The sequence below is a fragment of the Budorcas taxicolor genome, chromosome 14, assembly GCF_023091745.1.
Source record: "Budorcas taxicolor isolate Tak-1 chromosome 14, Takin1.1, whole genome shotgun sequence".
NCBI lineage: Eukaryota > Metazoa > Chordata > Mammalia > Artiodactyla > Bovidae > Budorcas > Budorcas taxicolor.
Genome location: NC_068923.1, coordinates 21395277 through 21538838, shown reverse-complemented (window position 1 = coordinate 21538838; position 143562 = coordinate 21395277). Strand labels below are relative to the sequence as shown.

At 50.4% G+C, this 143562-nt stretch overlaps 1 protein-coding gene across 6 annotated transcripts; it reads right to left on the bottom strand.

Annotated features, from left to right (window-relative positions):
• Positions 1 to 35226: 35226 nt before the first annotated feature.
• On the bottom strand, positions 35227 to 121389 carry ST3GAL1 (ST3 beta-galactoside alpha-2,3-sialyltransferase 1). Of its 6 annotated transcripts, XM_052651471.1 has the most exons (9): positions 121147 to 121389; positions 104157 to 104308; positions 73057 to 73111; positions 50326 to 51237; positions 43509 to 43705; positions 42361 to 42540; positions 41187 to 41232; positions 39134 to 39253; positions 35227 to 36469 (listed from the first exon to the last, which is right to left on the bottom strand). In XM_052651471.1, exons 4-9 carry the CDS (start codon positions 50626 to 50628, stop codon positions 36296 to 36298), a joined length of 1020 nt encoding a protein of 339 aa, XP_052507431.1. In that variant the 5' UTR covers positions 50629 to 51237; positions 73057 to 73111; positions 104157 to 104308; positions 121147 to 121389; the 3' UTR covers positions 35227 to 36295. The 6 variants fall into 6 exon arrangements, with proteins under 6 accessions (XP_052507431.1, XP_052507436.1, XP_052507433.1 ...); XM_052651476.1 differs by lacking the exon at positions 39134 to 39253; XM_052651473.1 differs by lacking the exon at positions 73057 to 73111.
• Positions 121390 to 143562: the final 22173 nt, after the last annotated feature.

Below are 143562 nucleotides of genomic sequence, written 5' to 3'. Positions count from 1 at the left end.
TAGTCACTGAACTTTAATTCTAAGGAAAGGACCTCAAAGACATTCAGGTAGAAAAAGGTATGAGAGGGGCTAAAGCTAGGCTGACTTCTGATTTTTTTTCCAGCAGTCTCAACTGCCAGAAACAATGGCAATGAAATTTTGAAGGAAGGAAGTGGAGTTCAAATCCAGTGTAAAATCCAGCCACACTGACTTCTGTATATAAAGGCTACAGACAGATATTTGCAGTGAAGCAAGAAATTAGAAACTAGAGTATGCATGAACTCTTCTTGGGGGGGGGAGAAGAAAATAAGAGAAAAACTGGTTGATATAAATTCCTGTCCCCTGGGTGATAAGCACAGGACACTGACAGGGAGAAGCTCCATAAACAGACCGATGATGAACCTCAAGTTCATTTAAATGCCCAAGTGATTCAAAACAGATGCAAGAATTATAGTTCTGAAATAGAATGCAAGTTATATCAAATTTAATATTGAAAACATCACTAATCATATAATAACCATGCAGTGGAAAAAAGGAATATTAGAAACATACATAAGGGCACAGACTTCCTTTTTGTTGTTTATTCATGCAACAAATATTAGCTGAGCACTTACTATGTGTCAGAACGAGGCAAAGCCCCTGCTCTCATGGACCTGGCATTCTACTGGGCCCTGGAACAATGCTTCCTGCTACTTGCTTAGTTTGGGGTCGTGTTATGAATCCCTTAAGGAGCTGCAGAACCTACCATGCTTGTTCACGCTTTTAATGTCTTCTTTACCTGAAACACTTTTCCTACCCTTCTTCTGCTTTGCTTCATTGACTCCTACTCAACTTTAAATCCTCGATTTAGGTGTTAACCTCTTCCAGGAAGCCTTCCCTAATCTCACACTCTGGTTGTTTTAAGTGTCCTTCAAAACTGGCTTCCTTGGCCACATCTCCTTCCCCAACTCCTGACAGCTTTCGTTATCTTGATATTTATCACACTTAATTGTAATGAGGTTTTATTCATCTATCAGCTCTTCTAGAAATTGAGCTACTTGAGACCTAGATTATGTCTTCTGTGTCTCTGCACTCTGACTGTAGTGCCAAGCAGGGAAATAAGTAGTAACTAAATGTTTATTAAATAGATTAGTAGACAAACTGATGGATGGATGGGAGGATGGACGGGTGGGTGGATAGATGAATGGCTGGATAGGTTAATGAATGGGTGAAGAATAAAAGAATGGCTAGATAAACAATTCAATGGCTAGATGGAGGGATGAATAGCTGTATGTATGGATGAAAATTTAAGAGTGGATAGAGAAATTAGTTGTATATAGATATGTATGTATGTATGTATGAATGAATGAATGGATTAAGAAGGGGTGGATGGATTAAAGAAGGGAAGACAGCTGGCTGTATATGTGGATAGAAGGATGGCAGTGGATGAGCTGGTTTCCGCTCACGCCACATCAGGCTTCCCTGGCGGCTCAGATGGTAAAGAGTCTGCCTGCAGTGCAGCAGACCTGGGTTTGATTCCTGGGCTGGGAAGATTCCCTGGAGAAGGAAACAGCAACCCCACTCCAATATTTTTGCCTGGAAAATCCCAAGGACAGAGGAGCTTGGCAGGCTACAGTCCACAGGGTCGCAAGAGTCGGACATGACTTGGTGAGTACACCACCACCACCATGCCATATCACGCTCTATGACCCACATCACATCTTATCGATGTAAACTAGAAACCTGCCCATGCCACACAGTGTCTCAATCTTTCTCTTCCATTCTATTGGCTACTTAATAAAGTCCGGGCTCTTCATTGTGCCGTATAATGCCCTCTATGATCTGGTTTCTTCTTGCCTCTCTAGGCTCGTGTCTCAAAGTCGCGTCAGCCCCTGACTCAACCAGCACATATTACTTGTGAGTAGCCACCTGCTCTAAGCGAGGATGACACTCAACCGTTGACATGGCCTCTAACTGGCATCTTTCTGCTTTTGCTTTTCCTGCTTCCTCTTCTTGGAATTTCTCAGGATTCTTTTTCATCTCGTTTGTCCCACCACACCCTGTATAGAATTACACCTTTACATCTGAAACTCTCTAATTTGCTGATTTGTTTACTTGCGTGTCATTTGTACTAGGCTGTGAATTTCTTGAGAAGACAGACCTAAATCTTGTTCAGTTTAGATTAAGATAATATGCTGCTGCTGCTGCTGCTAAGTTGCTTCAGTCGTGTTCGAATCTGTGCGACCCCATAGACGGCAGCCCACCAGGCTCCCCCGTCCCTGGGATTCTCCAGACAAGAACACTAGAGTGGGTTGCCATTTCCTTCTGCAATGCATGAAAGTGAAAAGTGAAAGTGAAGTCGCTCAGTCATGTCTGACTTTTCGCGATCCCATGGACCGCAGGCTCCTCCACCCATGGGATTTTCCAGGCAAGAGTACTGGAGTGGGGTGCCATTGCCTTCTCCGATAAGATACTATATTTGGCAACAAATAGATACTCAATAAATATGTGTGAAAATATAACTCTGTGATAGACAGACTAATGGCCCCTAACGATGTTTGGGTCCTTATCCCTGGAACTTGTAAATATTTCACTATACATGGCAAAGGGAACTTTGCAATTGTGATAAAGTGAAGGATTTTTAGACAGAGAGACTATTTATTTTATTTTATATACCATAGTGTGTATACATTAATTCCAAACATCTTTATCCCTCTCCCTGGGCTATTCAGGTGGGACCAAAGTAACCACAAGGCATCTTGTGGAGATGGAAGAGGCCACAAGAGTCAGAAAAGGAGATGTGATGATAGAAGCAGCTGTCACAGTGAAGTGATTGCTGCCTTTGAAAAATGGAGGGAGGAGGTGGGGGAAGGGATAACTTAGAAGTTTGGGATTAATACATACACACTAGTGTATATCAGATAAAACAGATAATCCATAAGGACCTATTGTAAAGCACAGGGAACTCTACTCAATATTCTATAATGACCTATATGGTAGGTTTTTCCAAAACTCATGTACAGATGTGAGCATTGGACCGTAAAGAAGACTGAGGGCTAAAGAATTGGTGCTTTCAGATTGTGGTGCTAAAGAAGACTCTTGAGAGTCCCTTGGACTGCAAGGAGATCAAACCAGTCAATCCTAAAGGAAATCAAGCCTGAATATTCATTGGAACAGTATGAAAAGGCAAAATGATAGGATATTGAAAGAGGAACTCCCCAGGTCAGTAGGTGCCCAATATGCTACTGGAGATCAGTGGAGAAATAACTCTAGAAAGAATGAAGGGATGGAACCAAAGCAAAAACAATACCCAATTGTGGCTGTGACTGGTAATAAAAGCAAGGTCTGATGCTGTAAAGAGCAATATTGCATAGGAACCTGGAATGTTAGGTCCATGAATCAAGGCAAAGTGGAGTGGTCAAACGAGATGGCAAGAGTGAACGTCGACACTCTAGGAATCAGCGAACTAAAATGGACTGGAATGGGTGAATTTAACTCAGACGACCATTATATCTACCACTGCGGGCAGGAATCCCTTAGAAAAAATGGAGTAGCCATCATGGTCAACAAAAGAGTCCAAAATGCAGTACTTGGATGCAGTCTCAAAAACGACAGAATGATCTCTGTTCGTTTCCAAGGCAAACCATTCAATATCACAGTAATCCAAGTCTATGCCCCAACCAGTAATGCTGAAGAAGCTGAAGTTGAACGGTTCTATGAAGATCTACAAGACCTTTTAGAACTAACACCCAAAAAAGATGTCCTTTTCATTACAGGGGACTGGAATGCAAAAATAGGAAGTCAAGAAACACCTGGAGTAACAGGCAAATTTGGCCTTGGAATATGGAATGAAGCAGGACAAAGGCTAATAGAGTTTTGCCAAGAGAACGCACTGGTCATAGCAAACACCCTCTGCTAACAACACAAGAGAATACTCTACACATGGACATCACCAGATGGTCAATGCCAAAATCAGATTGATTATATTCTTTGCAGCCAAAGATGGAAAAGCTCTATACAGTCAGCAAAAACAAGACCAGGAGCTGACTGTGGCTCAGATCATGAACTCCTTATTGCCAAATTCAGACTGAAATTGAAGAAAGTAGGGAAAACCACTAGACCATTCAGGTATGACCTAAATCAAATCCCTTATGATTATACAGTGGAAGTGAGAAATAGATTTAAGGGCCTAAATCTGATAGATAGAGTGCCTGATGAACTATGGACTGAGGTTCGTGACATTGTACAGGAGACAGGGATCAAGACCATCCCCACGGAAAAGAAATGCAAAAAAGCAAAATGGCTGTCTGGGGAGGCCTTACAAATAGCTGTGAAAAGAAGAGAGGCGAAAAGCAAAGGAGAAAAGGAAAGATATTAGCATCTGAATGCAGAGTTCTAAAGAGTAGCAAGAAGAGATAAGAAAGCCTTCCTCAGCAATCAGTGCAAAGAAATAGAGGAAAACAACAGAATGGGAAAGACTAGAGATCTCTTCAAGAAAATTAGAGATACCAAGGGAATATTTCATGCAAAGATGGGCTCGATAAAGGACAAAAATGGTATGGACCTAACAGAAGCAGAAGATATTAAGAAGAGGTGGCAATAATACACAGAAGAACTATACAAAAAAGATCTTCATGACCAAGATAATCACAATGGTGTGATCACTCACCTAGAGCCAGACATCCTGGAATGTGAAGTCAAGCGGGCGTTAGAAAGCATCACTACAAACAAAGCAAGTGGAGGTGATGGAATTCCAGTAGAGCTATTTCAAATCCTGAAAGATGATGCTGTGAAAGTGTGGCACTCAATATGCCAGCAAATTTGGAAAACTCAGCAGTGGCCACAGGACTGGAAAAGGTCAGTTTTCATTCCAATCCCAAAGAAAGGCGATGCCAAAGAATACTTAAACTACCGTGCAATTGCATTCATCTCACACGCTGGTAAAGTGATGCTCAAAATTCCCTATGCCAGGCTTCAGCAATACGTGAACCATGACCTTCCAGATGTTCAAGGTGGTTTTAGAAAAGGCAGAGGAACCAGAGATCAAATTGTCAATATCCGCTGAATCATTGAAAAAGAAAGAGCGTTCCAGAAAAACATCTATTTCTGCTTTATTGACTATGCCAAAGCCTTTGACTGTGTGGATCACAATAAACTGTGGACAATTCTGAGAGAGATGGGAATACCAGACCACCTGAGCTGCCTCTTGAGAAACCTATATGCAGGTCAGGAAGTAACAGTTAGAATTGGACATGGAACAACAAACTGGTTCCAAATAGGAAAAGGAGTACATCAAGGCTGTATATTGTTACCCTGCTTATTTAACTTCTATGCAGAGAAATGAGAAACGCTGGGCTGGAAGAAACACAAGCTGGAATCAAGACTGCTGGGAGAAATATCAGTAACCTCAGATATGCAGATGACACCACCCTTATGGCAGAAAGTGAAGAGGAACTAAAAAGCCTCTTGATGAAAGTGAAAGAGGAGAGTGAAAAAGTTGGCCTAAAGCTCAACATTCAGAAAATGAAGAACATGGCATCTGGTCCCATCACTTAATGGGAAATAGATGGGGAAACAGTGGAAACAGTGGCAGACTTTATTTTGGGGGGCTCCAAAAATCATTGCAGATGGTGATTGCAGCCATGAAATTAAAAGATGCTTACTCCTTGGAAGAAAAGTTATTACCAACCTAGAGAGCATATTCAAAAGCAGAGACATTACTTTGCCGACTAAGGTCCGTTTAGTCAAGGCTATGGTTTTTCCAGTAGTCATGCATGGATGTGAGAGTTGGACTGTGGAGAAAGCTGAGTGCCAAAGAACTGATGCTTTTGAACTGTGGTGTTGGAGAAGACTCTTGAGAGTCCCTTGGACTGCAAGGAGATCTAACCAATCCATTCTAAAGGAGATCAGTCCTGGGTGTTCTTTGGAAGGAATGATGCTAAACCTGAAACTCCAGTACTTTGGCCACCTCATGCGAAGAGTTGACTCATTGGAAAAGACTCTAATGCTGGGAGGGATTGGGGGCAGGAGGAGAAGGGGATGACAGAGGATGAGATGGCTGGATGGCATCACCGACTCGATGGATGTGAGTTTGAGTGAACTCCAGGAGTTAGTGATGGACATGGATGCCTGGTGTGCTGCAATTCATGGGGTCACAAAGAGTTGGACACGACTGAGCGACTGAACTGAACTGATTCATTGGAAGGACTGATGATGAAGCTGAAGCTGAAGCTCCTCCTGTACTTTGGCCACCTGATGTGAAGAGCCCACTAATTGAAAAAGCCACTGATGCTGAGAAAGATTGAGGGCAGTAGGAGAACCTTCTCAGAAAATGAGATGGTTAGATAGCATCACCAACTCAATGGATGTGAATTTGAGCAGACTCTGGGAGATAATGGAGGACAGGAGAGCCTGGCATGCACAGAGTCACAAAAAGTCAAACATAACTTAGAGGCTGAAAAACAGCAACAAATATGGGGAAAGAATCTGAAAAAAAATGGATTATATGTATATGGATAACTGAATCACTCTGCTATACACGTGAAATCATCACAACATTGTAAATCAACTCTTCAGTTCAGTTCAATCGTTCAGCTGTGTCTGACTCTTTGCAACCCCATGGACTGCAGCATGCCAAGCCTCCCTGCCCATCACCAACTCCCAGAGTTTACTCAAACTCATGAATGTTGAGTCGGTGATGCCATCCAACCATCTCATCCTCTGTCATCCCCTTCTCCTTCCTAGCATCAGGGTCTTTTCCAGTGAGTCAGTTCTTCATATCAGGTGACCAAAGTATTTGAGTTTCAGCTTCAGCATCAGTTACTTCAATATAAAATAAAAATTAAATTCTTTACAAAGGAGGAAGAGGCCAAAAGCCAAGGAATGCAGCTTGACTCCAGAAGTTGGAAAAGAAACAGAAACAAAACTACCCCCCCAGGAACCTCCAGAAGAACACAGCCCTGCTGACACCTTGATTTTAGGTCATGTCGCACTTAGGGATACACTGTCTTCTTCATTCACCATGCTTACCAAGTGGTGACTTTGTGATCAGTACTAATAATCGCAGGCGTTACCAAGATGCTTGGTCCACAACGGGCGAGCCTCCATGGAGCCCTCAAGTTCATAAACTGTAAGATCCTCAAGTGAAGTGAAGTCGCTCAGCTGTGTCTGACTCTTTGCAACCCCATGGACTATAGCCTATCAGGCTCCACCATCCATGAGATTTTTCCAGGGAAGAGTTCCGGAGTGGGGTGCCATTTCCTTCTCCAAAGCTTGTGTAAGATCCTAAGCTTGTGTCATTTTAAGGCACTGACTTCTTATTACAGCAGCAATAAGGAAACATCAGAAAAGGAACGGCTAATACGTGGGGAAGGCTCCCTGTACCTTCCCCTGTGCTTGGCTCACTGCATTTGTTGTGTCTTTTAGCCCTGGGAGGCTGAGAAGTGACGTGACTGTCACGTGGATACTAAGTGGCAGGAGGGGGTTGGAACCCAGGCAGTCTGGCTCTAGAGCCCCAGCTCTTAGCTGCTCCCTTGAATTAAAAGATGCTGGACATCTTCACTGCTGTGACCCCCAGACACCGCAGCTGACCGTGTTAGTGTGGATTCTAAGGAAAAATCTCAAAGGACCTCAGTTCCTTCCTCAATCAGACCCCAGAGGCTGGAATCTCTCTTTCCTCTTTACTTTTCACCTTCTCTTTGCCTCCTTCCGCAAGGAGGAAGCCAGCGGCACGAAGGAAAACAGCTGGAGCGGTAGATGGACCTTGCTGCGAGCCAAGCGAGCTGGGAGGCGGTTCGGAGAGCTCAGCCAGGCTGCACCCCTGCCTCTGCCCTGGGGGCCCCAGTCCTGGCCTCCCACTGAGAAGCTGAGGTGTGCAGGTGCCAAGTCGGCCTCGGGCTCCGGCCAGGTGGGCTGTGGCTTTTCCCAGAAATCGTTGCGCTGTGCCAGTCTCCTCCTGGAATCCACGCTGCCCACTGTGCAGGGCGGAGTCTGGCTCTGCTGCTCCAGGCGGCCTGCGTGGGGGCAGGCAGCACAGGGGCTGAGGGCGCTGCACCCAGGCCCTGGGTCGTCAGGACCCTCTCCTGAGGCCCGCTAGAGGTCTGCACCCACAGACCCCGTGAGCTCTAAAGAGCAGGGCCAGCGGAAATGTGGGCAGTGGGTAGACGGAAAACTCAGCTCCCCTTATCAGCAATCAAAGAAGCACACATCGGTTACCTGTCACACTCATGACGTTAAAAAGGCCAACACTCACGCTTTCACAGGTCCTGAAACAGATTTGCTAGAAATCAGTATAGGCTTATAATAATTTGAAAGGACTTTCCCAGATTTCTCAGTAGTAAAGAATCCTCCTGCCAAGTAGGAGACTCGGATTTGATTGTTGGGTTGGGAAGATCCCCTGGAGAAGGGAATGGCTACCCACTCCAGTATTCTTGCCTGGAGAATCCCATGGACAGAGAGGAGTCTAGAGGGCTACAGTCCACGGGGTCACAAAGAGCTGGACATGACTTGGGGACTAAACAATAACAACAATTATTTTGAAAACTTCATACTCTCTGGCCCACTAATTCCATTTCTAGGGACGCTTTCAAAAGGGAAAGAAGACAAAACAGACGTATGAATCGTAACTTATGTAGAACCATTATCATTGCCAGGTTAGATATAAGAATTAAAAAGGGAACAATGCAAAATTCAGATTAGGGGATCAGTAATATTTTGGTAATTCTGAATGATAGTTAGCTAGGTAGACAATAAAATGAAAGTTTTATAGGACTTTAATAGCATGAGAAACTTTTTCTGATGAAGGATTATGTGATAATGAGAAAATACAAACTTAATACATATTGTCTGATTCAATCAGGGTGGGCGCACACACACGCACACACATTTTTAAAAGGATACCCCAGAGTGCCGAGCGAGGTTATCTCTGTAACTAGTAGGTATAGCTTTTACTTTCTTTCTTATAATTATTTTTCTCTTCCAAATTGACGTTATATTAAGTTTCAGCTACTTTTAAATCAGAATAAACACAAGTGTTAGTTCTTTAATCCACATCAGAGATACACTGTCTTCTTCATTCATCATGTTTACCAAGTGCTGACTCTGTGGTCGGTATTAATAAGCACAGGTGTTACCAAGATGCTCAGTCCACAGCAGGCGAGCCTCCATGGAGCCCGCAAGTTCACAGAGACTGTGAGATCTGGGCAACCCAGGGACAAAGAGCCTTCAGGAGCCACCTCTTTTTATAAAAAGAGGCAGGTCTGTCTGTGAGCTCCACTGGCAAACCCATGTTTAACCAACCAGCCCCAGGATGTATCAGCTGACCTCACCTCCGTCCGCTTCACATGTGCCTGCCTGGGAAGGACTCCAGGCACCTTAGGTGGACATTTATATTTTTAGAAACAAAACTGATCAACAGCAGGCAAAAGCAGTGTCTGCCTCCAGTTTCAGAAACCCAACTCTGACCTCCCAGGGTGGCATCTCAGACTCCCTCCCCATCTCATCAGGCAGCCCTATGTCCGAGCCCCAGGCCCTCCCCCTCCTCCTTCCTGCAGGGCAGATGGTCCTCTTTTCCCAGAAGACCTGACTGCTCAGAATGGGAGCCCGAGACCTGAGTCTGAAGTCCAGCTTCCCCACTCACAGGTTGTATGACCTTGAGCAAATTACTGAACCTCTTCAAGCTCAGTTTCCTCATCTGAAAAATGGGCACAAGACCATGCCTCTTTCAAAGAAATGGATTTTGAGTGTTCATCAATTAGAGTAAGTACTTCATGAGTTCTCACTGTGTCCGGGCCCCCTGGTACAGAGGGCAAGAGGCCGTGCTGATAAATCACACTTTGCAAAAGACGAGAAAGGCCCTGATATGTAGCTTTTCCCAAATGCTGTGCTGTAAACACACCCACCATCAACCGTTTCAAGCTACTGATGGCTTAACTGGTTGGCAAGATTCCTACATCTTTAACAATCGGCTTTTAGGATCTCGTGAGCTTCTGTACTCTGTCTGTCCTGGGAGGACCCACTGAATCCTGATCTTCATGGGCTCACGGTTTGATGGGGGAAAACCAAGAACAATCTGTACAGTAATGTAATATCTTTCTGTCCCACCTGTAAGCTTTGTGATGGCAAAGAATTTTTATTTTTAGGAAACTTTTTCTTACTATGTGATCTTCAGTCCTGGCAAATAGGAAGTTACCTAATAACACATGTTGACTAAATGAACAAATGTCTCCAACAAAAAACAAAATGATTGAACGTTGGGTTAAATGTTGAGATGCAGAGTAATAAGGAGAAAGTCTTTTCAACAGGTGGCCTCTCAGAGGAAAATATATTTAAGAGTTAAATGAAATAGTAATTCTTTTTTTTTTCGGCTGTGCTGCATAGCTTGCAAGATCATAGTTTCCTCACCAGGGCCTGAACCTGGGGCCACGACAATGAAAGCACCAAGTTCTAACCACTGGACCTCCAGGGAATTCCCTCAGTCTTTTCTTAATATTTCATGTGTGAAACGCTTCCAGCCATGAGGAGCTCCCTGCCATATAGAATGAGGTTTTCCATTTTGGGGGGGGCTCTGAGAGTGTGGGGTGAGGTCTGTGGAGTTGATAGGAGAGAAGAGACTCCACCTCTGCTAAGCACCTACTATATATATGCCAGCCATCCAGGGCACAGCATTCTGTCCATCACCTCCCTGAGTCCTCCTAATGCGGGCATGACTCACTCTCCTCGTTTTACACCCAAGGAGGCTGAGACTGGGAGACACTGAGTCACAGGCTTGAGGACACACCACCGGCATACTCAAACCTGGCTCTCGCCTCGGGCCGCCTGATGCCAGGCGCACAGAGCCCAAGCCCAGCACCACTGGAGTGGGCACTTCCTCGGCCACGTCTGCCTGGACAATGCCCCTCACCAGTGGGACGTGCCTCTCTGAGAGGCCCTGATGGCAAACTCAAGCCACCTTGGGTGACATCCGGGGACTGAGGCGCTTATTAGGCACCCCAAATGCTCCCATCTCTTGGCCTTCTATCCTGTCGCATACTCCTCAGCACAGGCAGTAGAGCTCATGGTTAATGACCGGTCAGTCCTAAAGGAAGTAACCCTAAGTGTTCATTGGAAGGACTGATGCTGAGGCGGAAACTCCAATACTTTGGCCACCTGATGCAAAGAGCTGACTCAAGTGAAAAGTCCCTGATGCTGGAAAAGATTGGAGGCAGGAGGAGAAGGGGACGACAGAGGATGAGGTGGTTGGATGGCATCACCGACTCAATGGACATGAGTTTGAGTGAACTCCGGGAGTTGGTGGTGGACAGGGAGGCCTGGCGAGCTGCAGTCCATGGGGTTGCAAAGAGTCGGACACGACTGAGCGACTGAGCCGCAACAGCAAGCACTGGTTGAATGCACTAAGGCACGTCCCTCGCAGGGGCAGGTAAGAAAAGCTGGACCCAGAACCTGAGACCAGCTCAGGTCCCAGGAGCTCAACCCCACAGGAAGCCACATGTTCTCAACCATGTCAGTTTGCCCCCAGCCTGGACACAACTTAGCCACTGAATAATGAACAAAGTCCCCAGGGAGACTAGGCCCAGTGAACTGTGTTTAAAAAAGGCAGATATGGAAGCCTCGGGACCTGGGTTACTCATTACATTTTATTAAATGCTGATATCGCCAACCCTCATACATTGGCCAAGGGTGCTAAGTCATCAAAAGGCCGAGGCAGACAAACAAGAGCCTTACTGATTAACCAAGCCCTGCTTTCCAGGCCTGCCAGCTGCTCAGCCTCCCTGGCTGTCTCTCCTCCCGCTGTTCTTGGGGCCTCAACTGCCATCTCTGACCTGGCCCTCACACTGGCTCCAAGTTAAAGACACAAACATTCAACCTGCTGTGTTTAGTTGCTCAGTCGTGTCTGACTCTTTGCGACCCCATGGACTATAGCCCTGCAGACTCCTCTGTCCATGGGATTCTCCAGGCAAGAATACTGGAGTGGGTTGCCATGCCCTCCTCCAGGTGATCTTCCTGACCCAGGGACCAAACCCAGGTGTCCTGCATTGCAGGCAGATTCTTTACCACCTGAGCCACCAGGGAATCCCACATTCTCTGGTAAACTCACAGGTCTTCAAAGTTTTCATGAATAATACCTGCAGAGAAACAGTGAAGTGGGAAGGGAAAAGACCGTCAAGAAAAGCAAACAACAGAAATTGGAACGAAATTCTGGAATCTTCTAAAGTCCCCAGGGCTCTGTCTTAGCTGACGGGTGTATGAGTTTACTGTGACTGCTGTGAAAAATTGCCACAAACAGGCGCTTAAGCTTCCCAGGTGGTGCAGTGGTGAAGAATCTGCCTGCCAATGCAGGAGATGCAAGAGAGGCAGGTTCGATCTCTGAGTTGGGAAGATCCCCTGGAGGAGGAAATGGCAACCCACTCCAGTATTCTTGCCTGGAGAATTCCAAGGATAGAGAAGCCTGCCAGGCTATAGTCCATGGGGTTGCAAAGAGTCAGACTTGACTGAACACAAGGCAATCGAATTAACAGGGGCTTAAAGCAAGGGGACTTGGTTATATTACAGTTCTGGGGGCTCAGATGTCCAAAATGGGACTGTGTTTCTTCTGGAGGCTCAAGGCGAGAATCATCAGCTTGAGACTGCCCAACATTTCTCGAATCAGAGCCCGCATCACCCTGCTGCCCACATTTCCATCTGGGACTCCGTCCCTCCTACCTCCTTCTTCTCAGGACCCTTGTGACCACCTGAAGCCAGCTGGATGATACAGGATGGTGTTTCCATCTCAAGGCCCTTAACTTAATCACATTTGCAAAGTCCCTCTCACATAAGGTAACGTGTTCCCAGATTCTGGTTGCCAGCATGTGGACCTAATTGGGGAGAGGGCCATTACTGGGCGGGGGGGGGGGGTGGTGAACAGTGGGCTTCCCTAGTGGTTCAGTGGTAAAGAACCTGCCTGTCAATGTAGGAAACATGAGTTCGATCTCTGGGTCTGAAAGATTCCCTGGAGAAGGAAATAGCAACCCACTCCAGTATCATTGCCTGGGAAATCCCATGGACAGAGGAGCCTACAGTCCTCAGGGTTGCAAAGAGTCAGACTTGACTTAGTAACCAAAACAGCAACAAATATCAACAGTGGGTTTGCACTCTCTTTGCAATAATCACATTGTCCTAAGGACATCAGGCTTCCCACTGACCCACACACAGAGGGATCCCAGAATTTTCTTGCTTAAGGGATTGTGTGCCAGGGCCGGGAGGAGGCCTCCCTCAGGGTGACAAGGTGCAGCTTGCTCTGGGGGGTGACACTCATGCTGCCAGGCATCACCGCCTCTGTGCACATTCTCACCCTTGGATGCCGATGCAGCTCCGGCTTCTATTTTCAGCCAGGGCTCCTCTCTCAGCCTTCACTTTGGAACCAGACTTGGCCATGCCAAGGTCAAGAATAACTGGACAAATTACTCCTGCCTCTGACTCTCTGTTAATGAAACACCAATGCCATCCCCTCCCCAAAGCTGTTGTGAAGACTGGAAATGGCGAACTTCAGTTCAGATCACTCAGACACCCGTAAAGGTCTCCTTGGACTTTGGAATGAGGATAAGATGTCTGAAGAACAACTCAGGTTCTGGCATCCCCTACCTGACATGCTCCAGAAGCTTCCAGAAGCACTTAGATTAAGATCAAGCTCTCTCCCAAAATCTCCAGGAACCATGTTGTCCAACCCCTGCCCACCTCTCTCCTCTTGACCCAAATCATCCCCACCAGCCCGCTTCCGTTTCCTTAAATACATCAAACCCACTTCTGGGATTTGTCTGTCTTCCCTAACTCTCCAGCACAGTTTTCCCCATCTCTCCAGCACAGTCTTCCCCAGCTAAGTGAGCCACTGTCTCTAGCCTTTGGCACTTAGCCCAGATCCCATCTCTTAGGGCAGATCAGAGTCGTGTCCCGCACTTCCTCCCCGTCTGAGCACCATGCTTCTTTCCTTCATCACACGTGTCATGTTCCTCCTCCTCCTGGGCACCAAGCTGGACCACACCGCCTGCCTTCCTTGCAGTGAGGCATGGTCACGTGACCGTCTTTGCCGCCAGTGGCACGTGTGTGGGAGTGATGCCCTCGGTTACATCACTCAGTTATACAAACCTGCATGATCCTCGCTGCTCTCTCTGTCCCCGGCTGTAAGGCCAAGTACAGAGCATCCAGTGAGGACTAGGAGGTCCTGGCAGATGGGGATATAGGGGTCACATGCTAGTGAAGACTTCACCTGCTAATTGGAGGAGCCCTGATAAACACCCACTCCAGATTTCTCCATGAGTATGAAAGAAAGTCCCATTGTTCTAAGCTGCTGAGATTTGGGGTTGTTGGTCAACCCTGACATTTTTGTATCTGCTTCCTTGCTGATTGCCCATCTCACTAAAATGTCAGCTCCAGGAGCACAGGGTCACCGGCTGTCCTGGTTCCTGTTGTCTCAGCTCTGAGCACAGGGTCTCTGACACAATGTAGGTGCACAAACTAAGCTTTTTTTGGATAAATAAATACATGAGTTGTATTTATGTTGAGTTGTTGGATATTATGAGTTGTCAAGCTGCCCTGACTCTGCTTTCTAAACACTCTATGGAAATCCAATGCGCAACTCAAGCTTTTGCAAATTCTCATGGACTTGGGCTCAAGGGTTCAGAGTTTTGGCATTTTGCTCCCCTTTCCACTGGCCTATTTAAGTCTGAGTGTCTTCATTTCCTCGTATTCAGTTTGATAAGTCAAGCATGGAACCCCATCTCTTGTGTGCACACACACACACACACACACACACACACACACACCAGCCCAGGGTGTTTGTGGGTACAGGATACTTGACTAAAGTTAGAGGGGGACAGAGGACGACATTCATCCCAGTGCAATGCATGCAGCAACCAAATGAAGTCAACGACCCATTTTTACTTTGGGGGCCCCCCTGCGGCTCCGCCCAGGTGCTTTCCCTACGCTATTCTCACTGCCCGGCCCTTTCCTGGTTGCCTTTTCCCTCTTCCTCCTCTCTTCTCTGTCCTTGGGGCAGATTGTGCTTTTATCCCCAAAGCATTGCAACACCATCTTTTGCACTCCCTTCAGCTCTGTGACTCACCATCCTCCGGTCGAGAGGTGAGGTCTCTCTCCATGCCCTCTTGCTCTGAGCAGGTCTGTCTGTAACTGCTTCATCCTGATACAAGAGGGAAGTCATCTTCGTGACTTCTGAGTCCAGGACCTTATAGGCGATGCAGCTTCTGCCTTGTCCCCTTGGACGCCTGCTTTTAGCAACCTGCACTGATATGTAAGAGATCCAGCTCCCCTGGGGCCACCATAGTGTACAGAAGCCCCGCCCACATGGAGCCGCTGTGACGCTGGCTCTGGTCGCCAGCCCCAGCTGAGGCTGCACCGGTCCCAAGTTGGGGAGCAGAGGTGCCTTTTGATGTTCTCAGCTACCTGATGTTGAGACAGCCCATTCAGCCAAGTCTTCAGCCACTTTTCTGTGCTCCACCCCACTTTCTGACCCACAGAATTCATGAGCGTAATAAAACTGTGGTTTTCCCTCATCAGGTTTGGGGGTGCTTTGCGCTTCAGTAATAGAGCAGATCTCCCTTCCCAGATCTCCCAGATGCTTAAGGCTTTTCCTAAGCATCCTATTGTGTGCATGCTCAGTTATTTCTGACTCTTTGCGACCCCATGAACTGTTGCCCACCAAGATCCTCTGTCCATGGGGTTTCCCAGGCAAGAATACTGGAGTGGGTTGCCATTTCCTACTCCAGACAATCTTTTCAACCCAGGGAGCAAACTCGTGTCTCTTACATCTCCTGCACAGCAGGCCAATTCTTTACCACTGAGTCACCTGGGAAGCCCAAACATCCCATTAGCCAAGGCTTTTATTGTCCTAGTCTCTGCCCTCGGGGTATCTGATTCCACCCTGAGTGGCTTGTTAAGGTGTTTTCGTAAACAACACATATGGGATGTGTTCTGATGTGAGCAATTAAGATAGCAAAGTGTTTTTATCTCTGTCAAGTTTCTGAGTGCTTGGCATCTAGAGATGCTGAATTAATGTTAGTTTTGAATTCAGTCTTCTTTGAACTCCTGGGGAGCTGGAAGAGGAATGGAAGGCTAGGGTAAGGCAGCAACTTCAGAATTCCAGAAATGTGCCCCTGGGTCATGCAGGATTCAGCATTCAAATCAAGCAGGATATAGCAATGAAAGAGCCCTTACCAGGAAGTTTAGTAGAGGACATTTAATGCATACTGCTAGGCAAAACAGTGTAGGAAGATTTGAGAGGCCTCACATACAAGGCTGCCAGATAAAACACATGATGGCCAGTTACATTTAAATTTTAGGTAAACAAGATTTTTTTTTCCATATAAGTATGTTTCATGTGATATTAAGGAAAACTTACTTATACTAAAAAAAAAATAAGATGTATTGTTTATCTGAAATGCACATTTTTAACTGGGCTTGCTGTATTTTTATTTCTTAATTCTGGTGAACTCTACTCACAGGGGCCTTTGAGGCCTCCTGGAGGTTGGCAATAGGAGGAAGCATTCCTTCCTGGGGCTGAGGCACAAAAAGGAGGGGCTATTCCCAGGGCGCAGGGGTTGATGCTGCCCCCTGGAGCTGGCACCCTGGCAGGGACTTCCTTGCTGGGGCTGAGACCAGAGAGGGCATTTTGCCTCTGCAAAGATGCTGCTGGAAGCAGAGGGACAAACAGCATAGCTTCCTCCTTCTTCCCCTCCTCCATCCCCGACCAGTGCCTCCTGTTGGCTGACCCCAGCTGGAAGTTACTGGCAAGTGAGCCTGGGAAGTGTAGTTTGCAGGGGTCAGCCCTCTGGGCCACAAGCAGAGCTGACAAAGGAACAGTGTCTACACTCTACAGTTCACCGTATTTATCAACACACGCTAGACTTCTTTCGCCATTTCTGGAGCTCTCACGATGTTCGTGGCACCATATTAGGCAATTCTTAGACCACATGTCTTTCCATTCCTGAGCAAATTATGAGGAAGACACAGTTCTTTTCCACATTTTACCTATGAAGACATCGAGGCTCGGCGAGATTAAGAAATTTGCCCCACGCGGCAGGGTCAGATCTTTGCTACATCAGCAGGAGACACTTCAGTCCTGTGGGCAGGTTGGGGGAAGGATGCGAGTCAGAAAACCAGAGCAATATCAATTCATCATAGACTCTACGGGTCTGGAAGGGGCACCATCTTGATTTACATCCATTGGCTTTGGTTAACACTGTACCTGAAACATCTTAGTGTTATTTGTTGTCTTCTAGTCACTAAGTCAAGTCTGACTGCAGTGCCATGGACTACAGCACAACAGGTTTTCCTGTCCATCACCAACTCCCAGAGTTTGTTCAAACTCATGTGCATTGAGTCAAAGATGCCATCAACCATCCCATCCTCTGTCATCCCCTTCTCCTCCTGCCCTCAGTCTTTCCCAGCGTGAAGGTCTTTTCCAATGAGTCAGCTCTTCACATCGGGTGGCCCAAGAATTGGAGTTTCAGCTTCAGCACCAGGCCTTCCAATGAATATTCAGGACTGATTTCCTTTAGGATTGACTGATTTGATCTCCTTGCAGTCCAATGGACTCTCAAGAGTCTTCTCCAACACCACAGTTGAAAAGCATCATTCTTGCTCTTCCTAAAGACATCTAACCCATTAGTTCTTCAACACCCCAAACTCAAATGTTGGCAGCCCAACATAGCAGAAAACAGCAGAATGTCATAATTAAGAGTCATTAATTGAACTTGGAGTCAAAGGGCCAATTCAAATCCTGGCTCTGTCATTTATTAGCTCTGTGACTTTGGGCAAGTTACTGAAGCCCTCTGTGTCTCTCGTTCTTCATTTATAAAATGGGGCTAATGATGATGACAAAGACAGTGGTGACAATGATAATGACGTTGTCCACATTGCAGATGGCATTGCTGCAGGAAGAGTCAAGACTGCCTCTACGAGTAACTTTCCAGCAGCAACCCTGCCTGTAGATATGAATGTTCAATGAATTTATCCACGAAGAACACCCATATAGCATCTAGTCCGTAGTCTGCACGCAATAACCATTGGCTATTGTTATATTTATTATAGAATCAACTAAGTGTGGGACAGTACAGAAAGCTAAAAAGTGAAAGTGAAAGTCAGTCCTGTCTGACTCTTTGTGACCCCATGGAATACACAGTCCATGGAATTCTCTAGGCAAGAATACTTGAGTGGTCAGCCTATCCCTTCTCCAGTGGATCTTCCTGACCCAAGAACCAAACTGGTGTCTCCTGCATTGCAGGCGGATTCTTTACCAACTGAGCTGTCAGGGAAGCCCCTAGAAAGCTAAAGCTCCTGTGAACTGTGTGGTGAGCGAGGTGAGAAGCGGCGGGGAAACACACTGTGTTAGCAAGCTGGCCTGCATGCTAATTAGGGTCCCGTTGTTATCCCTGGGGGGGCAGAGGACAGAAAACACCAGCTCTGGCTGGAAAATAAACATGAGGACTGGGAAGGAGTTAGTCTTACAGGAAAGGACCCCAGAGGAGGGAATATCCAGGGTGTGGGCTTGGAGGAGAAGCAGACATAGGCGCTGTGGCGCGGGGAGTGGGCGTGGGGTGGGGTGAGATGTGGGCACAGGAGGGCAGGCGGCAGAGAAAAGGGCAGAAGGGCTGATGCAAGTGGCAGAGGCTGGAGAGGTGGACAAGGAGCATGGGTCTCACAGGAACGCTGGCTGAATTCACGGTAGGAAGACTTTCCAGTTGACAGCTTGCTTGGGCAGGGAGGGCAGGAGGGCGGGAGGGAGCAGGCTTGGTGCCAGGTCAGTCCCTGTTTTCCATCCCCAGTCAGCCATCACGGGGTTGCACTGAAGCTGTCAGGACAGGTCACTTACACAGAGGGTCCTGGGTCCTGGTCCTTAATGAATGCCTTCACTTGGATCCATTGTGCACATGAACAGAGACGTCCAAGCCTAAAGAAGGAAAGTGATGTGCTGTGGGGCCTCAGTGAGTCACTGCGTGTCCCTAAATGTGGAGCTGGTGGCCTCTCCTCCTGGCTCTATGCAAGGATTGTGACGCGTGATTGTGGACATGAACGTATAAGCAAAAAGAATCTCATTGGATAAGACCCTGATGCTGGGAAAGACTGAAGGCAAAAGGAGAAGGGAGGGACAGAGGATGAGATGATTGGATGGCATCACTGACTCAATGGACATAAGTTTGTGCAAACTCTGGGAGACAGTGAAGGACCAGGAAGCCTGGTGTGTTGTAGTCCACAGGATCACAGAGAGTCAGACACGATTTGGTGACAATTTAGACACTATTCCAGGATCTGGAATACTGCACAATATTCCTGGGGGCCCCTGATCTTAGCACAAAGTGTCCCCCTGTTCTGTCCATCCCCTCTCCATCCCAGGTGGATCCTTCCAGGTGGTGTGTCTTGGTCCACAACTCTGCCAACTGGAGTCTTTGGCCTTGGGACAGCCCCGTGCATCCCTCAGTATGCTGTGGGCTCTAAGTTTCATCGAGGGTCAGATTAGGGGAGAACTTCTGGGATCCGGACCCCCAAGGCCTTTTACTTTATAGCCAAGAGGACCAGGGTCAAGGAAGAGACAGGGGGATCCTATGGGTTCTCCAGTGGGTCGGGAATGATTCAGGGAGGGCTCTCCTACATTCTCACTTCTCACCCATCCTCCACCTTCTGCTTCATCTCTGCCATTTCACTGCCCACCTGTCCCACCAGCATTCTTCCATTCAGCCAGCACTGACCAAGCACCTGCCAGGCACAGTGAGAACACGAGGAGCCCTCCGCCTGCCCTTGACCAAGAGCTGCCCAGGGGGTGAGGTGGACAGGAAGGCAAAGAAGCAATTTGCTGTGGAGTAAGCATGTTCCTCTGAGAGTAGAGGTCATCCTGGGGGCTCTGGAAGCCTGGTGAGACACGAGATGTGGACGCCAGGAGGCAGGGGGCGATGGATGCTCCAGACAAAGCTGAGAGGCCAGCTCATGACTTTCCAGCAGCCCAGAGGCGATGCATGGCAGCCCTGCCAGGAGGCTGCAGAGCTGGAGGTCGGGGGCGGGGCTGGGACTGGGCCTGGGTCATGGGGCGACCTGGTTTCCCAGGGACTCAGAGCCCCAGGAGTATGAATCTGACCAGAGGCATCGCCTGAGCAACCTGGCTCTTTCTAAGCTTCCTGCTCTCAGCTGTGCCTACGTGCGTCAGGACAGAGAAAATTCCACAGTTGACTCAGTGATGACCTGGAGAGGCTGCGCTGTGCGTTTTCCACCTTGATTAGGAAAGTTCAGCTGGTAAGGGGAAGCCGCGTGTGGGGACAAGAAGTCGCATTTCCAGGACATGCCTGGAGTCACAGCTCTATTTCTGGAACAATCCACCGGGCTCCAATTTCTTTAGGAAATTCAAATGAAACCCTGCAAAGCCAGTTTTCTCTCTCATTGTTCCTGGTCCTGACGAGCCCTCCCTGCTCCTTCCCGTCCCCCATCACAGAGGCCTGGTTGTGGAGAGTGTGTGACCTGGCCGCCTTCCTTCAGGGCTTCGAGAGGAATCCCTTACACTCTGAGGACACGGGGCTGGAGGGCTGCCCAGAGACTCCACCCAGAGGGAGATCCTGTCTCCTTAATCTCTGGCCATGGGCCCAGCTCTGCAGACACAAGCCCCTACTGTGTGTGTGGGCTCAGTTGCTTAGCCGTGTCTGACACTTTGCGACCCCGTGGACTGCATCCCGCCAGGCTCCTCTGCCTGTGGAATTTTCCAGGCAAGGATACTGGAGCATGGTGCCATCTCCTCCTCCAGGGGACCTTTCCAACCCAGGGATCGAACCCATGTCTCCTGCATTGGCAGGTGGCTTCTTTATCACTAGTGCCACCTGGTAAGTTCCCACAAGGCCCCAGAGGCTCCTGGAAAGCCAGACAGACAATCAGGGAAACCTGCTCTGATCTTCCTCCTGCTGCCAAGACCCTCTTAGATGCCGAGCAAACTTGTATACCCACACCCTGTTCCACATCCATAAAAAGGGGTTATTAACTCATATTCTGCCCTCTTCCTAGGACTTATCAAACGAGAAAATATAGGAAAACAATTACTGATGACTATTTTAAATGATTTCTGTATTTAATTTTTTAGCTTCGGTGAAATCCAGATTATACGTAAGTAACCATTTTAAAGTATACCATCCAGTGGCATTTGATGCTTTTGCCATGGTGTGCGATTACCACTAATGAGAAGCCGATACAACGCAACCAGTGAGTAGCCCCTGCTCACTGCAACCAGAGAAAGCCCGCACACAGTAACAAAGACCCAGCGCCGCCAATAAAAAAATAATTAAATTAAAAAAAAATTTTTTGTAATTAAAGTACCCATGTTACAGAGGCAGAATGGACAGGGTGTGGGGACATAGGGTGGCTGTGGTGGGTGAGAGACGGGGAACCCCAGGGAAGCTGCCTTGCACGTCTGTTTTGCAGATAAGAGAGGCCAACGGAGTCCCAAGAGCAGAAGCAAGGAAGGAAAATGAAGGATTTGGTTTGGGTCTGTGGAAGTTGAAGGGCCATAGCAGAGGAAATATGCAGGAGACAGGTGGGCATGTGGGTCTGGGGGAGGAGAAAGAAAAGAGAGCGGTGGCACCATCAGCGAGGAGCGGCATGACTGTGATTTGTAGGAAGAAGACCAAAGGAGTCTTCTCAAAAAGCCCAGATATTTGAAGGTGAAGTGGGGGATGTGGACCCTGCAAAGGGCCAAGACGGGATCAGAGAGGAATGGGGTGGGCCACAGCCGCCGCGCGAAGAGCGTCGGGTCTCCCCCTGCTTCCTCTCTTTGGAAGGCTCCTATGATGCCCTCAGGACCCAGCTGGGTGTGACCATCTTCTCTTTCTGGAGCTGCTCCAGTCCTGCTGCACCCCTCCAGCTCAGTCTGGTCAGCAATCTGGACCAAGGTGAAAATTAACCTTCTGGCAGCCCCAGGCACTCCCTGAACGGGGCTGGCCCTTCTGGGATGAATCAGCCCACCAGGTTCACCTCTAACATGCTTGAGTGAGTGAGTGAGTGAAGTCGCTCAGTTGTGTCCGACTCTTTGCAACCCCGTGGACGATAGCCCAGCAGGCTCCTCCGTCCATGAAATTTTCCAGGCAAGAGTACTGGAGTGGGTTGCCATTTCCTTCTCCAAGGGATCTTCCCGACCCAGGGATCAAACCTGGGTCTCCCGCATTGCAGGCAGACGCTTTACCATCTGAATCACCAGGGAAGCTTAACATGCCTGCTTTAGAACAAAACTGTGAATCCCTTGTCCCCACAGCTTTGGTGGGAGATGGAGCACAAACAAGTCTCAGTGATGGCTCATTTCATTCCCAGTATAAGTCATCTCCATGAGTTTGTCCTCTCTATACCCCCACGGCATAGAGGGCCTCGAGGGTGTTGGACAGCTATTTCGGGAGACACTGCAGGGAACTTAGGGGCTCCAAGCACAGGCTCAGAGCCTGACCACCTGCTTTGCATTCAGGCTCCACTGCTGGGGAGCTGTGTGTACCTGGGCAAGCCAGTTTACGTCTCAGAGTTGTTTATCTTTAAAACGTACATGCCGGGAAGGGTACCTATCTCCCAGAACTGCATAGCAGGTAAGTTACATCTTGCAAACTGCAAACAGACCGGAGTTTGAGAGATACTTACTATCTGTTAAAGTGAAGTTGCTCAGTTGTGTCTGACCCTTTGCGACCCCATGGACTGTAGCCTGCCAGGCTCCTCCGTCCATGGGGTTTTCCAGGCAAGAGTACTGCAGTGGGTTGCCATTTCCTTTTCCAGTGGATCTTCCCAGCCCAGGGATTGAACCCAGGTCTCCTGCGTTGCAGGCAGACTCTTTAGCATCTGAGCCACCCGGGGAAATAGCTAATGCATATTAACTTTCCTTCTATTCTTTTAATTAAGTAAGTAATATTTATTTTTGGTGGAACGGGGTCTTCGTTGCTGCTCGTGGGCTTTGTCTAGCTGCGGTAAGCGGGGGCGATCTTCTCTGTGGGGCGTCTATTCGCGTCCGCAGTGGCTTCTCTTGTTGCAGAGCACGAGCTGTAGGGAGCATGGGCACAGTGGTTGCAGCCCTTGGGCTCTTCCCGGACCAGGGGTCGAACCTGTGTCCCCCGCATTCACAGGTGGAGTCTCAACCACTGGACCACCAGGGAAGCCCCTTTCATTCTGTATAAACAGAATGAATTCCCAAAGGCCCACATAGTCAACCAACACAAGTTTTAAGAGTCTTCTCTGTACCTGGTACTGTGCTTGTAGTTTGGAATTCCAAAGAGAAGAAACAGACTGTGTTCCTAGGCTTAGGGAACTTTTGTTTGTGACTTCGGGTGAGTGGCATCCTTCGGTGTCAAAGCTTGAGACACATCGATTTTGCCCAGGTCCCCCAGTGTACAGACCTGGTAACAGGGACGCGGGACCCAGTATGTAGCCGCTACTGCCATGTTGCCTGCAAGAATGGGAGTGGCCTGGCTTCACTGGCAAAACCCACCCTCTCTTCCCAGTGTGCTTTCCCTGATGCCCAAATTACTCTTAGCATCTCCTGGAGTAGTTCTGTGGACTTGCTGAGGCAGCTGCCAGGAAGAGCTCCCTTCCCCCAGGAGACAGCTGCTCATGTCATCGCTGGGGTGTCTACACTGGGATGGGCCATCTTGCGCAGAAGGAGCCAGACAAAGGTGACAGTAACAGCCACCCGGACACACCAAGCTCCTAGTCTGCACACCAGCCATTGCGATAACAGAAGGCATGGATGAAGACTGGGCTGAACAGTCTTGATTCCACTACCCCCTGTCTCTGGGGCCCCTCCCTAGGCTCTGGGCTGGCCTGTCTGCATTTTGCTGCGCCTGCAGAAGGGAGCGCTCCACCCAGGCACGCTCAGGACTCTGGGGCCCTCTCACCGGTCACCTCCCTGATGTCCATGACGTCGAGGAAGACATGGGTGGACATACTGCTCCTCTGCTATCCCGGATGGTCCCCCACACTCCCAGCCTCCCCGGCAGTTCACATGGGTAGATCACGTTGGCCACTAGACTGTGAGTGGAAGTGATGGGTGTGGACTCGGAGTTAAGAACTAGTGAGTCATCTCCACCCCCTCGTCCCTTTGCCAGTGACCTTGAAGACTGTGGATTGAAGTTGAGGTCGGCACAGTCACAAGACGAAGACAGTGGGGGAGCCTGAATGGACGGCCAAACCCACCAGCCTCTGACGCAGCAAGAAATAAGCCTCTGCCGCTTTGCTCTAAGTCACCGGGGTCTGTGGGCTTATCTGTTACTGTAGCACCAGCCTGTCGCATGCTGACTGATGCAGTCACGTCTGATTTTAAACCGTCTAACCCCTCATGGAGTTTGTGACCACAGGCAAGTAACTAACAGGGTCTGAGCCTCAAGTCTTCCCTGGAAGTGGTAGCACTGTCTCATCCGTGGGGGCTCTTGTGAGAACTGAATGAGAAAAAGCATAATGAATGCCTGGAGCAGAGACAGGACTCAGAAAATGTGGGGCTGCCCTCTTGGCTTTCTGTAGACTTTGTCTTTTAGTACCCATTCTACAGATTGAGAAGCTGAGGTTCTAAGAAATCAGGTTTATCCCATAAGTTACGAGGCTAATGAGTCACAGAAAGGGCGGGAGTCTTAAGCTAGAGAAATCTGAGGTCCAGAGGTCCAGCAGGCCATGGGGAGAGCTAAGCTGTGTGACAATGTGACATCATTTAAAGCTTTTTAGCCAGTCCACACTTGCTGGGGTTTTAACCTTTTCCAACTGCGTCCAGCCTTTTCCTCTTGACCCAATTCTCTTGGCCAAGTGACAGAGATCTCAATGTCCTTATCTGGAGGGTGTGGACTTGATAATTCTCAATGCCAAGTCTTTTTTTTTCCAGGCAAAGCTATATTGGGGCCACTACCGAAGCAGGGAGGGAAGCAAGAACAATCAACAGTTTCCCTTGCTTGCTGGCTCAGTCCCTGAGGAGGGTTGAGCTGGTTCCTAAGATGGGGTGAGGGTAGGGGTGTGTCCTGGGGTCAGGCTGGAGCGGTGGTTTGCCCACCCCTTAGGAGGTGGTGTGTGTGTGTTGGCGGGGGGCGGCGAGAGGTGGGTGGCGGGGGGTGGGGTGGTGGCATGCATAGCCACTTGCTTTTGCCCCTGGCTCTTCAAAAGTGGTAACTGTTTTTTTTTTTTTTAGTGTCTTTGTATCTTTTGTCCAGAATTTGTCCCAACTAATCAATGCCAAGTCATTTTAAATCCTGACCTGGGTGTGTGTTTTCTCATACCATTTTCAGACACTCTCTGTGTTGACGACCTGGCCGAAGGCGATTCCACTGCGCCCTCTGGTGGCCAGTGTCTCTCAGTGTTCGGGTCCAGCTCTTGACCAAGGTTTCCGTGGAATGTGGGCAGCCCCCAGGTCAGGGCAAACCAGTCTGTTGGGGGGCGCATCTCCAAATTACTTCATTTTGGAGCAGAGCAGACAGTTCCCTGTCCACACACTCTGGTGGGGATCTCAGCACCTTGCTTTTGGAGTCCTGGCTCCCCCCGCTCCTTCATTGGCAGGCGACTTCATCTCCTGGAATCTCAGTTTCCTTGTTAAATTCTCTTCTTCCAGAAACAGTGCCTCTTGGCAGGATTGCTGCCGGATTAAATGAGACTAACGTAGGCAAAGCCCTTAACCCATGTTGACAGCACGTGAAAGGGAGTTATTGTCATCATTAAGAAGCTCCCATGGTTTCTGGTGTTGCTGTCACCCTGGCATAAGACTGTGACCTTCCAATGTCAGAGAAGCTGCCTTGCCCATCCCCAGCCCCCAGTGGCTCTTGGTACATATTTATCAAATGACATGTATGCTGCTGCTGCTATGTCACTTCAGTCGTGTCCAACTCTGTGTGACCCCATAGACGGGAGCCCATCAGGCTCGCCTGTCCCTGGGATTCTCCAGGCAAGAACACTGGAGTGGGGTGCCATTTCCTTCTCCAGTGCAGGAAAGTGAAAAGTGAAAGGGAAGCCGCTCAGTTGTGTCCGACTCTTCACGACCCCATGGACTGCAGCCTTCCAGGCTCCTCCGTCCATGGGATTTTCCAGGCAAGAGTACTGGAATGGGGTGCCATCGCCTTCTCCGAATGACATGTATATATAGATATATATATATAACATTGGGCTTCCCAGGTGATGCTGTTGATAAAGAATCTGCCCACCAATGCAGGACACATCAGAGATGTGGGTCTGATTCCTGAGTCGGGAAGAGCCCCTGGAGGAGAGCATGGCAACCCACTCCAGTATTCTTGCCTGGAGAATCCCATGGACAGAGGAACCTGGCGGGCTATGGTCTGTATGGCTGCAGAGTCCGCCACAACTGCGTGACTAACACACACATACCTAACATCAGGAATCACAGTTCCCACTTTGCAGAAAAGGTCCCTGTCTGAATCCAGGTCTTTGACAGCCAGGACCTGTGGACATTGTGGTGGGGCGGAAGGCACCCTCAGGGCTCTCGAGTTTCTGCAGTAACAGGTTATACGTAGGCACCACTCCATCATGAGAAATGCTGGACTGGAAGAAACACAAGCTGGAATCAAGATTGCTGGGAGAAATATCAATAACCTCAGATATGCAGATGACACCATCCTTATGGCAGAAAGTGAAGAGGAACTAAAAAGCCTCTTGAGGAAAGTGAAAGAGGAAAGTGAAAAAGTTGGCTTAAAGCTCAACATTCAGAAAACGAAGATCATGGCATCCGGTCCCATCACTCCATGGGAAATAGATGGGGAAACAGTGGAAACAGTGTCAGACTTTATTTTTTGGGGCTCCAAAATCACTGCAGATGGTGACTGCAGCCATGAAATTAAAAGACACTTACTCCTTGGAAGAAAAGTTATGACCAACCTAGATAGCATATTCAAAAGCAGAGACATTACTTTGCTGACTAAAGTCCGTCTAGTCAAGGCTATGGTTTTTCCAGTGGTCACGTATGGATGTGAGATTTGGACTGCGAAGAAGGCTGAACGCTGAAGAATTGATGCTTTTGAACTGTGGTGTTGGAGAAGACTCTTGAGAGTCCCTTGGACTGCAAGGAGATCCAACCAGAAATCAACCTTGGGCTTTCTTTGGAAGGAATGATGCTGAAGCTGAAACTCTAGTACTTTGGCCACCTCATGCGAAGAGTTGACTCATTGGAAAAGACTTTGATGCTGGAAGGGGTTGGGGGCAGGAGGAGAAGGGGACGACAGAGGATGAGATGACTGGATGACATCACTGACTCAATGGACGTGAGTCTGAGTGAACTCCGGGAGTTGGTGATGGACAGGGAGGCCTGGTGTGCTGCGATTCATGGGGTCGCAAAGAGTCGGACATGACTGAGCAACTGAACTGAACTGAAGCACCGCTTCTCTCGGACTGGAGAAAGGATGCTCTGAATTGATGGTTATCAGGACCCCTGCTGTGGTCTTTCACTTGCCAGGTGTGTGGCACCCAGGTGGACTGCCAGCCCTGCAAAGAAGCTGGCTTGTTCCCTGACTTGTGGGAAGTGCCTGGGGGCTCCTGAGGACCCTGCCATCCCTCCAGCCTGTGGCCACTCCCGCCCAGCTCCCAGCAGCAGCTTCCAGGGTGAGGGCCACGTCTCTGTTGGCTTTGTAGATGGTTCTGGACTTCACGCACCCCCGCTCCCCTAACTTTCCTTTGCTGCGGGTGCCATCTGGGCTGTGGGTGCCAGATGGCGCCTTCCCCTTTCCTGTCACTGGTACCCACTGTCCTGCTGCGGATGCTCCCCCATTCGTGGCAGACAGCAAATCGATGATGTGTGTTTATTACGAACCTGCTCCCTTGGCTTGCCGGCTTCTGCCCTCCACGGTCCAGAGCCTGACGAGGCCCAGGTCTCTGATTCCAAGTGGCTGAGATCTTAGTGCTTCAGACCCACCTTTCAGTCCTGGCCTCTGGGTTCATGGAGAGATTGCTTAAGGAGCCAGTAACAATCCTTTGCTCACTGTACTTCGAGTCAAGCTGAACTGGAGCGTGTGGCTTTGAACTGGAGCAAAACATGCAATTCCCTTATTTGTTTCATCCAGTCAAACTGACTTTTCCACCCCTGACTGCAGCATCCCGCCTGCAGCAGCCATGAGAGCTGGTGCAGTGAGCCCTGCGGAGGTCTGGAGATGGGGGAGGGACTGAGGGAGGGACAAGCTTCCCGGATGCAGCGCGGATGTGGTTTTGCTGGGCTGCCTTCTCTCTCTGTCTCTTCTTTGTTGTTGTTGCTGTTATTCAGTCGCTAAGTCATGTCCGACTCTGCAACCCCATGGACTGTAGCCTGCCAGGCTTTTCTGTCCATGAAATCTTCCAGGCAAGAATACTGGAGTGGGTTGCCATTTCTTTATCCAGAGTATCTTCCAGATCCACGGATCGAACCTGCATGTCCTGCATTGGCAGGCAGATTCTTCACCACTGAGACACCTTTGAAGGCACGTCTCTTCTTATAAAGGCACTAATCTCACTGTGTGGCCCCACCCTCATGACCTCATATGAACCAAATCACCTCCCAGAGGCTTTGTTTCTGAATACCATCACATTGGGGTGAAGGCTTCAACATGTGGATTTGGGGGGAAGACAATTCAGGTCATACCAGGGGGACTGGAATTGAGCATAGCCAATCTCTGAATCCTCCCCTGTGCCCACAAATAAAAGTATGGCAAGGTGCCCAGAGTCTCCGAGAAGCAGGTTACCTGGAATTTGCCGATTCCAACGAGGACCTGGTGTTTCAGTTGGAGATGACCAAAGGGCCGTGACTCTGACACGCGGAAGGAACATCATTGTGTCCTCCGGGGCTCCAGAGTTTGGAGAGGCCCAGTGGTGCGTGTTAAAGGGAGAGGGTGAGAGGGGAAAACGCACCATCATCCTTGTCCCATGGACGGATGCTGTTGAGGGAGGGCTGCCAGTGCCTGAGCCCCGGCCGTGTTCAGTGGGTGCTGAGTCAGAACAAAGCAGAAGGAGAGGCCAGCCCTTCCCCAGTGGACTCAGAAGGACCCACAGACCAGTGCGGGGCTTTCTTCTCAAGCCCCTAGAGCACAGCTTCCTGTACCTCACACAATGTCCTGACTTAGGAAGGGATAGACTTTGGTGACTTGACTTTAGTGAGTGCTGGTGTAAACAAAACATCTTCCAAAGGCAATTGGAGGATGGGGTGCCAGAGGGCCAGGGACACCTCCGCTTGGTGAGTGACACGGCAGATGGATGTGACAGGCACGTTCCAAGAAACCCACTTGCTCATGCACAAGGACAGAGCAACGCCTGAGCCGAATCCCTAAACACAGGGGGCCATGAACAGTGACAATGAATAAGGAAGAGGAAGAAAAAACGAGGGGGGGCGGTATGTAGGAAACACAGATGCTCATACACTCTCTCCTGTCAATCCTTGTGTATATGTGCAGATCCTTACGATATAAAGTAAAAAGAAATTAGAAGCCCACCTTCTTTTTTGGTTGGCTTGTTTTTTTCCTACTTTCAAAATTTTTCATTGTTTTTTAAATGTTAAGATAACTTTTATGCAATTTTTAGAGGTACTTTCCATTTACAGTTATTACAAGATAGTATCACTCCAGTACTCTTGCCTGGAAAATCCCATGGACGGAGGAGCCTGGTGGACTGCAGTCCATGGGGTCATGAGAGTCGGACATGACTGAGCGACTTCACTTTCACTTTTCACTTTTATTCATTGGAGAAGGAAATGGCAACCCACTCCAGTGTTCTTTCCTGGAGAATCCCGGGGATGGGGGAGCCTGGTGGGCTGCTGTCTATGATGTCGCACAGAGTCGGACATGACTGAAGCGACTTAGCAGCAGCAGCAGCATCTATATTCCTCATGGTGAGCAATACATCCCTGAGCCTGTCTTCTTCACCCCGCATTTGCACCTCCCATTTTTCCACTTCTATATTGCACCCCCCCCCACCCGACTCCCCTGCACATAGCCACTTGTTTCTTTTTTGTTATATTCCCTAGCTGATTGTATTTTTTAGGTTCCACTGTAAGTGAGGCCATACAGTATTTGTCTTTCTCTGTCTGACTTATTTTGCATAGCATCATGCCTTCCAAGTCCATCCATGTTGCTGAAAATGAGAAAATTTTGTTCTTCTTTTCTTATTCCGTTAACCCTTTGTGAAACAGTCAAGCGTGTGCTTGGAGCAGGCTGCGGGATGCTGCTGGGTGTATTTCATCAGTGGGCCCACAGCCAAATCCTGGGGGACCGGCTTTTGTGGGAAGGGTCAGTGGTGCAGAGCAAGCTGGCTTTGGCTTGTACCCAGCGGGTGCCTGAAGGGTCCCAAAGAAATGCCTTTGCATCCTCGGGACCACCTATGGAGGATCCTGGCTGATTCTGTCCCCTGCTGGCAGCTCCCGCCTGGGACAAGGGGGCGGTGAGTTCCCACCTGCTGAGCTCATCCGGTGGGGCCTGACTTTGTGTGTCGCCACCTTGTGGCCGCGTGTCCACATTACAGCTCTATTGTGATAGAATGGTTGTGGGCGTGTTAGTAGCTCAGTCTTGTCCGCCTCTTTGCAGCCCCATGAATCCCACCAGGGTCCTCTGTCCTTGCAATTCTCCAGGCAAGAATACTGGAGTGGGTAGGCATCCCCTCTGCAGAGCTCTAATGTGACACCAACCAGGAACAAACCTAGGGGAAGACAGGTCTCTGATGGAAGGTCAGTAATTTTCTCAGTCAACAAATGATAAGATCAGGGCCCAGATATGGTATAATTCATTTAACTCTCAATGCATGTTTACAGCTTCCTGGGTGGCTCAGATGGTAAAGAATCTGTCTGCCATGCGGGAGACCTGGGTTCCATCCCTGGGTCTGGAAGATCCCTTGAAGAAGGGAATGGCAACCCACTCCAGTATTCTTGCCTGGAGAATCCCATGGACAGAGGACCCTGGTGGGCCACAGTCTGTAGGGTTGCAAACGGTCGGACTCGCCTGAGTGACTATCACTTTCACTCACATGTTTACATGGATGGTGCTTTAACACTCCAGCTTTGTTTGGTCTTAGTCTTGTCTGACTCTTTGTGACCCCCTGGTCACATGGAGCCTGTAGCCTGCCGGGTTCCTCTGTCCATGGAATTTCCCAGGCAAGAATACTGGAGTGGGTGACCATTTCCTCCACTGGGGGATCTTCCCAATCTAGGGATCAAACCCGAGTTTCCTGCATCTCTGGAATTGGCAGATTCTTTACGAGTAGCACCACTTGGGAAGCCCCGTCCCGACTTTATTCATAAGGAAATACACACAGAGAGGTTAAGCGACGTGCTCAAGTTCACATAGCTAATACGCAATACCCTGAGCAGCCTGACTCTGGAGTGCCTGTGCTAATCTCTGCACCGTCCCGCCTCCTGAGCTGCCTTCAGGTCACCACAAACTTGTTAAGAGACTGGGGAGGTGTCACTGAAGAGAACAGGGAGCCCCAGATCTGGAGAGGGAAGGAAGTCTTGGCTTAAACATCACCTCTGCCCGCAACTGCCTGCTGCCATTCGCCAGCCCTGCAGGGTTGTTGAGAAAGTTCAAGATCACCCCTAGGGAGGGAGTGTGCAAACTGTAAAGCGCTGTACCAACTGGGAGGTAGTATTATTGACACCAACTTTCCATTCTGTAGTCCCGTGATTGGATTGCTGAAATTATTCTAAAACCTGGGAGATTTGCGCCAACTCTGGATCGCACTTGTACCCATACATGGATGTGCCCATCTTTAAAGGAAGGAGGGACACTAACTCTGCCCACATCAGGCTACTTCATTCAGCAAATGCTCAGTGCACTGAGCGGGCATGTGTCTCCTCCAGCCTCCTAGGATGCACTTATTCTAGACCTCACACCCCGCCTGACAGCTCCTGCAGTGGTGCGCATTGGATAGATGAGACAGCTGAGGTTCAGAGGGCTTGGGTGACTGGCATTAGTCACACAGCAGGGAGAAGGCACAGTTGCATCTGAGCAGAGGCTAGCTCTTCATGTCCTGAGCCTCTGGGTACCTGGTCAGGGTGGACACTAACCCCAGAGGTGTCTTTTAAGACTCAAAGCATCTCTTGCATGGAGACTTTGAGAGGCTGCACCAAGACACGGCCCTTACAGAAAAACGACGGACACACCTGAACGATAAAATAGCTCTCTTTTATTCATTTTGATTTGGATCATTGGAAATATTCAACAATAAATTAAAAATAAAAAATAAGAGCAGAGGCTGTGGAAAGCAGACTCTTGCCAACTTCATTCAAAAAAGCATCCAGATGAACACTCAGCTGCAAAGCACGGGAGCCAGGCAAGGAGGGGTGGACGAAGAAAGCGGACTTTAAAACACCACCAACCAACCCACCAACAGGACTGCAAAGAGGGGAAAAGTGCTCGGGGAACTTTGGCTTTGATACGAACTGGGTTAAGTGCTAGCGCGACGGTGCACCACGTCCATGCTACCGGGGCCCAGTGGGGGCTCCTGACACAGACCCGGGTTAAAGCTAGTGTCTGGACCAGGATCTTGGGTGGGTGGGCGATGACGGCAGATCAGAAGCTGAGCAACAGGGTCAAGTTCAACCTAAGTACAGATCTCTGATGGGCTGGGAGGGAAACAGGAGGCTGGAGGCAGGCTTGGAGGAAACGTGTTGCTTTGGGTAAGGACAGACTGTGTGATGCCACCTTGCCTGGTAGCTGTTCCTCACCCTCTTCCGTGCACAGGTGTCATGTACCCACCCACGGCCCCCCAGGGGGGCTCAAAACACAGTAGCCCAGACCCCACAAGAGGATGACCAGCCGATGGCCTGTGGCCAACCCTGACACAAACCAGATGTCCCTGATGGACGCGGTGACAGCCCCCAGCGTTTTGGAGGGGTGAGAACAGTTGCGGGTCCTGATGGCGCGTGGCCGGAGCCCCAGCCATCTCTGGCTTCCCTGGAGAAAGCACTTCCGACCACAACCATGTGAGGGAGGGCGAGCTGTTCTCAGTCTTCCACTTTTTCTCTGGGTTCAGGCTGCCTTGAAGGGAACAGCTGAAGCAAACATCACAGTGCTCAGCGTTCTCTGTGACTCCATTCCACCCTGGACCCAGAGGCCCAGTTTGCATCGAGGTAGGTTTGCCCTCTCCCTGGCCCTTCTGGCCACAGCCGAGCCTTGCGGGGGGGGGGGGGGGGGGCGGTCTCCTCTGAACCTGCCCCCGACTCCCACCCACCATAGCAATCACCTGCCCACCCCTCGTTGCCTGGCTTCTCCCTTTTATGTCCTATTTCCTTAGATCTGGCTTCTCCCACTAATCCCAGCCTAGGCGATTTTCTGGACAATACCTGATGAAGCTGGGGTTTCCAAATGCATCCATTCAAGAACTTTCGTCTCTGCCCCAAATCACTACCCTCTCGCCCTCCTTTCTTCTCCTTCCCGTGGGTGAGGCCGGGGGCTCCAGGAGATGTGGCTACAGGCGTAGATTTTGCTCCAGCACCAGAGAGCAGCTTCCTGGTTCCCTGGGGGAGCCAGAAGGCTAGGGTGTTGTTGACATCTTTCTCCCTCATTAGCCCGGCTTCTTTAGCTTCAGGCTCAGCACTGATTGCTACAGCAGGAATGCCTCTAACGCTTGCCCGGGGCTAGTCTCCAAGGAGCTCTGTCTGCAGAATGGGCAGAGCCCTGGGCTGGTATGCTGGGCCCCAAGGAGAGCCTCCCCTTGTGGGTGCTTCTCACCCTCTGGCTGGTGGCCAAACCCCCGTGGAAACATTTTTGTCCAGGTCTCGGCCACTCTTACCCCAGGTATGGGCCCCGCTGGTTTAAGGCGATGGTGTGTTAATCCTGGCCACAGTGGCCGGCTAGATTCGCTTAGGTGGCCGTTGGTAAGCCCAGGAGACAGACACAAAGCCGTGTCTGCCCCAGCTGTGGGAAAAACGCGAAGCTATCTCCTCCACTGAAAGAAGGGCATGAGAAGGCAGAGGTCACAGCTTGCCTCGGGCCCCCGTGGCGGCCTGAGAACGAAGCCGGGTGGTGAGAGGCTTGTAGTCAGAAGCTTACACTGACCACGGTTCTCAGAGGGGCTGGGGAAGCCCACCTCTCGGTGGCCTAATAGGGAGGGACCCAGTAACACCCTCTTTTAGCTCGAGATCTATTTCACAATTGGTTCACTTGTGCGGTCCCTTCCCTTCTCTGGCCTTGCTTTGCTCATCTGCAAAAGGGGACCCGAGGACTGAAAGGCATGTCACAGTGAACAGCCTGGTGGCGGGGAGGGACGGGGTGGAGGCCAGGCAGCAGCGATTCAGCCAACCCACACACCCAGCAGAGTTCCTCACGTCAAGGACTGCCATGACCTCTAGCCTCAGGATTTATGCTGGGAATCGTGACCTCACAGCAATTGACAAGCATTTGTCAGTCAAAAGGATCTTCGGTTTTGGAGGATTTTAATGCTGGAACATTTTGTTGTTGTTGTTTGCTTGTTTTTGTTTTTATTTTCTTTTTTTTGAAAAAAGACTTTCTGGATTCTGAATCTTTGAGAATCAAAGAAAACCTGGACCCTGTCCCCAGGCAAACCTTTAGGGGAAGAACCAGCAGGGTGTGTGACTTCTAGGGACACTTGTAAATGACCGATACCCGTTGTGGACCCTTCCTATTGGCAGAGGGAGACGAGGAGGCGGAGAGCAGGGCTTGCCAGAGGGCTGTGGGGTGCGGTGGGGCGGGACCCCAGGCCTCTGAGAGTGGCATCCTTTATCCTCCTCCAGCCCACGGTCACACCTTCTCAAGGCACCCGTGGCCCTTCAGGGAATGCCCTCGACAGCAAGAAATTTCTCTTTTTTTGATTAAATGTCAGTGCGTGCATGCTAAGTCGCTTCAGTCACGTCCGACTCTTTGCAACCCTATGGACTGTAGCCCGCCAGGCCCCTCTGTCCATGGGGATTCTCTAGGCAAGAAGACTGGAGCGGGTTGCCATTTCCTCCTCCAGGGGAATCTTCCCAACCCAGGGATCAAACCCGCATCTCTTACGTCTCCTTCATTTGCAGGCGGGTTCTTTACCACAAGCGCCACCTGGGACTGAGTCTATTCCCACCTAGCCCCAAGGCAGTGCCGCTTGATTTGGAGATTCTTAGCCTGAGACTGAATCTAAGCCCACAGTGAGGAAGACGAAAGTGGGGCTGGAAGAGAAGAAGATACATAGCATCCGGCAAACCTACCAACCCGACACCCCAGGGTCTGCCCACCAGCAAGCCCTCAAGCCCTAAACACCCCAGTACCCCACGTCTGAAGACTTCTACAAAACTGGCTCTGAGCGCCCACACCTCAGTTGCCTGCCGAAGCGAGTGTAACCAAGTCACAAAGTGCAGACGATGTCAGTTGAATTTAAAAGACAAAACAATAAATAATTAGGAAGGCTGACGAGGAAGAAAGAGCAGCTGGGACGTGAAGGATGAGGTATGACTTCTCCCCTCTGACGGTCACGTTTCTAGGATGTCCTCACACAGGTGGCCAGGGGGGATCTGACCCTGGGGGCAACTGCTGGCTGATGCCCCCTCTCCGCCACAAAGCTCTGGAAGGTTATGGGCACCAATTCCAATAGTCTGTGAAAACAAGAATGTATGATCCATGGCTGACGGGCCTCTGGATGGAGCCTAGTTCCAACTGAGCGTTCTTGCAGCTCAGACACTGGCTCCGGAAACTAGAACGCTCTCCCCAGCTACAGACCAAGGGGAGTGCACTGCTGGGGTCTCTCCTTCCCCACGTTGGGGCTTTTGCCACATTTCAGTCAATGCATGCCTTTCTCCCCCCAGTACCAAGGCACATGGAAGCACGTAGACCCGTGCTCAGCTGTCATGATAACCACAGAGATCAATTACTCGAGGAAACGTCAGCTTGGGAAAAAGACATCTCCTGGGCATTTAGAGTCTCTGAAGACCTTCAGGGTGGGGACCCCTTCTGGCCACGGTTCAATGATCTTTGGGCAGAAAGGGGAGGTGGGGTGGCTCTCCTGGAGGTCATCTTCACCCAGAAACTTCCCAGCAAGAATCAGAGTGTTGGCCCCGGACCCCTCGGCAGCGTAGTCTCTGTGCTTCCCCCCGGGAGACCATCCTCTCCTCTAGAACATGGGACTCCTTGGATGGGGCCTCTCCAGAGTCTTCCTGCCTCCCCCAGCCCAGAAGAGCACTGGGGAGTGGGGGGGAGCGGTTTCTCCCCTCCCGAGACTGGTTCTGAGACTTGCTCTGCAGCCCTGGCAGGGGTCGGCGACCTTGCTGAGTAGATGCTGCCCAATGTTGGGGTGCAAGAGGCTGTGAGGGGCACCTGGGCACACCCCTGAGGCTGGCCCTCGAAGTTCCTGGAGAAGAACAGCGCCAGTGAGAAGCTGGGGCTGGATGTGAAATCGCACGTGGCACACCTGTCCTCAGCCCTTCGCAGCATCATCTTCCCTTGAAGATCCGGATTTTGTTGATGGACGCCAAGGTGGCCGTCACGTTGGACTCAAAGTCCCCATCATGCACCCCAGTCTTCCGGAAAGCCCCCGCCGACGGGTTGTTTTCCCAGTAGTGGTGCCAGTTCCCTTTGCTGTCCGCCCCGAAGCCGTACAAGTCCACCTGCCGGAGGCAAAGCAAAGGCGAGAGCCGGTCAGTGGGGGAAACAGCCTCCAGGAGCCTCCAGGAGCCTCCAGGAGCCGGGAACTCCCGGGAGCTCGAGGTAGCAAAGGCAAGTTGAGTCAAAGGCAAGTCCAAGGCCAGAAGGCATAATAATGGAAGCCTATTGCTCGTCTGTGCCTGCTGGGTCCACCTCCAGGGAGGTACAACCTCTTCTCCAAGGACTGAAGAGCAGAACTTCAAAGTCCAGCAGTCCGCCCCAGGCCCCAGTTCTGCCTCCGGCTGGTATAACCTGTGAATGCCAAACCACTTCTTTGCGCCTCACTTTCCTCATCTGGGAAATGGGACCAAGAGTGACGACCGTGGAGAGGTGGGTGTGGTCCACCAAGAAAAGGTACCTATCCTTTTCTTCCCCTGGGCTGATATTCACCTGGTCCAGAGGTCCTCACTGTCTGGTACGTGGGCTGGGGGGTAGGCTTCTTACATGCGACAAGCATTTACTGAGCCTTTATTTTGTGTCATGTGCATTAAACCTGTCAGAGTTCAAGGGGATGCTGGAGAAATTAGGGATGAGGGAGTTAGGTCTCAGTCCTCGGAGCTGCTGCTGCTGCTTTTTTTTAATCAATATATAATCATATCTTTATCAACATGCCCTTGCCAGCATGAGTACTGTTTTAGAGGAAAAAAAAATTGTCTACTTGGACGAAAATATGTATTTTTGGTTATATGATTCCAGGATGTTTTCTCTTTCTCTAGCTTCTATGATCATATCACCATTTAATAAATTTAAACTAGGGTCAAAGACAAAATACATGAGAAAATTTTACTTGTACATTATGCAATATAAATCCTAACTTTTCTTCCCTCAAAACTCTCCATAAAAGTATTTTTAATTAATGTGCTTCTTGGAGAAACAAGTGTTAACACAAAATAATATATTTCATGATCAAATAAGATAGGAAGTTTAATAGATGGTTATTTTTTTGCTTTTGTTCTGTTCGAAAATCAGCAAACTTATCCTGTAAAGGGTCAAATATTAAGTACTTTTTCATACCCTATCTTTTAGAAACAAATCACAGTCCTGCCCATATTCGAGAGGAGGTGATGACAAAAAGGTGTAACAGAACCCTTGAGCTGCTAACTTATGACAGCCACCAACTGAGCCCTCAAGAGGGGCTGACGCCAGGGCTTCCCCACCGCCCCCTCCCCTGCCTCCCCGCACCGAGGAGGGCGCAGCGACTGGAGCAGGCAGACAGCTTGTCCAACAAGGTGACCTTCGAACTGGGTCTTGGAAAATGAGTAGAAGATGACCAGGAAGGGTCTGGCATGCTAATTCGCTTTAGTCACGTCCGACTCTTTGTGATCCTACGGCTCCTAGCCCACCAGGCTTCTTTGTCAATAGAACTGTCCAGGCAAGAATCCTGGAGTGGGTTGCCATGCCCTCCTCCAGGGATCCCAACCCAGGGATCGAACCCGTGTCTCTTACCTCTCCTTCACTGGCGGGGGGGTTCTTTAGCATTAGCATCACCTGGGAAGCCCAAGGGACTGGGGAAGAGGCTTTCAGGGGGAGGAATAGCCATGCGGGATGCAGCGTGGCAGACAGATTCCAGGGGTGGGGGCCCGCCAGACCAGGAGACAGCTCTGTGCTGACTGCAGACTTTTCAGGAAACGCCAGCACGGCCCTGGCCACCCAGGGCAGGAGGGAAGGGCACTCCTGAGGCAGAAGCCCATGTGCTCTGCGACCAGCAGACAGGAGGCGGGGCTGCAGGGGGAGTCGAGAGGCAGATAAGGTTTCTGGCAGGGACCCCGGGTTTCTGTGAAGGATGCGGGAGATGGTGACAGAGCACAGCTCCTACCTGCGATTTCCAGCTCTGAGCCGTGCAGGGGCAAGGACGGACTGCAGGTGACAAGAAGGGACACTGGGGGGCCTGCCTAAACCCGGGCCAGGGAGGAAGTTGGGGGGACTGTGGTCCCCTCCTGTTTCACTGCCCACAGGCAGTGAGCACCCCAGATCGCCGATGGAAACATGGGCACAGCCTGGCGGACAGCTAGGCGAGTCCATGATGGGGAAAGGCTGCTGCTGCTGCTAAATCACGTCAGTCATGTCCGACTCTGTGTGACCCCATAGACAGCAGCCCACCAGGCTCCCCTGTCCCTGGGATTCTCCAGGCAAGAACACTGGAGTGGGGTGCCACTGCCTTCTCCAGATGGGGAAAGGCATACTTGGCAAAATCACTGGTTCTCAATCTTGGTAAGCAGAGGAACTCCTGGGTGCTGGGGGATCCCTTGGGTCCCTGGTCCCCAGCCAGCAGTTCCAGTGGAAGTGGGCTATGGCCTGGGGGCTAGAATCTAGCTGCACAGATGATTCTAATGAGCAAAAGAGATGAAAACCGAAGCCCCAGACAGCTCCACCATTACAATCTGCTCCCTTATTCGGCCCCCAGGTCTGAGCTACCTAATGGGCCTGGCCCTGCCCAGGGAAGCTCCCACACCAGGAGAACATGGCTCCTTCCTGGAAGGTCCTATGGAGGAGACTGCAAGCCCCACCATGGAGACAGGACCTGAGCTCCCAGAAAAGGCCTGGGGGTGGGGATGGAGGTCCTGACCGCAGGCGCTCTCGCGGCCCCCTGGGGAACATGAGGCAGCAGGGGATGGGGTGCGTCCTACCTCATCACAGACGTGCAGTGAGAAGATAACCGACAGGATGCCGGTGGACGGGTACCGCCCGTGGCCCTGCAGCCAGCTGTCGAAGACGTACTTGATGAAGGCCGGGTGGTAAATCAGGATCTGCGGAGGGAAGGATGCGGCCCAGGGTGAGGGGCTGGGGGAGGACCCCAGGCACGCGTCAAGTGGCGCACGCTGCTGCGTCCACGGGGGACAGCAGTGCCCGGAGCTCATATCCCTACAGGGGGGTTGGGAGGGGTACGATCTAGTAGACAATATGGACCCTAACCTAAATCATGAAAGGCTGGGCTGGAGGAAGCACAAGCCTGAATCAAGATTGCAGGGGAAAATATCAATGACCTCAGATATGAAGAAGACACCACCCTTATGCTAGAAAGTGAACAAGAACTAAAGAGCCTCTTGATGGAGGTGAAAGAGGAGAGTGAAAAAGCTGGCTTAAAACTCAACATTCAAAAAACCAAGATCATGGCATCCGGTCCCATCACTTCATGGCAAAAAGATAGGGAAACAATGGAAACAATTACAGGCTTTATTTTTGAGGGGTTCCAAAGTCACTGCAGACGGTGACTGCAGGCATGAAATTAAAAGATACTTGCTCCTTGGAAGAAAAGCTATGACAAACCTAGACCACATTTTATAAAACAGAGACATTGCTTTGCCAACAAAAGTCCGTATAGTCAAAGCTATGTTTTTTCCATTAGTCACATATGGATGTAAGAGTTGGACCATAAAGAAAGCTAAGCGCCGAAGAACTGATGCTTTTAAACTCGAACTGTGTTGGAGAAGACTCTTGAGAGTCCCTTGGACGGCAAAGAGATCAAACCAGTCCATCCTAGAGGAAATCAGTCCTGAATATTCATTGGAAGGACTGATGCTGGAGCTGAAGCTCTAATACTTTGGCCACCTGATGCAAAGCACTGACTCATTGGAAAAGACCTGGATGCTGGGAAAGACTGAAGGCAGGAGGAGAAGGGGATGATGGAAGATGAGATGGTTGGATGGCATCACCAACTCAATAGACATGAGTTTGAGCAAGCTTGGGGAGCTGGTGATGGACAGAGAAGCCTGGAGTGCTGCAGTCCATGGGGGTCGCAGAGTCAGACATGACTGAGTGACTGAGCTGAACTGAACCTAAATCACGGATGCACAGAGGATGCTGGAATAGAGGATGAGACCACAGAGAGAAAGAAAGCAGAGAAAGGTGAGGAAGGAATGGGTGAGAAGGCGGCATCTGAACAACAGTCAAGGAGGCCAGGAGCAGGACATGAGGCTGCAGGAGACCGTTCCAAGGGAGCAGCATGGGCCGGGGACAAGGACACTGCTGGTACCCTGCAGAAAGACACCAAGCCACCTGTCTGGCCTGGCATGGGCCTGAATGACCTTCAGCTCCTAGAATGACCTCACATGCCAGCTGTCCCTCTCCTGGTGTCACAGGTGGGGAAATCGAGGCTCAGAGACACTAAGTAACATGCTCAACGTCACACAGCCACCCCCGGGAGGACATTGGCACACAGCATCAGTGAACAAGCTGTGTGTCTCTGGGCAAGTTGCCTGGCCTCTCTGAACCTGATCTCTTCATCTCCACGCAACACTTCACTTCCACCATCCCTCTGCCCTTTGCCCACGTCTTACCCAACCCCACACCAGGGCCTACCGGGGAACATAGCGATACAGAGACAGGAGGTGAGGACTGGCTTTGAGATGCTCACACCATAGGGGCAGTGGCTCTCAAACAGCGTCAGCATCCTTGGGGGGCTTGTAAAAACCCAGAGCTTCTGATTCAGCGGATCTGGGGCAGCCCGAGGACCTGCACTGGTGACAAGGGCTGGTCCAGGGTCCAGGTTTAAGGGAAACTTTCCAGGGCTCGTCTCTCCACTCTCTAAGTGGGGGCCCACCCACTGCCGCCAACCCTGGGGGCCCAGGGGCTCTCTGCAGCCAGATGCGGGCAGAGTGGGGAGATGGCTCTCTCTGTCATCAGGCGGAGCCTTGAAAGCGAGACTGAGCTAGAAGGCAAGGCACCTGTGCCTTGACTCACCTTATTCTTTTTCACTTTGATCTTGGCGGGGACAGGAACGTAGGTACTGCAGGAGGAAAAGGCAGGTGGTTAGCATGGGGAGAGGGTCGGCTGCCTGGGCATCGGCTGGGGAGGAGAGGGCTGGAGATGCAGGCGGACCATGGGGAGAGGCAGGCGGGCCACCGGGAGAGGCACTCTTCCACCAAGGGGCTCCACCTCCTGCAGTAGCCCATTATGAACACCAGAGGGCGATCGTGGCTAACTTGAGACCCTTCTGCAGAGGCCAAGCTGAGCCCTAGCTGATACAGCCCCTCCTCTGTCCAAGCCTGCTTCCCTCACTGCCCTGCACCCCGAATCCCTCGGGTTTCCTAACCAGGCCTCAGACAAGGAGGCTCTCAGCCATCTCGGCACTAAGCCCCTTTTCTTTCAGGCAGAAATGGGACCAAGTGCGAGCCTGGCCAAGCCTCCAGGTCTCCCTGGAGGACAGAGGTCATGAGGACTAGTGTGAGCTCAGCGAGACGTGTGCCAAGCGGCCGGAACAAATCAGATGTGAACTAACTCGCCGATGGTCCAGGCAGGACCGGTGACTCACACCAGAGCCTACATGCTCCTCACCCAGTCTGCCTAGCAGCCGCTTTGACAGTGTGAGAGGCGGGTGGAGGGGGTGCTGTCATAATAGGGGAGCGGCACAGAGATGAGAAAGCTCAGCAGGGTCCACCTCCTGGGGGACTCGCAGGGCATTTGGGGAAGCAAGGGCAACCCACTCCCGTCTTCTTGCCTGGAGAATCCCCTGGACAGAGGAGCCTGGCGGGTTACAGACCACGGGGTCGCCAAGAGTTGGACACGACTGAGCAACTAACACTTTCACTTTTCCCTTTGGGGAAGCAAACCCAGGAGGTCTACTGTGTTGTGGCGTGGGGAGTCATGAGCAGGAGGAAGGCCAGAGCTCGGGGGCATCGGGGTGATGGGAGGAGGGGTACCAGGAAGAGCTGAAGGCAGCCTGGGAGCGGGGCTGTGCTGTCTAGGAGAGGCTGTCTGGGGAGGCGAGGTGCGCCAGCAGGACAGCATGAGTGTGGCTGTAGCGGGTGGAGCCCCCACTACGGCAGGGGGCTCAGAGGCCCTCACTCAGCAAGGAGGAGCAGTGACCGCCCCGGCAGTGACCCCCCCACCGTGCGGACGCCTCAAGGGGACTTACTGGGAGATGGTGCCCGTGGTGGTAGCACTGATTACCCACTCCAGATCGACAGTCTTGAAGGGGACCAGGACCATGCTGACGTTCTCTGCCAGCTCCCTGAAGCTCTCAGGGTACACGAGGTGGTGGGTGGTCTTCCTCCCGACGTCGGCCTCAAACCCTGCAGTGGGGGCCTTGTTCATCCTGGCGGGGGGGAGAGATGACAGGCATCATGTCACCATCAAAGGTGACTTGGAGGGTCAGCTTTAGCTCAGAGAGGCTGTGCTGTGTCCCAACTTCCTCATCTGTAGAATGGGCACAGGGAGGGCATAGGTCAGATGCTTTAGCTACTTTTTTCTCATGTATGATCTCAGGTGAGCCTAACCATCCCCACCACCAACAGCTGACTCTGTCCCAGTGCAGTGATGTACCTCACTGACCTTTAACGATAACTGGTATGTGTATTTTATGGTCCTACTTTTATGGTCAAACTAATCTGAGCATAAAGAATTTATCCCAGAACACAAGAGCTACCCAGTGGTGGCCTTGAACTCAGGGCCTGTCAACCCTAAATCTGACTCTCTCCCCCTCACCATAGACATTCCCACTGGACACCAGTACACTGAGGCTCCCCGAGGCCAGGTGAGTGGTCTAAAGACATAAAGTCAGAGTCCACAGACATGGGGGACAGTTCTAGAAGGGGTCTGAGGATGGCTGCCTGAGTTTCTCACGCTGGGCACTGGTGCCCCAGGTCTGGTGCCTGGTGTTGGGGTGACGAGAAACCCAGGAGAGAGGTTGGCATCTTCCTGGAACATTCATTTTACTTGGAGACAGGGAAACCTATTTTTGCATTAGAAGCATAGGTTATATTATGGCCTAGATGGCCAAGCAGGGACGGACTGCAAAGATGAAACAAGAATCTCGTTAGTCTAGCCCTCCAGCCAGGTGGCTCCAGGCCGAGTTCCTGCCCACTGGGTGCTTCTCTCTGGGTTCAGAGAGGCCTTGCTGATTCATCCCCATCCTGCAACACACATGGGGAAACTGAGGCCCTCGGGAAGTCTGGACTCCCCGACTGGAGTCCTGACCTGACCCTGAGCCATGACACCTGCTGCAGCTCCAGGGGCCCAGATGGGGGTGGAGGGGTGGGCCAGGGGGCGAGGGGCCGCTCTCACCTGAGCACAAAGTCGTGACTGTCTATCTGAGGCCCGTACCAGGACTCCCTCAGGTTGCCTGAGTTGCCCACGACAGCGCAGCGCCGGCAGCCCACCGAGCCCTTCTCCAGCAAGGGGTCCACGTCCCCGGGCACCACCTGGAACAGCTCCTTGATGGTGTCGTTCAGGTTATTAGGCTGCTTCTCCCGCTGGAGCTTCTGTGGGCAGAGGACGCGGGACGCAAGTCAGCCAGGCTGGATCCCGAGCTCCTCGGGGCTGGTGACCTGGCTCCTCCCGAGGCACCTGGAGACAGAGCTCCCCCTCCCCCACAGGAGCCACTCGGGGAGACGGGAAGGCCAGAGATCACTCATTCAGTCTACAAATGCTTCCTGAGCACCTGCTATGCTTGGTGGGTAAAGAATGTGCCTGAATGCAGGAGACCCAGGTTCAATCCCTGGGTTGGGAAGATCCCCTGGAGAAGGGCATGGCAACCCACTCCAGCAGTCTTGCCTGGAGAACCCCAAGGACAGAGGCTACAGTCCATAGAGTCACAAAGAGCGGACACAACTGAGCGACTGACACTTCCACTGTCATGAATGTGGTGCAGCTCCGGCCTCTTGAGACCAGGTGGTATGAGTGAGGCACATGGAAGAAAGGTCAGGTGACCCTTCGCGCCTGCCTCCCCTGCCTCGGCTCTGCTCCCCATCCTACCGCTCGGCAGCCTCAGCCCAGGACCACTGGGGTCTGTCCAGACCTAAGAATCAGCGCTTCGCCGGATGCATCAAGGAGCTATTGTCTGCTTAACAAATTATTTTCATGTCCACACCCAAGGTCAACTACCCTGGGAACTCCCTGACCCCTGGGCGTGAGCAAACACTGGGTTTATCCTGAGGGTGGGCAAACACTGGGTTTATCCTGAGGGCGGCCAGCCACCTGGTTGGCCCAGGGTTAAGGAGTTTCCCTGACTTTTAATAATCTGCCTGCCAATGCAGGATACACGGGTTAGATCCCTGACCCAGGAAGATCCCCTGCAGGAGGAAATGGCAATCCACTCCAGCCTTCTTGCCAGGAGAATCCCACGGACAGAGGAGCCTGGCGGGCTACAGTCCACAGGGTCAGACACAGCTGAGCACTAGCACTGGGGGCGGGGCTCTCAGGGACGAATGTGGGGCGAGTGGGTACCCGTCGTGAGGCCCCCTCTGCCCACCCACATCCGCCCACCACCTCTGGGGGAGCTTGGCCACACTGCATGGTGAACATACGCTGACACAGACCACTCCCCCACTCAGAGTGAAACCTGGAGCGGTCTCCTAAGAAGCATCACCTCTCCTGCGTCACCAGGTCACGGTGCTGTCAATTCAGCACAAGGAAGGAGGGTCTGAGTCCGCTGAGCACGTGTCCCAAATCCAAAGGGGAATTTGAAGCCAGGCTTTTATAAGCCCACGTTAATGTCTCTCCCCCAACACCACCCCTGTCTCAGAGCCCTGGAACCTCGACCTATGGAAAGCCCAGTCCCTGGGGCTGGGTTGGGGGAGGTGGCTGTGGGGTGAGTCCCACCTGTCTCACCAGCCTCAAAGACAGGGGAGGGGTTGCTGGAGAGAAAGGTGAGGTTAGCTGTTGCTCTGGCCACTGTCTAGGAAATCAGGGACCGGGGGATTGTGTGGGGAGGTCCCCGGGCACCTGGTCACCACCTGAGACAGGAGGAGCCAGCATCCACAACAGGAGGCACAGCGGGAGACCTGGATGGTGCTGTGGGTAAGGCCACCTAGCATCTCCTCTAGCCTAAGACACGGCACATGCGTGGGGAGCCGTGGGCAATGACGTCAGGACCACGGGCACTGGCCTACTGTAAACATCACACGGGATGGTAATCATGAAAAGAAAAAGGGAAACTAACAAATGCTGGTGAGGACCTGGAGGATCCGGAGCCCTCGTGGCTTGCTGGGGGGAACGTAAAATAGTGTAGCCACAGTGGCAAACTGCTTGGCAGTTTCTCAGCGATTCCATTGCTAAGTATTAAAAAGAGCTGATCAGGGACCTCCCTGGTGATTCAGTGGTAAGGACTCGGCGCTTGCACTGCTGAGGGTCCAGGTGCAATCCCTGGTCAAGGAATTTAAGGTCCCACAAGCCGCGACCAAGAAAAGGAGAAAGAAACCTGAAATCGGGGTCCTGAACAAGGTCACTTGTGTTCAGAGCGGCATTGCTCACAATAGACAGAAGGTGGAGACAACCCCAGGGTCCACTGACAACGAATGAATACGTGAAATGTGGAGCATCCATGCAATGGGACATCACTCAGTCATTAAAGAGAAAAAGGAAAGAAAAGGGACATTCGATATCCAGTACCAAGGGGTGAATCTTAAAGCACATGTGCTAAGTGTTATTTCACTGACTTACTTGCCAGACACAGAAGGACATATTTGTATGATTACACTTACAGGAGATGAAGTCACCAGATTCATCAAGACAGAAAGTAGAATGGTGGTTGCCTGGGGGATGAGAGGGACGGTATGGGGTTTCGCTGGGGTGATGAAAGTGCCAGGTATGGGTAGTGGTGATGGTTACCCAACATCATGGATGCATTTACTGTCACTGAATTGCACACTTATAAAGAGTTAGGATGATAAACACGGTGTGTACGTGGTGATGGTTTAGTCACTCAGTTGTGTCCGACTCTTTGTGATCCCACGGACAGTAGCCCACCAGGCACCTCTGTCCATGGGATTCGCTAGGGAAGAATACTGGAGTGGGTTGCCATGCCCTCTTCCAGGGGATCTTCCTGACCCAGGGATCAAAGCCAAGTCTCGAGTCTCCTCCATTGGCAGGTGGATTCTTTACCACTGCCCATCTGGGGAGCCCATGTGATGTCTATTCTATCACAACAAGACAAAAAGCACATCCAGATTAAACACTTGCTCCTATGGGACCTCCTGGGGCAGCTCCAGGCTCCTGAATACACGGTCACCTGGGGACCTCGCTAACATGCAAGATCTGGGCACCAGATTCGGCACTTTTTACAGGCTCTCAGGCGATGCTGCTGCTTGTAAAGTGGGGACCACACTCTGACAACCCCTGGGATTGAAGACCACAGCCAAGCTCCCCATCAGGAAGGGCCCGGACATCATGAGGATGCACCCAAGACCAGAGAGAGTCCTCGGGGAGCATGACGCTGCATGCTGGGTTAAGGAGCCATGTGGCATTCTTTAATCCAGCTCTCAGTAGTTAGTTACTGAGCGCCTCCTACGTGACACACATGCCTGCTTTGTCTCAAGGGACCCAGAGTTTGAAGGCTCAGAGCTGGCACCCATGTTGGGAGGACAGCCTTTCGTTGTCCCATTCACCTATTAGTGACTCACTCCTTGGTTCATTTTAAAAAGCTGTTGTTCAGTTACTCAGTCGTGTCCAAATGTTTGTGACCCCAAGGACTGCAGCATGCCAGGCTTCCCTGTCCTTCACCATCTCCCAGAGCTTGCTCAAACTCATGTCTATGAAGTCAGCGATGCCATCCAACCATCTTGTCCTCTATTGCTCCCTTCTCCTCTTGCCCTCAATCTCTCCCAGCATCAGGGTCTTTTTCAATGAGTTGGCTCTTCTCATCAGATGGCCAAAGTATTGGAGTTTCAGCATCGGTCCTTCCAAGGAATGATCAGGGTTGATTTCCTTTAGGATTGACTGCTTTTAAAGAGTAAGTTTATTTTAAAAGGCAATCTCATATCTCTGCCACACGTGAAAGCCAAGAGTTACTTGGCAGAAGTAAAAAAGTAATTATCCAATACGATGAAAACAAAATCACCTTATTCACTTCCAGCTCCATCCTGTTGCTTGCCCAGGCAAGCCGCCCTGTCTTCACTATTAATAGAACTGAGACGGGCAGGTGTTAAAAGGCTGCATCACGAAACAAGGGGGCACATGTAACCCTTGCAACTCCAAAGATGGAAAGAGAATTAAAGCAGGGATGACTTCCTCCAACCCATGCCTGACGCGATGGTCTTAAAGGCCCTGCCCCCGTATCACCAGGAATCACGCCCCCGGGCCCCAGCTCACACTCCAGGAATCTTGGCTCTGTTCCCGACCTTCATTGGCAGGAGAGAAAACTGAGGTCCAGAGATGGAAAGATTCAGGCCAGTGGGGGAGGGCAGAGCGGGCAGAACCGGGGGCAGCGGGGGATCTAGCTGTGTTTCTGGGGATGAGCACCCTAAAGCGTCCCCTCACTGGCCTGGGGAGCTGAGGCCGGTCACACCCTGCTGCGTCCGTCCTCCCTGGGAAAGGACCTCCTGATTTCTCTGTCTTCTGGAAATGACAATGCAAAGTCCCAGAGGGCTGCTGACAAGCACACAGAAGAGAGTGGGACAGAGGTTCAAAGTCGCCTCCTCCCCTTCTCCTGACTAGTTTCCAAGGACTGTAGTGTATTTCCCCGTCTGCAGTCAGGGCTCAACCAGGGCCTGCCCGCTGCTGGTAGGGCTCGTGTCCTAGGGCAGAGCCTGGAGGCAGAAACTGAGACAGCCAGCGTGACCTTGATATGAAGGACGTGGGGGATTTTGTGATCTCCAAGGCACGTGGGCTGTCAGCTTCCAGCCCCTAAAGCCTCCATCCCTGGTCCAGCCTCCCTGCCCTCGCTCCCATGTGGGTCTGGAGAGGCCGCAGTGGGCAAGAAGGCAGAAAACAACGGTGCCTGGGGGCAGACGGCACAGCCCCAGGCCTGGCTTTGTACTGACGGCCGGGTGACCTCAGTCAAGTCCTTCACCTCGACCTGGAGACAGGAGAAGAGGCAGCAGGCCAGAGGGGAAGAGCAGTCTAGGCCCAGCCCCTCTGACTGACGCGTCCAGCACCTTCCGTGGCCCCCTGCCAGCCCCCAGCCTGCAGGGCATTTCCTGCCAGGCTCGTCACGTTCGGAAGGCCGGGCTCTGTGCTCAGCATCCTAGATCTGGATTAGTCCTGGATGCCTGGGGGCCTTTAGGCAGTACTATGGTGCCTCCCGGGAGCTCTCAGGATGGTTTTGATTCCAGTATTCTGTGTCTCTGCCTGGAGGGACAGAAGTGCTTGTCAGATGTGGTGTCCTGACTCTTTATTCAAAACATGTGGTCTGTGTGTTGTCAAGGAGCCCAGAAGCTGGAAAGGCTTGCTCCTTTCTGTTGATTTCTATTGGTGAGGCCCCTTCTCACTTCTCCTCCTCCCCTGCAAAGTCCCTACCAAGTGGCCACCAGGGGCTAAACTCCAGCAAAGAAGGACTGCAGACAAGCACTGGGGTAGGCATTAAAAAAAAACGGATAAAATGTTAAACAGCCATGTGAGAAAATATGCAGCCTTCGTATATGCTGCAAAAAATGTGAATTCATTACCCCTTGCCCATTAAAGCAGCGCAAATAACTAAAAATGTTAAAACCTAATGTTTGCAGTGTTGTAGAGAAACGTAGTGAGGAGACTATTATGACTTCAATCTGAAACTCAGCAAGATGAAGTTCCTCAGAATCATTCTTGATATAATATAGGAATTTAAGAGCAAAAGCCAGGGACCCTGGGTGCCTACTACCCATCACTCAGTCTTGTGACTGTCCATTTTCCCTTCTCTCCCACCATCCCTAGAAAGGGAAAGCTTTTTTCCATCTAAATATATTGGCATCTACTAGATGCTCAATACATCTTGAATGACTGGGTACTTTTCACTCTCCTTCAATCCATTTTGCATTTGACAACCCAGAGTGACTTTTCAAACAACTAGGTCAGACCATGGACCTCTCCTGATTAAAACTCTTGAAGTTTTCTGCTGCACTTAGACACAAATGCCACACTCTTCGCTTTGGGTCTTGCCCGCTCCCAGACCTCTAGAGGCAGCAACCCCCGCTCACGGCCACACATAGCTCTTCTACTCACCTCCCCCACCCCCCAAGACACCAAGCTGATGCGGCCCCAGGGCTCTTGCACCTGCTGTCCCTGTGCCCTACCGCACTTTCTGCTGATCCTTCCACAGCCTGCTTCCTCTCTGCCTTTAGTCTCCACTCAAGTCCTGGCTCCTCAGAGACCTTCCCATTGACCCCATTTATAGAGGCTTCTGCCCTAAGCTCCTCTCTATCACAAACCCCTTTGTTCTTCCTCCGAGCACTTCTATCTGAGCTTATCTTATTTGTTTGTTATCATCTCTCACTGCCAGAATATAACTGCATGAGAGGAGGAGTCTGTCTTTTTTGCTTCTCAGTAATAGTTAAATAGTGGCCTCTAAAAAGATATGTCCAAGTCCTGACCCCTGGAACCTGTAAATGGGACTTTATTTGGAAAACCAATCTTTGCAGATGTAGTTTGGAATTCGAGATGAGGTCTTCGTGAATACAGAGTGGGCCCTAAACTCAGTGACAGGTGTCCTTACAGAAGAAGGAAGATAGGTGCTTAAGACACAGAGAAGGGGTCTGTGTGAAGATGGAGGCAGAGACCGGAGGGATGTGTGTACAAGCCAAGGAATTTGCAGCAACCAGCGACCCTCAGAAGCAGGGAGAGAGGTGTGAGATGGGGTGTCTCAGAGCCTCTAGAAGAACCAACCCTGCTGATCTCAACCTTGATCTCAGACTCTGCCTCCAGAAACAAGATGGAACGCACGTCTATAGCTTCAAGCCATCTTCTACGTCACCTGTTTCCGGCAGACACCGGAAACTCCTACAGAACCCTCGGCTCTGATTTATATAGAGTGGATTCTCAATGCATAGATGCTGAATGAATGAATGACTAATATTCCGAATCTCACCAAGCGCCTGGCAGGGCCCCAACTGCACGCCAGGGACTGAGCGTTTGGCCGTCAGGAGCCCCCACCCCACCTCCCACGAGACCCACCCACAGCCCCGGTTCTCACCAGCCACCAGTTGTAGGTGTCTTCCTCCAGGAGCGCGTTCTTGGCCGTCAGCAGGGGCTGCATGGACTGGTTGAACCGCTCGTCGAACCAGGAGGAGACCCTGCGTTGCCCGATGCAGCGAGCACAGGTACAGGGCCTGTTGGAATACTTCATGAGCTTCTTGAAGTTCTCCGAGAGCTCGTGGACCATCTGCTTGGGGAACCAGGTGGTGGCCAGCATGGTGTGAGAGTAGTTCAGGAAAAAGGAGGTGAGGAAGATGAACAGGAGGAGGAGCGTGAGCACCTTGAGAGTTCTTTTCCTCATGGTCGCCTTTTCTGCCTTCCTGAGGGGGCGGGGCAGGGATGGGCTGGAGGAGACCAGGCCTAACTGGGGAAGAACTCCCAAGAAAGAGCCCAGAGATGGAGGCTCAGTCACAGGGCAGGACAAGACAGGGACGGCCAGGGAGATTTAGAGCCTCCTGACGGCCACGTCTGCAGGCTGAGGGCCACCAGGCTGTGCCGGACATCACCCGCAATACTCAGAGGCTAAGTGGACCACTCGTGGTGGGTTGGCTCTGCTGGCGTGCAATTTGTTTTTTCAGGAAATAAAGTGGCCTGTTTCATCAGCAATCTTCAAACAGCCGATAACGTCTCTTGATGAAGCTTTAATCAAAACTTAATAACCGTGATTTCTTTTCCCATCCAAGGGGGTGGCGGGGTAATTAATCCTTGTGACAGTCCAGGGTCCCTCGGAGGTGAAGACGTCGTAGGAAAGGCCGTGGTGCGGGACAGAGGGAAGCAGTTTCTGCCACCGCCCTCTGGAAAGGATGGTGCGTGACAATCCTTAATTAGAACTGGGTCTTGCCCATGCTGTCACCAGAGATGTGGTGGGGAAGCAGCTGGCTTGATGAAGGCACTGGGGGCTGTCTGTCATCTACACAGAGAAAGAGGAAGAAAACAGGATGAATGTCTATTCCCTTCTTTTCTCTCTCTCCACTTCCTCCATTTCTGCTCTGTTGCGACACCACCGATATGGCAGGTGACAATTTTTTAACCTTTTGAGCTTCAGTGCGTGCGTGTGTACAGTGGGATGTTAATGCCTATTGTGCAAGGTTGCCAAGAGACACGGAAGGTGTCCCCCCACATCTTCCCTGCAGCCAGAACCTAGTACATTGAAGCACTCGACCAAAGTTTGTGAAATGAGTTAATAATGCACGTACGGTGCTGGGCACACAGAGCTTGCTGAGCACAAGCTACTTTCTCTCTCCTTCACTCCCTCTTGGATTCTGAAGTTCAACAACCACCAAAATGCTACTCTTAGAAGGTAGCCCAGACTTCTACCTGGCCCAGGTTCAAGTACTGGTTTACCAGCTGAATGGTTTGGGACAATTTATTCAACCTTCCTGACCCTCAGTTTTCCCTTCTGTAAAATGGGACAATAATACCACCACTTATGGGATGGGCCATGAAGATAAGACACAAGAGATTCAGGCTCGATCCCTGGGTTGGGAAGATCCTCTGGAGAAGGAAATGGCAACCCACTCCAGTATTCTTGCCTGGAAAATTCCATGGACAAGAGCAGCCTGGCAGGCTACAGTCCACAGGGTCACAAGGAGTCAGACATGACTGCACACACACACACACACACAAACTTTCCTTTGCCATTTTCTGTGTATGAATGGATATTCTTGGATGAGCCACTAAGAGCCAGAAAGGATGGTGCATTTATGCATATCTAATTCCTCAACTAACAAAGTATATTGTCACCCAGATAGGGGTCTCCCAAGTTATCCAAAGAAGAAACTGAGATTCAAAGAGATTAAGTGGCTTTGCCCAAGGTCATGGGGAGAGGAAGAAGTGAGATCTGAGTCTGGATCCCAGACCTTCTGAGTCCATGCACCTGGAGGGGCTGGGGTACCAAGAACAGGGCAGGAGTGTGCCTTGGATGGACACCCTGTCCGTTTTGGGCCCCAGATGACCATACTTGGAGGGATACAGAGAAAGCCGGGAGCCATTTATTCAGAGAAAGCACACCGGGACGCCTCAGAGACTCGTAACACAAGTCCCCACACCTCCCTGGCTTTTGGGCTCCTGCACAGCATAGCTGTGGTCACACCTCTGCACTTGAACCTGACTCCCCTTGGTCCTTGCTGAGCATATGCCCCTGTCTCTATCCATCTGATCAATTACGTTCGCCATCCCATCGTGTAGGCTGTCAACCAGCTGGATTTCCGGGCGCCCCCTACCCCACACCCCCAGGGAAGTGACAGTGAAAGGAAGATTGATTACTTTCTGGTAGAAAGAATCTGGTAGAAAGAATCTGGGGCAGTTCAAAAATCAGATTAAATCCACACCGCTGTCCTGGAGATAGCCAGGGGAAAAGACGTGTTGTACTGCTTCCTCGAGCCCTCAGCCCAGGGGGCAAGGTCTCCCCATTTGCCTTCTGCTCCACTTTGTACTTGTCACAGCGTGACTTGTATGGAGAACCTAATGGTGTGCAAAGCCGTCCCTTCCAGCCATCCCCTGCTCCTCCGTCCAGCAACCAGCTCTGTCATCTGAGTCAGATTAACCTGCTTATCCTCAAGGGCGGACTCTGATTTAACTTGGCAGGCAGAGGGTTCCCACCCCTCCTATTGCAGTAATTGGTCTAGGGATGGGCACTCAGCCTAATTCATCTGGAGCAAAACTCCTGACTTTTGCAGAGGAGGGGGGAAAGAGATGTTCTTTGGCTTTGGCCAGTTTGCTGCTTGGATGTGAGGTCTGGAGTTGTACCAGACACTTAGCTCCCTCACTGGAAGAGGCGATCGGTGTTAAGTCCCTACTTGATCATGGCTGCCACCCTCCCTGGGCCTTGACTTTTCAGTGACATCAGAGAATAAATCCCCTTTATTGTGTAAAGCAGACTGCTTGTAACTTGAAGCAACATGACTGATCCACAGGTCACAGTTGTTCTGGCCTCCGGGCACCCAGCCTGGCCGTCCCCACCATCCAGAAAATCCACCCCACCCTGCTTGGCTCCCTTGACTCTGGGAGGGAGGTCTGCCCATGCCTGGCCTGAGCGGGGGCCTCTCCTGGCTTCCGCTGCATCCCGGCTCCTCTCTGCCTGTGCTGTGTGCTTGTCTGTCTCCTCCCTGAGCTGGGTGCTCGTGAGGATGGACACTCAGTCCCACTCATTGTCCTGGCCCTGACATCGGGAACCCACAGGGTGTAAAGGGACGCAGACGTAGATGAAGGGAAAGAGCCACTGAGTCAGAGGGGAGAGCTGGGCCAAAAAGCACAGGCTGAGCCTGAAGACAGCGATTCTCACCAGGCTGCTCAACCCCATTTGCTGTGTGACAGTGAACAAGTGCCCGACCCTCTCTGAACCACCCCTTCAACTGGAAAATGGAGCTGACAACACAGATTCTGCCCACTTCTTGAGGCTATCAACCAAGGTACGATCTATCCATTCAACTGATTCACTCAATGCGTATTTGCCAGGGCACTGTGCTGTGCCAGGCTTTGGGCTGGGTGGCAGGGATCCATCATGAAAGATTCTAAAGTGGGAACTTCCCAGGCACCTGCAAGGCCCCAGCACCTTTGAGAGAGAGGATGCTGGTGTCCTGGGACCCAAGAGGGGCATGCATGTGGGTGGGGAAGAGGGTGTGTGGGATTCAGAAGCTAGGATCAAGACTGAGTGTCTCTGAGCAACATGGAGACTCACTGGAGGGTCTGACTCACAAGGTCTCATTACATTTGTCCTTGTAATGAGCAGAGCCCATGATGCTCTTATGAACTCTGTATCCTGATGCCAAGGGCATCAGTTCACTGAAACAGATAATTACTGAACGATGTTGATCAAATACAACTGTGAATGAGAAGCTAGGTCCCTTACAATGTCCCAGCTCCACGAAAGGTATTAACATTCTACCCTGATGCTGGAGGGAGGGGGCAGTGAGCGTTGGGACAGAGGGCAAGGCCCAGCTGCAGAGGCAGGGGGGACCGTGACACCCTCCTCCCATCCATTCATCTGGTACATCCTGGTAGCTGCATCTCCGAGGCCAGGGTGCTGGTTCTAAACCCACCTACCAGCAGACCCTTCCAGGCTGGTACCCTCAAAAGCCCTGGAACAAACCTGCCGTGGAAAAGTAGGAACAGCCCTCCCCCCCACCTTCTCCCCTGCCCCAGTGAAGAAACAAAGAATGCGTGACTTTCTGTTCTCTATTAAGTGAGGCAGCCTGCAACACACGGGGAACGCCAGCCAGGGCCCCTGATATGGGACCGAGGCCAAGGCGCCACGGGCCAAAGATCTCCCAGAGCCAAGTGCACAGCAAGGAAGGCTGGTTACGCCTCCCCTAACAAGGACGAGGAGAAGGAAGGGGAGGCAGACCCAGCTCCCAGTGCTGTCTGCAGAGAGGCAGCCATGTCTCAGCCACGGACAGGAGTTCTGGGGGACGCACGGAGGAGGTGCACAGAAAAGACGGATAATTTGGAACGGTGGCTCAGAGGGTAAAGCGTCTGCCTGCCATGCGGGAGGCCCAGATTCAATCCCCGGGTTGGGAAGATCCCCTGGAGAAGGAAATGCAACCCTCTCCAGTATTCTTGGCTAGAGAATCCCAAGGACAGAGGAGCCTGGTGGGCTACAGTCTATAAGGTCGCGAAGAGTTGGACATGACTGATGAACTTCACTGGGGGATGCACAGAGGAGGTGCGTGTCACGGTCCTACAGGATCACCCCTCAAAGTTGACACAAGTCAGTGCCCCTTCAAGAACTCAGAAAGGATTCCCTGAAGGAGGGTCCCTAATGAAGCTACCCTCCTCTCCTCCACCCGCAACAGTAGGGAGATAGTGGTGATTACCAGCCACTAAGAGAAGAACTGCTTCCAGTACTTGGCAAACCAAATGAATGGACAGATTGGGTTTGTGAATGTTTGGTTAATGCCTGCTAAACTTCCCGCTTGGGAAGATCCCCTGGATCTCCATTTAAATTATATACTACATTTATTTCAGTTACTGTAGTTTTTCAGTTTTAGAATTGCCACCTGAGTAATATTTTAAATAAGATCCAGTTTTTGGGTGAAAATCTGCACCTTGTCGCCTGTCTGCCTGCAATGATCCATCACGGTTATTTTAAAACCATGTCTTGCCCTGGTGACATCTGGAGGAGATGAGGGTCTATTTCTGTTGTCTGTTTTCTCTCCTTCTCTCCCTTTGGTCATCTGGTTCTGTCTCCTAGCATGCCTGGTTAACAGTGGACAGAGCGCAGGCCGGAAGTGTAGCAGCTGAGGACAAGGCGGGCCTTAGACAGGAAGGAGTCTGTTTGCCCCTGGAGGCAGGCAGAGCACAGATACATGCCCCCTGTCCCAGCTGGTGACCAGACAACCAGGCCGCACAGTCTTCATGACGACTAGTTATTCCTGGCTTGCCCTTACTTATAAGGAATAGCCTTTCTTCTTTTAAGAAAAATATCGTATTCCTTTATTTTTGGCTATGCTAGGTCTATGCTTTGCTTTGATAGGCTCTTCTCTAGCTGTGAGCTCCCCTGGTGGCTCAGACGGTAGAGTCTGCCTGCAGTTCGGGAGACCCGGGTTTGATCCCTGGGTCGGGAAGATCCCTTGGAGAAGGCAACGGCACCCCACTCCAGTATTCTTGCCTGGAAAATCCCATGGATGGAGGAGCCTGGTGGGCTACAGTCCATGGGGTCGCAAAGAGAGACAAGACTGAGCGACTTCAGTCTCTCTTTCTTTCTCTAGCTGTGGCGAGTGGGGGCTACTCTCTAGCTGTGCTGCACGGCCTTCTCACTGCAGCGGCCATGCCTGCTGTGGGCTTCAGTGTTGCAGCTCCCAGGCTCCAGAGCACAGGCTCAGTAGTTGTGGCACGGGGGCTTCTCCCACGGAGAAGGAAACGGCAACCCACATCAGTATTCTCACCTGGGAAATCCCTAAGGACAGAGGAGCCTAGTGGGCTACAGTCCACGGGGTCCCAAAGTCAGACACAACTTAGCGACTGACTACCATGCGTGGATATTTGAATTGCTTCCACCTTTAGTGGACTTCCACCTTTACTAGACTATTGAGCCATTTTATTGGTGGCTCAGTGGTAAAGAATCCATCTGCCAGTGCAGGAGACCCAGGTTGAACCCCTGGGTCAGGAAGATCCCCTGGTGTAGGAAATGGAAACCTACTCCAGCATCCGTGCCTGAAAAATTCCATGGACAGAGGAGTCTGGTGGGCTAAGTCTACGGGGTCATGAAGAGTCAGACATGGCTGAGTGACTGAACACATGGGCTTAGTTGCTCTACAGCCTGTGGGATCTTCCAGGACCAGGGATGCAACCAGAGTCTCCTGCACTGAGCCACAAGGAAGCCCAGGGCATAGTCCTTCTTAAAGGAAAGCTGGGAGGGCTATGAGTTTGGAGGCATGCCTCCTCCATGCACTCTCTCACTTCCAGTTTCTATCTCCCCTCTACTGTGAGACTGTCAAAAGCTCAGTCTAGCTTTTCAATCTCTCAGCTGCTGTGTTCAGCTTGTTTCCTTAGGCTCTGGTCCCATGCAACTTAAATTCTGCCAAATGCCTCGAAAGGAATAAAACAGGTCCAGAATAATGGCCCTCTTCCTGAGGTTTCTGTTGCTTTGCTTCTAGGCCCCTTCATTTCAGATGACCTGGGAGTCCTGCACCCCATTTTCATCTCGTTTCATTATTACTGTTCGTCACTCCTCACCTCTTGAGACTGCTCAACACTGAGTTGCTTCTCTCTGCTTCTCTTCTGGAGCCGCTGGTCACTGGACACTTGGAATCCATCTGTTCTGGTTCTGTGCCAGTGGATCATGGCCAGTGGGTTGTTGGAATAAAAAAATGGCCCAGACATACCTGGGTTCAATCCTAACTCTTCCTATCCCCAGTTCTGTTCTCAGGGATAAGGCACTGCAGCTCTCGGACACTTGGTTTCTGAATCCACAAAGTGGGACTGTGTGCGTGCTCACTGATTTCAGTTGTGTCTGACTCTTTGTGACCCCATGGGCTGTAGCCTGCCAGGCTCCTCAGTCCACGGAATTCTCCAGGCAAGAATACTGGAGTGGGCTGCCATGTCCTCCTCCAGGGCAATTTCCTCACACAGGGATCGAACCCGCATCTCCTGCACTGCAGGCAGATTCTTTACCCCTGAGCTACCGGGGAAGCCCACAGCGAGGCTTGTAACGCCTGAAGGCAGGGCTGCTGTGGGATAAAGGGGTTTGCACAAAAGCGAGCAGCTTGGTTTGAGGGCACAGAGCAGGCTCCTTATAAATGTCAGTTCTCTTCCCTCCCTGAGTTTCAGGTTCCTCATCTGTAAAAAGCCCAACAGATTCCCTGGCTTGCCTTACTGGCGGGGTTATTGAAAAGACTGAGTGAAATCAGGCATGAAAGGACAAACTAGGGGAATGAGGAAAATGATGATTCCGACTCGCTTCATTAGCTGCTTCCATGCGTTGAGGGATGGGACAACCAGCCCTTCACTTCTTCCTGCTCTGCTGGCCAGGACCTCTGAGGATCTGCAGGGAGGAGGGTCCCAGAGCGATGCATGGGCTAGAGTGTAATGGGTATCTGTGGTCATTCACGGGGCCCTTCTCTCTTCAAAGGGTTAACTGTTGGAGCGTTAACCTGTGTGCAACGCGAGGGCTTTTAGGGCATCCTGATTCTTCCTGCTTGCACGGTCCCTGCCGGCTAGCATCTTCTGGGCTGGGGATTCTGTCTCTGCTCTCTCCTCTGCATTGTAGGGGCTGGAAGGTTAGAGATGACACTTCCCAGCTTCCCCTGACCAGGGGGCTCTGCAATAATGGATAATCAGCATGGAGGTAGGCTTGTCCTCCTTCCTGTGGGGGTGGAGGCTGCTCTGTGGACCAACCCCTCTGTCTCCCTCCACCTTCCAGTTTGCAGGGCATCTCCACACTCTGAGCTGGCATCTTTTTTTTTTTTTTTTTGAGAGTTACTTTTAAAATGTTATCTGATTTTTGGCCGTGCTGGGTCTTCATTGCTGTGCTCCAGCTTTCTCTAGTTGTGGCGAGCAGGGGTTACGTTTTGTCATGGTGCACACGTTTCCCCTTGTGTGCCTTCTCTTGTTGCAGAGCAGGGGCCCTAGGGAGCGGGCTCAGGAGTTCTGGTGCATGGACTTAGCTGCCCCTTGGTATGTGGGATCCTCCTGGAGCAGGGATCAAACCCGTATTCCCTTCACTGGCAGGTGGATTCTTAACCACAGGAGCACCAGGGAATCCCTGTGATGGCTTCTTGTGGCTTCCTGGCCTCTGGGCTCCAGCCTTCAGCATCAGGACTGATATACCTGAGGGCACGGCTCCCATCACCTTTCCAATGTCTGTCTAAGCCCCAGATCCTCTGAACCAAATCTTTCTGAAGCTTCTGCCTCAGTGAAGCTTCATCATCACCTGGGGATAAGGCGGTGCCCACCTCATGGGCTTCCCTTGTGGCTCAGCTGGTAAAGAGTCCGTCTGCAATGTGGGAGACCTGGGTTCGATCCCTGGGTTAAGAAGATCCCTTGGAAAAGGGAAAGGCTACCCACTCCAGTATTCTGGCCTGGAGAATCCCATGGACAGAGGAGCCTGGCGGGTTACAAGGTCCATGTGACCACGGGGTCACAGTCGGACGCGACTGAGAGACTTTCATTTCGCTTTACACTTCACACACGCCTCATGGGGCTGGGCTGAGAAAGGCTCCAATCAGTGCAGGCAGAGCTCAGGGGTCTGCGCCCAGCACACAGTGAGCACTCCCTGAATGCTGGGCTTGACTTCTGACATCCTCCAGCGGCTTCTGGTTTCCCGCAAGGAACGCCATCTAACACCCCCACCTGGCCCTCTCCTTTCTGCCCACTTCACTGAACAGACGCCGAGACTGAGCTCAGAAAGGGGAAGCAACGCGTCCAACGACACATGGCAAAGTCCAGAGCCGAAAGGGGAGCAGGCGCCTGACTCTAAGACTGCCTGGATCCTTAGAAGGAACCCTCTCTGTTCACGCAGCTGCCCTGGCGTGGCTGTTTCCACACCTGCCGGAGGCAGGAGGGTGGAGAGCATCACGGGCTGGGATGGACAGGGAAAGGAGCCAGCAGGGGCTGAGGGGGCCGCATCAGGCACTGATTAATCCGTCATCAGGGCACATCGCCTGCTTATGGAGGCTGTCCCTTGGCAGACCCTGTTTACCCACAGTACTGGACAGTCACAGCTCTAGGGCTGGGTACCAGCTCCATCTTTCAGAGGTGGGAACAGAGGCCCACAGCTGTCAAGGGACAGAATCCCAAGGAGCTGGGGTACTGGGAGAGGGGGAGTGCAGCAGGTGGGGGCCCCGCCCTGAGCCCCCCGTAACGTCCGACCTGAGGGAGACCGACAGTGACCACACCACAGCGGCGACATGAGGATCTGCGTGCAGCCAGTTCCGGGCCTGGCAGAGGGCAGATGTGACCTCTCGTCTCCCAGCTTTTGCTTCCTCCCTGGTCAGCATCTCCCGGCCAGCCCCACCCTCTGAGTCACACACAAAGTCGGCAGCCAGGCTCATGTGGCCCAGCCTGGACCTAGACTAGCTCTGTGTATGTCTCTCTCTCCCCTGGCTCAAGAAGGACCAGCCTTGGCTGCAGCCAGACCCAGATCGCTCCAGAAAACATCATCCAAGAGCAGCCCAGCTTGAGTGAGGTGAGGCCTGAGAGATGGTCTCAGGGAGAGCAAACAGGCTGTGACGATAAGTAACACAGAAATCCTGCCTAAATTTCCAGCCTGCCAGCTGGCCATATAGAGTTCACACTTACGGCTGCAGCATCAGCCACAACTACATCATCAGCTCCTGCCTGAGTCTCCAGGCTGTAGGTCTGCCACCCAGATTTTGAATCTGCCAGCCCCGCGCTGCATGTTGTTGTTGTTTTCCAGTCGCTAAGTCACGTCTGACTCTTTGCGACCCCACGGATTATAACCTGCCAGGCACCACTGTCCATGGGATTTCCCAGCAAGAATACTGGAGTGGGTTGCTATTTCCCTCTCCAGGGCATCTTCCCAACCCATGGATCAAACCCGCATCTCCTGCTTTGGCAGGCAGGTTCTTTACCACTGAGCCACCAGGGAACCCCATGCCCCCCGCCACCACCCACCCACATGGCATGAGCCAATTCCTAAAATTTAATCTCTCAATATACACACACATCTATTGTATTGGATTTTTTCCTCTGGAGAGCCATCTGTTACCCTTTGCTTCGTGTGATCGAAGAGAGAGCCGGGGATGAGTCGGGGGTCCCCTAAGAAAGTGGTAACGGCCAGAGGACCACAGGATGGGCCAGTAACTGGGCAGAGAGGACAGGGGCCTCCAGGCAAAGGAAGCTGCAGGTGCAAAGGCCTGTCAGGAAAGCAGGTGGGTTGGCAGGAACTGAGAGAGACGGTCAAGCTGAGCAGAAACCCAGAGAGGAAGATGCAAGATGGGGTAGGGGTGGGGGTGGGTCAGGCAAGGGCTGGAGCCACATACCAGGGGCCAGGGGAAGTCTCTGCAGGCTTTGCAGCAGAGGGGAGGTCAGGCTCTGGAGGGTCCCAACTTGCCAGTCTTCTGGGTTGGGGCACCCGCAGGGCACCTCCCACGCGCAGCACCGCCCCTGCCCGGCCGGTCCTGGGTTCCTGGAAGGGTCGAAGCTGTGTGGCCCGGCCTCCCGGGGGCTCGAGTGGTGAGCTGGGCACCTTGGCTTTCCTTACCTCCACTCCTGGCACTCTGCTCTGTGCCCAGGGCTGCCCTGGGGCCTCACCCGTGAGTTCCTATGCTGGTTGGCTCTGGGCCGTGCGGGCACAGACAGGAGACTGAAAGGAGGATGGAGGCTGAGGCCAGACGCTTACGGCTCTGGCCCCTCCCGACCCCCGTGGGGCAGCCAAGACCTGGCGGCCTCTGGCTCCTGTCAATGGCCCTCTTCATGCGATGGCTCTATTTGCGGGTCTCAGTCCTCTTCAGCCCCAGGATGAGAAACACCCCATGGGTTTTCATCCCCAGGGGCCACACCACGCCCTTGAGAATCACGCTGGCATTCACCTGCCCTGGATGCCCCACTCTGAAGGGACCCTGTACATCCTGCAAAGATCATCCCCTGGAGGTGTGGTCCGCAGGGAGCCCCGCCCCCATGGAGCCCCGCCCCTACCCTTTCTCTCCCCAGAGAAACAGCTGCTTCAAGAACAGCCACGGCAGCTCGGAGGGCTTCTCAGGAAGTTGGCTCAGGCTTTTTCTGGAATCCTCCCAACGCTGCTCCCAACGCTGCCCGGGACTCACCCATCAAGAAGCCTCCCTGCCCTCCTCCGGCCAATGAGACAGCCCGGGGCAGGGACAGCACTGGGGTGGGCGTCCCTGTGGGTGCCATGCAGGCTCCAGGCTCACCAGATTCCAGGTTCCACCAGGGGGCACCCTAACAAGCCCTGCCTCCAGGCTCCCGGGGTAACACCCACCAGCTTCCTCCCAACGCTGCCTCCTGCTGGATAACAGGTGAGTCACAGGCCCAGGCCCCTTTAGCCCTTGACTGCTCTGGGTGGTGCCTGGGATTTGACCCCACCCACTCCCGAGGCCCTGTCTGTGAACGATTCACCGGCTGTCTCCCACTCGTCAACTCTCTGACTTCTGCTGGACTTAAATATCCAGGTATCAGACAGAATCTTCATTGTTTTTCCTGTGGACCAAGGCTTTTGAGCTGTGGTGTTAGAGAAGACTCAGTCCCTTAGACTGAAGATCAAACCAGTCCATCCTAAAGGAAATCAACCCTGAATACTCATTGGAAGGACTGGTGCTGAAGCTGACAGTCCAGTACTTTTGCCACCTGATGCAAAAAGCCGACTCGTTGGAAGAGACCCCATGCTGGCAAAGATTGAAGGCAGGAGGAGAAGGGGTGACAGAGGATGAGATGGCTGGATGGCATCACTGACTCAATGGGCAGGAGTTTGGGCAAGCTCTGGGAGATGGGCAAGGACAAGGAAGCGTAGCGTGCTGCAGTCCATGGGGTCACAAAGAGTCGGACACGACTGAGCGACTGAACAACAAGGCTCATAGAACATCCCTAACCAGATCTGGTGGCCACGGGGAGTGACCTTCATCCTATCTCCCCGTCTATTCACACAACCCACCCATCCAGCTGTGTCAGTATCTGACACTTTCTTTGCTGGACACCTGGCAAGGCACCTAGAGGCTCTCCAGGGTGGACACCCTTCAAAGACATGTGGCTTCTTAGGAACCAGCCCAGGTGTGAGCGAGACAGTCACAAGTCGTCTGCGGAAGGTAGTATTATCATCACCTCCTTGGTACAGGGCAGAGCTGCGGTCACATGACCATGGAGGAGCTCTTCAATGCCACCCTCCTGGCTTCTCACCTGGGCACGTGAGGACACCTGTAACACCTCACGGAGCACCACCACCTGTCTTCACTGCTAGATAGTGAAGCCCGCCTGGGCAGCAGCCCATGAGGGGCCAGCATCACGAAGGAGGGAATCCCAAGGTCCCCAGGGATTTGGAAGTGGCAGGTTGGTAACAACCGAAGGGAGGAGGGACACAGCTTCTGTGGATGAGGTGGGCATGGAGCTGGACCTTGAACACAGCAGGGGCCCTGGGGCTGATGGAGGCGATTGGAGAAGTGGCGGAAACCAGGTGGCTTCCAAACAGTGAGTTGGTGGTGATGGGGGGCACAGTTCTGGAAAACGGAGTACCCTTAGGAGTGACTGTGGTAGGCGTGGGCCCAGTGATGGAAGTCTGTAGGAATGCAGACTTTGGGATGAAGGCAATGGGGAGCCAGCGATGGTCTGTGAGCAGCAGAAGGCATCCACACAACCAGCACGTGGAGCCTGGACTGGACGGTGTGCACACCGCACCCCCTGGAGTCTGGAGAGCAGCCCTGCCTCCATCTTGGTGCGTTGGGAAGCCCGTTTTGGGGGACTTCACTTTTCTCCATTCCTTCCTGCAATGACTTTGCCCATTTCCTGCACACCCAAGAAGTGCGGCAGGTTGAGGGAATCCTCTCTAGGACTTGTGAATTCTCCTCACCCTAGTACCTCTTGCTTGCTCCTGTGTTGGGGAGCTGGAGGACAAAGCAGAGGTTCCTGGACGCACCAGCTGGACTTCAGAGCAGGCAGTTTGGAGAAGCACCCGTGAGAAACACGATTAACCAGGATTAGGGTCATATGAGAAGGAGCTAGATCAATTTTCATGCTTTGAGCTGCACAAAAGGGAATTTAAATCCACAAATCTCCTTATGTGTGTAGACTGAGGGATGCTCAAATCAGAGTCCAAAGACATGCACACAATATCCAAAGTGTGTAACGTGGTCAGGAATCTCAGGAGTTGCCCTGTGTAGGCACCTCCAGACAGACACCAGGTCCCAGAAGAAAGAGGGGTTTCCCTGATTTGGGTGGCGGAGAAGTCACGACAAAGGAAAGGCGATTCTGAAGGGTGAAGCCCCCACCACACCCTCATCTCGGGGGTCTGCCCTTGGTTCTAAAGAGCTGGGGGTTCCCTGACTTCCTCCCAGGCCCCCTGACTTCAAGGGGAGATCTGAATTCTAATGATTAACAAGGAGCATCCAATCAGCTCCTGAAGGGGGTTGAGGGGATTGATCTCTGGTGATGCCCAGAATGGGGGTTCAGATTGCAGGATAAACCCAGCGGCCAAAGAGGCAAGGGGCCCAGCATCCACCTGTGTTCTGGGGTGGGCAGGGGCCCCAGAAAAGCACATGTCTAGCACAAACCATCCCTGGAAGTCAAGGGTCAGAGGACTGTCATGGTGTCCAGTGGGGTGACTGGGATAAAACTGGCCCAGCTCCCCACCCCTGGCCAAGCCCTGTTTGGGAAGAGAGGAGGGGCCGCTCTGTGTATTCAACCCCGCAGCGCTTTGGGCCCAAGTCACCCATGTGGGGCCTCCTCCCAAGCCCTGAACTTGGAAAGGAGGGACACCTTGCCCCCTTGATGTGGGGCTGTGCAGCTGTCCACCGGGAGGACTCAGAGCAAAGTTGTCTGAGCAGATGCGCAAGGATGGTGTCAGGGGCTGCAGCGAGCTCCCGGGGTGGCTGAGATCAGGCAGCTTGTGGGCAGCAGAGGCCCAGAGAGCCGGGCAAGAGCAGAGAGACCAGGAACAACCTGCGCACGTGGAGGGCGTGGCAGGAGTCCTCAGAGCCCGGAGCAGCAGGGAGGCTTGGAGCCATGGGAGAGGGGGATCCCCAAGTGAGTATTCCCCATTTGCTCCCACAGCTGGTGAGTCCCAGAGAAACCAGTGCTGGTGTGTGTGTCAGGGAAGGGGCAGGGGACCTGTCTCTAACATCCACAGCTGTGTGTCAGGCACCAAGCTGGGCGCCTCTCCCAGGCCGTGAGGGGGTGATGCTGCCTCTGTCAAGGTCAAGGCTGAGGGCTCTTGTTCAAGGGCACCTGGCCAGGGATGAGCCTGAGATGCAACCGAGGGTCAGAGCCTTCCTGAGGCCGCCGTGCCTGTGGGAGGCCCTGCCCTGCATCTTAATCCCCCTTGGGAGATGTGAGGGATGCCCACAGCCAGTTTTGGCCCCTTGGCCTTGTATCTCACTGTCTGTAATTAATGAATGCCATCTACTAATAATAAGTGCTCATTGTCCAAGGCCTTATTTGACCAAAGGGGCTCAAGTAGTTAAAGCACACGATCATGGTCAGCCATCGGGCAAGCAGGGGATGGAGACAGAGAACTCAGGCCAATTTCTGTTTCCTGTGAGAGAAGTAGAAAGAGGACAGAGGGCTGAAGTTCCAAAGCATGATTAGCTATGTGACGAGCCACCCTGACTACACTGATCCTTCGTGTGCAGAATCGGAACCGTAAAAACCCAAGCCTTGGAAATGAGACAGAGACGAGCTTTGACCTCCACACGGGCCAGTAGCCTATCTGACTCCTCCTCTGTACAGAGCCTGTTAAGAGCAGACATACCTTGTGCCCTGACTGTGTGTTGAGTGTACCTCTCAGGATTGGTCTAAGAGCTAGCTTTCTTCCTGTGAACGTACTGAACCTATTAATATGCCCATTTTACAGATAAGGAAAATGGAGGCTCAGGGAGGTTAAGCCATTTGGCCCAAGGCTGTACATGTGGAAAGAGGGACGCTAAAAGGTGATCTAGGAGCTCTGCACCTAAGCGTCTACCCCCCAGCCTGAGCTGCTCTCACAACTGGAGTGCTAGCTGGAGCCCAACACCCCTACCGTGGGTGCATCCATGCCGCCTGGAAGGTCACACACCCACTCAGGCCCTACTCCCATTCCCACTCCTCCCTACAAAGTGCTCACAGCTACTACCCGTCCTCTGCAATGGGGGAGGCAAGTCAAGCAGAAAGGCAGGAAAGAGTGGGCTATGCTGACCACCCCCTCCCGGATGGTGAATACTCCCCTTGTGGCCACAGGTGCTTGGGGACAAAGCCGTTCTGCTCCAGCTCCCCAGGCTGAGGGCGGGAGGCTGCGGGGCCTGTCCCCGGTTGCCCATTAAAGAGCCTCCCACTCGGGCAGCGTGGCACTTTGAAACCCTCTCGTTCTGCCTAATTTGCTTTAAAGCACAGACTTCCTTTCATCTTTTCCTGAAATGCCATGGTGAGAAGCAGGCTTTAAAGAGGCTGGCTGCTGCCCTGGGGTCTCAGAGGCTGGCTGGGGTGGCGGGTCCAGGCCTGTCTTGGGGTCTGGTAGAGCGTACCTGACCCCAGGCAGGGTCTCCATCCGAGAGTCCCAGCGCTTCTCTTCTGCCAGCTGGGAGACCCCACCCAGCCATGGGGCAATGCACATCCTTGTGTTTGAGTATCCTGAGCTGACACAGGGACCAGTGGAGTTTGTGGGAGGGACACTGGGGTAACTACAGCCCTCCCCAGATATACAATACAGGGTAAGAGTGATGGATAACGAAATCAAGCCTGTTTTACGGCAAGATGAGAAAATTTTCCTCTGGAGAAAAATTGAAACACAAAGGTTATCTTTGTCCATGTGGGCCTGCTCCTTCCATTATAGTGTGGATTGTGCGTCCCTATTAACCAGACCATCTTCCTAACCTGGGGATCGAACCCAGGTCTCCCGCATTGCAGGCAGATTCTTCACCATCTGAGCCACCAGGGAAGCCTGACTAACACTCATTTTAGTGTGTGTGTTCACATCTGTATTGACCAGATCTGCTTAAAAGATGGGAGGTCCTGATGGCTCAGGGGGTGAAGAATCTGCCTGCCGTGCAGGAGACCTGAGTTCAACCCCTGGGGCGGGAAGATCCTCTGGAGAAGCAAACGGCAACCCACTCCAGGATTCTTGCCTGGAGAATCCCATGGATAGAGTCTGGCAGGCTACAGTCCATGGGGTTGAAAAGAGTCACACACGACTGAACGACAACACTTTCACCTTCTTTCACTTCCTTAGAAGATTTCTCCTTCATCTCATCAAGGGCCACCAGATTCCTCAGGAGATAACCTTTCTTCTTAATCTTGTGAGGGTTCATGAAGACCCATAACCCATTGCTTGCTTTGGATGTGTAGATCTGGATTGTGTAAACTGTGCATAATATGTCATCTGACGTAGAACTTTTTGTCTCTAAAATGTGTATAACTGTGCTCTGACTTCTAACATGAGGAATAGTCCTCCGAGTTTTCTGAAAGACTGTCTCCTGGGTTATGATCCTCTTGCCGTGCTAAGTCGCTTCAGTTGTGTTGAAGAAGAGTCAGTTCTTCACATCAGGTGGCCAAAGTTTTGGAGTTTCAGCTTCAGCATCAGTCCTTCCAAAGAACACCCAGGACTGATCTCCTTTAGGACAGATTGGATGGATCTCCTTGCAGTCCAAGGGACTCTCAAGAGTCTTCTCCAACACCACAGCTCAAAAGCTTCAATTCTTCAGCGCTCAGCTTTCTCTATGGTCCGACTCTCACATCCATACATGACTACTGGAAAAACCATAGTTTTGACTAGATGGACCTTTGTCGGCAAAGTAATATCCCTGCTTTTCAATATGTTGTCTAGGTTGGTCCTAGCTTTTCTTCCAAGGAGCAAGCGTCTTTTAATTTCATGGCTGCAGTTACCATCTGCAGTAATTTTGGAGCCCCCAAAAAATAAAGTCTCTCACTATTTCCATTGTTTCCTATCTATTTGCCATGAAGTGATGGGACCAGATGCCGTGATCTTAGTTTTTTGAATGTTGAGTTTTAAGCCAACATGTGATCCTCAGGTTGGCTCAAATAAAATTTTCCATTTCTTTCTTAGATGGACTTTTGATGATGCTTTTTTTTTTCCCCCCGTCCACTGGGGCAAGATCTGAAGAGGCGCTGCCTCAGCTGTTTTCTCTCTTGCTCTATTCTTTTGCTCTCTGGGAACCTGACCCTTTTTACCTTCACGTCCTCCCTTCTCCCAGTGAATGACCAGCATCTTTATCAGGGAAGATCCTGGCAGGTGAATTCTACGTAAGTGTCTGCATGTGTGCTGTGAACTAGAGCTGCAACTCAAACAATTTCAATTTCAGTTAAGAAAGAAATAATCCAAAACCTAGAAGCCTGAATTATCAGGGTGAGTTTGCTTCCTCACATTAATGCAAATAATAAGCACAAGGTCTTCTGATTCAACGTGTATGCCTAGGTGCTTATTTCCTTTCTGTTTTACAGGTAGATAACAGGTGTAGAGAATAAGTGCCTACTGATAAGCCATGACCTAGGAAATGGTACCAAGAACCTTCACTCCCTTTTGTTTCCTGAACTCAACCTCTGAAATTATTGACTAAGTTATGTTGCTGTTATTGTTCAGTCGCTAAGTTGTGTCCCACTCTCTGTGACCCCATGGACTGCAACATGCCAGACTCCTCTGTCCTTCACCATCTCCCAGACTTTGTTCAAATTCACGTCCATTGAGTTGGTGATGCCATCCAACCATCTCGTCCTCTGTCGTCTCCTCCTCCTGCCTTCAATCTTTCCCAGCATTGGGGTCTTTTCCAAGGAGTCAGTTCTTCGCATCAGGTGGCGGCCAAAGTACTGGAGTTTCAGCTTCAGCATCAGTCCTTCCAACGAATATTCAGGACTGATTTCCTATGGGATTGACTGGTTGGATCTCCTTGCAGTCCAAGGGACTCTCCAGAGTCTTCTCCAACACCACAATTTGAAAGCACCAATTCTTTGGTGCTCAACCTTCTTTATGATCCAACTCTCACATCCATACATGACTACTGGAAAAACCACAGCTTTGACTGTATAGAAGAACCCATCCTGAGATGAGGCTCCAGGCATGAAAGGAGTAGGGTCTCCCCCACTTCACAAGTCTCTTATCTCTGACCTAGGACTCCTCTATGTTCTGCCAGCATCCCCAAAACACTAACAAGTTAGCTATTAGCTCATAAGTGGAATAAATCAAACCCCAGACCATACATCCATTAGCTTGTAAGTGGAATAAATCAAACCCCAGAGCTTACTTTCCATATCTTAAAGTATTTTGCTATAGGCCCAAATCCCTTGTTGATGGAGTGGCTGTTTCCTGTCCCCTCCCGGCTGGTGAATTCCATGTCTCCAGCGCCACTTTCCCAGGAACTTCCCTGGTGCCCTCGCCCCTCCTTTTCCCCAGAATTCACATGAGGCTAGGATGCACTGGATGGAATGGAATGGACCAGAAGAAAATTTGCACTGATTAAAGGAGAGGCAGACATTAGCTTTAGTTAGTAAACAAAGGATGTGTTGCGTCAGTGAATTTGGAGTAAACATTGTGGAAACCAGAAAACATAGAAAAGTGAGAGTTTCTGAATGTTCACATTTTTGTGACCTTGAGAGTGAACTCAGTCACAGACTCTCTAGAGTTCGACCAGATGTAGAAAACTGTCTGACTGAGCCTTAAGTGCTCTGAATGCACAGACTGTGTCTCTGGTGCCCTGGGCCCTGGCCCCTCACGGGGGCCTGTTATGGGCAGATGGACAAGTCATTAGCCCAGTGACATGGATGGGCTTGCTGGTCGACCACCAGGCTGCCTGCTCCCTGCGGAGGAAGCAGGAAGGGCTGAGCCTCATGGTACAGGAGCTTTGTGACCCTTTCTTATGAGAAACGTTCAACTAACCAGGCAGAACTGCTCTCTGATTATTCTTTTTCCAGCTGAATGAAATTCAGTTCATGGAAGACTTAATAAGTCCTTTTGGGCCCTGAAGAAACAGACATATTCCTCTGCTCCGGTAAATGAGTTTCTGGCTCTGCAGCCCCAGGTCTCAGATCAGGGGGAGGTGAGGACTATCTGAAGCTCTAATCTGAATGCCTCAGGCAGGACGGCCAAGGTCGTGCCCTCTTCACTGGTCACCTCTCCGCTGAGAGCTCCAGGTCTACAGAATCAAAGGGGCGCTGCTAGAAGGCTCTGTCCCTGGGCTGGGCTGCTGCCTGCCTTGGAGGCAAAGGCTCGTGGCATTTCAAGACCGCAGAGGATCACAGGGAGGATCAGGCCTCTCCACTTTTTCCTCCCCCCAGGTGCAGACATGAAGGCTCTAGGAGAGGATGTGACCTGTCCAAGGTGGTAAATGTGGTAGCAGCAGGGAGATTAGAAGCTGGTGTCCCTCATTCCCAAAGCATGTCCCTTCCGGCACACCCGGGCTGTGAGCTACTCCGGAAGGAGCTAGACAAGCATCAGCACCAACAAGGATGCACAGGAAGCAAATGGAGCCCGGAGGGGACAGAGTCTGCTCAAGATCACAGCCCGCTAATGGCCAGGCCCCCGCCCCCACCCCTACCCTGGGCCCTGCTCCGTGCGCTGGAACTTCCTCTCCTGCGCTCAGCTTGAGGTCACAGGGCAGCCCCAGCCTACTTTCTTGCTCTGTTCCTGTGATTTTGGGGTCCAGGTTCCTGCCCTGCTTGGAAAGATGAGCTTGAACTAGTGCACCACAGCATGCTGAAAATGCAGTCTTGGTTCAAACATGCATTATGAGAATAAATGCAGAGCAAGAAGGTGAAACTATTTCAAGTGTCACCCAAGAGCACTGTGCACTGTGCTTCATAGCTCAGTGGTGTCAGACTCAGGGACTGCAGCCCACCAGGCTCCTCTGTCCATGGGGATTCTCCAGGCAAGCATACTGGAGTGGCTTGCCATGCCCTCCTCCAGGGGATCTTCCCCACCCAGGGGTTGAACTCCTGTCCCTGCATGGCAGGCGGATTCTTTACTGACTGAGGCCCTAGAGAAGCCACCCAGGAGTGAACTGTGCACAGAAGATGAAGGGATGAGACCAGCAATTTCTTGTTATAGTCGCACCTTCCCTCGGCTCCAGTCAGTTCTTTCTGATTTTTCTTACCATGCACAGCTACTCCCTGCCACAGCCCTAGACACGTGGAGGTGACGGATGGAGGGAATAATGGTGATGATTAGGAGCTGTGTTGCTGGGAAGGTGGGAAGGCAAACACCCAGACCATCAGATGCCAAGGGTGCGAGGTACAGTAAGCACATGCCCTGCCCCAGGGCCTTTGCACATGCTCTTCCCTCCACCTAGACTGTCTTAGGGTGGAGCCCACAGGGCTCGCTCCCTCACTGCAAGCATGCTTCTGCCTAGTCGCTCTCCTTGGAGAGGCCTTTTCCGATCACCCTAAGACAGGATCGCTCTAGGGATCACTCCTGTCACTAGCCCTTTTGTTCAGCTGCATTTTCCCTCACAGCCTTAATCACAGAAGGACACCCCATTGCATCCGAGTTCCTTCTTTGTCTATCTGTCTCCCCACCAACCAGGGGGGCAGGAACTTCACCAGTGTCCCTCACTGCTGTGTCGATCTCGCTGAGAACCACACTGGGGCCTCAACCTATCCGTATGGACTGACAGCAGGGTGAGAGGTGGTCCAAGCTCAGGGAGCAGAGGTGCATTCTGGTGTGTGCACAGTGTGAGTGAGGGGTCTCGGTCACTTCCCAGCCTCGGTGTCCTCACACGGCGAATGGGATGATTCCAATGACAACTCAGTCGGCCTGACCCCGTGAAGGGGTGGGAGCAGGTGCCCTCTGATCTCTGGACCTTGTGTCTGGAGGTTTCTGGTCCTCGCTAAGCTCTGCTGGTCCCCGCCCAAGCAGATCGGCCATCCTCAGGGAGAGGAAGTCAGAGCCCAGCCTACACTTCCTTTGGTTTTTGCAAAAGCAGCAAACCCCAAAATACTACAAAACCGCACTGTGTATTTGTACGGCACTCAGAGGTGTGGTCTGCAGGTGTGAGAGCTGCCTGCTGAGTCCCTCTGTGGCTGGAATATGATGTAGGTACACTGCCTGTGCGGAGGCCCCTGGCCCGCTGTGGGGCCCACGGCTCTGGTCTGAGCCTCTGACTGACCTCCCTGGAGTGGGGAGATGGCCTCTGTCGGTCACGGGAGGCTCATCCCCGAACCCACGTGTGCACCTGGCTCTGGGGCTGTCTTGATCAGGGTACAGCGTTGTTTTGATCATACGCCACATCTCCCTCAGTCCTCTGCCCCCGTGGCTCTTCCCTGTCAACCCAGGAATCTGCAAGAGTATCATCAAAGGCTCACCAATGCTGCAGCTGAGAAACCACAGCCGGGGGTCAGTCTTAGCTGTACTTGGTCCGTAACCCACTGTACAGATGGACAAACTGAGGCCCCCATGAAGAGGAGGGACTTAGTAAAGTCCACACTGGGTGATGTGGCAGAACCAGGCTTAGAACCAGCTTTCCAGACTTCCGGACAAGCACATCAATTGTGGTTTTCATGTTTTCTTTAAACGGAATCTCACCCAGGCAGAAACGAGCTACTGAAACTCAGCTTTTCTGGGTCACATGGCTTGGGGGGGGGACCCCTGGCCCAGCTGCTGGGCCTCCTCATTACCACTAAGGGGGTTCAAAAACCAAAACCGTTAGCAGACCACACCCAAGGTCCACACTGGTGGCCTATGAACATCACACCCACTTCCACTCCAACCCCAGGGTTTTTCTTTGAGGAGTTTGGAGACCAAATCAGGTAGTTTGCATATGGTCATGCTACTAAATGGGGCTTGTTCATATTCAAAGGGTTCTCAAAGATGAGTTCCAGGAAATCTTCTGAAAAGGCAGAGACTGGTTTCAAGGATGAGAAAGAGGAGATGGAAGAGAAGAGTCGTGAGAAGCAGGAGGACCGACGCAAAGTGGGTGTAGTCAGAGCCAAGGCGAGGCTGCAGGAGGAAGGCTGGGGGACAGCATCAGTACCCTGTGGGAGCCCATTCAGATGCGGGGGGAGGAACAGGGGGCTTCAGCCTGCACTCACCGCCCTGCCCTCCGTCCCACCACGGATCCTACTTTTGGAATCACACAAAAAAGGACCCACTCATCCTCAAACAGTCTATGGATACAGTCCGCACATAGGGTATCTGATCTTTACAATAAGGGGGTATAACGCATTTCTTATTTGTATCTGTTGGAAACGCTGATGAACTTGTGTGTCTTAGACACTCAGTCCTGTCTGACCCTTTGTGACCCCATGGAAACTGTAGCTCCCTAGGCTCCTCTGTCCATGGGATTCTCCAGGCAAGAATACTGGAGATACTGATGTATTTGAACGTGGCAAAAAGTGGAAGTAGTTAACCAGGACAGTTCAGTGATTAGACACACACCCCATTACCTGAACACTGTACAACCAAGTAGGATCAGAAAGGCTTGCCTTCTAAACGCCCTGTAGGCATGGAGAGCCTACTCTGTTCTGGATGCTGCAGGAAGCACAGGAAGAAATGAAAGTCACCAAGGCACAGATCTCCCACACTCAGGTGGAAGAGGACGATCCAACAGCTTAAGGCACAGAAAACAAGGCAATTAAGAGCACAGATTCTGGTGTCAGAGAGCTGGGTTCAAAGTCCAACTCTGCCACTTACCGGCTGTGTGATCTCGGGGGAGTCCCTTAACCTCTCTGAGCCTCTGTTTCTTCATCTGAAAAATGGCCAAAAGAGAGAGAAAAAAAAACGAAACTCAGTCTTACAGAGAGGGCGTGAAGATCTAAGGAGAGAGCCTGCCTCGTGCTCAGCTCAGACACAGAGTGAACGCTGAGCGCTGAGAAGCGACAGAGACGTGGAGGGCAGAGGGGACAGCAGTCACCTTCAGAGTCCCGGGGGTGGGGGGAGTCGGGGGACCCGAGGGTGCAGGCTTCCTGTTCCACACCGAACATGAAAGCTCCACGCTGCCTGATCGCTAAGCCGGCTTCCTGCTCTAGAGCGAAGACAGGAGGGCGGGCTCGGACCCAGCGACCACTGTGCGCCCTGCACTGAGTTTAAGACACTTCACACGTGGGTTAACCTACAGCTTCCTGTGGGACAGAGGAGGAGACCGAGGATCGTCAGGCAAAGCCTATGGGGTCGAAGCCCTTCTCTACCCAGAGGACAGACACGGGCAGGTGGCACTTGTGGGTGAACTGGTGGCAAGTCCCAGATCACGCGTGGAGGCGGGGGACGGGGTCTGATTCCAGAACATTCTAACCGGCAACAGACTGCTGGGTGTTTTGGGAAGAGAGAGACAGCTTGAATCTGAGAAAGCAGGAGGCATCATTGCTATTTAGCTGCTTTTCCTAAACATGGGGGAGCAGGGAGGGCCCTCCCTAAATAACAACGACAACACCCTATGGTGTTATTATTATTACACTTAAGCCTGTGGGCTTGTAGCAGCTCCAGCCTCATGCTCCACCAGCTCCCGTCACCTGTGAGGTGTGCAAAGTGCTGTCCCTCCTGGGGGTGGGGGTGAAAACTCAAACCCCCGGGGCCACTTTCTCTCCCCCTGGCCTGAGCTCGCTGACCTCTGCCCAGCAATAATGGATGACCTGTGCACGTTAGTGTCTGCACGGCAGTCGCCCCGGCCGGCACGAGGGAGTCACCGCCTAGGGTGGGGCCAGCCTACCTCCGACTCTCCATGGAAACCATATGAAAGAACTTTTTTTCATTGAAGCCCTAGTGGTAAAGAATCCTCCTGCCAACGCAGGAAGCATAAGAGATGCGATTTCGAACCCTGGGTCAGGAAGACCCCCTGGAGAAAGAAACGGCAACCCACTCCAGTATTCTTGCCTGGAGAATCCCATGGACTAGAGGAGCCTGGTGCATTACAGTCCATGGGGCTGCAAAGACCTGGACATGACTGAAGCGACTTAGTACAAGCACATAGTTGATTTACAGGGTTGATACCTGCGCTGTAAGCCCCAACTCTTGCGGTTGGTAGGAGAGGTAGATTTTGAGATCGTACCCTTAAAGCTTCCAGAACCATTCCTGGCATGTAGTAGGGACATTAAGAAAGGAGAAACCAGTACCTCTTTCCTCCCTGGGGCTGTCCTGGAGGACAGGCAGGAAACCTGAGTGCCTGCAGGGGCAAGCGTTGGTAACTAGAAGCTGCTGGCCCTTCCGCAGGTAGCAAACGATTCCCAGTGATCCTCGGAGTCACTTCACCCGGTGGGGGCAGGTCTTGGGTTTGAATTTCCTCAGCGAGGGTCAGGCAGGGGGATGGGGCTGGGTCCCTGGAGAGTGGCTCCTCTTGGCACCCAGCCCAGAGAGCCTTTCCTGGGTGGCTGCTGTGTCTATTGGCTGCTGACAGCTGCCTCTTCCTCCAAAGGACTGTCCTGGCCAGATAGGAGCTGCCCAGCCAGGGAGGAGACCATGCCTGGCCCCCAGTCTATGACAGAGGGAATCAGAGCTGCTCAACGGTGACCCCCCTTTGCCTCCACATGGAACTAGCCCTTGGTGGGTGCCCTGTGCCCCTGGGGTCAGGCTGAAGCTTGATTCCATCCCGAGACACCTCCCTGCCCAGCCTCTGTCTTCCCCCTGCCCTGTCCGTCTCCCCTCACTGCCTCCTCAGTAAACCACACGCCCCAAATCCCGGCCTCAGGCTCTGCTGGGAGAGACCTGGGCCTCCCTGGGTGAGGCAGGTCAGACATCAGGAAGAGAAAGCCTCAACGTGAAGTGCTCTGAAGTTCCGAGAACTTTTCTTGCAGAGCGGGGAGGCTCCCAGGGCTACTGTCTGGTCCAAACTCCTGGCTTTATAGAGAGCAATAGAATGGTGCTGGTGACCCCACGGTGAACGAGGAAACAGCTTTCTCCTCTGGCAGCTCGGTCATCACACAGAGTGGAGCACAGGAAACACTTGGGTAGCCAAGTCAGGGGGATGGCGTGACAGTGGGGGACAGGGAAGTGGGCCCTGGGGTGAACTCCAAGCTGAGCTCCCGAATGAGCCGGCCGTGAAAAGGCAGGGGTGAGGAGAGCAGAGAGCAGGTGGAGGGGAGAGTCCGTGCAAGGTTGTAAGGCAGGAACGAGCCGGGTGTACTTTGCCCGAAGCCCAGCACTTTGAGCCAAGGGGTGATTTTACAGGACGAGGAAGTAGGGCCTGATCATGCGACTCCCCTCCCCCGGGGCGGGGGGAGCAGAGGCTTGTCACTCAGCAAATTAGCAAAGACAAGCAACTCTTCATGACCCCAACCTAGTCACCTTCTCTAGTTGAGCTCTGTCCTTGGAAAACCAGTGCATGCCTGTCCCACTGGGGTTTCCCAGGCCAAGTCCATCTTTCACATCGAATATTTCAAAGCCAGTGATTAAGGCTCGTGAGTTAACCAATTAGTGGTCCTCGGAACATCAGCTCCACTTTCCAAAGAGTTTCTTGGGCTTTCACGTGAAGGCACCTGGCAGACATGAGGCTGATAAGCATTTCCACACGGCCCATAAATCTGCCCCCCTTCGTGTCATCCCACATCAGATGGATGGGGCACAGGAAGCGTGGGGAGCTCCTGCTGGGGAGGAGTCAGGGCGGAGTGCAGGCTTTGGGCGGGGTGCTCGTGGCCACTCAAAGGAAGAGGCAGGTCCTGCTGCTCGCTGGCCAGGCAACCCGAAGCCAGAGCTGAAAGCGTCTGGAGCCTCAGTCCCCTCCTCTGGAAAATGGGGACAGCAGGAACCACGAGAGAGTGGACCGAAGGCTACAGGAAAGCTGGGGACAGGCGACTGGCCTTCATCACTGACAGCACCACGAACCTGGTCCTCCTCTGCCCGGGGCGCCTACCCCAGCTGGGAGCAGCACGGGGACATGGGCAAAATCCATCAGGGGTTATGGACAGAGGCTGGAGTAGAAATCTGAGGGCGCCCACCTCCTATTCTTCCTTTCTGAGTCCTCACGTACTTCACACAAATAACCTCTGACCTTTTCAAATAGGATTTCAAGTGATAAACCAAAGTGTTTGTTGCCACAAGCACACAAAGGGCAAAGAAAGGAAATCCTTGTCATTTCCCTCTTTAAATCTGCAGCCTTAATATCCAGCACCCTGAATTAAATCTTTTCGATATACTTGCACATTTGGGCAGTAAATACTCATCTCGGGTTTTAAAAGATCGACAAACACAATTTGAAAATTCTCATCAAGGCAAAGCTTGCTAAGGGACAGAAAAGCAAGGATATCTGGGCTTGGAACTTTCATTAATGGTGTATGGGAAGGTAGATATGCAGGGAATCTGCAGTCCTTGTGAGAGTGGCAAAGATTAACAGAATGGAATTGTTCTGGAGCATCTGATAACACAGAAGAGTGACTGTCTTCAATGAGCACCTACTATGTGTGGGGCAATTTTTACAATAGAACGTTTTAGTGGATGTTTTACTGTGTAAAACACTTTATGTGGATAAAGCTATTCAATCTTCCGAACAGTCTAGTATCAGGTACCTTTTCATCACCCCATATTTGGGCAAGCACAGAGAGGTGAAGTCACCTGTCCAAGGTCACACAGCGAGTCATGGCAGAGTCAATATCAGAAGCCAGATTGCCAGGCTCTGGAGCTGACGCCAACAGTGACAAACGGTCCTAAGTTCTCTCCACTCCTCTTTCTACAGACCTTGATGGTGCTCTATCATCGTTTCCATACTTAGGAAAGCCCATTGAGCTGCAGAAGGTGAAGGGCTTTTCCCAGGTCACAGGCCAGCTGTGAGTCAACTCAGGGACAGTCCAGGTCCCAAGCCTCATTTCTGCCATGTGTCCCGAGGCTAACCAAACCGGAAGTGGGTCAGAAGTGAGCTGGGAGGAAAGAACAAAACCATTCAGCCTGTTCAAATTCAGAGAACCAAATGGACCCTTTGCCAAACCAGTTTGGGTTTTCACATGAACAATTAAAATTCTTTAACAGGAAATTTGTATCTTAGGCACAGCACAGGGTATAAGGAGATCTTTGAAACTAATACTTTCACTTTTCACTAATTAGAATGATTCAAACAGCAAAGTGACATCATTTCAAACCTATCAGAATCTCAAGGATGACAACATCTGACCTACCCCTGACCTCTAGTTCCTCCCGCCCCGCAAGGCACACACCCAGGGAAACCTCCAACTGCGATTTGGGACTTGCAGACTCTCCCAGAGTGGACCAGAGTCTACGCACTGGCTCAGCATCTCCCGGGAGCGTGGTGCTCAGAGTGGCCGTGCCCTCCTCGTTGTGGGAGGGGAGTCAGTGGGTGAGACCAGGAGGAGTGAGCCCCGGCTTGTCCCCTTTCTCCCTTCTAACAGATGCCCAGGCTCCTTCAGGTGGCTCCCTCCCCTCCTCCGAGTGCCCTCTATGGGGTGGTAAATACCCAAGCCGCCTGCCTACAGCATGAGCACAAATGGTCCCTGGAGACTTGTCAGACGTCTGTGTTCCCTGGGCAGTGAGATGCCCTCCTGGGGCCCTGACCTCTGAGCACATGTGCGAGGCTGGAAGGAATGAGGTTGTGGGGGGTGCAAGAGCCTGCATTCCAGGTCCAGACATCACTTGGGTCTGCCCTCTGAGACCCTGCCTTCCTAGTCCAGGGCTCAGGGCTGTCTCTGGCATCTTGTGGCTCAGCCAGTTTCATAAAAAGGGAGGCCACACTGCTAGCGTCCACACTGGCCTCCGCCCATCCTGTCGGCAAAATCCAAGTCCCTCTCACTGTCCAGCCCACCTTCCTCACACCTCACCGTCTGGATCACTCACCCTCCCTTCCTTGATGTCTTCTGGGGTGATCCAGCCTCCTCCCCCCACCCCACTGTCTTCATTTCCTGGACCTCTTGTTGCCCCACCCACAGTCTTGGCCTTGCAAGAAGGGCCTATCTCGGGGGTGAGATCCTTGCTATTTTCTCAGGGGAGAGCACCTCCCATGAAAGGCCAGGCAGCTGGCCCCCCCTCCAGGAACCACACTCCTAGAGCCCCCAGCCACCTCCGTCTGCCTCGCCCTCACACGTGCTCCCCTGCCCTCTCTGTTCTCTTCTGGCTAACTCCACAACTGCACTTGAACTCACCAAGTTCAACCTGCCTCAGGGCCTTTGAACTTGCTGACTGGGCTGACTCTTACTCATCCTTCCTTTCCCAGCTCAGATGTCACCTTTCGGTGAGAAGAAATAGAAGGGCAAAGAGTTCACGTTTCTCCAGCTTTTCCTTTGTCAGTTTACACCCATCCACTTGATTATATTGGCAATAACTCCGCGACAGCAGCAGAGCAACAGTGATGAACACGGGCAGCCCAGGATCACAGCCGCGACACAGGGAACTGGAACTGCTCATGATCAACTCCAAGCTCAGGTTCACTTCTCAAAGCCATGTGGCTGACCACAAAGGAGAGGAAACATTCCCCTAGACCGCCTGAGATTTCACAGGCAGACTCTAAAGACACCAGTTCAAGGGCAATCAGACTACCCAGGCATTCGGCTGGAGGGACCCTTCAGAACGAGGCCAGAGCTGGTCTCTGCACCCTCGGAGCGAAAAGCATTAGTTCAGCAAGTACACAAAAAGCTCCCCTGGGGGCAGAAGTGCCCTGGCCACCCTGCCCACTGCACACCAGCTGTTTCCTGCTGATTGGTGATGGGTCAGAATTTGCTGTCTGCTGCATTCTTTTTCAAGCTTTCATAGAAACCATTCCAGGGTCATTTACGACAGCCCAGTAGCTGAACAGTCCCAGGGAGGAGGCCTAGAAGCCCTGGTCTTACCCCCAGACTCTGCCATTACCAGCTGTGTGACTTAGAGCTGGTGCCTTTCCTTCTCTGGGCTTCAGGTCCTGCCTCGGAACAAGGTGAAGTTAGGAGCCTGTTGGGATGGGCTCAGTCATGTCGCTCAGCATGTCTGACTCTTTGTGATCCCCTGTATCGTAGCCCGCCAGGCTCCTCTGTCCATGGGATTCTCCAGGGAAGAACACTGGAGTGGGTTGCCATTCCCTTCTCCAGATGATCTTCCTGACCCAGGGACTGAACCCAGGTCTCCTGTATCGCAGGCAGATTCTTTACCACTTAGGCACTGGGAAAGCCCACTGGGATGTCGGACCATGATTTATCTACCCAGGAACTTTGGTTCTGAGCCTCAGGTTCCCAATCTGTCAAATGTGCTAAATCAGAGGATGTGGAAACTTCTGCCTCACAAAGGTATTTTGTCTGTGCTATACGTGTGTGTGTGAACACGCTCAGTCGCTCAGTTGTGTCCAGCTTTTTTGTGACGCCATGGACTGCAGCCCGTCAGGCTCTGTCCATGGGATTTTCTAGGCAAGAATACTGGAGTGGGTTCCCAGTTCTTCCCACAGAGGATCTTCCCAATCCAGGGACTGAACCCAAGTCTCCAGTGTCTTTGCACCGTAGGCAGATTCTTTATGGCTGAGCCACCAGGGAAGGCCCCTGTGGCGTACAGCCATTGACAAAACTCTGAATTAGCTATAACTTTAAAAAAACAGAAAGCTTATCATAAAAATCTGGCCCTCTAGCTTCTTTCAACAAAGGAGGAGAAAATTATGGAAGTCTGAGCTCCCATTCCCGAGAGCAACAATCCCCTGCAGTAAGCAGCAGCCACGACCTTTGGTCAGAACTTGCTTGGTTTTTCAGTTTGCCGCAGGGCTTACTCATCCCTATTGTCTTTGTACCACCCACTTGGTCACTGTGAACAGAGGGGACTAGGACTCCTGGATGAAAGGTCCTGCAGGTCCCCTTTGCTCCTGCTTTTGATGACTTTCCTGATATTTTTCATCCTTACTAGTGCTCTCCTGCCATCCCCTGGGGTAGACAGTGGAGGGCCACCAGCTTGAGGCTGTGACCTGTGCTACGGAAGAGGGAGGCCCTGCCTCTGCCAGGATTCCTATCCCCTGGTCAGTGGAAAGATGATCGCCTCCAGAACACACCAACCAGCCATCAGGCCAGAGGGAGCTCCCTGCTGCCGCTGCAGCCTCCTATAATTACCTGCAGTGTAATAAAGCCCAGCTGAGAAACCTTAGAAAGGACCCCACAAGGAGAAGTGTTTCCTGGGTAATTTCCTGATCATAGAATTTCAGGGTTAGAAGGGACTTTATAAAAGCTTCTAGACCAACCCACCATCTGATGCTTCAATCTCCTCCAGAGCGGCTGACACAATACCTTCCATCAAATCCTGATGATTTGCCCATCAGGAGCTGAAAATATAAAAAAGGCAGCAAAGGCGGCCCTGCCCGCAAGTCCTCCCAGGCTGGGGAGGCCAGTCTGGCAAATAGACAGTGAGGAGGCAGGATGTGCTCAGTGGTGTCCGACTCTTTGGGACCCCATGCGCTGTAGCCCGCCAGGCCCCTCTATCCATGGGGATTCTCCAGGCGAGAATACTGGAATGGGTTGCCATTTCCTTCTCCAGGACACAGGATGGCATGGGCTCTGATTCTCAACAGCCACCACAAACTCAGCCCATACTATATGCCAAACGCTCTGCATAAATCATCTCAGCAAATTCTCAAGAAAACTCTTCCTTGTTTGCAAGTGAGGACTCTGAAGCTCAGAGAGGTTAAGGCCCTTGGTCAAGGTTGTACAATTTATAGGTGTTGGAGCAGGCTTTGAACCCAGCAATATGAGACTCCAGAACTAGGTCTGTAAACACAACCTTAGCCTGCAATTCTGGAAGGGTGGCTGGGGAGCAGAGAGGGGAGGCTGGGACCCAGAGCCTGCCGAAGGGACAGATGTCTGTCCTGAGTCCAGAAACACACACAGAGGAGAGAGTGAGCCCAGAGTGGGAGAGGAGCCAGGCTGAGGGCAAGACAGGCCCAGGGGTCTGGGGCCTTAGTAGCAATCAGGGAAATGCCAGTAAAAGCAGAATGAGACATCACTTGACACCTATTAGCCTGGCAAAAAATTAGCAGGCACTGTGATGCCAAGTGTTGGTGGGTGGATGGGAAGGCAGACTCAGCAGGGGCCCTCAGACACGACCTGGCGGTGCTATGCCAAAAGTTACACATAGGCATCCTCTATGCCCCAGCAGTTCCGCTTCCAGCTATGCAAAGTGTTCGGGAGTCTATCTGGAATGCTCTCATGCATGGAAGAAAAATTCTGATTCACAAAGAATTTTTTAAAACATGCGGAAGTGTTTCTGTTGTAATGCCAAGGGGGCAGGAGGCAGAAAATACATGGGATGAAAACAGAGCCACCTCGTAGGGTAACCCAACAAGGGCCCGGGATTACATGCTAGGCACGTTTAACTCAATAAATCAATGTGATCAAGTCTTGTTACTATAAATAATCATGTTTTAGGGACCTTTGATCTGAAATTTCCAATTTCCCCTGTTCATTCAATACATATTTACTGAACACTTGTTGTATGCAGGTAATGGATCGGGTGGTAGGGCAATGTGGGTGTTCAGTTGCTCAGTCAAGTTCAATTCTTTGCAAATCGGACAAAGAATTTTCAAAGTCTATCCCATTGACTGTACCCTGCCAAGCTCCTCTGTCCATGAGATTTCCCAGGCAAAAATACTAGAGTGGGTAGCCATTTCCTTCTCCAGGGAACCTCAGTCCAGGGATTGAACCCACTTTGAACCCACATCCTGCATTGGCAGGCAGATTCTTTACCACTGAGTCACCTGGAAAGCCTTACAGCAAGGAGTAAAATGGGTGAAAAGAGCTTAAGTTCCAGGTGAAAGAGATAATCGTCAGAGAACTAAATGAGTAACAGGTCAAATGTCCAGAGACCATCCATAGAGAATAACGAACGGAGGATGGGCGGAGCAGGCAGGGAGTGGGTATGTGCCCACACAGCTGCACTGCTTTGTGAATGAAAGTGTTAGTTGCTCAGGGTATCTGACTCTTTGCAACTTCATCGACGGTAACCCGCCAGGCTCCTCTGTCCATGGAATTCTCTAGGCAAGAATACGGGATTGGGTTGCCATTCCCTTCTCCAGGGGATCTTCCCAACCCAAGGATTGAACCTGGGTCTCCTGCACTGCAGGCAGATTCTTTACCATCTGAGTCACCAAGGAAGCGATATTCGACAGTGAATCCCATCTTGCTGGAGGCAGCCCCCTATGCCAGCAGCACAAAAGCTTCAGTGTCCTGCCTCGTCTGCCTTCCGGGGGGTTCTAGTCTTTCTCGCTTCAAGTGAAACTTAACTGAGCTCATCAGGACGCCTAGAGCTGCTTCGCATTCATCAGAAAGAGACGCTGAGTCTTGTCCAGCTGGTGCCTTTCCTTTGAGTCGGGTACAGGTGGTTTCAGATTCTTTCAGCAGCAGCACGAGCCCCGCGCAGCAGAGGCACAGTTCCTGCCAGCTCTGCTCACCAGTCTCCAACAAAAGGACCTACACATGCAGCATCCAAAGCCTCAACAAGCGCTCAGCTTCTGCCCCTGGGGTCACCGGCCAGGAATCTTCTCTCAGAAACGACTCGATGTGTGGACAGAGTTTTGTACCCGGAGAGGCTTACCATCATGTTATTTTTTTTTTTTTTCTTTCAGTCTCATTGAGATGTAACTGACAAAAACCACTGTATAAGTTTAAGGTGTACGACATCATGGTTTGACTTACATACATCAGGAAATGATAAGTTTAATGAACATCCGTCTTCTCATATAGATACAAAATTAAAAGAATAAAACTTTGTGATGAGAACGTTTAGGATTGAGCCTCTTAACATTTTTTATATCAGTATATAATACATGGGCTTCCCAGGTGGTGCTAGTGGTAAAGAACCCGCCTGCCAAGGCAGGAGACATAATGAGAGGCCGGTTCGATACCTGGGTCGGGAAGACTCCCTGGAGGAGGGCATGGCAACCCACTCCAATATTTTTGTCTGAGAAAATCCCATGGACAGAGGAGCCTGGTGGGCTACAGTCTATAAGGGTCACAAAGAGTCGGATACGACTGAAGTGACAGCATGCTTACATATAATACACAGCAGTGTTAATTAAGGCTTCCCCACTGGCTCAGCGGTGAAGAATCTGCCTGCAATGCAGGAGCTTCAGATGAGGGTTTGATCCCTGGGTTGGGAAGATGCCCTGGAGGAGGAACTGGCAACCTGCTCCAGGATTCTTCCCTGAACTCCCATGGACAGAGGAGCCTGGTGGGCTGCAGCCTGTAGGGTTGCAAAGAGTCAGACACGACTGACCAGGAACACAATGAGTGTTAGTTATATTTATCATGTTGCACGTTACATCCCTAGGACTAATTTATCTTATAACTGGAAGTTTTTACCTTTTCCTTTCATTCAAGTCTCTCTCCCTTACCTTCCCATCTCTGGTAACCACAAATCTGATCTCTTGTTTGAAGTGCAATTTTTTTTTTTTCAAGTGTAATTGACCTACAATGCCATGTTAGTTTCTGATGCATAACATGGAGACATTTTTCTTTATATTTCAAAACGATCACCATGATAAGTCTAGTTTTAATATGTCACAATACAAAGATATTATATAGTTAGTGTCTATATTCCCCACACTGAATATTTCATACCTGTGACATTTACTTTGCAACTGGAAGTGTGAACCTCTTAATCTCCTTCACCTATTTCTTTTTTCCCTTCCCTCCTTCTCCTTGGCAACTGCTAGTTTGTTCTCTGTTTTAATATCTCTGCTTCTGTTTCATTATGTTCATTTGTTTAATGTTTTTAGATTCCACCTAAGTGAAATCATACAGTATTTATCTTTCTGTCCGACTTATTTCACTTAGCATAATACCCTCTAAGTCCACCCACTTTAGGTGGCAATATTTCATTTTTTATGGCTGAGTAATATTCCACTGTGTGTGTGTGTATACACCACATATAATATGTGTATATATATCACATCTTCTTTATCTATCATCATGTTATTTTTAACAGTAAAATGCCACAGAGCTCCAACATGCTCCACCTTAAGGAAATTACTAAGTGCACCATAGTCTGTGCAAATATCTGTTATACTGTGCAAAATTCTGCATCTTTAATAATGCTCATGAAGAATTTAAAGCAAGAGGAAACATTTGCTATACTCTTAAATTGTTAAAAGACAATGGAAACAGTATTAGAATCAGATGACAGTTTTAACACTAGAGGAACCGAAACGTATACAGTGAAAGAGAATTCTCTGAAATGCTAAAGTAGGTACTTTCCTGGAGGGGTGGTTCTGTGGGATTTTTTTTTTCCCCCCACATTTTCTTCTCTTTTCAGGATTCTCTTCACTGATCATAGCTACTTTTATGATCATGAATGAGAACTACCAATGCTCCCCAACCCTAAAAACTGCTGGTACCTTCAAAACTTTCTCCAGCCACCCAATGCTTGGCCCCGGGACCCTGACCTAGCGATCTCCCGAGGCTGTATTTACTGAGAAAATCTGCCAGGATTTGGGATTTCATTTCCAGAAGCTTAGACCCAAAGAAGAGAAGGAAAAACAGGATGCGATATACGATGCCAGCAAAGGTCTACGAGAATGCAGGCCCAGCCAGGGTGGACCTGGCTTCCAGGAAGGAGGACTTGGGCACACCATCCCTGGATTCTGAGGCTCCCCTAGAGCCCACCCAGCCCCCAGAACCTCTCTCCAATCCCAACTGAAAGCCTGGGACAGTGTCACTTTCACCCAGGAGCACAGAAAAGTCCTTCCTCATCTTTCAAAGCTTCATCAGGGCTCCACACGGGTGAAGCTCCTTGCACTGTCCTTGTGGGGACATATTACAGTGTCATGTATCGTATGCCCCAGCAGAAGTTCCGAGGCTCAGAGAGGTCTATCTACTTGCCCGAGGCCACACAGCTGGTAAGAGACAAGACCTGGGATTGAGGCTTCTGCTCTGACCCCTGGAGGACTTCACCCCACGCCATAGCTGGCCCAGGAGCCCAGCGCTGGCATCCAGAAGCCTGGGTTCCACTCCCAGCAGAGTCACTCAGCAGCTGTGGAGGTTGTGCTAGTTAACCCCGGGGAGACCAGGTTCCATCTGTAAGCTGGAGGCAAATCTGATGCTGACCCTAGGGCTTAACTGCTAAGCCGCTGGTACATTGTAAGCACATGATCAATGCTGTTGCTCTTGTTGTCACTTTCGTCCTCCCTGGAGTAAGGTCACTCTCTAGCCTCATGGTGTTCGCCAGTACACTGCCTCCCGCCCTTCTAAGCCCCCCACCCCAGGCCAAGGAAAGAGCATGCCTGGATCTGTCCCCAGTCCTGTTGGCTCATCGGGTAAAGAATCCGCCTGCAATGCAGGAGACACAGATTCAGTCCCTGGGTGTGGGAAGATCCCTTGGAGAAGGAAATGGCCACTCACTCCAGCATTCTTGTCTGGGAGCGCTGCAGTAAAGAGACCGGGACAGAATCATAAGAGGAGGGTCAACTCTGAGACATGAGCAGAGTGTTTCCAAACTGTTTCTTGGCTCAGTGTGGCTGCCTTCTGGCCAACTGTGCTCCGTTCCCGTCTAACTCCAAACAGATGGGCCGGGGCCCCACCCCCACCCTGCTCAGTCACACCCCCTCTAGGGGCCTCCAGCCTTTGGACCAGAACCTAAGAGAGCCGCCCAGCTTCCTGGGGAGGGTGTGGTGCAGCACTTCCTGGGGGTTTGCCCTGTCCTTCGTGTGCCCTGGGCGCGCCTTTGCACCCGGCACATGGTGACAACCAAGCAGGTGCACAGCTGTTGCTCCCTCCATGCTGAGAGGCAGGGAAGCCTAGCGGTTAAGCAAATGAACTCCTGGGCCAACTTCCCCAAGTCTGAATCTGGTGCTGCCAAATCTTTGCTGGGCACCCCCGGGCAAGTCTCTCAACCTCTCTGAGCCTTTCTCCCTCTGTGTAAAGAAGGGGTGGTGATGCTAAAACTAGCACCTACCTCAAAGGGGGCCCTGCAAGGATGGAACGCCTGGCCGGAAAGTGGTAGAAGCAGGACACAACCCAGCAGTGTGCCCAGGACAGTGCTTTAACCACCAGACAGCACTGCTGCCTCCAGCTGACATCACCGTTCCGCAGGCAAGTTGACCCCCCAGCTTCCTTTAGTCCTTCCAAAGGTAGCCTTACCTTGCTTGGAAGGCAGGTCCGAGCTGTGAGCAACGTGCTTTCTGACAAGTCCCTAAGCTGAAGATTCTACCACCTTTGCAGACACAACAACTTCCCAGCCCTGGGCAACAGAGACCCTCACCCTCCTGTTCCCTCTTCATCACTCATTGCCTAGCAAGCACCCAGGGTCTGGGCTCCCGCAGATTGTCCAAGATCAAGGGGAAGGAAGCTGGAAAGAATGGATGATGACTTCAAGGCTCACCAGGCATCCGGAGCCAGCAAATCCATGCAGAGGCTTTATGAAAGGCTTGGTCTAATCACAGAGTTCGCTTCAACAAGCTAACGTCTTCCTTTCCATCCAGACATCTGTCTCCACACAAAGAGGGCTTCCACCCAGGGGCTGGGGGCCTAATTGCTGCGGGTTCCTGAGATACAATTACTTGTTAAAGAGAAACAGGGCGAATCCTGGGACTTGCAGGCAACAGAGAAACCACTGTAGAACCCTGCAATTAAAGGGCAGGAACAAAAAAGGGAGCTGTCACAGCCCCTGGGGTGGAAATAGCTCAGCGTGGTTTCCTGGGTTTGCAGTACTGCCCAAGCCGAGGTCAGAGCGGCCACTCACGGGAGGAATCATGGGAGAGGTTCTGCAGCAGAGCAAAGTGGGAGGGGTGCTCGCGGCTCCCTGGTGCAGAGGTGATGAGGGAGGGAAGAGCAGGGAGCAGATGAGGACGGGGGACCAGAGGGCACACCTGCTGAGGACCAAGGACTCCGGGACGGCATGATATTCATATACGTCATTGCACTTAGTTCTCAGAACAACTCAGCCACCTGGAGCCTTGTAGCACCAGTTGCCAGATGAGAAACCAGAGAGTCAGAGACTTGCTCCAGCCTATCAGAGTACAGGAGAAATATCAATAACCTCGGATATGCAGATGACACCACCCTTACAGCAGAAAGTGAAGAGGAACTAAAGAGCCTCTTGATGAAGGTGAAAGGCAAGAGTGAAAAAGCTGGCTTAAAACTCAATATTCAGAAAACTAAGATATGTCATCCGGTCCCATCACTTTATGGCAAATAGATGGGGAAACAGTGGAAACACTGACAGACTTTATTTTCTTGGGCTCCAAAATCACTGCAGATGGTGACTGCAGCCATGAAATTAAAAGATGCTTGCTCCTAGGAAGAAAAGTTAAGACAAACCTAGACAGTATATTATAAAGCAGAGATATTACTTTCCCAACAAAGGTCCATCTAGTCAAAGCTATAGTTTTTCCAGTAGTCATGTGCGGATGTCAAAGTTGGACCATAAAGAAGGCTGAGTGGAGAAGAATTGATGCTTTTGAACTGTGGTGTTGAAGAAGACTCTTGAGAGTCCCTTGGACTGCAAGGAGATCCAACCAGTCCATCCTAAATGAAATCAACCCTGAATATTCATTGGAAGGACCGATGCTGAAGCTGAAGCTCCAATACTTTGGCCACCTTATTCGAAGAGCCAACTCATTAGAAAAGACCCTGATGCTGGAAACGGTTGAAGGCAGGAGGAGAAGGGGATGATAGAGAATGAGATGGTTGGATGGCATCACTAACTTGATGGACATGAGTTTGAGCAAGCTCCGGGAGATGGTGAAGGACAGGATCCTGGCTTGCTGCAGTCCATGCAGGGTCACAAAGAGTCAGACATGACTAAGTAACTGAACAACAACAATCAGATACTGATTCTTGAGCCCAGATCTGGCTGGATCCAGGCCCAGATACCCATCCATGTTAACTAATGTGCACAGCCATATTGCCACTGCCTGGAGAAAGGGTTGCTTCTTAATAAAGGCTAAGATGAGAGTTGGTAGTAGTCTGGGTTGTATTTTTCTACAAGTTCCAAGCCAAAGGAGAGGTTTGGGTTTGGTGGATAAAGTACTGGACTGGAAATCAAACCTCAGATTCAAATATTGCCTCTGTCACCAATGCTGTGTCATCTCGGCCAAGTTACTTCAGTTTTCTGTGCAACCATGTTCCAGCTCGAGAAAGGGGGCTGGGGTGGAGGGTGAATTCAATCCACTCTGCTTCCCTCCAGCTCTGTATGCTTTCTCTTGCATTTCAGTTTGCCCTGGGGGTTATGAGCCAGAGCTCGGTGTCAGAACACTGGGTGCAAATTTGAGCTCTGCTCCTGTGTGGTTCAACCTCTATGATGCAGAAGGCCTTGTGTAACGTCAGGATAATAATATCCACAGCACAGGCAGTTATGACAATAATGTGTGTGAATAGTAAACAGTGTGTGAATCGAACTTGGAACACACAAGGTGCTGTGTGTGCTCCTGCCTAAGTATATGTCGGGACTCAAGCCACTCAGACCCCAGAACATTCTAATGCAGGACGCGATCCGCTTACCTCCTGGGGGGTCTCACACCTCAATGCCTCCTTTCAGGGACTAACAGCAGACAGGAAGTTCCAGGTGCCCCCAGCCCCCATCACAGCTCTGCGGTTAAGGCTGGGTGTCTCAGAAGTCTGTGGGCTGCGGCCAGTGGGGAGGCATTCCTAGGCTGTCAGGGGTCGGGAGGGCTGAGCTGAATCCTCCCAGGGCCACCTCGAGGGGATGGAATGATCTGCACCCGCTTAAAACGAGTGCAGCGAAGATGAACCTGGAGGAGGGGATTTAGTGACTCGCCCAGGGGTCCCAGAGCCCATGACCGGCCCCTCCCCAGCATTGGGTGCTGGGAAGGAAGGGACAGGGTCCAGCCTGGCTTGCTAGGCTCAGGACCTGCAGGAATGTCATCGCCTCGCTTGCTGACCCGTCCTGTGTCCTGGCAGCTGGCCCTGTGTCAGGCACATGCCAGTCACGGAGGGTGCGATGCTGGGTGCAAACACTGTGCTCAGGAAGAGCTCCTGCCCAGCGACGGGGGGCCCATGGCAACAGCAAACAGGATGCGCGTGTGCCGGTCAAGCTGTTTCCCTCTGCAGCCAAGGCTGAGTTAAGGCCAGGATTCCGTGAATGGCCACCCGTGGGCCCAATCTGGCCGGCCGCCTGTTTTGGTAAATGACGTTTTACTGGAACACAACTATGCCTGTTCATCTCTGTACTGCCTGTGGCCACTTCTGCGTGGCCATGGCATATCTGAGAAGTCACAACGCAGACGATCCAGTCCACAAAAACGGAAATGTTTACTATCTCCGGCCGTTTACAGAAAGAACTCTCTGCCCCTGCTCCAGACCTCCAAGGGCTCCGAGGGCAGGGCCGTGAGGGCAGGGCCGCATGAATCCTTCTGACACATCAAAGCTTCCTCTCCTCCATGGGAGGTGAAAACAGCCACCAAGAGGGGAAGGGCCAGCGCTAAAGGGGAGTGAGCATTGAGGACTGAGGACCATTTCCCCAGGAGGTGGCCGTTCTGTTGAGTTAGTAAGGGCTCGTAAGGGACCTGGTGGGTGAAGAAATAGGAGAAAGGACTTCCCTGGTGGTCCAGTGGCTAAGACTCTGGGCTCCTAGTGCAGGGGTCCTGAGTTCGATCCTTGGTCGGGGAACTGGATCTCACATGCCTCAATTAGGTGTTTGCATGCTGCAACTAAAGAGCCTGCAACTAGGATGCAGCACAGCCAAATATTAATAAGTAAGTAAATAAATATTAAAAAAATAAATAAAAGAAATAGGGGAAGGGCACTCCAGGCAGAGGGTTGGCCAGGCAAGGACGCATGGGTGCTGCAAATACTGAGCTGGGAGATGGGTGCACGCGGGGGGCACAGAAGCACCGCACAGTCAGGCGTTGAAGGCTCTGGGGGCAAACCTTGCAGTGGTGGGTCCCCCTCTCCAGCTGTCTCCAGCCACAGTGAAGATGACACACACAGAGTTCAGGCTGCCATTCCCTACCTCGTGGAATTTAGCATCTTGCGGGGGAATGTGACAGGCAAATGCCAGGCAGAACGTGCTGAGTGCCTGGGAGGGGCACAAGAGCATCTGAGTGGGTTCTGCGGAAGGGGAGAGGTCAAGGTCCATTTGGGGACAGGATGAAAAGGGTCCTAGAGGACAGATGAAATTTGAGAAAGTCCCTATGGGCTTAGAGGTTGGGGGTGGTGCTCCTGAACAAGGGTAGGAGGTCATGAAACCCAAGACCAGCTGCCGCCCACTTGGTGGACAGAAAATTGAAACACCCAGCTAATGGGCCTTAATCTGGTAGGCGGATTAATTTCCATCTGAGCTGGAGGATGCAAGGCTAGGGGCCAAAGTGGACGACCTCGGATGTCCAGAGGAGGGACTCCAAGCCCAGTCAAGGGCTCAGGGCTGGTTTCCCAGAGGAGGGGAGGCTGACTAATTACAGGAGGAGGGAATTAACCTCAGGAAGTCATTGAAGTCCATCGAGACAAGGGTCACCCCTGGAGAGAAGTGTCACCCAAAGTCCAAGGTGAAATCCCTATAATCTGCCCTCCCCTTCCTCCCTGGTCATCCGGCCGCTCACTCACTCTGCAGGGCCCCCCGAGTCCACTGCTGGTCAGACCACCAGTCACACTCCTCCTGACCTAGGGCATGGCCATGGTGGCCCCCGGTGCCCAGCTGGGTCAGATCCTCACGGCCTCCAGGTCTCTGCTGACCTGTCTGCTCTCCGTATGGCCGCCCCGTCACCTCTACCGGCGGTCCCCTCAAATCCTCTCCTCCCCTTGCTTCTCTCTCTCACAGCGCTTCCCATCTTCCTACAAATCTTTGAATCCTTTACCTTTGTCTTTTATCAGAAGTCATATATTATTACATTTCCCAAGGGATTGACTGAAGCAGCCCTGGCTTTCTGAACCCTGCCTGGTACAAGGAGGCATCCAGTCAATATTTGTTAGTAGAATTAATGAAAAAAGCAAGAGGAAGAGCAGCAACCAGCACTTTATTAAAAGACCCTCCGCCCAAATACCTTCTTCCTGTGCTTGAAAGCTGTGGCTGGATAATTCATGCTGACCTATATTTTTTTCCCTCTTTGAACCGATGTGTATTTCCAAAGGCTAAGGGAATGCATATGCCTTGGCAAAGCTCACACTTAGAGCTTCTAGACAAAAAGCATTTCAGGAACACACTCCCCCTGTGAGCCGTGCTGCTGACAGAGCAGCCCGTGAGCCCCCAGGAGCGGCCTGGGGTTTCTGGGGACTCTCTGGGGCCAGGCACCTGGGACCCCCACTTTGATATCTGCCCCAGCGGCCAGCTGTTCTCAGCCAGGCGGCTAAATGAAGACAGTCACTTCACCAGCAAAGGGAGGAAGAGAAAATGAGAAGGACGGTCTGGAGTTGTCACCAAGCCCTTGATAGGGGCTCCAGGGAGCACGAGGGGGACAGACACGTGGCCCCACAGCTGAGCTAGCGTCTGGCCATGCTCCGCGAGACAGACCCTGAGCACAGTGTGACGGTCCCTGCAGTGCCCCCACCCGGGTGCGGGGTCAGAAATGCTGCCTTAGGATGCGGTGCTGGGCTGGGGGATGAATCAGGAGATGGGGAGAGAGATATACACTGCTATGTACAAAATAGGTAACTAATGAGAGCCTGTTGTACAGCTCAGGGAACTCTCCTCAGTGATCTATGGGGACCAAAAGGGGAAGGATGTATGCACTCATATAGCTGATTCACCTTGCTGGACAGCAGAAACCAACACAACCTTATAAAGCCACTACACTCGAATAAAATGGCTCTGTTTAAGATTCAAATTCTTAGAATTGAAGTGAAATGGGCGGTTCTTGCTGTGGTGACTTAAAATTGTTTTTTATTCAGTATATACATGTATACACATACATAGTATATGCATGTTGTATGATATGTATACATACATGCACCTGGTATGACATGTATACAAATACATTTAGATGCATATAGTGTTCATATAAAGTATGATATGTATACACATATGCATATACATATAGTGTGTATGCACACATGTATATGTGGATACATGCATTTAATAAGTACCTAGCTCTGTCCTTTGACTGTTCTACATATTCGATCATTTAATTCTCATAATGATCCTGAGAAGTAGGTCCTACTATACCATTTGATAGAGGCTGGAAGCGAGGCACAGGAGTTACCTATCCTGCCTAAGGTGGCCCAGCCGGGTGCAGGCGACCCTGGGAGCTGGCCTCCCCTCCCCTCTCAGCAGTCTGCTTGAAAAGCCAAGCTCTTAACCATGCACTTGTGCTCCGTCAATCATGTCCCAGGGCCGCCAGGGTGTCAATGAGCCCCTTCTAGGGTGTCCATGAGGGCAAAGCCATTTTCACGGCAAGACACCACTCGCTTTTTCATTCTCACTCTCTCAGGAACTGACTGTTGCCTCTGTTCCCCAGAGACAGGCAGCGTGGGATTCCAGCACGGACCGAGGCGACAGCAGACTGAGAGCCCAGCTGCTTTCCTCTGAGCCAGACATGGAGATTAGTAAGACGATGCTACTTTTCTCACTAAATTTCTGTTTCATTTGGGAAAGCAGCTGTTTTTCATTATACTTATATTATCAGGCGATAGACCTATTATTGCCAATTTTAAATAAAGCGATAAATATGTAAAGAATGTCTCCTTAAAAGACAGAAGACACAAAAGCTATTTGAGACCATCAGTAACATTTAAGACCCTGTAAAGAGGCCTTCAAAACCAACAGTTTAAGAACAGCTGCTATGCTACCAACTGCCCCTCGGGGTTTTTGAAGAGCGCATCTTGGCATTTCCTGCCCAGCTCAGGACTGGCCATGTTGCAGGATGCACAGAATCCCGGGGCCCTACTTATAGAACATCAGAAGACCCTCCCCTCCAGCTGCTGTGATAGCAACATGCCTCTTCCTATGTGTAGGAGTGTCTGCTGCTGCTGCTGCTGCTAAGTCGCTTCAGTCGTGTCCGACTCTGTGAGACCCCATAGACGGCAGCCCACCAGGCTCCCCCGTCCCTGGGATTCTCCAGGCAAGAACACTGGAGTGGGGTGCCATGTCCTTCTCCAGTGCATGAAAGTGAAAAGTGAAAGTGACGTCTCTCAGTTGTGTCTGACTCTTAGCGACCTCATGGACTGTGGCCCACCAGGTTCCCCCGTCCCTGGGATTTTCCAGGCAAGAGTGCTGGAGTGGGGTGCCACGGCCTTCTCCGAGGAGTGTTTTGACAGAGTGTCTTATTTGCGTGTGTGCATGGGGGGAGGGACACTGGACCCAGCTGAGAGCAGCAGGCCCACTCACCCTCACAAGCCCTTACTGTTGCCGCCGCCAGCCTTTGCATGGGTCCCGCTCCCAGTTCAGTGGGAATTGTTTTCCAGCTCCCATCCCCTGGTCTATCTTCCTCCGTTTCTTCCACGACAAAGTCACAACTGATAATACGTGACAGGAACAAACATTCTCAGGATCTCTGTCCTGGGAACTTAGCCCAAGGACACAGTCCAAAAGAAATAAAATGCTAAAGCCACTAGATGTTCCGTGCAGTGTTGTTTACAATGATGATGATGACGGCGATATACACTAACATACTTTATACAGAAATATGCTGCCATGGAGATGACTGAGTCAGTGGTACTGCCACCTGGCGGGTCATTACACAGCTGTCCAGGGTGACAGCCGTCCAGGACAACTCCAGAAACACTCATCGAGTAACCCCTCCTTGACCTGGATACTGGGGGCTCAATGGGGAAGGAGATGGCCCCTGCCCTCAAGGAGGTTTCAGTTAAGTGACTGTCTACCTGCTGAGATTTCAAAGTACAGGGAACCAATTCCAAACATCTACCCACCTCCCTGTCCCAGAGACCTTCCCTTCAGTCCTTCTCCTTTTCTGACAGCCAATCCCCTGGCACTGGGGATATTTTTAGTGCCTGTGACAAAGTGTTCATGAGAAGGCCATTGAGCCACAAGGCGGTGTGCCTCTTCCCTGCACAGTGCATGGGATATTTTGGCCAAGTGCATTTCAGACAGGCTGGCTCTGGGTCCCTCCCATGTCCTTCTCCCTCTTTCTCATGATCCAAATCTGAAAGGGCTGTGGTGTGCTGTGGTATCCTGGCAAGGCGTGCTTGCTTAATTTAGGCTGAGCATGTAGATCTATAAATAGCAGGTGTTCTGAAGGCAGGCAGGCTGAGCTGTGAACAACAGAGACGGTGGACAGTCCCAACATTAAACAGCCAGAGCCTCTAGACGTGGGATTCCCCCATCTCCAGTTCTCCAAAAGCGGGAGGTGGAGCAAGTGTGGCAGGCTGAGTGATGCCCCAGAGGGTGTCCAAGGAGAAAGAAATGATCCCCAGTGGGGAGCAGACCCGTGTCCAGCTCAGCAGAGAGGTCAGTGAGCTGGACATCATGGTGATCAAACCAACAGCCAAGGCTGACTCTGTGTGGCTGAGACAAATGGACAAACCGTGCCCACTTTCAGCTGCTCATGCTTGGCCCTGGAGATGCGGAGCTGCATCTGGCCCCGCAAAGGATGAATCACACATTCCTGTTCCTCATTGAGCTCCTGGGCGAACAGGGAAAACAGACACACACACAGGCCAGGCACCATAAGGAGTGGAGTCAGCAGGATGAAAGTCAGACACACACACACACGGGTACACACACACACGGGATGTTTGGGGGAATGTACAGGACGCAGGGAGGAAAGATTCCCAGAAGTGGTGCTTGAATTGAGTTTTCAAGGAAAGATGATTGAAGCAGGAAGATTAAAAAAGGGCATTCTAGGTGGAGGGCAGAGCAGATAAACATCACATATTCCAAGTCCTGGAGACAACAAAGCTACTGCATTTAGTATGAATGCTATTTAGGGTAGTGAGAACATAGGAAGCATCTGTATCTCCATCTGTATCTACAGCCGTGGTACTGTGTACCGTGCTCAGTCGCCCAGTCGTGTCCCACTCTTTACGACCCTATAGACCGTAGCCCTCCAGTCTCTTCCGTCTTTGGGATTTTCCAGGCGCGAATACTGGAGTGGGTTGCCATTCCATTCTCCAGGGGACTTTCCCGACCTAGGGACTGAACCTGCATCTCTTGCATCTTCCGCATTGGCAGGCGGGTTCTTTATTTTATCTGGGTAGTTGTAAATGCCTGACAATTAGCTCTTTTGATTGCAATGTAAGTGCCTGACATTAAGCTTTTAATTGTTTAGACATCTATGTCGTAAACACACTGCCACAGATACGCAACTAAAGAGTCACGTGGCCCCACCCATGAAGTTTCTCTTTCTAGAAAGTCTGGGTGATCTAGATAACTGACCTTGCTGAGTGCCCTTGCTTTCCCAACCTACGCTTGCTTTAATTCCCTCTCTTTTGTTTCAGATTTGCCAATGAGGAGTGACCTTGCAAAACACTAGCCCCCACCCCCCGCCTCCAACCCTGGCCCCAGTAAAGGCAGAACCCCCGGTCTGTGCACGCCCCCCACCTCCCTGTGTGGCCCTGGGCATGCCATTTACCTCCAGAACTCATCAGCCAAAAACCTTGTTTGTTTTTGTTTTTCCCTAAGTTCCCTGATGGTCATTGCTGAGGTGCATCTTGTAATCATAATAAGAACTACAAGGCCAGAGAGTAGTGATAAGGCTGAGGATGTTGGCAAAACACCAGGTCATGGTGGCCTTGTCTGTCCTCTGGTGGAATTTGGACTTGGTCCCTAGACCATAAGGGAAATGGTCAGATGAAGAAGGAAAGGCATAACTCGATGCCCTTTGGGAACAAAGGTTATTGGTGAACACCCAAATGCTTATCAGCCGGCCGGGTCTGAATAGCATAGAAATTGTTTTTGGAGAATAACTCAGTCTGTGGGCTTGGCTTCTAAAAGGACGTTATTTTGCTGACAAAGCTATGTTTTTTTCCAGGAGTCATGTATGGATGTGAGAGTTGGACTATAAAGAGGGCTGAATGTTCAAGAATTGATGCTTTTGAGCTGTGGTGTTGGAGAAGACTCTTAAGTCCCTTGGACTGCAAGGAGATCCAACCAGTCCATCCTAAAGGAGATCAGTCCTGAATATTCATTGGAAGGACTGATGCTGAAACTCCAATACTTTGGCCACCTGATGTGAAGAACAGATTCATTGGAAAGATTGAAGGCAGGAAGAGAAGGGGACGGCAGAGGATGAGATGGTTGGATGGCATCACCAACTCGACAGACAAGCTCCGGGAGATGGTGAAGGACAAGGAAGCCTGGCATGTTGCAGTCTATGGGGTCGCAAAGAGTCAGACACAACTGAGCGACTGAACAATAACAACAACAACAACAAACGTCCGTGCTTTGGGTGGATGCCCTCCTGTGGCACTAGTGTTGTTAAGGCCTCTGGGCCTGACAGCAGCAGCTACCCCTGGGGGTCTGTGCTGTAACCAGACACCTTCCCCTGCTACCCTCACAGCTCACCCACATCCCACCAGCACAGCTACAAGTACGAACACTTATCACAGCGCTGTAACTCATCCAGCATTGCCTATGGCCAGGCACCGCGCCCAGCTTTCTGCATCATCGTCTCATTTAATTCTCACAACCCCTTGTAGGTGGGTACTGTGACCATCCCATTTCTTACAGATCAGATAGTCTGATCTGATCCCCAAAAGCTGGAGAGGGACAGACGTGGGTGCTGCCTGGCAGATGCCACTCCAGGCCTTGAACCTGCCACAGCCTGCCTGATGCCAGGGAGGTCTATCTCCCCTGGTGGGTGGGACTGGTCCCATCAATGGAGAGAACAAAGCTCATCAGGTTAAGGACACATGGCTGGCAATCAGAGAGCTATCCTGAAGCTTTTTCTTTGGAATCCAGGGACCCTGCTTCCTCCCTTCCATCCTGGCTGTCTATGGGGGCTGGATGTTTGAACATTCAGGGAGGAGGGCACTCCCTGCAGCTGTCAGGAGCTTGACCTTTTCTAGAAGATGGTAATGACGTGAGGTGTGGCTGCTGACGACCGTGAGGAGCCTAAGCTCTGAAGTCCAGGAGGTCTGTGGGTCCTTGGTCCATTTTAGAAATGAGGCAATAGGTGCAGAGGGGGGCTGGATCTGAGGGCTGGGGGTCAATCAGAGTCCCAGGAAAATACGTCCAGGGTCACATGGAAGGAGAAAGTCCAAGCAGACCTTGCAGTCAGAGGCTGGACAATATTTCTGCTTTGCAAATAGGGTCACCTGTACCATTTTTCCAGATTCCACACATACGTGTTAATATACGATAACAAACGTACAGACACCAAGGGGAGAAAGTGGGTCGGGATAAATTGAAAGATTTGGATCGACACGTATACGCTGTGTGCATGCATGTCCAGTTGCTTCAGTTGTATCCGACTCTGCGACCCCATGGACTGTAGCCCGCCGGGCTCCTCTGTCCAGGGGATTCTCTAAACAAGAATTCTGGAGCAGGTTGCCATTTCCTCCTCCAGGGGATCTTCCTGACCCAGGGATTGAACCTGGGTCTCCTGCATTGCAGATGGATTCGTTACCACTGAGCCACCAGGGAAGCCCCCTATATACACTACCATGCATAAAACCGGCTTCCCAGGTGGTGGTGGTGATAAAGAACCCACCTGCCAGTACAGGAGATGTAAGACACATGGGCTTATCTATGAAAAAAATAGTGAACTGAGAAGCCGTTGTATGGCACAGGGAACTCTATTCAGTGCTTTGTGGCGACCTAAATGGGAAGGGGACACATGTACATGTGTAGCTGATTCCCTTTGCTGAACACAACGCTGGTAAGCGACTGTGCTCCAATACAAATTAGGTTAAGAAGCGGGGCATAAATGAGCAGCAAGAGAGCAGAGCCCATGGCTGAGCCTGCCGTCATCACATGCCCAGCACCAGGCCCATGATGGACCAGGGTAAAGCCTGTGGGATGGACGTGTGAACCAATGAGCCATTATGACCACCCAGGAGAGGGTACAGAGGCTGAGAGCGGGTTCAGGCCCTCCAACACTGTCGACAGTGCCATTTCTCACATGTTTCATGGTTGCACCTCATCAAAGCGTTTCAACGTGCTGGTAAGAATTCTCTGTATGACCTAGACAGGTGGGATGAGGTGGAAGGTAAGAGGGAGGTTCCAGAGGGAGGGGACACGTGTATACCTATGGCTGGTTCATGTTGATGTGTGGCAGAAACCAACACAACATTGTACAGCAATTATCTTCCAGTTAACCATAAATAACTTATTTTTTTAAAAAGAACTCTCTGTAAGGATCAAGTATGTGATATCCCATTCTATGGATGTCCTTTAGCCACTCGCCAGTGTTGGACACTCGGGATGTTTCCATAATGTTCCTTTAAAAGAGTTAGGCAGTGAGGATCAAGGAGAGGCAATGGGGCAAGCCCTGCCTCCGGAGCTCTGGACGCAGACTAGATACCTTGAAAGCCCAACTCCTCCACTCATTAACTGTGCATCTGTGAGCAAGTTATTTAGCCACCCTGGGCCTTGGTTCCATCATCAACAGAACAGGAAGAATGTGGGCAGCTGGCTTTCAAGGTGGCCGTGGGGGTAAAGTTGTCACTATTCGGGGCTGTCAGGAGAGCCTGGTCAGCCCTCTGTAAGTGCCCACACTCACCCCACCAGCGCTTATACCCCTAAGTCCAGACGATTACACAGAACATCGTCCTGGAAGTGGGACCACACGGTCAGCCTGCAGAATTCTAAGGAGAGCACCTGTAAAAATCCTGGCAGCATTAAGAAAAGTCTTTAGCCCAAGCACAGAGGCTCAAGGGACCCAGAAGACGAGGCTGCCCTACTATACAGCAAGTTCCCTACATATGAACAAGTTCCATTTTAAGAGCACATTTGTAAAGTAATTAGCCTCTAATTAAAATAAATAAATTAATTTTAAAAAATAAATAAAAACACACATTTCAAATTAAAATAAAAGGGGAAAAAAAAGCATTATTTGTAAGTCGAAAGTCCAACTAAGTTAGCTTAGGCACCCAGATAACACAATCTGCTATCTAACACTGCACTGTAGCAGGCTTATAGAACTTTTCACACAAATAAGACATACAAACAAACAGAAAAAATAAAGAGCAGTTTTTTTTTTAATCTTACAATACCTTGAAAACTACAGTACGGCTACATTGCCGCAGCTTCTATGCTTGCTTCTGGACATCCTGAGCTTGAGATAAACTACAGTACAGCTATGTTGCCGCAGCTTCTGCGCTTGCTTCTGGACATCCTGAGCTTGAGATAAAAGGCACCGCACTACTGTTCTCTATACGGTGCTGCACAGTAAGGTGCACAGAAGACAACCGCTTGTAAAAGATGCACCTAGGTGACAATGACAATGTAGTCAGACACATGGACTAATTTTCATGATTTACTAACTTGCATTCACACGTCTGCATCTTTGCAAGTTCCCAACTTGAAGGTTCGTATGGGGGCCTCACCACATGACACCAGAATTCCTGCTGCAGGCCTTTCTGCCAAGTGTTCATCTAGCCTCCTGCAGGAAACAAACCCTCGTGCCCTTTCACCTCCCCCAGTGGAGGCCTGGGCCAGGCCAAGGAAGCCTAAGGACCAGGGACCCTCAGAGGATCCCCATTAAGCTAGGGCTTGTCTTTTAAATTCCTAACCTTATATTCTTTTCTTAAAGAGAACACCTAAATTCTGTTAGCTTCCAGCCTCACAGAACTCATAACTGCATATCTACATATCACTAATTTGTTCATCTGTTTCTCCCATTAAATTATTTTTTTTTAAGTTTGTATTTTATACTGGAGTATAGCTGACTAGCGGGGCTTTCCTGGTGGCTCAGCGGTAAAGAATCCGCCCGCCAGTGTAGGAGACATGGATTCAATCCCTGGGTCAGGAAGATGCCCTGAAGAAGGAAATGTTAACCCACTCCAGTTATTCTTGCTTGGGAAATCGCATAGACAGAGGAGCCTGGCGGGCTACAATCCACGGTGTCGCAAAAGAGTCAGATGCGACTTAGCGACTAAACAAGAACAACAGCTGATTAACAATGCTGTGATAATTTCATGTGGACAGCAGAGGGGCTCAGCCTTACACCCACAGGTATCCATTCTGTCCTAAACTCCCCTCTCATCCAGGCTGCCACCTAACATTGAGCAGAGTTCCTTGTGCCCTACAGTGGAAACCCACTAAATTATTAACATGTTGAAGGTATAGCCCTTGTCTTATTCTGTTATCCCTCCAGTGCTTAGCCCAGTGCCAGGCACCCAGTTGTGCTCGCTGAATGAATGAATGAATGAATGAGGGAGTGAGAAGGAAAAACCTTCTGTGAACAGAAACTTGTGCATTTCAGTTTTTCCACTTGGGTTCCCTCCTCAGACTCGCCCAGGACAAGCTAATCCTTTTCCACCTGACAACATCTCAGACCCTCAGAGAGGGCTCCTGCCTTCCTGGGACACAGCCCTGGCTTCTGTAACGAGCACTCCTTTCTTAAACGTTATCAGCAACAGAAATTCCACCAGCCTTTCCCTGCTGTCCATTTCCATCCCCCTAACGGCTGCCAGGCTATGCTCTTATCTAGCAGAGTGCCTTGGCCTACAGTTTGCCTGTGGGCTGGTTGATGAAATTTGTTTTGGGAGAGGAAATGCTTGAGTTCTGAGGGAGAGAATGCACCCGTGACTCTTTAGGCCTGAAAGGACTCATGGCAGGAAATGGGCCTGGCTCTGGGGGTGGCGGGAGGCCACAGCCCCCGGGGGAGAGCAACTGAGTCCCCTCACCTGTCCTTAGATCAGCAGCCCCTGCTCACCGCCCCCTTCACTGTTTTATCTGCAGTGGGACTCAGTTCCTTAAACATCTCAGAGTCACCTTCCTGGGCCACCATGTCTACCCTGGGATCCTCCCGGGGCCCCCTCTGCCTGCCCTCAGCCCTGCCACTCACAGATCCATTTCTTCCTGCTCAAGGCCAATCTCCTGCCTTCTCCCCCCCACCCCCCGTTTGCCAGCACGTGAACTCTCTGGGTCTCTGTCTGACTAGAACAGGGCCTGGTGCATCAAGAGATCTGAGAGCTCTCTGACTCAGTTCTGATTTGCCTGAAGCACAGGTAAAACTAGCACAGATCCACTGCGCATTCTGCATATATTCTGCTGAGAGCTGGGAACACAAATGTATTTACGTTAAGGCCTCTGTGCTTAAGTAGCTCCCTCCCAGAAAACCCCAGTGCGAGAGGAAATGCCCGCTTCCCAGAGAGGCCCAGTTCTGTAATCACACCTTCAACCAGATCAAGGCCTCTGCAGGCCTAGGACAGCAGCCACACGCCACCCCCCAGGAAGCACACAGGCACACCACAATCACACATGGATGCACATTTCCACCACGTGCATCGTCGCACGTCCTGTTACATGCGACATGGCTCTATCAGTGACGTAGGCATAAGCACAGCTCCTGGGGTGTGAAGCGAAGGAGACAGTGTCCACCAGCATCGTTTGGCTTTCTTGCTGCTGTGAGGGCCTGAGATCCCCTGATCCATGGGGACAAACGCTCCCCCACCTTCTGCTCTGTTTCTTCCTTCTGAGACTGTTCTGTCTCCCAGGGCCATCTGATCGAATGTCAGCCTGCAGACAGGCACTCTCGGCAAGCATGCCACATTCGCTGGCTGCATCACTTGCACAAGTTAAGGAAATTTTCAGAATCTTGCTTCCTCCTCTGAACTTGGGCCACTGGGATTTTGTGAGCAGTAATGGCCAGGCAGGGGTCTGGACAGGATCTGATCCATAGTTTAGTAAATGTGGTGAGTGATGGTGCTGACAGCAGGGGCAGGGTGACTCTAGCATTTAGATGTGCATCAAGAACATTCTGGCATCATCAGTGTGCACGTAAGGTGGTTTTAACACAGAGATAGGTTGCGTTAGAAATGGGCTTCTCAGGTGGTGCAGCAGTAAAGAATCCATCTGCCAAAGCAGGACACACAGGTTTGATCCCTGGGTTGGGAAGATCCCCTGCAGGAGGGCAAGGCAACCCACTCCAGTATTCTTACCTGGAAAATCCCATGGACAGAGGAGTCTGGCAGGCTGCAGTCCATAGAGTCACAGAGTTGGACATGACCAAGCAACTGAGCACACACCCACACGTGTGAGTTAGAAATAATCTAGATGGTGTGTATATGTACATATAGAAACACGTGTATATGATGTGAGTGGATGTATATGTGAGGATGTATGCATATGTCTAAGAACATGGATGTGTGTATAGCCATGCACACACACACACACACACACACACCCCACACACACATTTCACATTGCCCAGCTCCATCTGCCCAGAGGGCCTGGGAGCAATGCTACCCTAGGAATAAAGGACACGCCTTGTCACCAGATGGCACTTCTAAATAATATCCTGCACTGAAAAGCACCAGGATTCCTTGAAAAATGCTAACTCTGAGGCTGGGCAGAGGAAGCACAAAATGAGGCTAGAATATTGTGTCTCACCAACAAGTAAGAAAGTGCTCAAAACCAACAGAGAGATGTTAAAAAGATGCCGCAGCCATCCCTCACTGGATACATTTGGGACAACTTAAAATATCAAAAGAATGATATTTATAATGATAATGATAACAAAGGATTAAAGTTTATTAAGTACAGTTAAAATCTGCCAGTTCACAACCTGCATAAAGAAGGAAAGGAAGGAGGAATGTTCTTTTCTATGCTGGAAAACCAACTAACAAATGAAAAATAAACAGTGAGATGAGAAAAATCGCTATTTGGTTAACCATGCTGATAATAAACTGATGCAGGCAAGAACCATCAATAGATGCTAAAGCTCCTGTGGCAGGTTAAGGAGTAAAAGGATATTTACAGAGTCTTATAGACGCTCCCGGTAAGATACTTGATAATTACAAAAATGAAATGGTAACTTCACATGGAGACACCTCGCAGAGGCCACCTCAACCAGGTGACAAATCAACGTCACCAGCTCTGAGACAGACCAACATCATCCTCCTAACAGGAGGCACTGAGGACCCAGCATCAGTTCCGTGAGATTCCTGGCAAGAGCCCATGGTCTCAATCGAATCACAAGGACACATCAGACAAACACAAACTGAGGGATATTCTGGAAAATAATTGGCTTGAATGTGTCAAAAAAGGTCAGTGTTGTGAAATACAAATCAATGTTAGCAGCAAATCAATGCTAAGCTTCTGACTCAGCTGTACTATGTTTATAATAACGCTGTGGTTTCAGGAATATATAAAATGCTAACACTGGAGAAATCTGGGTAAAGGGTACCCATGATTTTCTGACTATTCTTGCAGCTTACCTGTAAATTTGCAATTATATAAAAATGAACTAACTGAAAAAAAAACCCATTTTTAATTGAAAAGAATGCTCTGGGTTTAACTTTATTTAATTTTCATTTATTAAAATTTAAATAGCCACAGATGGAGTGGATGTATGTGGACAGCTCAGTTCTAGACCAGGGACCGACACATTTTTTTTTTTGTCTTAAGGACCAGTCTGTAAATATTTCAGCCTTTGGGGCCACACTTTCTCTGTCGCAATGGTTGCTGTGGTGTGACATACCACAGATAGCCCTGATGAATGAGCATGGCTGAGTGCCAATAAAACTTTATTTGTAAAACATGACCAGGAGGGGACTTGTCCTGTGGGTCACAGGGTTTGCTGGCTGAGCGCTCACCCCAGGACACACCAGACTGTCATTGCACCAGACTGTCATTGCAGCGCTTCTTTGGGATGACGGGCACTTGTCATAGAAGGATCTCCCAGTTTTCATGAGATCACAAAGACCTCTAAAAAACAGAGAGGTTGCTTGATACTCTAAGAGGCTCACGTTTTTCCTTGAGGCAGAAAGCCCTCCCTCTTTATGGAATACCCAAGTTGCAAAGAGATCAAGAAACAGGGGCAATCTCCCCCACCTCCATCTTCTGCCCACAACCTGATGTAATCCACAGAAGAAACAGGAAAGAGTTTCTCACTGGTATTAGTCAGTTATTACCTCAGTGGGCTGAGGGAGTGTCCATCTCTGCTCTTCAGACGACTGTCCTGGACACAAAGCTCAGAGTGTCTGCTCACCACAGCCCCTGGAGATGCTAATCACTTCTACTGGCATTTCCACATCAGAAAGGTTGAATTTGAAACCAGTACCAGCTGGAAGTGAAGACGATAAAAGTTTGTCAGCTTTGACATTTCACTCACTGCCTTTTGGAGATGACTCAACATAATTAAAAGGCATTCACCCAGTTCCCCATTCACCCAGCCAATGATTTATACATCAAATATTTTGTAGATAAACCCCTATTCTGCTCCATGCTCGGAGTCAAGTCCCAGAGACAGAAAGGTGAGTATAGTTCATACCCCTCCAGGAGCTCAGCCTGGCGGAGGAAACAAATAGACAGTCCAGGGCAGTATGATATGAGGGTGTGGATGATATCTGGGAAGAAACAGCCAACTCAGTCTGAAAGACAAATCTGAAGAGGAGATGGTATTTTTAGGTGCCCCTTGATCAGGGTACAAGCAAGATGCTATTTGGCAAAAGAAAAGCCTTGGGGGAAAATGTCTTTCAGGACAAAGATAAAGAAATAGGTACGATGTGAAGGCGAAAATTGTGAGATCAAAATTAGGATAAACCAGGCTGAGGCTGGACAGGAAAGGGCTGTCGAAGACCTTGTCTGAGAACGGGAACAGAGACTCTCAGTTGAGTTCTTTCTGTGTGCCAAGCACTGCAATGTGCAGACCATGGGTTTTCTTAGCTGACACTCTCTTGAAATCCAAGGTGCCCAGATTGATTATTCCCACAACATTGATGGGCAGCTGAAGCTTGGAGAGCTGCCATGAGAGGAGCTGCCCGGCATGACGAAAGCAGTCAGTGGCAGAGAGCAGAGTGTGACGGGACACACCCATCCTGTCTGCTTCCAAAGCCTTCATCTCAGCCACTGCGAAAGAGGATTTCGGTGAAGGTCCCCTATTACTCACATCACCTTGCAGCATCCCCTCTGTGGTGGGGCTTTGCCACCTCTCTCACCACAAAGTGAAAACCGTTTCTCCACTCTTGGAGTCTGAACTTGGCCATGTGGCTTGCTTTTGAACAATAAGCCGATGATAACAAACTTGACACAAAGAAAGGCTTAAGAATGCTTAGGTGGAGGACTTCCTCTTGCTTGCTGCTGGGAATCATTCTGCAGTCACAAGAGCACACCTGAGCTAGCCCCTGGAGGATGAAAACCAACCAACATGGGGAGAAGCTTCAGCCCTCCCAGCTGAGCCCCCAGGCTTGCAAGTGAGACTATTACAGGCAGTTGAGCACCAGCCAAGTCGACCAGTCCAAAAGAAACACCTAGTCTACATACCCACAGCATCAGGAAAAATAATAAATGTTTATTGTTGACGGTGCTAAGGTTCGAGACTGTTTGTTATGCAGAGAAACCTAGCTGATACAACCACCAAGTTATCCTCACACTGCTGGCAGTGAGACCACATGATTTCTATGTCAGAAAGAAAAGTTAGCCTGTGCTGTCCAGTTCAGCCTGACTGTCAAGAGACGATGAGGGCCAGGGATAAGGCTGGGCTGTGGGCAAGACGAGGAGAAGATTCAAGAACTATTTTATACAAGAAATCAACAGGATTTAGAGATCAACTGACTCCAGATCTGTCTACAGGCATCTGGTGTTGATGATAAACAGACTCTATTTGGAGGTCCCGATGTAGGCAGGATGTTTATACAGAAGAAACACAAAGTGGCCAAAGCAGCTAGGGGAAATTCCGGGAATGAAACTTTTTTTTCAGCCCCAGTTTTCTGGAAGAATGAAGGTGGAGGCTCACTGCCTCACAGCCTCCAAATGGTGTCTGCCACCTCCTCCAATGCCAGAGGGGTCCTTGTACACTGCAGCTCACACCTTCCTCCCTCCCATCACTGACTCACACCATCCCCACCCACACTCTACTCACCCTTTGGGTCTCAGTGTCAGCGCACTTCCCAGGGACATCTCTATTGACAGGACAGACAAAGCCAGGCACTGCCATGACACATTCCCAGAATTCCCTGCGCTCCTGCAGAGCATCGGTCACAGCCCAGTAATTCCACGAGGCAAGAGCGAGGCAACTGTCCTAGACGCCACTCTACAAGCCACCACCCAGCTCCCCCCCGCCGCCCCCCGGGAGAAACTCAGTTACTATCTCCTGAGTCAGAGAATGAGCAAAGCAGTTCATGCACCACACTTCCAAGATGTTTGCTTTGACACCATGCTGTCCTTACCCTGAAATGGGCTAGGGAACCTTACAGGGACTCCATGGTTTCCTGTGCTGATCTTCCCTGGTTCGTTCTATTGTTTAACAAGAATTTACTAAGTGCAAGCCATCACCACAATTCTATCAGCCATTGTTCTCATGAGACTGAAGCCCTTAGGGGTGGTGGAAAGGACAGCATTTTACTGACTTTACTTATCACTAGATTTCCCCACCCGCACTGGACACTGTGTGGGTAAAGGGGGCACTTGCGGGGAGGGGGCACTCAGTAATGGCTAGAGAATGAATGAGTGAGTGAGCATCACTATCCACAACAGCCAAGACATGGGAGCAACCTAACCGTCCATCAACAGATGAATGGACAAAGAAGACGTTTCATATATATATGAAACAGAATATATAGCTGTATATCTATATATAAAACAGAATACTACTCAGCCCTAAAGAAAAGAATGAAATAGAGCCATACCAACATAGCTGGACCTAAAGATTCTCATACACCAAGTGAAAGTAAGTCAGACAGAGATAAATATCACATGATATTAGTTATATGTGGAATCTTAAAAAAAAATGAACTTATTTACAAAACAGAAATAGACTCACAAACATAGAAAACAAATATACGTTTACCAAAGGGGAAAGGGCGGACAGATAAATTAGGAGTTTGAAATGAAAACATACACACTTCTGCATGTAAAACAGATAACCAACAAGGAGCTACTGTAAAGCACAGGGAATGATACGCAATATCTTGGCAACTGCATTGGATTTCCAGCCCCAACCAGCAAGCTTGCAACCATGAGGCCTTTAAAACTGGATCTGTGCCCCCCAAGCGTCACCCACCTTCCAGAACCCGGGGTTCTCAGCTGCTCTACCAGGACCCAAGGCACTGATCACACAGAGAAGGAGAGGACCCCACTTCCTTACCTGCTGGGCCCAGGAGCAGCAGCCTCATCAGCTACTTTGACTCTCCCTGATTTCTGATTTTAACTGATCTTTAACACCTCCTCTTGTTTTGAATAACTGTATGTGTGCATATTTTTGGCTTTGCTGAGTCTTTGTGGGTGCGCAAGTTTTTCTCTAGTCTTGGTGGGCAGGGGCTACTCTGGAGTTGCAGCGCACAAGCTTTTTGCAGCAGCGGCTTCTCCTGTTGCAGAGCGCGGGCTCTGGGGCTCACAGGCTTTAACTGCTGTGGCTCATGGGCTTAGTTGCTCTGTGGCATGTGGGATCTTCCCAGATCAGGGATTGAACCCGTGTCTCCTGCATTGGCAGGCGGATTCTTTACCACTGAACCGCCAGGGAAGCCCTAAAAATCTCTTCTAAAATGCCACATCACAACTTTCTTCCCTATGCCCTCTTGCCCTGCATCTTCTTATATTCCTCCTGCTTTCCCAAGGCTTCCACTAACTCAATTCTTGAAAATGGTGAAATGTGTTCATACACAGGGACTACACAGGAAGACAGATCAGATGTAATCCTCATTTTTGGAAAGGGTGCAGAAATGCTCATGTGACTCTCCCAGATACAAATGAAGAAACTGAGGCCTGGAGAGGTGGGCCCATGGATCACACGGCTGAGAACAGGGCTATGGGAACATGGGCCAAAGGCTTCTGATTCCAGGCTCAGGGCTTGCCCCCTCATTTCTCTCCATCCAACTGGCAGCAACCAGCTACCAACTGGGTCCTTAATGGTAAACTGCTGGACTTAAACCAGGAGACCTGAGGCAAGAAAAATGCCCACAAATTCCAGCCGGTGCACAGATTAGGACAAATTCCAGTCAAACGAATCAGCGAGTTCTCACTTCTCCTAATCTGGATTCATAAATCATACCTTCTTTGCCCCTGTTAGTGCATCTACCACCTGAAATTCCTTTCTTCTGTGCAACAGAATGCAATAAATCTTATAAGAGAGTGTGTTCTCCAATTCTGTTTCTTCGTAGGATGGGGCAGGGAACAGGATATGAAACTCTCCATCACACCTGGAGTATAGCAGTTTGCTTAATAAAGCATAGCCTTTCTCCTCAAAGTCAAAAAAGAAAAAGATCATCTGAATAATTATTAACACTGGGCCTAGGTGAAAAACATACTGCTGTGCTTTTAAATTACAGGAATCTTTTCTCAGAGGCCCATGGTCATATCATGTTCCAAAACAGTGTGGCTGGCTGCTAGGTATGCCAAGCAGAGGAGGCCAGCCACACAAAGTCTAGCTGTGTGAGTTTAGAAAAATAGCCTTTCTCTGAGTCATAGTTTACTTACTAGTAAAATGGAAACTGAACCTCCCTCAATGCTTCACAGGGCTGTACTGCAAAGCAAGAGAATAAGAAACAACATGAATTTGCTTTAATAAAAATTATAAGGTAAAACTAGCAGTAGTGATAGTAGCAGGTACCGTTTTTAACTGTTTGTGAACATTTTGCCAAACTAAGCCCTTTGTACTCAAAAGTTCAGTGGCTCCTCATAATGGTCCTGTGATGTGTGTGGTATTATTATCTGCAGTCGCTGTGTAGGTGAGTAAGTGGAGGCTTGCAGAGATGAAGTAACTTGCTCATGGTCATAGTAAAGAGTGGAGCCTGAATGATAAACTGATTTCTAGGTGGACTCCATTTAAGGCCAGGACTAACACAGCTCCCTTCAATCAGCGCTTACTGAGCTTCTTCCGTGCTATGCAAGCACTCTGCTCTGCCCTGATGGGGACGGCAGTACATTTGGGGGCTCTCCCACTGTGGGGAAGAGGACTCGGGCAGACAGTAAGAACCACCTCACTCTGTACCCAGTGAGAGAGGGCACAGGTTAACTGGGTGGTTTCTTAATCTGAATTCCTGACCAGCATTCAATGGTCATGGAGGACGAGAAAAAGAACTGAGACTGGCTAGATTAGCTTGCAGTGGGAACAGATGACGCAGAAGAGCAAGGGTAAATGGTGAGATGCCCTAGAAAAGCCTGGTGTAAGTGCTAGAATGTCCAGAGCAGGACTGAAAGTGAGGTATGAAGGTGGAAATTCTGAGTGTGCAAACCAGAGATGACGGAGCTAACTAATACTGAGAGCGAAAGGAAGCTGAGTTCAGCAGCTTGGCCCTCTCCAGGGTTTTGCTGCACCTCCCCCATCTTGGTGTGTGGGCTGAAGAAGCCAGTCAGAACTCGGGCAAGAAGCAGGTATGTTCACCAGGCTGGGAAAGCCAGCATGCACCCTCCCTCTCTGAAAGGGTTCCACATGCTGGAGTCCTGAGAAGGAGTGGATTTCTGAAGTTGGTGCCTGACTGCTGAGTTCTGGCTGCTCTGCCATGGGAGATATTATTATAACAACAGCTACCACGGGATGCATCTGGACAGCAAGGCCAGAACCACAGTCACATTCCACGTGTGTGATTTCATTCAACCTGTGCGGCCAGCCTCTTGAGGGTGGTAGTCTTATCCCCACTTCATGGATGTGGAAACTGAGGCTCTGAGAGAGTTAGGTATCTGCCCACAGCCATACAGTTAGAAATCAGCAGAGATGTGATTCAGAGCCAGGGCTGTCTTGAGCCCCAGGTTTCCTCTTCACCCTCCAGCCCGGCTGGGGTCCAGAAGGGTGTCCTCCTGCACCTCAAATCCCACAGGTCTGGGATGGGAGGGACAGCATGGTCCCTTGGTTTGTCGAGTTGCCATGCTCTCTGTGGTCATCCATGGCCCCCCAGTTATGGCTTTCGCTTTCTAATTTCTCAGCATCAGTACAATCAGCTCTTGAACCTCAAAGAGATAGTCACCACTTCTCACACTGGAGCAACGCAAACACTCCCACGTGGACTACCCAGGAGCTGCTCAGGCCTCTGTCTCCCACCCACTGCAAACCTCAGTCTGCTGGTTCACCTAAAATGTGGGTCTGCCTAAATCTCTTTCTGCTCACAGGAAAAGACACCTTGATCACGGCTGGAAGAGGGCAGAGCGGTTAGGAGCACCAAGAGGGTGCCTTGAAGTTTTCCTCTCTTTCTCCTTCTACTGATCATGTGGCTGGGGAGATGTCCTTGGCTCCAAGTGTGGGTCCCACTCCAGGGACCCCCATGCCCTGGCTCTCCCATCTTCCAGCCTGAAGACCGTCTGTTCTCTGGGCCTTTCCCACACTGCCTGATTTATCTCAACTCTCAGCCAGAAAGATGGGTAGTAGTGTCCCCAGAGTACCGGTGGGGAGACTGAGGCTCAGGCATGGTAGGCACTTGCCCCACACTCCACAGCTAACAAACAGTGGACCTGTTCTCTCCCCCAACCCCAGCCTTCACTGACCTCTCTGCCCCTGATGGTTTCCAGGGCAGGAGGTGCCCTCGTGGACTTTCTTGTTGGGTACCCTGATTTTGCCTGCAGAGGAAGGAGATGGGAGGCTGGGCAGCCTCCCCGGGGCCTGGTGGGCACTGCTTTGTGTCTGTCAGAACTGGGAGAAATCGTGACATAGGCACGTGTTTGTTTTCTAGGCAACCATGGCCAAATGAAGGAGGCTGAACTATGTACTTTGGGGCAAGACCGTGGATGAGGGGAAAGAAAGAAGGAAGAAAAAGAAAGCAGAGTGAGACAGAGGCAGGGGAAAAAACCAGTGCTGACCGTGAAAACCTTGGGCTGGAGGACATGCTGGCATCACTCAGCGTCTGTCCTGTCCATGGCGAATGTGACCGAGTGCCACCACTGGGTGTCCTATTTATAGTCCTCTGAAGTATCGTTCGGTGAAGGAGGGGCTTCATTCTTTTCGGCCTCTTATCTGATTCCTGGATTTCCCTGGTAGCTCAGCTGGTAAAAAATCTGCCTGCAATACTGGAGACCCCAGTTCAATTCCTGGGTCAGGCAGATCTGCTGGAGAAGGGATAGGCTACCCACTCCAGTATTCTTGGGCTTCCCTGGTGGCTCAGCTGGTAAAGAATCTGCCCACAACGCGGAGACCTGGGTTCGATCCCAGGGTTGGGAAGATCCCCTGGAGAAGGGAACGGCTACCCACTCCAGTATTCTAGCCTGGAGAATTTCATGGACTGTGTAGTCCATGGGGTTGCAAAGAGTCAGACATGACTGAGCGACTTTCACTCACTATCTGATTCTCAGAACAACTGAAGGGAAGTGGAAGGAAGCTGCTGTCACATGGGGGTGGATGGGACACGTGGAGCTGTACTGGCAGGGGACCAGTCCCCACCTAGAGGGCCTGAGGTTAAGTGGCCCACTTCCACGAGCCTCGGTGTTCTCAACTGTCAAAATACTGAGAACAAGGACCGAAAAGCCCTGTTTAGAAGGTTAAATGAGTGCAGAGTGTCCAGAAGTGATATTTCCTGGGAACGGGACTTAGGGAGGAGAGAAGGGCAGAATTCACAAAAACCAACACGGACTTGCTCAGAGGGAGGTCTCAGGGAGACTGGGGGTCAGGAGGGAGGTCTAGGAGACTGGGGAGAAAACACGATGGGGATCACTAGAGCAGGAGGCCTGCCCAGTGGGGTTACCTAGGAGCCCTTGGCACCCGGGTCAGTGCCCGCTGCCGCATCCCGTGCTCTGCACACTGGAAGCTCGTCTCCAGGACACCTCGAGGTGCCCAAGTCAGCTGTGACAGCCTTGAACTCAGGGCTGGTTTCTCACTCTGGCTCCGCCTGCTAATGAGGAATCATATGGGTCAGGCCTCCACCTGAAATCTCAGTGGTGAAATACAGGGCAGGGAGCATCTAAAATGTCATGTCTGAAGCCTCAGGAGGACTCTCTCTACTACTAGTGTCCAGGAGCCACACCATAGCTTCTTAAGCCCAGAGAACTTTCCCAGCCTTAATTTCAGACAGCTCCAGAGACGCCCCACCCCCACCTTACCATCTCCTTCAGGAAGTCCTCCATGGATGGAAGCTCTGTGTGAGGAGGAGCTCTCTAATCCACAGAGGTGTCCAGAAATCAGAGGGCCATCACTGGCAACATTCAAGCAGAGGACCGTTAACCACTTGGTAGAGACGAAGTGAGGAAACAATTCAGGGGAAGCTGAGCAAGGCATTGCTTAACTCGAAAGCTGATGATGAGCACGGCGTGCACTCTGCAAACACTTATAAAGCAGGCACTCGGCAGGGTCCTGTTCTAAACACCTTCCAAGTATTAACTCATCTAGTACCTACCAGGTGCTAGGTGCTATTATTATCCAGTTTTAGAGATGAGGTGATGGAAGCACAGAGAGGTTATGAAACACACTGAAGGTCACACAGCAAGCCAGTGGCACAGCCAGTACTTCCACTGAATGAATCAATGAGTGACTCAGTCAATGAATAATTGAAGTCTGGGAGTAGAGGAAGGTTGAACAAGGGCACTGCGAAGGATCTTTGCAAATGCTCAGATTTGACAGTTCTTCCTGACTTCATGCTCTTTAAAGGTACAACCTTTGTAACTTGTTATCATTCAATCAACTCACGCACAATACAACTTATGTTCCGAGAAAAAAAGAAGCCCCTTCACTCCATTCCAGAGGCAGGTTTCCAAGGACACAGGGGCATTTCGATATTCCAAACTGCCTCCAGGTCCATCACATCTTTTCTCCTCGTTTGGACGTTTGGCATTGTAGAGATGTTAGGGGAAATACACTGACTGAAGCCCCTCACCCTGGCCAGGCGTCATAGTAACCGTTCCCGCGAGTTATTTTACCACTGGAGGTTGTGGTAAGGAACATGGAACTAATAAGCCACCACCAACAGGAAGAATTCGGGAAAGATCAAAAGGAGACCCCACGTGTCCTTCCACCTCCCAGAAGCCTTCTTGCCAGCATCCATGTTTGCTGAGCTATGCGTGCACCACCAGGAAGGACTCTGAGTCAGAGTGATTGGCCGAAGACAACCCGGAAACTAACCGCATGACTATAAAACCCCGGACTGTGAGCCTCGTGTCAGAGCAGTTCTCCTGGGTCCCCTTACCCAGCTGCTCTCCACCCAGGCACCCCTTTCCAATAAAGTTTCTTGCTTTGTGTGTCTCCTTGGCACCTGTGTCTCCTCAGACAATTCATTTCCAGCATTAGACAAGAGCCCATTCTCGGGCCCTGAAAAGGCCCCCGCCCCCACTTACTGCAGCGAAGACATCAGTTTAATTTCTAAAATTTTAGAGTTCACGATAGATTTTTTGCGTAGCTCAGTTTGTTTCCTGTCATAGATTACAGACAGAAAATAGAAGCGGCCCTTATGCTGGAACCGATTTTTCAAACCATTCTGAGAGGTGTGTTTTTCATTTGAAATTACCCTTAGGCGGTGGTGCACAGCCTCACTATCTTCTAACCTCTCCTTTTCATTTTAATTTCCTTTCTTCACCAAGAATATGCTTCAGAAACAACGAGGAATACCCCCCACTAAGACATTCTTGTTGGTGGCAGCTAACGTTTCAAAGCAACAGTTTTGATTCATCAAACTCTCCACCAGGTGGTAGGATTAACGGTGTTTTCAAGGAAGAAGAACAGCAAACACTTTCTCCATTGTGAAGGTGTTATTAGTGTGAAGTAAGTTAGGAAGAGAAAAACAAACACCGTATGTGAATGCATCTATATGGAATCTAGGAAAATGGTGCTGATGAACCTATTTGCAGGGCAGGAATGGAGACGCAGACGTGGAGAACATACTTGTGGACACAGCAAGGGGACGGAGACAGTGGGACAAGTGGAGAAAGTAGCATCAGCATAGACACACTGTCATGTGTAAAGTGGACAGCTGGGGAGAGCCCAGCCTGGCCCCCTGTGATGACCTAGAGGGGTGGGGTGCAGGCAGGGGAGGGAGGCTCAAGAGGGAGGGGCTATATGTATGATTATGGTTGATCTGTGTTGCTGTACGGCAGAAACCAACACAACATTGTAAAAATTTTAAAAATACATATATATAAAGGGGACGCTTTTAGCGTCACAACAACAACATTTATAGTTCATTTTTCTTGCAGCAGACTGCCCGAGAGACACCCGTCTAGGACCCTGGTTAGGTCTACATGCCTGGTGGCAAACTTTATACCAAGCCCTCCTGCCCAGTCCTTCTTCAACCCCTGGGCACTGTGTGGGCTCTCTGAATTCAGTTTGTGTGGACGAGCCAAAGGATGAGAGCTTGCAGTCAGCAGTGCTGGGATCCATGCGGAAGATCAGACTCCAACCAGACTGCGCGTGCTAAGTGACTTCGGTCGTGTCCGACTCCCCACCAGGCTCCGAAGTCCATGGGATCCTCCAGGGGATCTTCCTGACTCAGGGATCAAACCCACATCTCTTCTGTGTCCTGCGTTGGCAGGCGGTTCTTTACCACTAGCACCACCTGGGAAGCCCACTCATGTCATGTCACGTTCAGCCGCCAAGTCGTGTCTGACTCTTTGCGACCCCATGGACTGCAGCACGCCAGGCTTCCCTGTCCTTCACTGTCTCCCGGAGTTTGCTCAAATTCATGCCCATCAAGTCAGTGATGCCATCCAACCATCTCATCCTCTGTTGTCCCCGTCTGCTCCTGCCTTCAATCTTTCCCAGCATCGGGGTCTTTTCCAAAGAGTTGGTTCTTCACAACAGGAGGCCAAAGTATCAGGAGGCCATTTAGGAGGCCACCCTCTAAAACGTGCAGGCAAGCTTCCCTGTTCCCAGACTGTCTGCAGGCATCTTCTCTCCTATCGCCTTTCTTCGAAACTCTGTTAACGTTATTGTTCTATGACTTTGACTCTATGCACTCGCTAGCTGACTCTCTCTCCTGGGAGAAAATTATTTATGGGCAAAATAACTAAACAGTAGGGAAATTATCTAGCCACATGCCTGAGTTAGTGGTTGAGAGCTCCTTTCTGGAGGTTCCACTGTCATCTGCCTACCTGAGTCTCACCAGCAGACCCCGCTTCGACAACCCCTCCCTTAAGGCTTCCCTTGGGATGGCGCTCTCTGGCTTCCTGCTAACACTAAAGCTGGTTCTCGGCCTAGTCTGTTTCCGCTCCGGTGCATTCATACACTCTTTGCATGATCTGTGAACGGCAGTTGTGGTTGTTATGTGGTGGTGTGTTATATAGCGCTGTGTCATATTGTGTTGTTACGAAGTTTTGTTCCTTAAGTTGACTGTAAGATCTAATAAGGATGCTGAGATCCAACTTAGGGGATTTTCTGCCATTGTTCTCAGACTTAGCCGAGCAGAGAGGGGGAGCAGGCATTGAGGTGGAGACAGCAAAGACCGGGATGCAGGGAGGTGGCACCACCAAGGCTGGAGGTCATTTCCACGAGCCTGGTCACCCTTCTGACCTTCAGCTTCCTCATCTGTACAGCTCAAGGTGGAAAGAGTGAAGGTAGGGGTTCCAGAGGGTGAGCAGAGGAAAATATGTGATGGGGATTCGAGGTGGCTGGATGTGTGGGCTTATTATTCCTTGGCCCACCTATAGGAGTCACCTATTTTCCCATGAGGGTAGTCCAGGCACACGGAAGATCTGGGTGAGAGCAAGACTGTGTGACCTTGAGTAAGTCACTACATCCATAAAATGGGGAGGACCCGTGTCACAGTGGAGCACACAGAGGGGACGGACTGAGGTCCATGCAAGGTCGGAGCTGCAGATGTTGGTGTGCAGAGGTGGGCATTTCAGAGAGCGTTTGCTTTCAGAACACTGGGAGCTCTCTGAGCTAGACCAGGGTCGGGAGGGAGAATGCAGCTCTTCATGATTTGGCCAAATTCAGGGGATTTATTTTGGGCTCCAGTCTGGTCTTCCAAGGAAAAAGGTTTTTTGAGGGGTTGGTTTCTTTTTTTTCCATTTTCTTTTCTTTCTACTGAGCCTTTTATTTCTGAAAAGGTAAATGCCCAATTAGAAGGATTTTCATCTTTCATGCAGAGTTGTCTTAGGCTTTTTGAACATGAAACGATCTTTTGGAGTCATTCCACCCTCTCAGAGAAGTAGCCAGGTTTGCTTTGGTTGTGTTTTTCAGTTGGGTTTTTCTCAAGAGCTTTCTGCTAAGTAAATATGCATGAAGGGAATTTTTAGCCACTCCGGTCTGTTGGTTCCATGTGGATTCAAATGGATGAATATTTAATGCAGCACAATCTATTACAATGATATCGATATTGGTTTGATTTTTTTTTTAAGGTATCTAGTGAAATTCGGAGAATGTATTTTCTTTGTACACCCAAACAGGGACTTTCCAAAAGTCATTTGCAACTTCTTTTTTTTTTTTTCTGCCACATAATTTGGAACTAATGTTTTCTTCTCAACTCTGAATGACTATAAATAATTTTTAGTTTGTACTTTATAATCTTGTATGGGTTCCAGAATCAGGCCTAGTTAGATAGCTTTTATGTATCTTAGAGGAGAAAAAATATATATGTATACATACACATAGAAGCAGATGAAATGGTCCAAACATCCTCAGGTGTTTTTGGAAGGGAAAAAATCTTTAAGAATATTCAAATAGTATTCCTTGAATATTGAATAGGTTAAAAGGACACGATGGCACACAACCCACTTCTATACCAACAGGTCTGGATCTAGACCTTTTCAGGAAAAAAAGCCAGGATTTGTTAAGAGACTCTCATTTATCTTTCACATCAACTATCCAGAGTATCAGGGCTTCCCAGGTGGCACAGCGGTAAGGAATCTATCTGCCAAGTAGGAGACATGGCAGACTCAGGTTCAGTTCCTGGGCTGGAAAGATCCCCTGGAGGAGGAAATGGCAACCCACTCCAGTATTCTTGCCTGGGAAATCCTATGGACAGAGGAGCCTGGCGGGCTACAGTCCATGCGTCTGCAAAGAGTCAGACATGACTTAGTGACTGAACAACAGTAACTATGCATTCAAGAAAATACCTTTGCTCTCCAGCAGTCTGACTTATGCCTAAAGGAATTCCCCAAGGTACTCCTGGGTAGTCTCCTCAATGAATCTTTCTGTGGGTCCCCCAAAGCAGAAGAATCCTTTCTTCTCGGTCAAAACCCTGCCTGAGCCCATGCACATTTCCACTCCAGTGCAAACCCCACCGGAGGGCAACCCTTCACGTCCACATGTAGGGGACAAGGATCAACCACGTGTCCAGCATGTTGCATGGTGTCGGGGACACAATAAGTTCCTATTAAATGTTGGTTCAACCGAAATCAAAATAATCCAACAACAAAACTTGAAGAAATAAGAAAACCCCATTTCTGATACCAAGCAGGACCCTGTGGGGCTCTTGGGCATACAAGATGGACTTCGCCATGAGAGTCTGCTCCTCAAGGATCCAGGAGAAAGAGCAGGAGGCACACAGTAGGCATGGGGTGGGCGAGCCTTGTCTGTGATGCCAGGGAGGCCTGGAGGGTACTGAGGATGAAGCTGGAGGCAAAAGCAAATGATGGGGTGGGGGCTGCCTTCACAAGGAAAAGGCTCAAAGGGCCCCAAGGTGATGTCAGCAGAGCTCCGAGCCTCTCATTTCCCACAGTGAAACTGAGACCCTGAGCCTGAAACTGTCTGGGTGCCAAGTGGTCAAGCCATTGCTCACTGGCCCTGAGGCCAGAACACAGGCTGTCGCTGGGGTCCGAGGCTGGGCTCCTGGAATCAAATTAGGGTGGGGCGGGGGCACCCAGATCCTCTGCTCGGCCAGGGCGGGGGTGAGGTGGGGGCCAGTGCGGCAGGACCTAGAGAGTTCCAGACCTGGAAAAAGTGCATGGAAGCCTTACCCTAGAATAATTCCAGCTCTTTCACCCGCCCGTGATGGGTGTGTGCAGACATGCACGGAGGACTCGCTGGGAAGCCGTGCAAGGTTTTAAGTGGATTTTATTTTTTGCTTTCTTGGCTGTTTATCGTGATGTGGGAGGGGACTTCAGGGAAGGGTTAAGGTTTAGATACTATAAGGCAAAGCCTGTTCAGATACAAATCCTCTGAGTCAGCAACAGACTCAGGCAAGGTTAACTGACCAGAAGATTAAGAGGCCCCTATGGGGCCTCTATGGGGCTCCCATGGGGCTGCAGACAGCTGGCCTCCAGCTGATGCTCCTGGGGTTGGCAGTGAAGAGAGGAGACAGACACCCACCTGCACAAAACCCTCCCTGCCAGGCCCACAGATGGACCCAGCCCACCAACACTGGCACACGGAGAGCTCCAGACGGCCGGTGCTAGGACTTCAGGACCTTAGGTCTGGTGAGCCCAGCCTGTGCCTCCAAGTGGAAACAGTCCTGAGGTGAGCAGGAGGCCACTGCTGATAAGAGCCTGGAGGAGCAGAATGTGCACCCCCTAGAAAGAAATTCCTCTGCCCAACACTTTCTGTTTTTTTCTCTTTTTTTTACTCTAAGCCCAGTGTTCCAGGGGAGTGCTGGTCCCGCCACCAACGGAGGAGGGAAGTCAAGGCAAGACGCTGCTGGGGCCCAGGCCCCAGCCTTGCCCGGGAGGCAGACCTGGGGAGGCAGACCTGGAGAGCAAATACAGGCCTTGCAAAACACAGGACGGCATATTCCCACCCACGTGGGATTCTTCAAAGCAGGGGACGGCTCCCCCCCCCTACTTATTCTGTTATTTATTCCACAAAATAAATTTTTCATAGGATGAAATTCCTTTCATGTCCAGACTTGAGGTCAAGGCATATGAATATACATACACAAAAATAGTGTGTAAACATATGTATGTATATATACTTATACACACACATTCACACAATTCATATAATATTTAGTCTAACATATTTGGAAGGTAATAGCCGTGACCCCATTTTACCCCCACTTGGCACAAGATCGGGACATGTTAAAGTGGGGGATTCGGGTTAGTCTCTTCAGCTACCCGCAGGATTGCAGAAAAAGGCCAGGCCATGTTTGGGGGCAGTAAGGAAGGTGCTGGAAGGTGCTAGAAAGTGCAGGGAGCGACTCCTGGCACCAAGTCTCCAGCGCCCCGTCCCATCCCTGTAGCCAAGCGGCAGTTTCCATAGTGGTCGGCAGGGGGCAGTGCACTTTGCCTTTTCTGAACCTGAGGAACGCAGTCGCTCAGCTCCCCAGGGACACACACACACACACACACACACACACACACACACACACACACACTGATGGCTGCGCCCGCATCTTCTAAGAATAGCCCATCTTTGAGCCCAGCGCACAGTAGGTGCGCAAAATACGTCTAGAAGTCAAAAGCTCTGGACAGGGCAGACGGATGCGAATTCAATAGTAGTAAACGGGGAGAAAGAGGGAAGAGACACCGTGGCCTCCGCCAGCGCCTTCCCAGGAAGGGACCTTTTCACACCTTTCGCACCTACTGTGTGCCAGACGCGACAGCTGGACCACCCAGTCCCCAGCGGACCTCATTTTCCGAGCTGGCGAATACTGCTCGCCCAACACACACAGCCGCAGAGCGGGAGTGGGTGCTCACTGTCTCCCCGGGGAACCATCTAGGCGCAAATCCACGTGGCGTGGGATCCAGGAAGGGGATGGGCCGGGAGAGGCGAGGGGTTCCCGGAGGTGGGCACGTGAAAGCCAGGCGGATGCCCCATGCGGGGCCGCAGCCAGGAGGCACTGCCCTCAGGGTCAAGGCTGTCTCCCTCTGCGGGACACGCAGAGCCCGCGAGACGCAGTGACCCGCCCAGCCCCCAGCCACGCGCACACTTGCGAGCGGACTCTCGTCCGCTCGTCCAGCGCCCCCACCGAGCTCCACGCTCTGTAGGCTCTGTCCGCGATCCTCGCGTACGAGGGAGGTGGGACTTGGGTCTCTGGCGGACAAGCAGAGCCCAAAAGATCCCAACACCCTTCCCGGGAGACCAGGCCACGGGATAGAGCGTAGGCGCCCTGGGGCATAACTGTGCCCCGCTAGGGAGCAGCCTCAGTACCCATCTCAAGTTCAGCCGCGCTGCCTCCCGCAAGGTCAAGCTCAAACACACTCTCGCTTAGTGAAAGAAGGAGCTCAAAGTTGCGCCACCGTCCCGATTTCGAACAAGGCTGTGCCCCCATCTGGGCACTCTGCCCCAATGGCACTGCTGCCCGCTCCCGCGCCCCCCGGCGGAGCTACTCCTGCCCCGCGCAGGTCACACACCCTAGACGCAAACAAGTTGCTAACTTTTGTCAGAGTATTTCGCGGCAGCTGCGGCGCCTAACGAGATCCCGGGCAGACTCAGTTTCGAGTTGCCGCGGGCACCACCCCGGTCAAGCTCCCCTTCGCCCACCTCAGTCCCTCCCTGTTCAACATGCCACATCCAGCTGGCCTGCCCCGGTTGCCAACCTCTCCACCGTATCCGGAGCAACGCGGGCCTGCGGTGTCCCCGGGGGCGAAGGCCACCTCCCGGATCCGCGCCTGCTCGCAGCGGATTTGGACGCTCGACTGGGATCACTGGGCGGCCTCCGCGCGCCCCCGCACCCCGGATTCCGCTCTAAAGGGTCGCAGGGCCCCATCTCCTCGTGGGGTCTTAGCCCACAGGCGACCCCGCGGGGCATTTCGCTTTCGGCGGCCCCAATCGGCGGGATGCCAGCTCCGCGCGCCGAGTGCAATGTCACTGGGGCCACACCGGGGACCGCTGCCCCAGACCCGGCGTAGGCTCCCTAGAGCTCCCAGCAGCTCTTTTTGAAACGGCTGTATACCCTTGAGCCCGACCCTCCGCTCCGACCTCCTTGCTCTCCCAAAGACCCCGACGACGCCGCTGCTAAGGAGGGGGGCTCCCTGCGTGTGCCCTCCTCTCTCCCGGCGCCTGGGTCCTCAGTCCACTTCCACGCCCCTGTCACACACTCCCAGATCCTTCCCCATCGCCTCTGTCCCCGGGTCCAGACCATCACCCCCTCCACTAGGAGAACACACACGAGACTGCCCGAGCCCCAACTCGGGTGGATGGAGCCCCCCGCGCACCCCCGGCTCCGCGCGCTCACTCACCGCGGCCGGAGACACGCGGAAGTTTCCGGGGCTCTGGGGCTGCGGGTGGGTACGGGACGAGGAGATCCGGAGGAGAATAAAAACGGGGGTGTCCCGAACACTCGGCCCGTTCCCTGCTCACATCGCCCCTGCCTCCTCTCTCTCCGCCTGCTCTTCCTCCCGGTCCTCCTCTTCCTCCTCGCTCTGGTCTTTGTCTTTGCAAAGTGTCGAAACTGTCTGGCATAGTGGAGCTCCGCCGGCGGAGGCTGGAGCCGGGGGAGCGGGGAGGCGGGGTGAGCAGGGGGGCGGTCCGGGAACACCTTCCCCCGGGTGGAATGGGAGGGGGAGGCAGGCGGGCCGGCCGGGGAGGGGCCGGGGCCAGGAGCCGGGAGCCGGGGCGCGCCGGAGCCGAGCGGGTGCCTCTCGCGCGCGCCGCCCTCCCCTTCCTCCGCCCAGAGCCCGCCCCTCGCGGCCCCGCGCTCCCCGGGCGGCCGCCCCACCTCCCACCCGGCCTCGGCTCAGCTTTCCCCGGGCTCCGGGCTGCCGGCGAGCCGAACCGAGAGCGCCGAGCCACGTGGACTGCAGCCGGGTCGGCGGAGGCCCGGCGGGGGAGACGCTGGAGGCGGCGCAGGGAACGGATCGCCGCCCAGAGCGGGGCTCTGCGGGGACGGCCGCCGCCGGCGGGCTGGCAAGGCTGGGGAGGCGCGGCCTGGGGGGGTGGCCCGCGGGCTAAAACCCGCGGAGGAGGCGGCGGTGCTCCGAAGAGCCCGCGTGGGTGCGCGGTAGCGGGAAGGGGCCGATCCCCCTGCCGGCGGTGGGGCCAAGCCACCTACTTCCTCTAAGGGCGCGCGAGTCGCGGGGGGACTGAGAGCGGGGGTGGAGGGAGCGGGGCTGGGCGGCTGGTGAGGCCCCGGGGCGGGCGCCCAGATGAGAGCCCGGAGGGGCCACCGCGGCCCGGCCTCCCGCCCTGGCCCTGCTGCCCGCTGCGGCTTCTTCCCTCCCACCCGCCGGGGCTGCGACGTGATCCAGAGCAGGGCGCGCCAGCCCGACTGCCAGGACCAGGCCCCCTTTCGGGGTCAGCTTTGCGGATTTGGGCCCTTCCTCCCGGGGATTTTCCAGGCAAGAGTACTGGAGTGGGGTGCCATCGCCTTCTCCGTCCTTTATAGGGAAGTGGGGCGGTGCTGGCGTCTTGCTCTGTAGCAGAATGCCAGTCCTACAGGCTAAGTGCTGGACACAGGATTTAAGAGGCATTACCAAAAAAAAAAAAAAAAAAAAATCTAGTTTTACAGCTCTTAACTCCTTATTGGGGCTTTTCCTCTTTCACAACTTTTTGGAGGAATGCTACGAGGAAAACGGCCCAGCTTGGCCTAGGGGGTCAGTCAATTCTTGCAGTGCCCCCGGCCCCAGTCGGAGAGGCCAGCCTTCTGCAATGGAAGGAGAAAGAACAGTCTTAGCTCTTCATCAGAAAGAGATGTAGTGGATGCTCCAGAGTAAGGCCCGTAGGACCAGACTTCTTGGTTCCAATCTGCAGTGCTACTCCTTGGATGTGTGAAATTAGGCTAGTTTCAGAATCCCTAAGCTTGCTACCTCTGTGCCTCAGTTTCTCCATCTGTGAAAATGGGCATAATGCGATCAGTCCCACAAGGTCACTGTGATGACTAAGTGAATGCATATATGCCCAATACTAAAAACTCTATACAGCATATTGATAAGTGCCCAGTAAGAGTGTGTTGTGCCAGTGGTGGACTTCTTCAGCCCCAGGTCCCTGCCCACAGCTGGGGAAGGGCTGGCCTAGGGAATGCGGTGCTGGCATTGGACAAGTCCTTCTGGGACATGAAGGAGAAGAGGAGAGATATTTTGAGCTGCAGAAAAGATAATGATTAAACAGGGCAGGGAAGAAACTGAGAAGATTCTCTACTAGAAAGGGAAGGAAAAGAGGAATAAAGATGTATAAAGGGCAAGAGAGGCGCTGGAGGTAGAGGATCCGAAACAGAAAGCATACATACGAATCTGCAGGAGTTCTTCAAGGAGTCCTGCCAAACTGCACCAGGGCACTGCCATCTGGCTATGTTTCCTGGCCTCCAGGGTTTGCAAGAAAAGTTTTGGGTATTTTATCACCTGAGGCCTCTTGCTTGAACCTATTGGCTTTTGGTTCAGTTCTGGGTGGGGTGGGGCGGGGGTGGAGGTGAACCTTCTGGCATGCAAGGAAGCATCTTGTGGGCTTAGCTCTTCCGGAGATGAGTGTTCTTGGCATTCCCCAAAATGCCTTCACGTACGGGATGAGGGGAGCAGAGGTGTTGCCTAGAACAGCAACATCAGCTGCTGTTCTCGGCAGTGGCAGCATCTTTGGGCCACAGGAACCTTCTCACATGGACCTCTGGGACTTAGCAACTGGGAGCATGGCTTGGAGCTTCATCCACATCCAAGTCATCGGAAATACAAGAGCGGCGACGATCATCTTGCTACAGGGACAACTGCCTGCAGTGCCCTGTTGGTTTTCCTGATTATATAGTTGGTGACTTTGGCCTTCTGATTTGATTCAGCTTGCTGGGGGCAGGGAATACTATGTGTACTGCTCCCGGCTGACTGCAACGCCCATCTCTGTGCCCAATAAAGAGTTTCTAGCTGAATTAATAAAGGAATGTTTACTGCAAGGATCAAAGAGTATAATGTACAGAAAAGCACTTTACAGAATGGAAAATGCTTCAGTCATTAAGACTATCCTGTTATCTCCTAGCAGGGGAGAGGATCAGATTGGGCAAGTAAGTGCCCAAGATCATCCAGCTGTTCTGCCCTGCAGCCAAGAATCAAATTTGGCTCTCAGTCGCAGCCTTGGGCTTTTGGCAGTTCATTTAGATGACTCCACAGTCAGATGGAAATTTCTTATTAAGTGACTCTGATGAAACATGCATATATCATCAGCTTACTGCTATAAAAAGATGCTCCTCAGACGCATCTATTGCCAGCCTCTGATGGGTTAACCTGCTAAGGCTTTTTCTGACCCTATTTCCTTTCTTTTTACAAGGGTTTTCTTTTTCTTTTTTTTTTTTTAACCAGGTAGCTGAGAAGGGCTCTCTCCTCCCTTTTTTCCTACAGTCGTGACATTTGATGAAAAGCACTTCTGACGCCCTGGCCAGTTTCCAGGAGCCCAGATCTGGGGCTGTGTGTCAGGAATGCGTGTCTGTGAGCATTCCAGGTTCTCAGCCTGTGTGTTTCCCAACACGGCCTGCCGGTAACAGTCATGACTGGAGTGTCTGCACAACGAGCTCCCAGGAGAGACCCGTCATTGATTTAAGCTCGCCATCACCCCATCCACCCCCGCAATGGCTTCAGAGCAACAGCAAAGCTCTCAGTAATAATGGTTAAGAAAATTGATTCCATCCTCTCCTGGTCCCCTTTCTTGGCACATCAGAGTGGAAAGATCCTACTGGGCTCTGATGCCATCCGGGTGATTGTGCAGAAAAGGAAAGAGCTGCCTTGCTTGTCAGAGGTGAGTTCAGAGCTGCTGGGAACTTGGTGTTTGGTTCTGGGCAGCGTTTTGCTTTGGGTTCTTGGGGGCTGTGAGGACCTAGCCCAACTTTTCCTTAGGTATTAAAAAAAAAAGTTAGGGATGTACACACTGATGCTGAAAGTGAGGCACTAGAAGGGGGAAGGCAGCCTGTGCTTCTGCTCTGGCTCTCTCTGTCTCTCTCCTTCTCTCCTTCTGTTTCTCTCTGCTCTCTCCCCTGCCCATAGACCTTCTCTGTTAAGTCCTGGGTTCACCCCCAAAAGCTTTATGTTTGTGACCCCAGCCCATCCACATTGTGGCAACTGTTCGACCGCTCCAGGTTTTAGTTTTTCCAGGAGAGAAATCTGATTGGCAGGTCTCACTCTGTTATAGGTCAACTAGTCAACTGAATAGGCTGCTAACGCAGCATTGATTCAGGAGTCAATATGTGGATGGAGACCTGTATAGGAGATTGCAGGGCAGGCAGGACCCGTGACTCTTAATTCCCGTCCCAACCCTGAAAGTCTCAAGGCATTTGAGTCAACGAGAGTAAATAGCCATACCCTAAACCACTCACATGTATTAGAACCAACAGCTAACGCAGCTGATTAGTCTTGTCCAGTCATGACTCCCCTAATCTCTTTGCAGAATTTGGCTCAGGAATAAGTAGATTTAACCCCTATTTGGAACAATAAGATAGAAACATACTTGGGTCTTACAGGGAAGAATTTCTTAAAAGTATGTCCTAGGAAGCTTCTCTTTATTCTAACTGGACTGAACAAGAAAGTGTTTTTTTTTTAATTATTTACTTATTTGGCTGTACTGGATCTTAGTTGCAGTGTGAGAGATCTTCAATTGCAGCATGTGAACTCTTCGTTGTGGCGTGTGGGATCTAGTTCCCTGACCACAGATTGAACCCAGGCCCTCCACATTGAGAGCACAGAGGCCTAGCCACTGGACCACCAGCGAAGTCCCAAGAAAGTATTTTTAACTCAGTTTCTCTAGAAGACATCTTCGGCCCCTGCGTGCATGTATGTGTGCTAAGTCACTTCAGTCGTGTCTGGCTCTTTGCAACGCTTTGAACTATAGCCCACCAGGCTCCTTTGTCCATGGGATCCTCCAGGCAAGTATACTGGAGTGGGTTGCCATGCCCTCCTCCAGGGCTTGTGCCCCTGAGGAAAACGAAACTGAAGCTAGATAGATCCATAGACCAGATCACACTGTACCTGAAGTCTACATTCTAGCTTTTCTTTTGTATGAGTAAATACAGCTATTTTGTTTAAGTCACTTTAGGCCATGCTCCTGTTACTTGCAGCCAACCACTTGATAACCTATATACAGCTACAGCCAGAGTGATTTTTCTGAAGTCCCCCTTCAAGATAGTCACCCCCCTCCAAGTCAGTCCCAAGCTTACAACCCTTAAAACTTCAATTGCTCCATTGCCTTGGAAAGTAAATCCAAACATCTGAGCCTAGCAACTAGGTCCTCCTTGATATGGTCCCAGTGTATGTTTCTTACTTGTCTTCCACCCTTCCTTTTTATGAACCCCTATATAGCAAACACGAGTCAGCCCAGAAGTCCTGACATGTTTTGGACCCTTGAAATCAACATAGATCTCTGTGTTGCTGGGCTGGTAAAGAGTTCCCTAATACCTGTCATAGGGCTCTTCAACTCTGGAGGTGTTTAAAGGTCCAGAGTTCTAACCAGGGCCTGGTGTGAGGGAGCTCAGCTTTTGAGCTGCACTTGCTGCATCGGCCCAGCCTCCTGCTCTTCTAAGCTGCCTGACCCGTCAGGGACCAAGGCTCCTAAACACCCGCCGTCCTGCGGTCCAGCCTTCCTGGATGTGTTGGTTTCCTAGGGCTGCCAGTACAAATGACCACAAACTGGGTGGCCAAAAACAGCAGAAATTTATTTTCTCACAGCTCAGGAGGCCAGAAGTCTGAAATCAAGGTGTCAGCAGGACCAATTCCTTTTGGAAACCCTGAGAGAATCTGTCTCCTGCCTCTTGGCTCTGGTGGCTTCTGGCAGTCCTTGACCTTCCTTGGCTTGTGGAAGCTTCTGTCTTCATATGGCTGTGTGTCGGGAGTCGGTATGAGTCTCTCTCTCTTTCTCTGTGTGTGAGTCCTTGTGTGTCTCTGTGTGTGTTTGTATGAGTGTAGGTATGTTTTGTGTGTGTCTCTTTAAGTCTGTGTGTGAATGTCTGTATGTATCTTCTCCTCTTGTAGGGACACCAGGATTTAGAGGCCCCACCTTAACCCACTATGGGCTTCCCAGGTGGCTCAGTGGTAAAGATTTACCTGCCAATACAGGAGATACAAGAGATGTGGGTTCAGTCCGTGGGTTGGGAAGATTCCCTGGAGAAGGAAATGGCAACCCACTCCAGTATTCTTGCCTGGGAAAATTCCATGAGCAGAGGAGCCTGGTGGACTATAGTCCATGGCGTCACAGAGTCAGACACAACTGAAGCAACAGAGCACACACATCTGACTAATCCAGTATGCTCTTCTCTTAATTTATTTAACGCTTACTCCTGGGAAGAAAAGTTATGACCAACCTAGATAGCATATTCAAAAGCAGAGATATTACTTTGCCAACAAAGGTCCGTCTAGGCAAGGCTATGGTTTTTCCAGTGGTCATGTATGGATGTGAGAGTTGGACTGTGAAGAAAGCTGAGCGCCGAAGAACTGATGCTTTTGAACTGTGGTGTTGGAGAAGACTCTTGAGAGTCCTTTGGACTGCAAAGAGATCCAACCAGTCCATTCTAAAAGAGATCAGCCCTGGGTGTTCTTTGGAAGGGATGATGCTAAAGCTGAAACTCCAGTACTTTGGCCACCTGATGCGAAGAGTTGACTCATTGGAAAAGACTCTGATGCTGGGAGGGATTGGGGGCAGGAGGAAAAGGGGACGACGGAGGATGGGATGGCTGGATGGCATCACCGACTCCATGGACATGGGTTTGAGTGAACTCCGGGAGATGGTGATGGACAGGGAGGCTGGCGTGCTACGATTCACGGGGTCGCAAAGAGTTGGATGCGACTGAGAGACTGAACTGAACTGAACTGAACTGAACTGAATTTATTTAACTAATTACCTATGCAGTGGACATGAGTTTGAGCAAAGTCTGAGAGATAGTGAAGGACAGGGAAGCATGGTGTTCAGCAGTCTGTAGAGTTGCAAAGAGTCAGACATGACTGAACAACAACAACATGTGCAAAGACCTTATTTCCAAATCAGATCACATTCAGAAGTTTCCAGGGGAACATGAATTTGGGAGACGCTATTCAAGCCATTATACCAGGGATGCTCAACCTTCCTGCTCACCCCTCTTCAAGGCCCTGCCCTTGAGTGCTGGTTCCCCTCCGCACACCTCCAGCTGACCTCCAGCCTTAGAGATCCTTTTTGTCATTTTTTTCTCCTAGTGCTCTCAGAAGCACACCACTGTCTCCTTTTTCCTATGCAAATGGATTGAAACAAGATTTCAAACAATTCCTACTTCTGATTTCCCCTTTGGCAAAAGTCTTTGAGTCAAAAACAGTCAAGGCCTGGTATGAAAAGGGAACACATAGAGGACAAAAACCACAAGTAGTATATAATAGAGGGTCTCACCTTGCCTGTCATACCTGTGTTCTCACGCAATGCCAGTTCTTCTAGAAAACCCACCACCAGGCTCTGCATACGGACTATCGGTGCCCTTGAAAGCTCTCCATCAGCCTGACCCCTGCGGTCTCACTGACCCCCTCCATGAAGCTGGGGGGATTGTTACTTCCTCTGTAGCTTTAGTCCCTTCCCTTCGTGATATCCTGCTGTGTCTTTCTTAGACTCTGCCATTCCTTTGTGCCTTTGTAGTTTATTTGCATATTAAGCTACATTTCCAGTGAGATGGAGAAGTCCCCAGAGAAAAGGAGCACAGTTCATCCAATGCAAATTTACTGGGCACCTGCTAAGCGTCAGATGCAAAGTGCTGGGGATGAAGAGGTGGACACAACACAGTTCCCGTCCTCCAGGAGCCCACACTGTTCAGGGGACTGAATGTGGCTGGTTATTTCACCATGTTTGGGCAGTGCCATGATAGGCTGATAAGTGGGTGTACTGAGATCACGAACAGGTTGTTGGTTTGCCACTTTAGGAGTTTTGGGGGTGAAATCTGTACAGGTGAAACCCTGTAAATGGAGGCAAGGAGAGACCAAAGAGAGAAGAAGGCACTCCAGATTGGTAGTTGGCAGGTTTAACAAAGAAGGACACTTACTCAGGACTTATTTCAGGCAGTGAGAAACAAGTAGATCTCTGCCCCCACGCACCAGAATCTTAGGAGTTCATCATCAATTAGTTGCTCAGTTGTGTCCGACTCGATTCTCCAGGCAAGAATACTGGAGTGGGTTACAGGTTCCTTCTCCATTGGAGTTCATAGCCTTAAAGGAGCTCGGTGACGTACACCATTCCGAGGGTCTCAACCACACGTGCTCTCTCAAGCCTGCATCCTTGAAAACAGATGCCATGGTGGAGATGATGGGCACAGTGTACATCCCTAGGACAAGCGATGCCGAAAATTCAGCTTCTCTGTACACTGATCCAGAATCAAATCTCGGAGACAGAGTTTTGGATGAAGTAGAAGAGGACAGTTTTATTGCTTTGCCAGGCAAAGGAGAATATAGCAGGTTCATGCCCTGCAAACCACGTATCCCCACTTGGAGAAGATAGTGAGAAGTTTAATATTAATTTTCCTAAGAAGGCATAATCAGCTCTTGGACATCCTTTTGCTGGGCTGGTGGTGAGGTAAGCAGGAGTCCACATCATCAACCTTAAGGTCCATCTGATCTGGAGTCTACATGCATGTAGGCTCCTGGAAGGGGCTTCAGTATCTGCAAAATAGCTCTAAGACGTTATTGTGTGCATACTTTGATGGGGAACCAGGCCCTTGCCACACTCTCCCACTCTCTCCCTTCCCTAATTAACAACTGCTTGAATCTGCCCATTGGAACTTGGGGAAGGTCCTGGAGGCTGAATGAAGGCAGTTTCCTATAATTGAAGAAACGGGGGACACAGAAAGGCCTTGTGCCCGGGACCCCCACAGTATTACAGGGGAGGGGTGAGGAGCCTCAGATGGCCTGGGTCCAGCTTTCTGGTCCACTGGAGGTCATGTCCTGGCCATGGCCTCTGCTGACATTTTCTTTTTTGTGTGCCTGGTTTTTACATTTTTATACGTTTTTCCTCCTTTTTTTAAAATGTGGCCTTCCCTGGTGGCTCAGAGGTTAAAGCGTCTGCCTGGAATGCAGGAGACCCGGATTCGATCCCTGCATCGGGAAGATCCCCTGAGAAGGAAATGGCAACCCACTCCAGTACTTTTGCCTGGAGAATCCCATGGAGGGAGGAGCCTGGTGGGCTACAGTCCATGGGGTCGCAAAGAGTCCAACAGGACTGAGCGACTTCGCTTTCACTTTAACTTTGAGTGATCAGCAATGAGCTTTCCTAGCATGAAAGTGACCTGTTTGGTGGCTCCCTGACGATACTGGAGGCAGGTACATGTAAGACACAGTACAGATTAAGATAATGATTTTTTTTTTTTGCCCATGCCATGTGGCATGTGGGATTTTGGTTCCCAAGCCAAGAATTGAACCCATACCCCTGCAGCTGATGTTCAAAGTCTTAACCACTGGATCACCAGGGAAGTCCCAATAATGATTTTTAAAATAAATAACAGTTGTTTTTTTTTAATGGAATGTCCCATGATCGGAACCATTTTTTTAGGCTGGAGAGTGAATCACTGAGGGCCTGTATTTGTGTTTTTATGTGATTTAATAAAGATGATGCATTAGTAGACTTGGGACTTCCTAGGTGGGTCAGTGCTAAAGGATCTGCCCATGATACAAAAGACAAGGGTTCAAAATCCCCTGGAGAAGGAAATGGCAACCCACTCCAGTTTTCTTGCCTGAAGAATCCCATGGACTAGAGGAGCCTGGCGGGCTACAGTCCATGGGGTCACAAAGAGTCGGACATGACTTAGCAACAACATCCCATTAGTAAACTTATCAGATATGAACATATAATATTTTGTTTGGATAATGCATAGGTAACTCTTTGTGCGGCAATAATAATGTTTAAGGCCATTTTATTTGGGAGTGCTGCTTTTTCTTATTAGAGAGGTTTTCAGTTCAGTTCAGTCTCTCAGTCATGTCTGACTCTTTGCAACCCCATGGACTGCAGCATGCCAGGCCTTCCTGTCCATCACCAACTCCCAGAGTTTACGCAAATTCATGTCCATTGAGTCGGTGATGCCATCCAACCATCTCATCCTCTGTTGTCCCCTTCTCCTCCTGCCTTCAATCTTTCCCAGCTTCAGGGTCTTTTCCAATGAGTTAGTTCTTCGCATCAGGTGGCCAAAGTATTGGGGTTTCAGCTTCAACATCAGTCCCTCCGATGAACACTCAGGACTGATTTCCTTTAGGATGGACTGGTTGGCTCTCCTTGCAGTCCAAGGGACTCTCAAGAGTCTTCTCCAACACCACAGTTCAAAAGCATCAGTTCTTCAGTATTTGGTAAGTGCAGGCTTTGTTGACTATCACTTCAGGGTTTTTCGTGAATTTAGTAAAAGGTTTCATATGTATGATAATCTTTCCCAAACCAATGGAGGGAATAAAAAAGGTGGCCAGGCCAACTGACTGCATGAGTGAAAAATAAAATCTGTCCACCTGGCCTTAAGGAGAGGGAGGTTGGCTGCTTTAGGAAATTGAGCTGGTTTTGAATATCATACATGTTGGCACTAGTAGGAATTAAAACAATTTTTTTTTAGGATGTAGGGGCCACCATAGGAATACAGGTAGAGCATCTGGAGGGTCTACATATTTTGTAGGGTGTAGCAGCACTCACAGTTTAAGAGCCAGCAGGACTGGTGGGCAGGGTGTTCCTTTGCTGAAAATAGGCATGCTGCTTCATCAAGCGAGAGTCTGAGCCATAGCATAAATGGATCAATGGGACATATTTTCAACCCACTCCTTGATAAGAAGGTTTTATGGCATGTTGTTTATTTCTGTGAGGTTTTCTCTGAAGGAGTGTTGTGTCTATTGTTAAGAGCTGTTGCTCTAAGTGGGTATATCCAATTTCTGTTCCCTTTTAGCATTTAAGATGTATTTTGGGGTATTTTTTGCTTTCTCTTTTGTTGTCTTTTGCCACAGTGCCCCATTTTTAGCCCCTGGGTTCTGAGAAGGAGCATCCCAGGAGAGACAGGTAGAAGCCGCGTGCCTTTTATGACCTAACTTCTGAAATAGCATAGCATCATTCATCCTGCACTATTTCAGAGTAGTCACACGCCTGTCCAGACACTAGGGGGGGGGGGGGGGGGCTCTAGACCTGCCCCTTGATGGGAGAAGTGTCAGAGTTTGCAGCCTGCTCTAGAAGGGCACACAGCCTCAGGCAGCTGCATTTCAGGACTGATTTGCACAACCCAGGTGATGCCAGATTCACAGGCAGCAGGGGGGTGATGGAGACCAGGCCTGGATGAGATCCCCTGGGGACATTGTGGAAAATGAAAAGAGGGATGAGGACAGAGCCCTGAGTTCATGGCTATTGTCAGTAAATGATTCTGGCATGAATAATTTATTCAAGAACACGACTCTCTACAGGTAACCCCCCCGGTTGGTGATTCTACTGTCTGGCCCCAAGCAGGAGAAGGACCCCAGTTATCTGAGTCTCCAGTGATCTCCTGGAACCAAACAAAAGATAATTAGGGTCCTAATTAGAGTCTGCTACCCAAGCTTCAGTGTGCACAAGGCTAACTTCAGGAGGCTTCTACTAAGCATAGCCTCCTATAATCCATTCCCAGAGGTTTGGAATTCAGCAAACCTGCAGTAGGGTCCAGGAACCTGCCTTTAAACTTCCATCTCTAATATGGCTGCAGGGCCTGGGCAGGCATTACAGTACTTAGCCACTCAGCCACAAATCCTGAAGGGGTCATGGACAGTCTTTTTGATAAGATGTCCTGGTTCCAAATTCTGGCTTGGCTACTTTGTAGCCATCTGACTGCTGCCAGTTTCCTTCTTCTGATTCCAGTTTTCTCATCTGTACAATCAGGAGGCTGAGTTAACCAATGCTCTCCTACTGTGCTGTGGGGGACCCAAGGGTTCCAGATTGGGTCTGCCATCTGCATTAATCCATTTAGTGAACGTTTGCTGTCCGCTGGGCCGTGGGCTGGATACTGGGGATATGGCCCAATCAATGGCTGATTATCACTATGAAAGATACTTCAAAAGAGAAGCCCCAGGGAGGGGTCTTCCCAGGGGGGCCAGTAGTTAAGATTCCATGCTTCCAATGCAAGGGGCACAGGTTCTATCCCTGGATGGAGAAGTAAGACCCCACATGCCCCTTGGCACTGCCAAAAGAATAAAAACAAGAGAGAGAAGCACAAGAAGAGAGGGAGCTGACCAAAGGAGTTTAAATTGCTATGCTTGTGCTTCCCATTGGATTGCCTTTTGGGCAAACCTTCCCCAGGACTGAAAGCACTGGCTTTGAAAGCACTTAGGTGAACTCTAAGGGTCCATGCAAGAAGAAATCTTTTGTTCTATGAGGTTTTTCCATGATTTTACTTCTGAGTAAAGTCAAAACAGGCAGAATGCAATTACTGGATTTGAAAGCTGTCTTAAGACCCCAAGGTTATCACCTTTATTCTTGAAAAGAAATTGTGGGGCTCTTTAGGGATCAAAAATGTTCTGTATTGTGGTTTTATGGCATGTAAAAGTCAGCCTTGACCCTGGGAAAATGAGTGAAAGAACAGACAGAAAAGGATGACATGTAGGCCTGCCTTTTGGAGGAAGCAGCCAGCACGGAGGGGCAGGGAGCAGGGCTCTAGACTCTGCTGAAGCCCTTGTCAGATGAGTCACACTTCCTCAGTCTGCTAGTTTTCATCTGCAGAATAGGTATATAGTTCCTGCCTCTCAGGGCTCTTTGAAGGAGAAAGATCATATGTAAAAATTACCGTTTCACTGCCGGATACTTAGTAAGCACTCAATAAATGATGGCCGTTATTAATTTAAGTGTCTTTCTAATCCATATGGTCCTGTTAACATTCCTGCAGATGTTTTATAAGTAAGAATAGAATAGAAAGTCATGCAGGGTAAGAGTTGCCCAGTATCTGGGTTTTGCTAGGCCAGCAGCGTCTCTCTGGGGGAAGAAAGCCTTGTAATTCTTCCTTTTTAAAAATAAATATATAAAACAGATAACTAATAAGAACATACTGTATAGCACAGGGAACTCTGCTTAACGGAGGGCAGTGACCTGAATGGGAAGGAAGTCCAGAAAGAGGGGTGTATGTATATATGCATGGCTGACTCACTTTGCTGTACAGTAGAAACTAACACAACCTTGTAAAGCAACTATGCTCCAATAAAATTAATTGAAAAAATAAAATACATGTCCATGGTGGTGGCCTTCAAACTTTGGGTTGGCCTATTTTCCCCCTCAAAGAAGAGCAAGTTATTTTTCCCAGTTGAAACCTAGAATATTCAATTTAGGATGTAAGTGGTCCATGTTTAAAAAGAATGAAGATGACATCCATATATATTATTAAGAAATAAAAAAGAGGCCCTGAAATTATTTCTTTGTATTTTTTATAGTTTAATAGGTTAACTTTTCTGGAGACTAAATCTGCAAACATCTTTTTCCCCCTTCTTTTGATAGTTGAAACAATACAGAGAGTGCATAGAGCTGGAACCGCATGAATAGTATGAAAAGCAAAAGGATATGACACCTCTATAGCTCAGTGGTTTATAGAGTGGAACTACATGTATAAACTTGCGCAAAACGTTTAGCTTCAGCTTGCTTGTGCCTAAATAAGGATAATGATAGGGGCAACCTGAACATGCCATGCACGTAGTAGGTGTACAGTAAGTTAGCTATTGTTACCTCTGTGTGTATTGATGTACTAAATAGTTTAGTGTTGACATATTTTGAACTGCAAACTCATAAAATATAAATTAATGTTAGCTTCCTGCACTTAATGATCTGCATTTAATGATTCTGGAGGCAGATATATCTACCTTGAGATTGTTTTGGGAGCCATGGCATCAGTTTTAAGAGATGTGACATCTGCTGCTAATTCCAGGTGTCAATCTGGTAAAATCATTTAAGTCATTAGGGTGCTTTCGGATTGTGGTCTACAGCCAGATAATTCCATTCAGCAGTAAAATGACTGACTGGTGAGGAACTCTACTCATGAAGGAAAGATTCAGAATTTCATCTATACAAATCAGATGATAGTATCTATAGCAGTTAGGATTACACTTGGCTGAAGAAAACCCAGAATAACAATGGCTTAATCATGTGAAATGCTGGGCTGAATGAAGCACAAGCTGGAATCAAGATTGCCAGGAGAAATATCAATAAGCTCAGATATGCATATTACACCACCCTTATGGCAGAAAGTGAAAAACTAAAGAGCCTCTTGATGAAAGTAAAAGAGGGAGTGAAAAAGTTGGCTTAAAACTCAACATTCAGAAAACTAAGATCATGGCATCCAGTCCCATCTCCTCATGGCAAATAAATGGGGAAACAATGGAAACAGTGAAAGACTTTATTTTCTTGGACTCCAAAATCACTGCAGATGGTGACTGCAGCCATGAAATTAAAAGATGCTTGTTCCTTGGAAGAGAAGTTATGACCAACATGGACAGCATATTAAAAAGCAGAGACATTACTTAGCCAACAAAGGTCCATCTAGTCAAAGCTATGTTATTTCCAATAGTTATGTTTGGATGTAAGAATTGGACCATAAACAAAGCTGAGCACCAAAGAATTGATGTTTTTGAACTGTAGTACTGGAGAAGACTCTTGTGAGTCCCTTGCACTGCAGGGAGATCAAACCAGTCAATCTTAAAGGAAATCAATCCTGAATATTCAGTGGAAGGACTGATACTGAAGATAAAGCTCCAATACTTTGGCCACCTGATCTGAAGATCTGACTCATTAGAAAAGACCCTTATGCTTGGAAAGACTGAAGACAAGAGGAGAAGGGGACAACAGAGGATAAGATGGTTGGATGGCATCACTGACTCAATGGACATGAGTTTGAGTAACGTCCAGCAGTTGGTGATGGACAAGGAAGTCTGGCTTGCTGCAGTCCATGGAGTCGCAGTGAGTAGGACATGACTGAGCAACTGAACTGAATCAGGCAGAAGTTAATTTCTCTCTTCTACAAGTCCTGGTAGAAAGGCTGATACGGCATTCTATTGCCTCAGGGGCCCAGGCTTCATCTTCCTTGCTGTTCCATGAGAGTGTACACCATCCATCCCTACATTTACTTCCTAGTCCAAGTTGGCTGCTGTTGCTCCAGCCATCAGATCTTTATTACAATTATTAATTATTCTAGGCATTTAGAAAGAGATAAGAGCATGTCCTTTACCTTTCAGGACACCTCCAACAGTTTGCCCACACTAATATTTTCTTACATCTCATCGGCCAGGTCACTTTCAGCTGCCTAGCTACAAGGGATGCTGGTAATATGGTCTTTATCCTGGGAATGTATGCTGAGAGAAGTGTGTATTTAGGGACAATTAACAGTGTGTGCTGCAGGGTTAAAAGAAGACAGATCACTCAATTTTGACCAAGGGCAAGAGTGCAGAAGCTAATCCCATATGCAAAGTATGGATTCAGAGTTGCTTGTGGCCATAGTAACCATGAAAAGACTGAATATGCCAAACACCATGAAGAAAAAAACTGTTTTTGCATCTCAGATCCTGTATTCTAGCCAGAAATCTCTGGTTGATAAATTCCTAAGTTTAGGATGGTACTTGCTTGTGATGTTTATTCTCCTAGTGCTAAACATTTTTTCACCCTGGGAAAGTTTAGAAATATAGAGTGATGGGAAAGTAAATCACAAAGATAATACTTGTGGGCAAATCAGCAGATGTTTGGTATCTGAAATATGTGATATAATAAGAGTATTTTTCTCATATTAAAGACAGATTAGCCTGATAATGCCACTTTAAAATGTGAGTAGCAGTTTAATTTAGATATGTAAATTTTTATTGGAAAATTTTAAAAAAGAAAATTTGCTACATTTGATTGTTTAGAAGATCTGCATGTGTGTGTGTGTGTTAGTCACTCCGTCATGTCCTACCCTTTTCAACCCCATGGACTGTAGCCCGCCAGGCTCCTCTGTCCATGGAATTTTAGAAGAATCTAAGAGTCTTTTACTTTGATTTTATCATTTCACTAGATGTTTTGAATACTTGGAAGGCTTTTGCTTATCAAACCGGTATAAATATCGGAAGAGATTTAATGTATTGAGGTTTGTTATCTGGGCCCATTGTTTAAAGCTATTTTGGTTTCTTAAAACATTGACTAAGAGACTATGTGTCTCCCTGTTAAAATATAGTCTATGTTTAAAGAGATTTGTAAGTTGAATTCAAAGGCCTAAGGAAAAAATGGATTTCTAAATTATTTTCACATTAACACATTTTAAAAATCAGTCTTAAATATTTTTCTACATGCAAAAGCAGCCTAGTAATAATAAACACTGACAGCTTCAACTTTTATTTTGAATTTTTTATTTTGTACAGCTGCTGCTGCTGCTGCTGCTGCGTCGCTTCAGTCGTGTCCGACTCTGTGCGACCCCATAGACGGCAGACCACCAGGCTCCCCCATCCCTGGGATTCTCTAGGCAAGAACACTGGAGTGGGTTGCCATTTCCTTCTCCAATGCATGAAAGTGAAAAGTGAAAGTGAAGTCCCTCATTTGTGCCCGACTCTTAGCGACCCCATGGACTGCAGCCTACCAGGCTCCTCCATCCATGGGATTTTCCAGGCAAGAGTACTGGAGTGGGGTGCCATCACCTTCTCCAGTTTTGTATGGGAGCATAGCCAATTAACGATGTGATAGTTTTGGGTGAACAGCAAAGCAACTCAGCCACACACATACATGTATCCATTCTCCCCCAAACGCCCCTCCCATCTAGGCTGTCACATAACAGTGAGCAGAGCTCCCTGTGCTCTACAGTAGGACCTGGTCGGTTGTCCATTTTAAATATAGCAGTGTGGACAGGACCATCCCAATCTATCCCTTTCCCCATCGTTCCCCGCTGGCAACTGTAAGTTCATTCTCAAAGTCTGTGAGTCTGTTTCTGACAGCCTCAACTTTAAAAAAAACTTTTTATTTATTCATGTACAAATAAGAGGGTTCTGGTGATAGTTGTTTTTTCTTTTAGTAATAGAGCTCTTTTTCATTTGTTTCTTTATTTGTTGTTTCATATTACAGCCTTATGTGGAATCCAGTGTTGGCTATGTTTTGAGAAATGACTCCTTTCATTCACATAATCCAGGAAGACTTTCAGTCCAGGGACCCTCCCCTTCCTCATTTACAAGATGGCAGGCATCCCAAGCTGGGCCGGTCACATGTGACACTTCTCTGAAGACATCAGTCATTCTTTATTCCCTTCTGTTTTTACCTTCCTGAATCCTGTTTCTTAGTGTAGGAGTAAGAAGCACTGACTCCGAAACCAGATTTTGTGTGTTCAAATCATGGCTCTGGTGCTGCCTCACCCAGTGACTTTGAGTTCACTACTGAACCTCTCTGAATTTGTTTCCTTGCAGCCATGAAATTAAAAGATGCTTTCTCCTTGGAAGGAAAGTTATGACCAACCTAGACAGCATATTCAAAAGCAGAGACATTACTTTGCCAACAAAGGTCTGTCTAGTCAAGGCTATGGTTTTTCCAGTGGTCATGTATGGATGTGAGAGTTGGACTGTGAAGAAAGCTGAGCGCCGAAGAATTGATGCGTTTGAACTGTGGTGTTGGAGAAGACTCTTGAGAGTCCCTTGGACTGCAAGGAGACCCAACCAGTCCATCCTAAAGGAGACTAGTCCTGGGTGTTCATTGGAAGGACTGATGCTGAGGCTGAAACTCTAATACTTTGGCCACCTCATGTGAAGAGTTGACTCAGTGGAAAAGACCATGATGCTGGGAGGGATTAGGGGCAGGAAGAGAAGCGGACGACGGAGGATGAGATGGCTGGATGGCATCACCGACTTGATGCACGTGAGTTTGGGTGAACTCTGGGAGTTTGTGATGGACCGGGAGGCCTGGTGTGCTGCGATTCATGGAGTCACAAAGAGTCGGACACGACTGAGTGACTGAACTGAACTGAATGTATAAAATTAGCATCATACTAGTGTCCTGTTTAGTATTTAGCATTGTGGTTTTAAATTTATTTTTTTAACTGGAGGGAAATTGCTTTACAATGTTGTGTTGGTTTCTGCCTACAGCAACGCAAATCAGCCATAATTACATATACCCCCTCCTTCTTGAGCCTCACTCCCCTTCCCCCATCCCACCCATCACATCCCACCCTACTAGGTCATCACAGAGTGCCAGGCTGGGCTCCTTGTGCTATATAGCAACTTCTCATCAGCTATCTATTTTACACTATTTTTACATATTTATATATGTCAATACTACCTTCTCCATTTGTCCCACTCTTTCCTTCCCCCACTGGGTCCATGAGTCCATTAGTATTTAGCATTGTTGTAAAGATTAAATGAACTAATAATACGTGCAAAGCTGTTGAATGGTGACTGGCATAAAATCTGTGCTCAATATATGTTTATTATTATCATTACTTAATATTACTGGGATTTCTTTGGAAGGAATGATGCTAAAGCTGAAACTCCAGTAGTTTGGCCACCTCATGCGAAGAGTTGATTCATTGGAAAAGACTCTGATGCTAGGAGGGATTGGGGGCAGGAGGAGAAGAAGACGACAGAAGATGAGATGGCTGGATGGCATCACTGACTCGATGGACCTGAGTCTGAGTGAACTCCGGGAGTTGGTGATAGACAGGGAGGCCTGGCGTGCTGTGATTCATGGGGTCGCAAAGAGTCGGACACGACTGAGTGACTGAACTGAATATTACTGAGCTTTCCTTTCAGCTATATGAATGAACCCACATTTTCCCATTGGATTCCTTTTTCCTCCTTACTTTCTAACTGTGAATTATTTCTATTCCTTGCAAGCAACATTTTCTGGCTGAAATAACCCCAGTGGGGGAAAAAGATATCCGAGGTGGAGGTGGGCAGCCACTTGGGCCCTCTACCTGCCACAGCTGTTTTAGGTCACCTCCATGCGACACAGCCAGTCGTGGACCCACTGGACCCATTCGTGGTAAGGGCTCCTCCTGGTTTGTGTGCTCAGATCCCCTTCTCCAGACATATCTGCCATCCTGGCCGTAAGGATCATGTACTGAATAGTGACCTCAACTTCTGGACAAATATCCAAGGAGGGTCTCTGATTGTAAGAGTCTCTTCTTGTTAAGACAGAGAAACAGGGACCTCCCTGGCATCCAGTGGTTAAGACTCCATGCTTTCACTGCAGGGGTGAAGGTTTGAGCCCTGGTCAGGGAACTAGGATTGCACAGGCCAAGCAGTGTGGCCAAGGAAAAAAAAAAGATGGAGGAATAAACTCATAACTGTACAACGTATTCAACAAAGGTCAATTTTAGAAGGAGAGGAGAAAGAGGAGGAGAAGAAGTGGGTGGAGAAGGGGAGGAAGAAAACCACCCCCCCCATCTCAGGACTGCCTGGGGGTTCCGTGGAATTCTTCCTTGTGTTCCTCTGTGAGCCCCTCATCTATGGGATAAAGGTGACAACTCCTCGGCGTGCAGACTTTCTGGGGCCGCTTTGGCTGCCTCTCCACCTCTCGTTCTGCTCCCTCTCTCCTCTTTTCATCGTATTTTATGTATCATAAGTTTCAGACTCCCACTACATCTTATTTAATCCATGCTCTCTCATACCTCCACTTCTGTGTGTATTTCCTTCCCTCTGTGCCATCTTGTCCAGCTGGCACTGACCCCCCGCCTTCAAGCCTCAGATCACGCTTTGTCTTCCCTGAAACAGTCCCCAACTCTGCCAAGCATGTGGCTGAATCACTGCCCTATGCATCTTATTGTCGTTGCTGTTGTTCAGCCACTAAGTCATGTGACCCCATGGGCTGTAACCCACCAGACTCTTCTGTCCATGGGATTTCCCAGGCAAGAACTGGAGTGGGCTGCCACTTCCTTCACCAGGGGATCTTCCCGTCCTAAGGATCGAACTTGCATCTCTTGTATTGGCAGGCAGATTCTTTACCACTGAGCCACCTGAGAAGTCTCCTATGCCTCTTATACATCTCCCCATTTGTGCTGGTCAGATATGACCTCTTTGTGGGCAGGGTGCGTGCCTGTCTCCATTATTTTGTACCCACTGCCCACCTAGACCCTGACCCAGAACTGGTGTTCCTGAATATGAACTGAGTGTGGTCTTCCCCAGACCACGCTGATCTTCTCAGATGTGCTTTCCTTCCCTGAGCCCAGCTCTTAGGGCATCATCCCTGTTGGAAATGTGATTCATTTTCTCAGTCTCCTCTTATATGATGAGAACAGAGACTATTATCCATTTTCCTGGCTGGTTCTCCAGTGCCTAATACAACAGGCTTTAAAAGGTTCTCAAATAGGGATTTCCTTTGTGGCGCAGTGGCTAAGAGTCTGCTTGCCGATGCAGGAGACATGAGTTCAATACCTGGTCTGGCCACATGCCACAACTACTGAGCCTGCGCTTCACAACGAGAGAAACCACTGCAGCAAGAAGTCTGTGCACCTCAATGCAGAGTAGCCCCCGCCCCCGCCCCCAGCTAGAGAAAGCCTAGCTGCAATGAAGACCCTGTGCAACCAAAAATTAAATAAAATAACACATTTTAAAAGCACTCAAATAACCGTGCACTAGATAGAATAATAAACCCATCCACCGATCATTCTGAACATCTGAGTCCAAGCCCACACTGCTCTTAAATAAAGTAATCTCTGCCAAACAGATGGCCTGTCATGTCCTGCTCACCCCAACTCCAGGACCTGTCTGAGGTTCCCCGAGAAGCAGAAGTGTGTTTCCTGGAATCTGTAAATGCCAGGGTTTGGTGTCAAGATGAAATGTTTCTGATACCCATGAGCAATGAGTCTGGTCCTGAGATACCAAAGCGAAAAGAAAAGAAAGCCTGTCAGTGCCACTCTCTGGGGACAGTGTGACAATGTCAAAATAGACTCACAGCAAATGCTATCAGCTTGGACTGAAGGGAAACGCTGGGACTTCTGTAGCGATGAGACCCAGAGGACAGAGATGATGTGCTCCGCTCTCTTCCTCATTCCCCCAACTCCTCCATCCTCCAGTGACTCTTCACCCTTGTCCCCCTTCATGCCCACAGAGAAAGTTTGGGGCTCTGAGTTTCTGCCATTGCTACTCTTCTAAGAAGGTGACAAAGGAATGCATATCATTTATTTTATGCAATCATTTCTTTAATAAGATATGAAGTGTTTACAGTAACATAGAGACAACATCTTGCAAAAGAAAAAAAAATAACACTTTAAAACACCCAAACCAAGCATTCATCTATCCAAGTTTATTGGAAAAGCTGAAGTAGCCCCATGGACTCCTGTGCTGGGCGGCCACCCTGGCTAGATTCAATACTGGGTCTGGGAGACAGAGAGCAAGCAAGGCAAATCTAATCCAAATGGTATTTTCCCTCCAGAATCTGTGCTCCATTCCCTGGACCCTTGTATTCCAGCCCACAGATCAATCCATCTCCTTTCATAGTCACCCCCAGACTGCTGGGCAGTTGTCCCCCTTTTTCTTACAAGCCATCAGGTATGCAGAAGCACACAGTCAGTCATCTACAAATTGCCAAGATGCAACCAGCTCCCTCTTCATACCTTGAACACTAGAGCTTAGATCTCTATAGTTGCAGTTGTTCAGCTCTAAAAAGGACAATTATTACCTGGTAGGGCTTTAGATGGGGAAACAGTGGAAACAGTGGCAGACTTTATTTTTGGGAGCTTCAAAATCACTGCAGATGGTGATTGCAGCCATGAAATTAAAAGACGCTTACTCCTTGGAAGAAAAGTTATGACCAACCTAGGTAGCATATTCAAAAGCAGAGACATTACTTTGCCGACTAAGGTCCATCTAGGCAAGGCTATGGTTTTCCCAGTGGTCATGTATGGATGTGAGAGTTGGACTGTGAAGAAAGCTGAGCACCGAAGAATTGATGCTTTTGAACTGTGGTGTTGGAGAAGACTCTTGAGAGTCCCTTGGACTGCAAGGAGATCCAACCAGTCCATTCTGAAGGAGATCAGCCCTGGGATTTCTTTGGAAGGAATGATGCTGAAGCTGAAACTCCAGTACTTTGGCCACCTCATGCAAGAGTTGATTCATTGGAAAAGACTGTGATGCTGGGAGGGATTGGGGGCAGGAGGAGAAGGGGACGACAGAGGATGAGATGGCTGGGTGGCATCACTGATTCGATGGACATGAGTCTAAGTGAACTCTGGGAGTTGGTGATGGACAGGGAGGCCTTGGGAGCTGCTATTCATGGGGTCACAAAGAGTCGGACACAACTGAGCGACTGAACTGAACTGAACTGAGGGCTTTCAAGTTAACCAGATCCAGGTCTGCATTCTCCCTCTCAGCTCACTCTGCAATCACGCACAAGTTAAAGTAACCTCTCTGAGGCTTCTCTTTCTCATCTACAAAATACAGGGAACTCACTGCAACCTCATAGACCTCTTGTGAGCATTGTGTTTGTGTGTGAGTGTGTTCAGATTAGGGAATCTCTGGGCTCTGGGATCCATGCAGCGATTCTCTGTAGGTGGGAGCACATGGCCTAAGCATGTGGATTCTGGAGCTGCCCCACCTGGGTTCAAATCCTGGCCCTGCCACGGTGATCCCCAGTATTCATATGGTGAAGTCCTAACTTCCAGGGTTTCACTGTGGGGCTGTATTTGAAGACAGGGTCTTTAAAGGGGTTGTTGTTCTTTAGTTGGTGAGTCATGTCCAACTCTTTGCAACACCATGGACTGTAGCCCACCAAGCTCCTCTGTCCATGGGATTTCCCAGGCAAAAATAGTTGAGTGGGTTGCCATTTCCTTCTCCAAGGGATCTTCCCAACCC

Excerpts from the sequence above, each read along its gene's own strand:
- ST3GAL1 (XM_052651471.1), bottom strand. The coding sequence starts at position 50,628 with ATGAGGAAAAGAACTCTCAAGGTGCTCACGCTCCTCCTCCTGTTCATC. Across the intron at positions 42,541-43,508 it reads AGTCACGACTTTGTGCTCAG|GATGAACAAGGCCCCCACTG; the intron begins GTGAGAGCGGCC and ends CCCCCCCGCCAG. Across the intron at positions 36,470-39,133 it reads CACTGCACGTCTGTGATGAG|GTGGACTTGTACGGCTTCGG; the intron begins GTAGGACGCACC and ends TGCCTCCGGCAG.